Here is a 144,179-nt window from a genome sequence, read left to right on the forward strand (position 1 = left end):
ACCTTGCCCTTCATCATTCACTTCTGATTCATATGAATTTCCAGCTAACATTTTAACCCTGTGATTTTGAAAGCCAATGTCAAGGTGAAAGCAGATTGTAAAAATGGACCTCTGAGAATGAGTACAAGAAAAGCTATCCCTGCTGTACTCTGTGCTGTACCCCTCCTCCTTCCAAGACCACAAAGAGATGTCCCTAACCTCAGGCTTGGCTTTGCCATGCATCCTCAGTAGGGTTCTTTCTTAGGTGGTTATCCCCTAACTATGACTCCAAGGGCTCCTTGTGTTGTCACTTTTCATGTCTTGGTGTTTTTTAAAGATTTTTAGTGAATCTCATATTTTTAGGAAGACAAACATATTGGAACTGGACCAGAAGACCCAGAGAACCAAACTTTCTGGCCAATTCCACCCAGAATTCAGTTACTTCCTGGGGGTATGGTATGCACTTTTGAAAGCCAATGGTATTTTGAAGGCCAGAAAGCATGAGACTGGCAACGGTTTTCTATTCTCAGAGTTGACATAGTGTAATATAATTGCCTGGATTAAGTGGCTGAAGCAGGACTATTTCTTTAAATATTGGATTCTACCACATGCATAAAACCCTTTACAGTAATTCATTTCTTCTTTACAATGATTATATTAAATTAGAGGCCTGGTGCATGAAATTCATGCACTGGTAGGGTGCATGACCAGTGCATGAATTTCATGCACCAGGCCTCTAGTTTAATATAGGCCTACCAGATATCAAGGCCAGTCAGGTTCCCTGCCTCCCAGCCTCCCTGCCTTCTCCTTCCCTCACTCTTTCAGTGCACCACTGCCACCACTGTTCACCTGTCATGTTCCATGCCATCCCCTGGTGGTCAGCACACGTCATAGTGAGCAATTAAACTCCTGTCATCCCGATCAAACTCCCAAGGGGACACTTTGCATACTAACCTTTTAAATATAGAGATTAGTCTCACTTAATGGATGAGAAAACATGTAGAATAAGTAACTGGTTAAAATCACACATCTGAAAAATGAGAGAGGCCAGACAAGCACTGGGGCATTTCATCATGCCCACAGAACCTTTAAGACATTTTAGGTGGCTGTAGCACTTCATCCATCATCTTAACCAAGAATGGACAGGGAGCCCTAACCAGTTTGGCTCAGTGGATAGCGCGTCGGCCTGTGGACTGAAGGGCCACAGGTTCGATTCCGGTCAGGGGCATGTACCTTGGTTGAGGGCAAATCCCCAGTTGGGAGTGTGCAGGAAGCAGCTGATTGATGTTTCTCTCTCATTGATGTTTCTAACTCACCCTCTCTTTTCCTCTCTGTAAAAAAATCAATAAAATATATATATTTTTAAAAATAATGGTCAGGTACTAGCCAGAGAAGAGGGTGGTATGAGACTTCTACTCTGATGAGGAAGAATACTTGGCATATATTATTAAGAATTGCCAGTGCATGGTGATAAAAGAAAGGAAAATTGACTTATTTTAAGTTTCATTATTATTTTAAATTCTTTTTAGAAAATGTATCCTTTTATTGCTGGCACCTGGAGCAGAGTTCTTATTCTTCCCTTAACCTCTACCGTATGGAGTGACTCTGAGAATTGTGAAAGGGCACTTTTTAAGAAAATTAAGTCTGGATTATATTTGAATTGTGTCATTATGGAACTCCCACCAGGACCTGTCTATATTTCCAGGGCCAGCCACTGTTTGCTGCCTATTCCTTCTACAACTTTGATGGAACCACCTTTTGTAGGATAGATCCCTTTTAAAGAGCCTTCGGTTATGATTGTTGGGGAAGGATTTTGGCCTCTAAAGTAAGTTAACCTCAGTCTTCACTTTGGGGCTATGGACCTGACCTTTGCAAATCAAAGAAAACCTATGAAAAACATCAACCCAAACAACATTGATTTTTTTTATCACTGACATTGAAATTCCATTTTAAAAAGTAAGATCATTTTACAATGGGAAAAAAAAAAACACAAAAAAAAACAGGCAAACACTGCTTAAACAACTGATCCAAGTTAACTTCACTAGTGATAAGACATGTTTAATAACATGTACCCCCTAATAGAATGTGATAAGGAAGGACTTTTACCTTTATGGTCTTCTTCCCAAAAGTCCATAACCCCAGTCTAACCATGAGTAAAACAGCAAAAAAAATAAATTAATAAATTACCTGGTCAGTACTACTTAAAACTATAATCATAAAAAAAACAAGGAAGAAAAACTGTCACAAGCTATAGATGACTAGAGAGACATATGTCTAAAAGCATTATGACTAGTTAAACAAGATGTGAAAGGAAAGGAGAAAAGGACCATTGCTGTAAAGACTGGCAATGTTGGGGGCTTAGAGAGTAGTAATACACCAAGGATGGTTTTTTACTTTTGACAAATGTACCATGATTACAGTGGAAGATGATTAGCATTAGAGGAAACTGGATGAGCCTTAAATGAGAGGGATAACTCTGTTATCTTTGCAACTTTCCTGTTGCAAAGTCATTACAAAATCTAAAGTCATCACAAAATAAAAGTGTGTTTTTCTTTCTTTTTAAAAATTTTTATTTATTTCAGAAGAATGGAGAGGAAGAGGAAGAGAGATAGAAGCATCAATGATGAGAGAGAATCATTGATCAGCTGACTTCTGCACATGCCAGGGATTGAGCTCCCAACCCGGGCACGTGCCTTTGACCAGAATCAAACCCAGAACCCTTCAGTCTCCAGGCCAATGCTCTATCCACTGAGCCAAACCAGCTAGGGCAAGTGTATTTTTCAAATGTGCCTTTGACAAGAATAAGGAACACAGAATGAGAAAGCTGGAAGTCTTAGTGTGAGAGAGTAGATGTAGGACCCTAACTAATGTGGGCCTGGCAATCAGAGTGTATGCTTGCTTTCTGGTTATATTATTGCTAGCACCAATTTTCACCCTCAGAAGTGTCTTGATTAGATGATAAAATCTATGTCCACCTATACTTTACTTCCATGCTTTAGAAGATATTTGTACACTAAAAACAAAGTATGTATATAAATATAAAGTATAATACATATTTTACTCACACCCCCTTCATAAAGCCAATAAACAAACAAACAAAAAAATGCTCAGCAATTCCTTCAACAAGTAAGTAAATGCAAATGGGTACCAAAAATGACTATCATTTTTACCTCACAGAATGAAGTTTATATTAAGTGATACTTTGTTATATGGGTAATTTATATTTTATTGAGCCTTCTATAACTAGACATGTAGATTACATCTGGCTCATAAACAATGTTGTTCAGAACAATTTTATGGCAAAATCCATGATTATTTACTTAAGAATTTCTAGAAGGAACACAACAGTTAGCACATCGACCTTCAGATATTTCTTTCACTAGGAAACAAAATCCCTGTGCCCGGAGAGAAGGGACAAACAAGAAAAATAAATTCCCCGGAGAAGCCACAGAAGAGAAATGCCAGAAGCTGCATCAAATGTCAAAAGAACTCAACTGTGTGTTTGTGTATTCTTTCATCTGATTCACCAGTGGGCCTGAAACTAATCATTCTCCTCTAGAGGGGAAAATGGAGGCTCGGGGTAAATAAACAACTTGCCAAAAGTCTTCTGGCCCCAAACCAACAGTCTCTCCACTCACCTTCCCATTCTCTAAAGAACTGGCATGTAAGCAAGGCAGACAATATTGGTTTTTCTGGACCCCTGGTTTAGAATATTTCTTATTGATCATTTTCTGATTTTCTCCATCCTTGTACACTTCCCTTCCTTCTCAAGGGAGCTGGGTGTTCCTACTGCTCAACTCTACTTCCTAAGCAAGCACCTTCCAGAAACACCTCCTACTTCTGTACTTCCACATTCTACTTTGTAATTATTAACTTTGTAGTTATCTTTTCAATCAACATGGATTAAGCCAATACTATTGGAAGAAAGTCTGGGAATGCGAGGGCAAGATACAATCCCCCATCTATAGTAACCCCAGTCTACTAAGGTAGACATTTATCTACTCCACAAATATGAGTTGAGCATGGTATTTACATTATTTTATGCTGGGCACTGCACTAAACTAAAGTTACTGAACTAAAAAAGAGTGAGAGCCTGGCAGGTGTGGCTCAGCAGTTGAGCATCAATCCATAAACCAAGAGGTCACCAGTTCGATTCCCTGTCAGGGCATATGCCAGAGTTGCAGGTTCAATCCCCAGTAGAAGGCATGCAGGAGGCAGCCAATGGATGTTTCTCTCTTATCAGTGTTTCTATCTCCCTACCCCTATCCCTTCCTTTCTCTCTAGAAGAATCAATAAAAACTTTTTTAAAAAACAAAACAATAAAATGTAGTGAGATGTGAGGAACATGCAGGCTGAGGAAGGAACCAGGTGTATAACTCACACTCCACAGTCAGCTACCATGATACCAGAGCCCCTGTAAGGAGAGTCTGAGAAAGGGAGGATAAATACACTGAGGACTTTCAAGACACTTGTGGTTGACAGCTATCAGGACGAAGTAGCATTTGACATGGATCTTGTCTCATGAATGGGTTGGATTTTAACGGAGTGTCTGAGGAGGGAGGCCACTCCAAACAGAAAGTAACTAAAGTTGGGGAATGCAGGGACTTTCCAAGACACCTAACACCGTCCACAAAGCTGAAACACATGTAGGCGATAAGGGAAGTAAGAAGATAATAGGGCCGAAACCGGTTTGGCTCAGTGGATAGAGCATCAGCCTGCGGACTGAAAGATCCTGGGTTCGATTCCGGTCAAGGGCATGTGCCTTGGTTGCGGGTACATCCCCAGTGGGGAGTGTGCAAGAGGCAGCTGATCGATATTTCTCTCTCATCGATATTTCTAACTCTCTATCCCTCTCTCTTCCTCTCTGTAAAAAAAAAAAAATCAATAAAATATATATTTTTAAAAAGAGACATAAAAAAAAGAAGATAATAACAAGAGAAGGATCCCTTTGAACAGCAGGTTCAAGTGTTGAATTGTAGTCAGTAAGCATGATTTTTTAAGATGTCCCTGTGTGAGGCAGTGATACGCAGGGGTATTTCTTACACTACCCACCAGGCTGTAAGCTGCTGGAATAAAGGGAATATACATTATTTTGTCTCTCCTTAGGCATCCAGAACAGAGTTTGGTCTAAAAAAAATGTCAGTCGCCAGGACTGGTTTGGCTCAGTGGATAGAGCGTCGGCCTGCGGACTGAAAGGTCCCTGGTTCGATTCCAGGCAAGGGCATGTACCTTGGTTGCGGGCACATCCCCAGTAGGGGGTGTGCAAGAGGCAGCTGATCAATGATATCAATGATTCTCTCTCGTTGATGTTTCTAACTCTCTATCCCTCTCTCTTCCTCTCTGTGAAAAATCAATAAAATATATTTTAAAAATAAAATAAAATAAAATAAAATAAAATAAAATAAAATAAAATAAAATAAAATGTCAGTGAACTTCAAACACAGGTGCTAGCATTATGAAGGTGAATGGGACATGGTTTCAATCCTCACAACTAGTGGGAGACACAGAGTTGGATGAGTTGCTGTCATCAAACAGGAGAGTCTTTCAAGGGATGCTGGAAAACACAGAGGGCCACTAACTATTTAGACTCAGTGAACGGTGTGGCCTAACCATGTGGGGGTGTTTGGAAATCTGAAGTTGGCGTGAGATGGTCAAGTGCAGAGTGTGATTTTATTTTTTTAATATATTTTATTGGTTTTTTACAGAAAGGAAGGGAGAGGGATAGAAAGTTAGAAATATCAATGATGAGAGAGAAACATCGATCAGCTGCCTCCAGTGCATTCCCTACCAGGGATGTGCCTGTAACCAAGGTACATGTGACTGGAATCGAACCTGGGACCCTCCTGTCCGCAGGCCCATGCTCTATCCACTGAGCCAAACCAGCCAGGGCTGCAGAGTGTGATTTTAAAGAGACCACCTAGTCTCATTCGTGGATGGGAGGCCACGGCTCTGCTGCTGATGAGCCACACAAGCTTGAGCGAGATAACTGTCTCAGAATCTGTCTCGAAAATTTACAACATTAGGGAATGACAATAATTTCTGCGTTTACATGTGTATCAACTCATTATAAATTAAGTGATTTTGTGACTTCTCGGGTCCCAGACTCTTCCCTGAACCCTAAAGCTATGCAGTGTGGCCTCTGATAGCCCCTCCAGCCTGCAAAGCAGCATGGGAAAACCTCAGCCCTTCTTGCAGGGGACAGGGGTGGGCCCAGGCAGGGACCTAAGCCAGCTCTGTGCACGCAGTCAACTCGCTCTTGGGCTGCTTGCTGCAGCGACATCTCCAAACCCTCCCTGGGCAGAGACCCAGCCACCCAGTGCCCTCCCTCCTCTCAGCCCCTCTGACAGCTGAGCTGCATCTCGCACTCCCACTGGCTTCTCGGAGAAGGAGATTGCTGCGCTATGTCTAAGGTTATCTGGTCCCTTTTAGAAACGGGACAAGAATAGCCCCATGCCTCCCTCCGAGGGAAACCTTCCTGGCACTATTTGAATTGCGTGATGAATTAAGCCCCGCTGAACTGCTTTCATAAATCAACAGGCTAATGCTTGAAACGTTAGGAGGGAAATACAGTCAGAGATAGGGCTCTGCAAGTCACCTTAAAAAGCAAGAGGGGAGCCCAGCTGGCATGACTCAGTGGTTGAGCATGGACCTGTGTGAACCAGGGGGGTCACGGTTCGATTCCCGGTCAGGGCACATGCCCGGGTTGCAGGCTCGATCCCCAGAGTGGGGCGTGCAGGAGGCAGCTGATCAATGATTATCTCTCATCATTGATGTTTCAATCTCTCTCTCCCTCTCCCTTTCTCTCTGAAATAAATAATAAAAATAATAAGGTAAGAAGGAAGGGAGAGAGAGAGAGAGAGAGAGAGGAGAGAGAGAGAGAGAGAGGGAAGAAACACCAAGAGGGGAAAGAGACCAGCAAGAAGCCTCAGAAAAGAGTTAGACTCCAGTTAGCAAGAAAAGTTGAAGAAGCATCGAGATGTCTCTTTCTCAGAGCCGGTTATTCTTGGCAAAGCACTCGAGGTTCTGTTGCAGGGACCTCCCAGGATGTCCAAGAGGAAAAATAAAACAAGATGAGACTGTGCGGGTGTTTTCATTTTAATTAGGGTTATTTATAGAGCAGGGAATGCTGTGTTTATGTGTAGAGCATTTTCTTTTTCAGTGGCCACTGTCAGCTCTTTAGGCCTTCTCATTACCGACACAGACAGGCAACCTACCGCGGCTGGTGAAGGCCCATCTGAGACTTGGTGGGCACAAGGAGCGAAGAGTCCAGAAACCTCTGCTGAGTCAGGCAGAGATTGAGCTGAGTCCTCAGAAGCAGGAGGTCCGAGGTCCTGCCACTCTGTCCCGGACATGCTGAAAACTGCTGACATTGCCCGGATGCCCCTGGGAAGGAATTCTCTGGTGTGAACTTGGACTCTGAACCGGGAACCTCAGGAGACAGGGAGAAGAAGCATTGCAGCTAAGTCTCCCATGTAGACGCTGATGACTGTGAGAACCATACAACTGGGAGTCCAGTCACTGTATCCGCCCCCACGGCACCACGGTTTGGAGAGTGGGAACCAGGGCTCTGAAGTGCTTTGCTGGGAGCTAAAAATAGGACTGGACAAGGAGTCAGGGATCTAAACACCAATCCCATTCTTCCATAAACTGGGGTGCTGGGCAAGTCAGTTTTCCTTTCTGGTCCTCAGTTTCCCTTTCTGTTAAAAAAAAATGAGGCTTAGAACCCATGGTCTCCAAGAGTCTTTTTCATTTGAGAGAGAAGAAGATAAATAGAGAGATAGAGAGATAGAGAGAGAGAGAGGAAGAGATGTGAATTAGTGATTCTACTTATTTTTGCATTCACTTGTTGATTCTTGTATGTACCCTGACCAGGAATCAAGCTCACAATTTTGGCATTTCAGGACAATGCTCTAACCAGTTGAGTTACCTCTTGTCTTCTTTCTACCCTGTCTTCAGTCTTTGCTCTGGCCTGGATATGCAAATTAACCACCATCTTGGTTGGATTAATTGGCATACTTGCCTGATTGGCTGGTGAGTGGGGCTTGTGGGTGTAGCAAAGGTGTGGTCAATTTGCATGTTTCTCTCTTATTAGGTAGGATAAATTAGCATATAAGAACATATTCCATGCATATGCACCCCTGGAATGCCTTAGCCAGTCGGTTGACATGCAGAGAGAAGTTTGGGTGCTTCTGAAGATGAGAGCAAAAACATATACAGTAGTCTCCCTTATTGGCTGTTTCCCTTTCTATGGTTTTATTTGCAGTCAACCCAGGGGCAGGGAGGAGATTTAGAAGGAGTCAATGGGTGGAGGAAAGGAGACATCTGTAATAAAGATTAAAAAATATATATGAAATGGGAAATTCCAGAAATAAAAATCCCATACGTTTTAAATTGCACACCATTCTGAGTAGTGTGATAAAATCTTGTGCTATCCCGCGCTGTTCCGCCCAGGACGTGAATCATCCCTTTGTCCAGGGTATCCGTCCACGGCCACTAGTCACACATCGCCATCTCAGGTATCGGCTTACCTGCCATGGTACCGCTGAGCTTACCTGGTTTTATGTAATAATGGACCCAAAGCACACAAGCAGTTTTGCTTCCTTTAAAGTGAAAGGTGAAAGGCAGGGACTTGATAAGGAATTTTAAAAATAATATGCTCAGGTTATTAAGAGCTGCAGTTAGAACAAATCTATCCATGAAATTGTGAAGAAGGAAAAAGAAATTTGGGCTAGTTTTGCTCTTGCACCTCAAACAGCAAAAGTTACAACCACAGTGGGTAAGTGCTTAATTAAGTAACTAAAAGGCACTAAATTTGTGGGTGCAAGGCAGGAACAGAAAACGTGTTCCTAGTTATGTCAACGTGTTGCCCAGAAAACACTGAGCCTATATGAAGACTTCAGCAAGGGGTCCCCAAAACGAGTGACACCCAGCCATGTACTGCAAGTGAGGGATGGTTACAGATTCAGAAATAGGTTTGGGCTAAAAAATATGAAAATTACTGGGGAGAGGAACCACATTCACATAATTATTATAATATTAGAGGCCTGGTTCATGAAAATTTGTGCACTCGGAGTGGGGGGGAGGGGGGGAGGGGGGCATTCCTCAGCCTGGCCTGCACCCTCTTACAGTCCGGGAGCCCTTAGGGGATGTCTGACTGATAGCTTAGGCCTGCTCCCCCATCTCCCCTTCGCCACCACTGGTAGCCACTGCCCGCTCCCCCATCGTCATCCCCTCCCTCTTGGCTGATTGGCACCACTTACTCCCCAGCCCTGCCCCCCTGCCTACCGGTCCATCCTTCATTCAGTCGATTTGCATATTATGCTTTTATTATATCAGTTATTGTCATAATTGTTCTATTTTATTAGTAGTTATTGTTGTTCGTCTTTCATTGTGCCTAATTTATGGTATGTATGTCTAGGAAAATATATAGTATCTACAGGGTTTGGTACTATCCACGGTTTCAGGCATCCACTGGGATTCTTGAAAAGTATCCCCCCTGGGTAAAAAGGGCCACTGGGTTTATCTAATACACAATCATTTGAATTTAGGAGCATAATGTCAAGGTTATGGGTGCAGGAGCAAAAAGAAAGAAACGGAAAGCTGGTGCTGACCACCAAGCACAAAGCCCCTAGCAGTCTCCATTTAATCACTAATTTTCTTATCCTCCCCAGAGCCATATCCTGGCTGTCTTGCCTATTAAATGGCCTCTATACTAACCTGTCTTTGCCTTGGGCAATGGTGGGGAAGAGAAGGAAGAAAGGTAAAAGATTATAGGAAAGGTTCATGTGAACTTATTACTAGCTAAACAAGATGTGAAAGGGGGGAGGGAGGGAGAGAGAAAGAGAGAGAGAGAGAGAGAGAGAGAGAGAGAGAGAGAGAGAGAGAGAGAGAGAGAGAAAAGAATTTTCCCAATGTGGACAGGACAGAAAAGGTAATCACAGACAACCTCAGATTGGGCTGAGCTCTGCAAACAGCTCCTTTCTCCTTCACCATGACCAGAGAAACCTACCCTCCCCTTTTGCTCCATCTCCCATGGGTCTCCCATAACCTCTCACCCACATCTGCCTATTCTGTTTCTGAGCAGCGGTTCTGGTAAGTGAATAGTGGCCTTCCCATACACTTACACAGATGTAAACAGCTCTCACTGTCATGCTGACTGCAGACAGACCTCATTCTGTCTGCCTCCTCAATCTCTCCCAAAGATAAAGACAGAAAGAATGGTGGGAAACTATTTTTTCCATGGACCCAGCAAGCAAAGACCGACTCTTCTGATTGGGAGCAAGGCTGAGAAGAGGTAGGAGAAAGGTTAGCAACGCTGTACATTAGCTTCTATGAGCTGTGGCATCCACCCCTTGTTGTGGCAAGGAGTTTCCCCAGCGATTCACTGTGTTATTCCCAGGAATTTGACTCATGCCCGCCAGTTTGGTTCAAGACCTTCTTCATTCTTGTGGTTCCCATAGGCTGAGAAAACCATTCTTTAAGAGGGGGCTATTATCCATTCCTCCAGTTGTGCAATCATCAATTTACAAAGCCAGAGCCCATGGCCACCCTGCCAGATTTTATCTGACCCCGAACAATTAAGGGGCCAGGGTTGATCATTTGCATGGCATTTGGGATCTCAAGGAGAAATGTGAAAAGAAGCACTCACCCTTGAAAGAGTGGCTGAAATAACCTTGGAGCAATTTTTTCAATGCTGTTAGCCCATAGAATGCTATAAGTCTCTTCTGAGTCACGAGACACAGGCCAGTCATGAGAAATGTGATAGAACTTGCCCAAAGCAGTTGAGTGTTAAAGCTCTGGAATTTACCCCAAATTCAAAAACATTGTAGCCTGGCTTCCTTTCAGCCCAGCCTAATTTTTTTTTTCCTATCACTTCTTCTAGCCAGCCTTGAAATAACTGGCCTGAGGGTAGAGTAGTTCCTTTATGTAAGTTCTCAAATTGGAGGAAGGAGCCTTACCACCAGAAGCAGAGGACCGCTGTGTATACTTAGATGTGCCTGTCCCCAAACCAAGGCACTTCTGCACAAAACTCTCAACTCTGAAGCCATCTGTGGTTTCCTTGCCAGCAGCATTCGGCACTGGAGACCTTAGCAAGATATAAGCTAAGGCATATGGTTTATCTTCAGCTTTTCTCTGGGTGCATCGGTACTAGGATAGCTCTCAAATATGTCTGGTTACATTTCTGGCTCTGAGATTTCCACTTATATTTTTGATACTTTCAATCCTCAGGAAGCTCCATTCAGCATCTTCCTACTCCTAAAGAGAGACTTCTTCTAGCCATTGATTTTACATCCTCCCTTTTCTTCCTAGTCCAAGACTTCCTATATTTCTGCATTAGCAGCTGTACATTTATGGCATAAACACTTTTTTTTTTCATTTGTCACTTTTTGCTTTTCTTCCCCCAACCCTGTTTTATTGAGATACTAAAGGCCCAGTGCATGGATTTGTGAACCAGTGGGGTCCCATCGTCTGGCCTGCACCCTCTCACAATCCAGGACTCCTTGGGAGATATTAGATGCCAGTTTCAGCCTGATCCCTGCATACCCAATCCAGACAGGAGGAAACTCAGTCCCCACAAGTGGGATCCAGACAGGGGGGAGCATGATCCTGTGCATTGAGCATCTGTCCCCTGGTGGCAGTGCACATCATAGAGACAAGTCGACAGGTCTACAGGTCATTCAGTCATCCAGTTGCTTAGGCTTTTATATATATATTGATAGTTGACATATAACATGGTATTAGTTTGAAGTATACCATGTAACACTTTGTTATGTGTATAGGTTGCAAAATAATCAACACAATAAGCTTAGTTACCATGCATTACCCCACAGAGCTACAATTCCTTTTTTTGTTGAGGGGTAGCAGATTCTGCCAATTTTAGCATCGCCCCTAATTTTTCTGCCATTGCTCCAGGAAAGAAAAGCTAGAAAAATCCTGTCAAATCCCTGTTGTTGATCCTACTTTAGTGAGAGAATCCACTCTGTGATTTCAACTCTTTTCAGACTGTCTCCGCAACATTTCTTTCTGATTCTTCCATTTCCCTGAGAAAGGAGGCACTTAGTTCATGTCAGTTTTGTTGGGATACAGATGTTTTTCAGTCACTAGCTTTCTCAGTACAGTGTCGGCAGAAGTTCCTGACCGTCCCCTTATCGTCACAGTGGCTTTTGATCTCTTAATAATCTGGAGAGTGGTGAGGTGAAAGGTTTGGCAGCGGATTGAAGGGAATTCTCTGGCTGGTGTTTCTATTGCCTTCTGTTCTCTAAGATTGTTCTCTCTTCTAATATATCTTTAATCTCCTAGGAGAATGGAGCCAAGCATTAACCCTATGATTCAGACCTGACGACTCACATTTGGTGAAATCATGGTTATGCTGAGACATTGCCAACTCATTCTTGTTTTCTCCAACCATTGAAAGGTTTTTTTTGTTTTGTTTTGTTTTTTTTAATTCTTAAAAGATATGTGAGTCTCAATCAAAAGAGAATGATACCAATATTGTTTATCAGTATGATGTCATAGCCCATTCTCACTAAGTACCATTATATGAACATCTCTGGTGAGCACAGTGATTTATGATGCCCAGCTAAGGAACCACTTCTCTCAAGAAATGTCAGATAGCTGAAACTGGTTTGGCTCAGTGGATAGAGCGTCAGCCTGTGGACTGAAAGGTCCCAGGTTTGATTCCAGTGAAGGGCATGAACCTTGGTTGCGAGCACATCCCCAGTAGGACGTGTACAAGAGGCAGCTGATCAATGTTTCTAGCTTTCTATCCCTCTCTCTTCTTCTCTGTAAAAACTCAATAAAATATATTTTTTTAAAAAGAAATATCAGATATATACATTGAAGGGCATTTTAAAAAAATAGGCAGACCCTTGAGATTATATTGGACTATTATCTATGGAATACTATAGTCACCCAAGTAAATGTCCTTCATTTGTTAAGTTGGCCCTTTGACTACCATTCGTTGATCCACATGGCTAAATTAAAACAAGAAGGTTAGTCTCACCATCATCTGCAGGACCTGATATAACCCAGTACCTATTACATTCTCAACCTTTTCTCCTGTCCCTCTGCCTCTTCATCATTTTTTTTTCCTTTTGATCTTGCTGGCCTGAAACGTATAATGTTCTTCTCTGCCATACTCGCTAGCAATCTTTTACATGCTGTTCCCTCAAGCAAGAATGCTCTTCACCTTCTCTAAAAGGTAACCATCTTCTATATATCCTTCAGATCCCAGTGTCTGTACCACTCGTTCGGCATTTCCAGTTTGTGTTGTCAGTAAATGTTACACAATTCTATTTATCTCCTAACTTCAATTTTCAGTTCCTTGAAGAGAATAATTAATAGGATTCATTTTATTCTCAAAGCACATAGTACCATGATTTCATGGAAAGCTGGTCCTCAAATGTTTGTTCATTGATAATATACCCTTCAAAATGATTTGTTAGATGCTTACACATTCACAACAAGTAGGATTCTTTTTAAAAAATATATATTTTATTGATTTTTTTACAGGAGGAAGAGAAAGGGATAGAGAGCTAGAAACATTGATGAGAGTGAAACATCGACCAGCTACCTCCTACACACCCCCTACTGGGGATGTGCCCACAATCAAAGTATATACCCTTGACCGGAATCGAACCTGGAACCTTTCAGTCCACACAGACTGACGCTCTATTCACTGAGCCAAACCAGTTTCAGCACAACTAGGATTCTTTCCTCACCCAAACTGCTCTAGTCGATAGAGAGTAATGAGGACTTGCTTTACGCATAGTAAGTCTCCAGGAAATGCCATGTGTTTTTGTGCTGCTATTGACCCAGAATTATGAACCGAGCTTTGAGCTGGGTTGTTCCTAGTACCATGGAAATGTGGGCTTGCTGCTTCCTGCCCACATCCTTCTCATGAACAGCTCGAATATTAAGGTCATTTGATTCCAGAGCTAGAAATGGAGGAGCATTTAGATTCATTTTTTTAATTATTATTATTGACAGCATTACAGTTGTCCCTCATATCTCCTCCCTTTACCCCCTCCACCTAGCCCCCACCCCACCCCAGGCCTCCACCACACTGTTGTCTGTATCCAGGGGCTATGCATATATGCATATAAGTTATTGGGTTAATCTCTTCCTGTCCTCCTCTGCATCCCCTCCCCTTTGAGATCTGTCGGTCTGTTCCAGATTCATTCTTTCTCCTTCAAGAAAATCTGCTGAGTCATCTTTTGCAATAAAACCAAAGTAATTCGAGAGTGTTAGAACACTTGCATGAGCAGGAAAAGTCCATTCAAAGAACACTGCTCCATAAAACACGAATATTATATATTAGCCCAAGCATTTTTTCTATATGGGTAGTTAAATGCAGATGTGGTTACATGCTCATAAAAAGGCCCTTAGAAATTTGGAGAGAACTTTAGGTATTACAATATTGGAAGGAAGTTATTGCCATGTAGTGTGCAGTGGCCAGGGAGGCTGGAGATCCGTACCACAATCCCCTGCAACAAAAAATTACCCCACAATTCCCTGTAGTTTTCAAATGTCCCTCCAGACATTCATGTGTGTGCAAACCTAGTTATAATTATCTGAGCCTAATACTTAATTTCATTTACATATAAATATCTAAGACCTAATTTTGTACAGTTTTAAAGCATGCTTTTGTTCAGTTTAAGTTTTCAATAAATGAAACTGCTATGTAAATCAAGGGAATTTTGCATTTTGTCTTGTATGGAAATTTAGCAAGCTTTGTTAATCATTCCAAAAAGTCATATTGTCAATGGAAATATAACTATGGCATTTGAATATTCATTGCAATACACTCATCAGATATAGAACCATTATCTTAAATATTTCCTTCATAAAGCATTTACCGAAAAACTATGTTCTCCAGATGTATTCAACCCACTACTCTACCTGCCTCTCTTCAATACTAAAAACATCCTTAATTTCACTTATTAACTTGGTCTATAATTTTTGTTTATGTTTTTGTCCTGTTACAGCTTTTAAACTGTACTTTATTCATCCTTATAACTTTATAATCTTGCAGATGGCTCACTATGTAGAAGGCACTTTCTAAATGTTTAGGAAATATGTTCACTCATTCTTTTTTAAAAATATATGTTTTATTGATTTCAGAGAGAAAGGAAGAGGGAGTGAGAGATAGAAACATCCTGCACAACCACACTGGGATTCAGCTTACAACCTGGACATGTGCCCTGACCAGGAATTGAACCATGACCTTCTAGTTCATAGGTCGATGCTCAACTACTGAACTACACCAGCCGGGCTCATTTTTACATTTGCTTTATAATAAAATTTTGTTTTGCATTTATAATGTGCAAAACAATGCCAGATGATAGAAATGTTTTAGGGAGCAAATCAAATATGGTGTCTGATCTCATGGAACTTCAACTCTATTCAGAGAGAGAAAAAATATCAATTACTTAATTTTTTAGCCTTGGTAGAATTGTCATAAATGCTACAATTGACAAGTATAAGGTGCTATGAGAGTGGATAAATGGGAGAATTTGATTTAGGCTAGAAGAGAAATAGAAAGTGATATTAAAGTATTTCAGCTATCTATTGCTACATTACAAATGAATCCTACACTTTGTGGCTTAAAACAACCACCATTCATAGTTGCTCACAAGTCTATGGGTCAAATATAAGGTTCTGTTAACATGGCCCAGGCTCAGATTTCAGTAAGGCTTCCTCCTGAGATTGTGGCTCATTCCTCCTGAGCTTGGTTGCGGTTGGCCTCAGCTGGGATCCTCCGGCAGCCAGACCAGGTTTGTTCCCAGGTGATGGCAAGGGTACAGGAGAGCAATCAGAAGTCAGCATGGCCTGCTGGGGTTCAAGCCAGAACTGACACAACATACCTTCCACTGCCCAAGTCAAGTCACAGGTCAACTCAGCTCTCAGAGTGAGAGGAGACGCTGTCCCTCCATGGGAAGAGCTGCAAGGTCACGTGGCAAGAAGTGCAGATCCAGGAGCATGGAGAAGCCTGACCACTTATATAATCCGCTAGGCCAAGTCAAGACCTTAAGAGTAAGTCTGAGCTGGTCAGAGTGGCTCAGTTGGTTGATAGTTGCCCAGTGAGTGCACAAAGAGGAAACTAGTTCTATTCCCAGACAGGGCACATGCCCAGATTGCAGGCTCGGTCCCTAGTAGGAGGCATGCAGGAGGCAGCCGACCCATGATTCTCTCTCATCATTGATGTTTGTATCTTTCTCTTCCTCTCCCTTCCTCTCTGAAATAAATCAAAATATGTATTTTTTTAAAAAGAATAAGTATGAGTCAACCAGGCAAACAGGGAAGAAAATTGTAGTCAGCATGTAAAGACCTTGAGACAGGAGGTCAAGTAAGCCAGAGTACCATCGTGCTGAGAGAGAGGGTGAGCTGTGTAAAAGGAGACTGGGAAGGAGGGAGGGGCTGGCTGTTGCAGACCCATGCAGGGTAGCCATGGGTCCAGCCAGACCCTACCTGGGCCCTGTGTCTGCTCACCAGTGGCCTTTCTCCAGGAAAATGTTTGACACAAGACAGGAACATGATGAGAACTGAGATATATATATTCTTGAATTAGTATGCTTCCTTAGCGAATGAATGAATGGGTAAAGGAGTGAATGAATGAAATGAAACCTCAAGTTTAGGATGGACAGTAAAACTGCTCTGTTTCACATTACCCCTGTACCACGTACTAGCTGGGTGACCTTGGGCACCTCCCCTGCCCCCGTAGAGCCTCAGCATCCTCATTTCCATGCTGAGGACAGAAATAGTTCCCACCTTTGCAGTGGGAACTATAATTCTGAGAGCTGCTGAGGTCATCCTCAGAGAGCATTGAACACCTCGCCAGGCAAATGATAGGCACTCCATGAAAGTTTAGCTACTGTTCCTGCTAAAAGGCTGCTGTCCGCAACAGTGCGTCCGCTCCTGCGGTAACAGCTGATCCCCATTTGTCTCCCAGAGGCAACTCTGTTCTAATCACAACTACGCTCTGCAGCCTTGACTTTGCTCATGTGGTTGCGATTAAGCCCGAGCCCGAGCTGGGACCAGATAGCGTTCATTTCGGCTTGGCGTGCGGTGGATCCCCGGGCTGCTCCTCCTCAGGTCAGTCTAATGCTCAGTCGTCTGGCCTTGACTCATCTGGGGGAGGATGGGAAAAGCCAGACAGCCGTGAATCTTGCTGTCTGCGAGCAAGTGTTCGCTGTCTAGGGAGGACGAGGGGAACTCCTGTCAGGGGAGACATATAGCTCAGTAGCCGAGGCGGCCGCCCTCTGGCCGTGCCCAAGCCCCGGGTCAGCGAAAATCCTTCCAGAGACCCAGGGCCCAGGCGGGGCCTGGCTGCACACACTCCTGTGCAACTCCCAGGAGACGAGCAAAGAAAATAGCAGGCACTGGAGCCTGAGCCAGAGCTGTTTCTGTGTGTGTGGAGCTGGGGACTGGGGCCGAGCTCAAACCACAAGATAGAGGTGAGCTCACCCTAGCCGGTTTGGCTCAGTGGATAGAGTGTTGGCCTGTGGCCTGAAGGATCCCAGGTTTGTTTCCGGTCAAGGGCATGTACCTTGGTTGTGGGCACATCCCTAGTAGGGAGTGTGCAGGAGGCAGCTGATCGATGTTTTTCTCTCATGGATGTTTCTAACTCTCTATCCCTCTCCCTTCCTCTGTAAAAAAAAAAAAAAAAAAAAATCTATAGAATATATTAAAAATATATAGACTTAAAAAAAATAGAGGTGACCTTGTATCATTCTATGTGAAAGACTGTTGTGACTAGTGACATGTTAGGGAGGCTAAGGAGAATGAGGACACTATGGAATCAGAATGGTAATGGTGAGCACTCTGCGTGATAGGATTGGAGATGCTTTCCTTTTCTTCACCCTTTACTGCGTGTTCTCATTTGTTGCCAATAAGCCTATATTTTAACAATATGGGGGAGAGAGGGGAGTAAAAATTTTAAAATCAAATGGTTCATCACCACCTATCACCACTATGCCCTCCTCCCCCTACTCTCCTCTCACCCCCAATTCCCCACCCAGACAATTACCACATTGTTGTTTATATCCATGAGATTTTTCTCTCTTCTTTTTTGTTTCAACCCCTCCACTGAGGTAAAGAACAGAGACTTGACTTGGGTAGTAAATAAACAATTAACTAATTAAAAGCTAATGGGATGTTGGGAGTTTCCCCATTCCCGATGAACTAATGGGCTGTTTGTCATAATTCTATAGAGCCGTTCTGGGGAAGAAAGGGTTCCCTTAGAACCAGTCCCAGTGCACCCCACTTAAGTGTATCATGAAAATCCATGAAGCTAAAAGAGCAGGCCCACAGTCTCCCCACCTTCCACCCGTCCTCCTCTCCACCAGCTGTTGCCACTGGAGAGTTCGCTTGCCCATCCCTCAGGCCCCACCAGCTGGTGATGGTGAAAGAGGTGAGCTGAATTGAAGGCAGACACTTCTACCAGTTGAACCATTTGGTTTTTAAATTTCAACTTCCCCTGGTTCCTCTACCCAGGCCCATCATCTGTGAAGTGGAGATGAAAGTCGTACCTGTGGCGGATAGGATTTTGTGAAAATTGATGAGTTAGTCATGTATTAAAATATTGAACCTACTGCCTAGCATGTGGCGACATGTAAAGAAACATGACTGTCATCAGTCCAGTCTCTGGGCTTGCAACACTCTTGATGTTGACCGTCACCTCTGGGCTCTGGTCTTGTGCCTGGTATGAACTATAAACAGGAAATCAAAAGGAAGTCAAATAATAAAAACAGCCCACTCTCTCTATTATGTCAGGATGTGCCTGGCTGACCTCGCCTCAGTGGTATTGGCCAACACTGATGTTTTTGAGGAATATGAGCAGAGAGGACCCTGCCCCAAATCCCTCCCCACCTGATAAGATGCCTCTGCCCAATCTGGTGCTGGTATAGAGTAAAGCTTTGAAGGCAGACCTTGGGTGGCACCCTCTTTCCCTACTTGTAGGCCTTGGGTAAGCTGCTGTCTAAGGGTGCTTCATTTGTCAGTGGGGTGACAATACCTACCCTAGAGAGCTGGGGGCAGGTGCTAATCCATGATGTCGTTCAGAATGTGTCCAAGAGCCATCATGCAGTAGGGCTCACTCCCTCACTCCTATCGGGTTCGGATTAAATGTCAACATGTTGGAAGGCTTTCCTCAGTCTCCCCACACCCCCATAGACTGGCTCCCCCTAACCTCCAACTCTACCCAACCTTTCCCCAGTGTTCTTATCGCCACTTGAAACGTCATGCATAACATTTGAGGGGGTGGAATGTTTTATTCATTGTTCTACTCATGCCAGCACATAGTAGGTACTCCATGGCTACTTATTAAATGAACAAGTAAAGGAATGACTAGATTAATTAACTAATATTTCAAGGAAGAGCAGAGGCCTTGGGAAGAAAGTTGCCCTAGCTGGTTTGGCTCAGTGGATAGAGCACCAGCCCACACACTGAAGAGTCCTGGGTTCAATTAAAGTCAAGGGCATGTAGCCTGGTTGCAGACTTGATCCTTAGCCCTGGCCAGGGCATGTGCAGGAGGCAACCAATCAATTCAATGTGTGTCTCTCTCTTACATCGATGTTTTTCTCTCTCCCCCTTTCTAAAAATCAGTGGAAAAATATTATTGGTGAGGACTAACAAAGACAAAAAGACAATTAAATGAAGCCACAGCTTGATGTGGGTTGAGGTCCTAAGGCTCCTCTTAGTGAGCTAAATCCTCACTGACATGGCACTGGGCTAATAAATTCTCTCTGAGCCTCAGTTCCCCAGCTCTAACATAGAGATAATGCCGTAATTAACCTCAACCAGCTAGTTGGAGAACAAATCTTAATCGTGAAAATAGATCTGCTTTGAACACTGGGAATCATCATATAGAAATGAGATGTTAGCATCATTTTTTGAAGTTGCATAGCAGTTTATTTCCTGAGTGACACCCTCCAATGAAAATGCTCCAGTCGGCATGGGATAAGAGAGATTGCTTCACTTAGGATCACTGTCTGCTTTGGGCCTTGGCTGCCCCTATCTGAATGACAGACCCCATCTCACCACCTGGGCCCCACCTCCAGCTGCACAGCACTGCTGAGAACCCGGCCCTGGACCCTCTAGTCCACCCTGGCAAGCAGCATGCCTCTGGCACACCCAGCCCTGGAGCCAGCCCAGGCTTAGTAATGGGATCCTGAGCTAGTGCTGGGCGAGGGAGCATTTGCGTCAAGAGTTGTCGCTTTCTGGTGGTTGCCTGGTGACTCTAATGGAAAATGAGCTGTGGGGACCGCACCACAGAAACCACTCCCTCAGCTGGCAGGCTCATCGGAAAGCCCAGGTGCCATGGGAAGGGGAGGGCGCTGCCCCCACAAGGGCTGTCACGGAGGCACCCGTGTAGGTGGTGGCAGAGATAGGCAGCAAAGTACCGAGCCGGGAGGATTGGGGCCATGGCCTGTCTTCTCTCAGCATGAGTCCTTGCTCATAAAGGAAGGGCGGGCTCAGTGCAGTCATGAACGCTGGTCCCCAGCCCGGTTTTAGGGAAAAGCACAAAACATCATCAGTGGTTGACACCCCACAGCTCCAAAAACACAGGAGGGTGCGTTCTGGAGTTTTTATGAGCGCTCACCCAGACACAGTGCATTGACAATTATAGTTACACTTTCATTATATAGGGTGGGTAGGTATTAAAAGTCTTGTTTTAGAGATGAAGAAATTGAGGCTCAGAAAATTGGAACAATTGTGCTGAGGTCACACAGCTACCCAGTTACAGAGTCAGGCTTTAGTACTTGCTTTTCTGACTTTCAGTCTAAGGTTCCTTCCCCTAACCTCCCACCACCACTCCCAGGAGAAAGTTATTTGCCATCACACCAACGCTTGCCCTTTTCTACTGTCCTTCACCAGCCCCTGACTAGTAATACTCTCCAGTCCAAAGCTGACTTATTATGATCTCGATGAATCAAGAGTAATTGTATTGATTTGCTCATTTTCAAATTCACTCATCAAATAACTATTTATTGAGTAGCTACTGAGTTTCAAGCATCAAGCCAGGTGCTGGGGATGCCCCAGCAAAGTTACAGATAATGCTCCCAATCGGCAAGGAGCCCAGGGATATTAATTTATCTCTTGAAAAGAAAGCCTTGCAGGACACAGGATGTATGAACCTTTGCACAGTGCCCCCATTACTACTTCTATTCTTAGAAAGAAACACAATGTTTCTTTTGTTCCATTTTCCTTTTCACGTAGCAGCCTAGGAAGTTTGTCAGTAATCTTTCCAGCTGCGCTGGTGTCTGTTCAATGAATAAGCGATGAGGTTATGAAAAATAGCAAACAAATAATCTTGTCTTGATTCCCATGTATGTATATATTGTAGGGTGGGAAAAGATTTTGCTGAAATCGTCTAAATGAATTAGTTAGTAGCATTTACATGGTCTGAGTGCAATAAGAAATGGCTGCGGCCACAGCTGAGCTCAATCCCGATCATGAGCCAGTGTGCTGGGGAGTCCCTGCCAGGAGCTCAGCCTTCCCTGTCTGAGAGTTTGGAGCGATCCTCGGGTTTCTGGGTCTTCATTTACACTTGGCTGAAGACAATTTCCTGTTTCTAAGAAAAGACTGCTGGGCCATCTTAGGAGATCTTTGCACAGCAAGCCCTGCTGACCTAGGCTTGGCCTGGCTCAGGGAAGCCCCAAGGGGAAGCAGGGAAGCTACCAGGGGAGGGTTGGTTCTCATTAACCCCTCCAGCCTGAAGGTGTCCTGGGACTCACAGAATGAGGTTATTGCAAATACTTGCCAGATTGGCTGGAAAACGAAGAGACGTGTGTGACGGGGCCAGTATCCATGAGCCTATCTGAAGAACATCTGGATTCTCTGAGCCTAGAACAAGATATGACATGACAAGGGCCACGGGAAGGGACCTGTGGGTATAACCCCTTCAGGCATCAGCATGGCCCTGCCCTGTCCGTCTCCAGCAGCCCCACCCTCCTGTTTAACCTCCTTTCCAGCTCAGGAGTCCTGCAAATCACTTTTCCAGTGATATCACATGCTGTCACCATGGAGACAGCTGTTATGGCCAAACAGAGCTGTCAGATGTTCACCCCACGGCTCCCGACCTGCTGCAGAACGTGGAGGGCAGCCATGCTGTGACCACAGGCCTCAGTGGAGTGCTCCGGGCACCAGCACAAACAGAACTGCTGGGACACAATGTGGTGGGAATGGAGACCCTGGGACATGGCCGGGAAAACCCATGGGAGGGTGGAGCAGAGGCTAACCGGTCCAGCGTGTGATGCGAATAACAGCTGCCTGGCCTCTCCCACCACCAACTCAACCCCGCCCAGACTGGACTCTTTTCCTCACCTCATCTGGCTCCCTCCAGCCATTGGTTAGCCACAACGAATAGCATCACTGGCAGCGGCTTACAAAGGCTTTTGAGGGGAGAAACTATATTCTGAAGGTTTAGGAACATAAGCTCTTGGAAGCAGAGCCGCCTCCTTCAGATCCCAGCTCCATCACTCCCTAGCCATGGAGCCTCGTAAAATCTACCCAGGCTCCCAAAGGCTTGTTTCCTAGTTAAGATAATAACATATCAACATCCCTCATCGGTTTGTTATATTGGGTTGATAATCAGTGTGATGATGTAGGTAGTACTCTCCTAAAGCCCCCCCTGATTTTCATGGTCTCGTTCTAATTCGTCCACCAACATGCAGAGCTCTTGCTAAAATATGAATCAATGGATCACATTGGTTCCTTTTCAAAACCTTCCAGTTGCTCCCCCTACCAATGAAATTCTTACCATGGACTAAATGCCACACCCGCTGGCAGCCCCATAAAGCTCAGCTCGTGCCCCAGTCCCACTCATGGATCTGCTCCAACCACCCCGCCCTCCTTCTAGTCCTCAAGTTCGCTGCTGCATCTGGACCTTCTCCCACCAAGAGCATCACCTCCCCTCACACTGGTGGCTCCTTACGTCTTCCAGCCCCAGCTCAGAAAGCAGCTCTTCCAAAGGAAGTCCTCTGCACAAAACTGGTGGCTCCCACCCCCAGAGACTCTCTGCCTCATTTTTTGAATTATTTACTTCCTTTCTCCATCAGTGACTGAGGTTATCAGTAACACCCATCAGAAAAGGCTCTTCTCAGAGGTGGGGAAGCCTGGGCTTTGAAGGTGGCCAGAGGGTCCTCCGCCACCGCCTGCCCTGGGGCCTGGAAGTCCTAGCTCACCTCGCTCACCTCATGCCTCAGGAACGGGCTGGGCATCATTTTCTCCTGTCTGGGATGTGATGTTATCAGATGTCTGATCCTACGGGTGATTGAGAAAGCCTCTGTCTCAGAGTTGGAAGGCCTGATTTTGAGTCTAACAAGTTTCCAAATCTTCTTAAGCCCATCTACAAGCAAACAGAGCCAGAGACAGAGAAGCATTTATCAGATAGATGTTCAAACCTCAGAGGGAAGGTAGGGGAGGATGGGCCCTGGTCAGGTAGCTCGGTGGTTACAGTGTTGTCCTGATTAGCCAAGGGATGCTTAGCGTCTTTCAAGATGGAAGAAGAAAGACACTAAGCATCCAACTCCTAAAGACCTGCTCTTTGTTCCAAATACCAGTTGTGTTTACCCGTTAGGGTAGCAGGGGCCTAGGAAGTGACACTCCCAGGAGGTCCTGAGCGAAATGCTGACCTACATCTCAGAGCTCTCAGTGCCCAGAGAAGCAGCAAACCCAACTGGAGTAGTATAGACTCCTACAGCCCATCAACCTACATACAATTAAGCTCAACCAAGCACTGTGTTTGGGCGTGGTCCATCTCCCTCCACAGGCCACGGTTTTCTCATTTGCAAAAATGATATGAGTAATAAGAGTAGTACTTTCCTCTAGGTTGACACACCTTCCAGCACTCATTGCCTGAGGCAGGGTCCTTTGTTGTGACAATTAAATAGCATAATTGATGCAGAATAATTGGCACCATGCCTGACACATCACAAGGACTCAACAACTATCAGATGTCCTGGCTGTTGCTGTTGCTATGACTATTCAGTGTAGGATGTGTACACTGCTGGACTCAACATGTTTGTGCAGTTGTGGCAAGCTGGGAGTTGAGCCTACCCAACATTTTTACTGTATTAGCCCTGCGGGCTGTCTGGGAGAGGACTCATTCTAGGAAAAGTTGGAACTAGATACAGGTAAGGTGAATTGTCCCAGCAGCAATGCTTTAGCCTAGTGGTAGGCAAACAGATTAGTCAACAGAGCCAAATATCAACAGTACAAAGATTGAAAATTCTTTGGAGAGCCAATTTTTTTAAACTTTAACTTCTTCTAATGCCACTTTTTCAAAATAGACTTGCCCAGGCCATGGTATTTTGTGGAAGACCCACACTCAAGGGGCCAAAGAGCCACATGTGACTCTTGAGCCAGTTTGACGACTATGGCTTTAGCCAAACAAAGCTGTGAGGAGAGTCCCAGATGCTCCTAGAAATAGAATCAACACCCCTCTACTGGTACTCTGCGTCTTTGTTACAGTGCCGGTGTGGGGTTATCAGTTCAGTTCTGTAGAGACTCCCAAAGGCTCCTCCCACTGCCCTCAGGCTCTGATAGTAATTTACCTCATAGTATGAATTCCACCAGACTGTTAACTCTCCCTCAATGGAAACACAGAAACATTTCTTCTCAGGATAAAGTGGGAGTCTATGGCAAAGGTAGTGGAAAGCAAGATGTTATTCCTTGGAATCCTAAAATACGAATTGGAAAGGCCCATTGGAATGGGAAGCTTTAGTCCTAGGTTGTCAGAAATGGCCTCAATTTTAAATAATCTCATCTGTTGTTCTCATAAACCATCAACATTTTCTGGAAACGACATTTCCCAGGCTTTTCTTCACACTTGGATGTGGTACAGAATTTTTTTTTTTTTTTATTCTATGTGAGTCTCAAATTTAGTTAGTTACAGTGGAGCAAGTCATTCATGGAAAGAACCCTAAACTGAGAATCAGTTATGCTGTCACTGTAGGCTTCTGATGGGCTGAGAAGTGGAGGGCGCCATACATAATACCTCAAACCAAGCCCTGGACCACAAAGGACCATTCTAGATCATTTCAAGTCCTTCAGAAAGACCACAAAGGTCCATTCTAGCTCATTTCAAGTCCTTCAGAAAGAACCACCAATACTTCAAATTTCAGTAACCCCCCCACCCCAAAATGGTGGCATTCATAATAGAGAATTATTATCAACGCCATCCCTTGAGAATCTCAAAGAAATATCTAGTTATTCCTAATACAGCTTCGTTTGATTTAAATATATATATATATATATATATATATATATATATATATATATATATATATTATTGATTTCAAAGGAAGAGAAAGGGAAAGAAAGACAAAAATACCAATGATGAGAGAGAAACATTGATTGGCTGCCTCCTGCACATCCCCTATTGGGGATCAAGCCCACAACCCTGGCATGTGCCCTGACTGGGAATCGAACCTTGACCTCTGGGTTCATAGATGGACTCTCAATCTCTGAGGCACACTGGCCAGGTGTCTTTGCTTGAATTTTAAGACCTGGAGGTTGAATGATGTCTACAAAGTTCCCATGTCTGTTAGAGAGCTCATACTGGAATCTGATGGTTCCACAGATTCATCTCTGATTTTCTCATTTACCCTAACCTGACTCTCACCAAATGTCAATGCAAAATGTTAATGCCAAATTAAGTAGAGGGCAGCTTAAAAGCAATGCTAGTGCTTAGTACTAGCTTTAGTACCAAGTTTTACCACCAGCCTTACAGAGATTTCAGAGATGGCATTTCCTGTCCCTTCACTGTTGTGGTCTTGCCCTCTCCTCTGCCTCGCTCTGCTCCAATCTGGTTGTTACCCACAAGTCTTTGGGATGTGCCCTCCTTGCGCCTGGTCATGTCCCTGTGAAGTCTGTGGGCAGAAATTGTGGAGCAGGCTCCTTGGCACAGACCTGGCCTCTGCAGAGACTTTCTCCTGGAGGGACACTCTTTTCTTGCTGGGATGGGGCAATGAGGGCAGGGAGAACCATCCAGGCTCAGCCATTGAGAGGACTTGACTCCCTGACTCTGCCTAAGGAGAGCTGCTAGGAAGGGTCTGACTGTCCCCAGGGCTCACACACAGACACACCCAATCCTCACCCTTTTCTCCCGATTGTACAGATTAGAAACATGACCTAGAGGTATCCTTAGCCAGGCTTTCTTCACTGGCCCTCACAGCCTCTGCTGCATTTGGCTTTTTCCAATGAAAAATGAGCCCAAAGCCCTGGAGCCTCCTGGGTGATTTGCCGGGAAGTCTACTTCCACATGGCTTTCCAGCTGCAGCCAACCCCAAGAGTCAGAGGGAGTGAGAGAGAAAGAACATCGTAAATGGATAGGGAGATGAGAAACAGATGTTTGGAGCCTTCAATGGCAGGGAATTCTCCAACTCAACCCCCTTCTACATGAGATTAGAAGGGCTTAGTCCCTGAGATAAGACCCTTGCTCTACCCGCCTTTCGGCTCCCACCCCCCTCCCTGCTGCACCCCCCTGGGCCCCACTAACTCCTACTCCATCTCTCCAATGTTCATCTGTGCACCCTAGCACACAGATGTCTACCTTGTTGTGTAGTTTCTTTTTTTTATTTTAGCCCAAACAAATGAAAGCTAGGTGCTCCGACCACAGATATGTATTAGATGTGGCCCTTTGCTATTGAGGTTAGTGAGGAGACAGAGAAATAAATAGACTTTTTCAGGAAGGTAGGGTATGGCTTAGGATAGAGATCAGCATTGGACACTGAAAGCATAGGAGGGATTCTAAACTCTACCTTTGGGCTCAGGGGAATGCTGGGATGTTGGGGGACATTTGAATGGAGTCTCAAAGATGTTATTCAATTGAAGGTGGATGGAAGTCACTTTGGAGGTATTCACTTAGCAGTCTTCAGGGGAGTGAAATACCTATTTATTCAGTGTAATACTAGTTAAGAACAATACCTCAGAAGCTAGACTGCCTGAGCTTAAACCTCATCTTGGTAACTCATTATCACATTAGACAAGTTAATGAATCTCTTTGAGCCTCAGTTTCCAAATTTAAACTGAGGATGATAATACTTACTCTGTAGGTATTATTCTAAGGCATATATGAAATAGTAATTTTATAAAGCATTTATTGTAGTACCTGGCACATAGTAAGCACTATATGGTTTTTAATGAAAAATTGAAGAAGTGTTTGTATCTACTATGTATCAAGCATTGTACAAGACCCCTGAATACTGCAATGGAATGAAAGTCACAGTTCCTCTTTTTAAAAAATTTTATATATATATATATATATATATATATATATATATATATATATATTGACTTTTTACAGAAAGGAGGGGAGAGGGATAGAAAGTTAGAGACATCGATGAGAGAGAAGCATCGATCAGCTGCCTCCTACACACCCCCCACCAGGGATGTGCCCGCCACCAAGGTACAAGCCCTTAACCGGAATTGAGCCCAGGACCCTTCAGTCCGCAGGCCAATGCCCTATCCACTGAGCCAAACCGGTTTCGGCCACAATCCCTCTTTTTGAAGAGGTCACAGACAAGGAGGGTTGAATAATCAGCAAATTAGGTGGAAGATAGAGGTATTGATCACAGGCATCTCATATTTTCCATCCTTTCAGATGATCAAACCTGAAATCTAGGAGCCAGCATAGAACCGTCCTTAGTCCTTATCTCTAACACTGAATCTCCATATCTTATGGAGTGCACTTTGCTGTTATTTACTGAATCTTTCCCTTTGCTCTTTTCCAGTTGCCATTGTTTGTTCTGGTGCCTCATCGCTTTTCACATGGACTAGTGCAAAAACTAGTCTCCATACCTCCAACATCTCCTCACCTCCACCAGGTAAGTTTCCTTCTTTATTTTTATATTTATTGAGATATTATTGATACACTCATAAAAACCCCATGCATTTAATGTACACAATTTAATGAGTTTGGACACATGCATATACTTGTGACACCATTGCTAAAATCAAGGTGATAAACATATCCATCATCTCCCAAAGTTTTTTTTTGTGTTTGTGTGCCTATCTTTCTTCCTCTTTAAAAAAATAAGAACAATTAACAGAATATCTTTCCTCTTAGCAAATGTTTAAGTGTATAATACCATATTATTAACTATAGGCATCAACTTGTACAGCAAGTCTAGAATTTGTTCATGTTGTATAATCTTATATCCACTCAATAATAACTTTCCCCCTCCCTTCCCTCATCCCTGAGAAACCATCATTCTATTGTGGGCTTCTTTAAGTTTGACTATTGGAGATACATCATATAAGTAGAATCATGTAGTATGTGTCCTCCTGTGACTTATTTATTTCCAAGCCCAACCATGTTGTCACAAATGGTAGGATTTTCTTCCTTTCGGAGTAATATTCTATTGTGTGTGTATATATATATATATATATATATATATATATATATATATATATATATACACACACACACACACACACACACACACACACACATACATACAATTTTTTCTTTATTTGTCTGTCAATGGAATTTGGATTGTTTCCATATCTTGGCTATTGTGAATAATGCCATAGTGAATACGGGAGTGCAGATATCTCTTTGAGATCCTGATTTTAATTATTTTGGTTTATACCAAAAAGGTAAGTTGCTGAATCATATTGTAGTTCTATTTTTAAGTTCCTGAGTAAACTTCATACTGTTTTCCATAGTAGTTCCACCATTATACATTCCCACTAACAGTATGCAAAGGTTCCAATTTCTCCACATTCTTACCAATATTTGTTATCTTTTTATTTATAACAGCCATCCTAACAAATATGAGGTGATTTTCTGTTGTTAAGCTTCACCCTAGGATATTTGTTTAATTGATTTTTAGAGAGTAGAAGGGAGGAAGAGGAGGATAGAGAGAAACATTGATGTGAGGTAGAGATATAGATTGGTTGCCTCCCACACATACCCTGACTGAGGCAGGATTGCACCTTTGCCTTTGACTGGAAATCAAACCTGTGACCCTTCAGTGCTCAGGCCAATGCTCTAACCACTGAGAAACCCAGGCTAGGGCTTAAGGTGACATCTTATTGTGGCTTTGGTTTCTATTTGCCTGGTGATTAGTGATATTGCACATTTCACATACCTGTTTGATAATTTGTATGCCTTCCTTGGAGAAATGTCTATTCAAGTTCTTGGTCTGCTTTTCAATTATGTTACATGTATTTGTGCTTTTGCTATTGAGTTGTAAGAGTCCCTTGCATATTTTGCAAATTAGCCCCTTATAAAATATTGGGTTTGCAAATATCTTCTCTCAATATGTGGGTTGTCTTTTCATGTTGTTGACTGTTTTCTTTGCAAGGCCAAAGCTTTTTAGTTTAATGCGGTCCTACTTGTCTAGTTTTATCTTTGTTGCCTATGCTTTTGGTGTCCATGAAATAATTGCTAAGATCAATGTCATGACACTTTCTCCTAAGTGTTACAGTTTCAGGTCTTCCTTTTAAATATTTAATCCATTTTGAGTTCATTCTTGTGCATGGAGTGAAATAAGGTACAATTTCATTCTTTTGCATGTGGATATACCATTTCCCCATCACCATTTGTAAAAGAGAATATCCTTTTTCTATAGCATAGTCTTGGTACCCTAATCAAAGTTCGGTTAACTGTATATGTATGGCTTTATTTATGGGTTCTCTATTTTGTTCCATTGGTCTATATTGCCTGTTTTAATGTCAATGCCATATGGTTTTAATCACCATATTTACTACTGCTGCTAGGATCCTATTTTTGGTACCCAAATTCCTCATAGCATCCCTTAATCCAAAATTTCTTAACCAATTCCCCCTTTGGCTATAAAAAAATAACTGGATTCCTAAACATGACAGAGCCCTTTGTGACCTAATTCTCAACCTCGCCAGTCACATCTCTGGACACCCTCGGGCCTTCCACCCAGGTGACACAATCGTCCATGAAATCACTGTGTTCTTTCTGTAGACATGTTGCCCTTCATGTTAGGAACAATTTGTCTGTCCTGGCCACTTAACACACTCTTACTAATGTACTGAAGAGTTGATGCATCACCTCCTCTGAAGAAACTGCTCTGATTCCCACTCTGGATCCTATTTACCAAAGACCCTTGCAGCCTGCTCCTGTCTACATGATTATTGGGAGGGTTTGAGGGATAAGAACATAATACTTGAGTTCTGAAATAAGTGGGGAGGGGAAGACCATAAAAACAAACCACAAAACGTGGAATAGGATACTGAACTATTACCCTTATTACTGATAAAGCTGACATAAAGCTGTGAGAAACAACTGAACAAGGGACCTTCCTAATAATGACCCCCAGAATTTGTCTAGCATATTGTCCAAGACACAGGCTCAGATGGATCATGTCAGACTTCCCTACTGGAGGGCCTAGAAATGTACAAGTTACAGCATAATCGGACAGAAAACAATATGAATCTCTTATGAGCAGGACTAAGTTTTTCTTTCACCAATCAAATATACCACTCCTTGAGGGGAGCAAGGAAGGCGCATTGAGAGACTAGGAGTGTTACATTAATGGAGCTCCTTCCACATTAAAGGAAACACCAGGAGTAGAGAAGAAAATTGCCCATCTCTTCCCCTATACACACATACACACTACAACTCTTACACATGCTGTATGATATTTTCCTTTCATGTCTCTCCCTGAGATTAAAAGATATTTGTAGGCAAGAAGTGTGCCTTTTCATCCTATACTTTCATCCAAGTATAAGTCAAATACTTATACTTGGCACAAAGTGGATGCTCAACCTGTTTGTTAAATATTGTTGAAGAGTCAAGAGCCAACGAGTGGCGGGTTCACTTAAGAAGGACCAGCTTTATCAGCAGAAGTAGAAGAGGAGAGAAAATTGGGGCAAAGACTTCATAGGAGAGGAACTATTTGAGCTGGACTTTGGCAAATGAGTAGATTCTTACTACATGGAAAAGCCAAAGGCAACAGCGATTGCGTAATCCCAGAGGCATGAATGAGATGGTATAGCAAGTCCAGATGGAAAGATCTTGTGTGAAAGTGCTATCCATGGTGGGCCATGCTTAATGTACTTCTCCAGCCTGAAAAACTTCATAGAAACACCTACAGTCTAACAGCCAAAGAGCGATTCGCTGCTTGAGTTTTAACTTTTTTCTTTGAGTTGAATTTTGACCACTAGAGCAGTAGGAACAATGTATTAGGCAACTGGGAAGCCTCTTCTAGATCTGTCTGCTTATTCTTCCAAATCCAAAAACAACTTGTACTAAGAGTACTGAGAGCCTCCGGGCTCACATCTGGGAAAGCCCGGAGCGCTGATGTCACTCCAGCAGCGTGAAGCAACAGGGAGCTGGAGGCCACAGACCTTGGCAGCCAGGCGATCACACACTGCACGTCTGGATGATAGCGCTTGAGAGTCTGGAAAGGCTGCCAGTGGCAGGTGGTGTGATTTTTCTTTTTTCAATGAAAGCCAGGAATATGGAACGATGTTTTCCTTTATTTGGATGTTCAGAGTTTTTTAGTGAAATCATTATATGAAAACTTCCAGCATAAAATCATGCTTTATTTACTCGGGAAGTTACATTTGAACCTAAAATTCATCAATATGCCGAAACCGGTTTGGCTCAATGGATCGAGCATCGGCTTGGGGTCCGGGGTTCAATTCCAGTCAAGGGCATGTACCTTGGTTGCGGGCATATCCCCAGTAGGGGGTGTGCAAGAGGCAGCTGATCGATGACTCTCTCTCATCGATGTTTTCTAACTCTCTATCTCTCTCCCTTCCTCTCTGTACAAAATCAATAAAATATATTTTAAAAATAAAATAAAATAAAATTCATTGATAATGTGTAGACTTTGTTTCACATTCTGACTTCAGGTAACACGTGACCTCTTCCTATGATATCTCAGTGATTCTTGGAATGGCCACTGACAGAATTGTCCTTCTTATCTCTGTTTTCCGGGAACTACACACCCCAACCAGAAGGCCTGACAGCCATTTGTATTTCTGCTATGTGACCTTGACCCCTAGCTATACTGAAGTGGTCTAGAAATAGGAGCTTGACTCTTGAGGAGCATTTGGGATTTGAGCTGAAAGAGTAAGCCCATTCTTGTTTGTGACCTAAATTATAAAATCTAAACTTGGGAGCTGAAGGTCTGCCATTCTTTGCCTTCATGTGAGTAACAGAGACTGATGGTAAGCAGATAGAAATGAAGGATGACTACGTCCATAACCAACAAACTGGGCAAGACAGTGACTATAGCAAAGGAGGGGAAAATAGCAGACCAGGTTGATATTCGATTTCTGGCCATAAATATAAGAATTATGATACTAATAACAGAATAGCAGTTCCCTCTTATTTCCTCATCTGTAAAAATCAGAATAATAGCAGTTGGTATTTTTAGGAGATATAGCTATTGATTACAGACATTACAAAGTGCTGAATGAAATTATGAGAGTTGATTAGCTCTTTGAAAAGATGCAGCTCCTGAGTGTTAAGCCTAGATTTTTGGAGGACACTGTAAATTAGGGGCACCCCAAAAAAGGAGGCTCAAGTAAAGGAGGATAGGAATGAGTTATAGATACAGGAGAGATGTTATCCTTTAGGAAAAAGACATGGCATTAGATTCTCCCTTACCGATATCTAATTATATTAAATGAATATTACATTTGAAAGACTCAGATATAATGGACTAGACAAGAAAGTTGCTATTTTGATTTAGAAACAGTTTTTCATACACACCATTGTTGGGAATATAGACCAATTTGGAAGAAAACCTGGTAATACACATTAAAATTGCTACATGCATACATGTTGACCCAGTAGAATGGAACAGTGAGTTGCCTGAACACTGTCAGCCCTACAGACAAGAGAGGTGCCAGGCAATAAGGTGCCTTTTCCATTGCTATGTGGTCAGGGAAAAGCATTTGACCTGTGCTGGACTAATCAGAGTCTTTTCCTTGGGTTTTTTAAATTGTGAAATAGAAGGCAAAAATTTAGTCTCTTGCTATGTGACTAGACTCAGGCCACATAAGTTCTGGGACTTTTACAAGACTTGTTTCCTATCATATAGAACAAGACAAACAGTGGAAGCTTGCTTGCAGACAGGGGAAAGACTGTTGCAGGAGAATAGCAAGGAGAAACAAGAGATGGAAAGGAAGTCCTGGTGATTTTTCAGCCCCTGGCCTGGAACCTTCACAGTCCCAGCTGCCTTCCTGGCAATCACTGAGGCCCATCACTCACCCCAATTCCATAAAATAGATATTTTCCCTAGGAGCACTCAAGATGTCTCTTATTACTTGCAACTAAAGGAGTCTCAACAGTAATTCCATTGTATGGTGATGGATGTTAACCAGACTTATTGAGGTGGTTATTTCACAACATATACAAATACAGAATCAGCATGCCATACACCTGAAACTCATATAATGTTGTATGTCAATTTTATCTAAATAAAATAAAACAGTAATCTTACTTCTGAAAGTTTGGCCTTAGGAAATAGCTGCCAGACATATATAAAAGTAAATATCACAGCATTGCATGCAATTGCCATAGAATGGTCAACTATTCCAGCAACTATCAATATCACTTTGGTAATATACAATAGAACATAGTAGTAGTAGCAGTAGTAGATTAATATTATTAATTAATAGTTAAACTTCTGAGAAAGATCTAACTAACTGATTTTTTCTTATTATGGGTCATATTTTTCTGCTTCTTTACATGCCTGATCATTTTTGTTGGATATTAGACACTGTGGATTTGTTGGATATTTTTGTATTCCTAAAAATATCCCTGAGTTTGGAAATAGTTTGGGCCTTTCAAGTCTTGCTTTTAATCTTTATTAGGCTGGCGTAGAACAGCATTTTGTTCCCTTACTGAGGCAAAGCTTTTTTTTCTCCAATACCCCATTAATTATGAAGTACAAGAACTGGCAAAAATAACTTATTGGAACAAAAATCAGAATAGTGATTGATTGTAATGGGTGGATTTTGGAACTTTCTGGAATACTGCTCACACAGATTTATCAAATTAAACAATTAAGACTTGTGAATATTACTGTTGTTTTACCTTAATAAAAATGCATACATAGTATCAAATATATATATATTGTACTACATATAAATATATATGTGTATATATATATATATATATATATATATATATATATATATATATTATAATTCTGAATAAATTTATGCCAACATTTTAATAATGAAAAATATAATATAAGGCGGTTTTAAAAATTATCTCTAGATTTTCAGTGTTAGCTAAAATTTTAATAAACAATCTATTTTTAAAATACATAAAACTAATGTTAAAAGAATGAAAGTGTTTTGGAGGGATTCTGTCTTGTAGAATGGATACAGGAAAGAGAACTAATGTTTATTGGGCATTTTCTGTGTCTCAGGTATTTTAAAAAATACTTTGTAATATTATTCCATTTGTTCAACATATATATGACACATGTATTATCTCATTTGCAAAAAAAATAAATAAATAAGGGAATGCTAGTTCAGACAGGTCATTATGTGTGCAAGGTCCTTCAACTTGAGCTTAGGTCAAGTTCATGTTTTGATTCTAAAAAGCAAATGAAGGCCCTGAGATAGACTTTTTAAAATCAGAGAGTACAGAATGCCTGGCAGGATGGAAAAGTCCCAGAAACATGCCCCTGTTTACACGCTTGGGAATTGCCTCAGTGCACTCTGGGAGTCCACCCTTAAGCAGGCCAAGTGAATTATCCGTGAAGGCACAGTCACGGATCAAACGCAGTTCATCCAAACTCAAGAAAGTCTGATCTGACATGAGAAGACAAGCGGGTGGCTCAGAGTTTATCCAGGAGATCCAGGACCCTGCATGGCGGGTGCGGGTGCGGGGAGAGGGAAGGAATGCGTCCCCTCTTTTTCACCTGTGGGCAGCCTGGGAGGACAAAGGCTGCTTTGTCCCCGGATGGGATGGACTAATCCCTCAGAGGCCAGCGGTCAAGGCTGCCAGGTTACAGGAATGGGTGTATTCTCTGTATCAGCTGCCTCCTGCCCAGGCAAGCCTGACTCACCGCTCAGTCACCTGTCTGGAATGGTCCTGGGGACGGCACCTCAGTGAGGTCATCCAGAGAGCAGTGGGCCAGAGCAGTTTCGCTGTCAACTGTGTTCAGGTCACACCAACTCACTCCGCCTTTGCAGGAGGCCGTTTGCTTATGAAATGAATCTCTTTTAATACCTAACGGCGTACTTTGAACACAGCTTTCAAACCCCACTCACTTACTCTTGCATCTCCCAGCTTAGAACTGTGATGGAAACACTCATGAATCACTTTCTCAAAACTTCAAATGGAGTCTCTGACTCCCCCCCTCATCCCCCAGGCTCCTTTGCAAGGGCTGGGGAGGTTGGTATTGACTTGTGCCTGAAGCTCTTTTGGAATGGGGGACTCTGATGTGTATGGGCTGATTGATGTTCTCTCAAAGGCAGCATGTAATTCTTAGGAGGTCATTTAAATCCTAGTTCAAGCAACAGAGATGGGTGTGAGTGGGTAGAGAGGAGGGCATGGCTCTCACACTTGAACGGCTTCACCATCCTTCACCCTGTACCCCATGTGCAAAATGGGGGCTGGGGAGAGGAACCAAAAGAACTGAGCCTCACTGCCCCTCCCCAATCTCTCTCTCTCTCTCTCTCTCTCTCTCTCTCTCTCTCTCACACACACACACACACACACACACACACACACACACACACACACTGCCTCTTTTATAATACAGCCTGGCTGTGCCAAAGCCCAGGCCCCAGGCTCAGGGCATGCTTCCTAGTTTCCATGCCTCACTCACTCCTAAGCCCTTCGGCTGAGTTGCATTATGGGAGGCGAATTACTGCCAATCGTGGCACTGCTGTGGTAAGCCTTCTGATATAAAAATATGGCCGCTGCTAACTGGACTAACACCAACATGCAACCGCTTGCTGCAGACTTGTTAGGGAGCCACCAGGAAGGCCTACCCAGAGCATATATGTGTTCTCAAACACATACATTCTCACATCTTCTCTCCTCTTTGCGCCAAGAACAGCCAATTGGTGATATATTACAAAACACAGGCTCCCCTTCTCAGCCACAGGGAATGCTCTCTGAGGGTCAGGAGTAGGAGTTCTTAGGGACTAAGTCAGTGGTCGGCAAACTCATTAGTCAACAGAGCCAAATATCAACAGTAAGACTATTGAAATTTCTTTGGAGAGCCAAATTTTTTAAACTTAAACTTCTTCTAACACCACTTCTTCAAAATAGACTCGCCCAGGCCATGGCAGTTTGTGGAAGAGCCACACTCAAGGGGCCAAAGAGCCACATGTGGCTCACGAGCTGCAGTTTGCCGACCCCGGGGCTAGGCTTCATCTTAAACCCTCTCACCCTCCCCAGTTTCACAGCAGAAGCGAGGTGAGGATGTGAGCAGCAAAACCTATTGTGAGCAATTACTCTATGGTAAGATCTGTTCTGTGCATGTAACATGAATTATTCTATGGATCTTCAAAATAGAATCTGTCATTATGATTTTGTGGAAATGAAAGCTCAGAGAAATTCCATGTATTGCCAGAGCCACTTTGTTTATTAAGTGGAATAATCAAAATTTAAACTCTGATTTAAACTGATTTCAAATGTTGAGCTTTCTTCGCCCAAAGCAGAAATCTTGCTGGCTCATAGCAACTATGCCTTTAGGCCCGTCATCTCAATTTTCTCTGATTCTACACATCTATTAGTAAACTTCTTAAAGTACCACCCTCAATATATGCATACTCATTTGTAAACTAGAGGTATAATATTCTAATAGGTCTTAGTATTGATTGGTAATATAAAACCCAGGGCACTAGTTGTCATTAATGACAATTGTTGTAATAATAATGTAATATTATGCTTAATAAGCTGTTAATAACATGGAAAATTATTTGGCCAAATCTAATTAAGTCACTGTTGGATTAACCTCACTATATACATGGGTGACAAATAATTTGTTCCGGGAGTAGGAGTAATCTGGTTTAGCTGTCTTTGATCCAGTTGCATTTCGGAAAACATTTTAAGCCACTTGTCCATTTTGTGAGGGGTATTTGCTTAAAATTAGATAATCTGGTTTGTAAGTCTACCCATGGTGTATATTTAAGCCTTAAAATACCATAATAGCACTAGCTAGTGGTTAGAACCCACCTACCAAAGAGTCCCAATTTCCATTTCTGGTTAAGGCCATCTACCTCAGTTGGGTTGTAGATTATATACCCAGCCCTGGTTGGGATGTGTATAGGAGGCAACCAATTAGTGTGTCTCTCTCACATTGATGTTTCTCTCTCTCCGACCCCCCCCCCTTTTCCCTCTCTTCCACTCTCTAAAAATCAATGGAAAAAAATATACTCAAGTGAGGATTAAAACAAAACCAAAAACAAAAAATCACTACCATATGCTAACGGTGAAAAGAAAAATGAGAGCACCAGTGAAGACATCCCTATGGCATTGCATAATTCCAACTGTCCCATACAGTGCTGTGAATGCATGCAAATGACCCAAGGAAGTCTGATGGAAGGCAGCAGGGTCAATATGCATATTCATTATTAGCAAAAGAAAGGGTGTTTCCTATGTTTAGACAGAACATCAATAGGAATAGAAGTCCTAATGGTTTCCTCCCATATCCCCTGTCTTATTCTGTAGAATCCCTCACAAATGCCCTTTCCCCCAGGAGACCCCTGCCCTCCTAGTCCTGGTTTGGGCTCAGTCCAGTGCAGGGTACAGGAGGCCCAGGATGTGGGTGAGAAAAGGAGCCAGCGAAGAATTGTGGGGTCAGCAGGTGGGGCAGGTGGAAGACCGAAGTGGGTGCTCAGAGGCTCTGCATGTAGCAATAGTCTGGTCTCCCCAGAACTCCTGCCCTGGAAGGCACATGGGCTGCAGCAGCCTGGATTTCTGGTTCCTTCTGGTTCCTTCTTCTCAGAGTCTAGGTTTCTCAGGGCCTCCCTCCCCGAGCCCGAATGCCAGAGAAAATTAAACCTTCTCTGCAGCACAAGCATTCTTAAGGTCTGCTTCCCAAGCTGGAAGAGAAGACATCTCAGCCCTTCCACGGATAAAAATAACTTGCCGTTGATTTTGAAACCCCTTTCATTTGTCTCCAGGAGACGGGCCCGTACAATGGCACTTTGTGTGGGAGCCTCTGCCCGGCCAGCCTGGCCCACTCCCTCTGCCTGTGACTGGGGGGAGGCCAGCAGAGGGCCCAGCTTGGCAGTGGGCGAGGGCAGGGCACTGGGCAGCCCAAGGTTGCTGTTGGACCTCATTCAGAAGTCCCCACTCAGCGCGGCAGCCCGGGGAGGAAAACAAACAGCGAGGATCGTGGAAAATGCTGAGTCCTCCAGCTGGCGGACCAGCACCGCCTGGCAGCGCTCAGAGCCAGGCTCTGCCCGCCAGCAGCTGCCACAGCAGGCCGGGAGGCCTTGGCACCCGGAGCCTGTCCCAGGGCCTGGAGGGCGGGACACAGACACTCCTGTCTCTGCAGACAAGGCCTCCAGAGTCCTTACCCTGAATGCTGAGTCTTTTCCTTGTCCCAGATTTGCTAAAAGTTCCCGCTCACATAACACTGTGTCAAGCCCCATCTCCATCCTGTGAGGTTAGTACTAGTATCCCTATTTCGTGGACTAAGAAACGAAGGCACAGAGAGTGTAAATAACTTGTCTGAGGTCACACAGCTCACAAGTGACAGGGCTGGGATTTAAAATCATGCACTTTCATGTCAGAGTTCATACCTTACATGTTTGTATTCCTCTCTGGGAACAGAAATTATGTGAGACAAAGAGGAAACTCGGAGAACAAAGGGAATGGATTGGGGGGGTGGTGGAGAGAGAGAAGACAGAAGAGAGAGACACTAAGGACTGAAATAGTAGAAAGAATGAAACACAGAAAAGCAGGAGCTGTCCATTTAGGAGAAGGAATGTGAGGAGACCATGGCACAGAGATGACAGGACATGCTGATGCTGAGCTGGGAATGGAAGCTGGAACCACACTGGTCTGTCATCTTCTGTCTCCTGTCCCCCAAACAGGATTCTAGGAATAAACCTCAGAGATCGCTCAGCATCTGTGGCTCAGGCAGCTCCCAGGGAGGCTGAGGAGCAGGCAGCTGGGGCAGAGAAAGGAGCACCTCTTTCTCTTCCAGCTGCAGCCTGGGTTGGGCAGGTGCCCAGGCTCCAGGGACAGACAAGCACCATAGTGAGAAGAGACTGTCATGCAGGAAGGCCTGCCACATCCATTTCTGAGCTAGATTGCTCTTGTCCCCAGAGGAAGGAAGAGATGGAAGAAAAGAAAGGAGGGAATGAGGGAGAAAGGAAAGGAGGGGTGGAGGGCAGAAATGGACTCTTTCTTGCCTGTGTTTGGAGGGACTAGCCCTGAATGCTCATATTATACATAGGATTGTCTTGGTATTAGTAGACCTAAGACCTCATTTTGCCTGTCGCCAATTTCCAATGTGACCTCAGACAAATCACCTAAACCCTTTATCTCTACAATGAGGGAAGGGGTGGACTTTGAGGTCTTTCCAGATCCATACTCTGGTGATGTTGTGTCCACAGACAAGGGCCATCATGGTCATCTTTGCATACCTCCCAAGGTCCTGATCCTAACACAGAGCCCACCAGCCACCCACACTAGCCATTCACCCCATCCTGGTGGCTCCACCCACATCTGATCTTCTCACTGCTGATTCTCTCAGCGGCATCTCTTCTGAACAAATGAAATCATTTTCGAATGGGGCCTCCTGGTGCTATCCGGTCTCTCTGATCTGTTCTGTTCCACAGTCAGGATTATATCAGAACATGTGGGAAGAACCTCGGGGCTCCACCTTACTCTTCGCACGGCCTTGTCTCAGCCCACGAGGCCCTGAATCATCTCCTCTCTATCTTCCCCTCCTCACCTCTCTCCACTCCTCCATCGCACCCTGTGCTCTGCTTCCACAAAACTACTTCCTGTTTCTCTGTCAGCCCATTAACTTTCTCATCTGTAGGCCTTGACCTCCACCACTTTCCCTTTCCACCTAGTTAAGTTACTCAACCTTTAGGATATAAATTTTTTTCAGGTTAGGTATTCCTCGTAATCACGTCAATTGCCCACCTATACCCCTACCCACTTCTAACAAGAAACCTGAGTCCACGGAAGCCTTCCAGCCACACCCTAGTGACTGTACTCCTCGCCCCAGTAGTCTAAGGCCAGGCACTTTATCAGGAAATCCCCTTGGGTTCAAGTGCACACTCTATGATATCATCTTGAAAACTTGACCATAGAGGAAACAGATAGCTGAATAAAATATCCATTGTCCTTCAACTGCTGGTCATTGTCTCCCCCATCACTCTTACCTTTCTCCTAATCTGTATAAATACCCCAGACTAAAAGTACATTGGCTGCAATAGTAAATGTTCCTACTCTCATGGAAACCAGAACATATGGGAAACTATTGGTATGCCTGAGAAATAGCTTAGCAAAGAGAATGCGTACAGTTTTGAACTTACCTTCCCTGGAGATCTGTAAGACCAATGACAGGTCTGCATGAACATGACAAAAATCCCCGAAGCCTTTTTGAGGTTCTCCATCCCATCTCTCCTTCTAACCTTTGGAATATTCTTGACTCAAAAAGGCAATGCAAGTGAGTAGTGATCACCAATTTTCCAGCCTTCTGAAGACTGTTGCCACCTATTCAAGTCATTTACTGTCTACAGGCACATCTGGGGGACAGTCCTTGAGGAAGTAGAGAAGAGTCACAGCTGAAATGTCAGGTTTTGCCTGTAGAAAAGTTAAAAATAGCCTGCTACTTGGACCAACAGCTCAGGCTGCCAGTGTAGGATGGGCAGTGGCTATCTCTTGACCTCCAGTAATTCCCACAAGTGGCTGCTGAAAGCCTCCTTGCTCCTCTGTGTGATATCCCATGGAGTCCCAGAGCTGACTTGACATCAGAGCCTTGTAAAAATTCTGTGCCTGAGACAGCTAGTGCTTGAGTGGCAGGAATGAGAGATTACAGACAAGACTACAAACTCAGAGGTCTCTGGAGATCAGAGCAGGTCCTGAGACCTGGTTGTTGTTGATTCGAGTGTTGCGATGGGAAGAGGACCATCACCATCATCACTTTGGGTGTCAGCCCTTTGAGATATGCCAGGCAATCAAATGAAACTGGTTTTCCCAGAATTATTTTCCAGGAAAATGGGAAAAGGGGAAAGGGCCTGGGACATTGAGTCAAACAGGAAGTGACACTGGTTGAGGGGCAGGGGCCAGAGCCATCTTACCTCCCTAATTTGGGTGTGTTTGCTTCCTCAACTTTAGGCCTTTTCCATTTTTCATTGGTTGATCAACACCTGTCTTTATCAGACTCTTTAAATCCTCTGCGTCATTGCAAGAGGTGCCAGGAGCATGTTTTCTCATATTTATTATTCTTAGGAAAGAATTTTTTTTTCCAGCTTTTTTTTCTCATTTTTTTTAAGGTATTGTATGTGTACATACATTATCAATCCCTACCCCACCCCCACTCCCATACATGCCCTCCCTCCCCAGAGTTTTTCATCCATTGGTTATGCTTATATGCATGCATACAAGTCCTTCGGTTACTCTCTTATCTCCCCCCAGATCTCCCTCCCCTCCCCGCTATAATTTGACAGTCTGTTTCTTTTACTGTCTCTGTATCTATCTTTTTGTTCATCAGTTTATAATATTTCTTATTATCCATAAATGAGTGAGATCATGTGGTGTTTTACTTTCATTGACTGGTAGGAAGAGATCTCAAAGAACAGTGAACAATGGCCTGGCCAGGTCCCTGGACCAGCTAGCTACCCAGAGGGTCAAGTATCCCTGCATCCGAGCTAGAGGAAGGCATCTATATAGCTGTACCACAAACAGCCTCCCAGAGCAGCCCGTGGGGGAAAGCAGAGGTCAGAAAAGCTTCCTTGTGCAAAGAAGACTGGCCTTGTCCTCTCTTTGCTATGTGTAGTGCACCTCTTAGGAACCAGGGCTGTGGCTCCCAGAGGTGGTAAGCCATTGGCCAGCATCACCAAAGGAACCCCTTTACAGTGCTTGGGTGGCAGCGTGCATAGTATAATGCCGTGGTTGGCAAACTGCCACTCTTGAGCCACATGCAGCTCTTTGGCACCTTGAGTGTGGCTCTTCCACAAAATGGCCTGGGCAAGTCTGTTTTGAAGAAGTGGTGTTAGAAGAAGTTTACGTTTAAAAAATCAGGCTCTCAAAAAAATTTTCAATCGTTGTCCTGTTGATGTTTGGCTCTGTTGACTAATGAGTTGGCCGACCTCTGGTATAATGGAAAGAGCAGAGCTCAAAAGCCACCTGGCTCTGATGAACCTGATGACTTCCTGTTCTCTTCCATGGAAGGTTCTAGAATAAGATGGGCCTCCTGGAATGTGGAGAGGTCTCTTCACAGGAGTCACAAACTCAAAGTCACAGGCAGGAGTGGGGATGTGTGGTGCTGACCTACTACAGACAGACTAGGAGACTCAAGTTCTTGAGGGGGCAGCTCCCCTCAGTGTCGGTGGAAATTTACTATAAAGGATGCCAGGATCAAAGACTACCCTGCAGCCCTACACTACTCCCTTGAGCTGCATAGCTGAGTCCCAGCTCTGGAAGGCCACACCAAGCACCTCGATCAGCCCACTCAGCCAGTATGTAACCTCCGATCTCCACTGCTTCTCTCATTTCATCCAAAGCACTAATCACAATTCTCCACTTTTTTTATTTTTTTGGTTAAAATAGTTACACTTCATTATACTAGAAGGCCCTGGTGTTGCTCAATTGTGTGTGTGTGTGTGTGTGTGTGTGTGTGTATGTGTGTATGTGTTTGTGTGTGTGTGTTTGAGTGTGTGTGTGTGTGTGTGTGTGTGAGAGAGAGAGAGAGAGAGAGAGAGAGAGACAGAGAGAGAGAGAGAGAGGTATGTGTGTGTGTATGTGTGAGTGTGTATGTGTGTCGGTGCTACAGCTTGCTCCAAAGCCATGGCAGGGACAAGCTAGAATAGCATGGGCAATTACCTTATCCCACAACCTCCTGAAAACATGTTAACTTTATAGATTTTTTTTAAATGACTCTTTTCCCTGTGTCTCCTTCACCCAAACCCTAGCCTGCTTTCTCAAAACCCTGCACTTTCTTTAGGGAATACTGTCTCTCCTCTATTCCTACCACCACCATTTCAATATGGCGCTCTCAGAAGCATCACTAAGAGATCTCACCAGCCCTGGCAAGGTTGCTCAATTAGTTGAGGTATTGTCCTGTATACCAAGAAGTTGTGGGTTTGATTCCTGGTCAGGACACATAACTAGGTTGCGACTTAGGTGCCCAGGATCCCAGGTTGAGGCACATATGGAAGGCAACCGATCAGTGTTTTTCTATCTCTCCCTTCCTCTCTCTAAAAATCAAAAAATATATCCTTGGGTGATCATTAAAATAAGAGAGAGAGAAAGATCACTAAATCCCACTTGTCTAAGCATTCCCCAGTTAAGCTCCTAATTTGAGAAACATGAGGACTAAGCTGATTTCATTCAAGCATGCCTGATGTCTTTTAACCTGGTCAGCATTAAATCAGATACTTTGGGTCTATAAGCCACTTGGCATCAAAGGAAAGCTCTCTGCCCAAATCCTTGACTGAGGCAGAAACCTATTCTCCATGTTCTGTTTATGTAAGGGGAGAATAGCTCAGATGTGGCCTCAGGTTGGCTCAGAAGCTATGACTTTGCCCAGGTTTGCAACTGAAGACTAAAAAACACAAGGACCTCAAGCCATCTTCCCCAGGTCTCTGAGGGAGTGCTGGTGGCTTGACCAGGATGTTGGAGCCCTCCTCCTGGCCAATGGGCCCCCTGACCACCAGACCACACAGTTGGTGCTTAACGGGCACTCAGCAAACCTCAGGCTCCAGGCCCGAAGAAGCAATTTCCAAAAACAGAGCCCTCTTTGTGAACAATTCAGCAAAAATTCTCTCTCCAGCTGTGAGCTGGGATTCATGTCGCAAATGTTGGTGTTAATTAAAAACATCCACCTTTTCAGTTTCAACAGTGAGAGAAAAGCACCATGCAGATGGGATTTCAGCATTCTCTCCCCAGAGCACTTACAAATACGACTGGATTTATGACCGGGTGCAGGGGGTTCATTCTTAATTTTCAGTTCCCCAAAAATGAACTGGGGTCAAGGAGATGGATGTGATGGGTCCAAATTGGCACAGAGGAAATTGGCATCTGAAGAAACAAGAGCCCGGCCAGTGTGGCTCAGTGGTTGAGCATCAGCCTATGAACCAGGAGGTCACAGTTTGATTCCAGTTCAGGGCACATGCCCAGGTTGCAGGCTCGATCTCGAGTAGGGGGCATGCAGGAAGCAGCCAATCAATGATTCACTCTCATCGTGGATGTTTCTCTCTCTCTCTTGCTCCCTCTCTAAAATCAATAAAAAATATATTTTTAAAAAGAAGAAGAAACAAGAATACTGTTCCTATCCAGAGCATCAGGAAAGATTGTTCAACTTCCTGTGTTAGTATCAGGAACTTGACCTAGATGAAATCAGATGTTTATCTGCTGAGTCATTAAAAATTGTCTTCACGTCACCGACATCCTTCAGATATGAAGAAAATGAGGTGTGATAAGGCCAGGGACATTTCGTGAATTCAATAACTGGAATGTGAGATTGATCATACTCCCCTACATTCTTATTGCAGTTCTCACTTTTATTGGGAAAATGTTATCTGGAACGATCCCGAGCTAATGAGATCAGCAAGACATAGTTGCATCCCTTTCTGAGCTTCTGTGGTTGGTTCATTTGTCCTGCTCCACACAGGCACCAGACAGGTAAAGAATTGAGCCACACCCACATCATTATAAATGAATTTCTTTGTCTTTAATCTCACACAGTTTAAAATACAATATGAAATCAGGCTACAGTATATAAAAAACTCTCCAGCAAAATGATGTGCCAGCATCAGCTACTAAAATACACAAACAAAAACTCCCCCCATAAGAAATTTTTTTGCATTAAAAAAAAAAACACATAGAAGACACTTACGTCGCTACATCTCTAAGCTACCTCAGTTCTGATTTTTAAAAAGCACCTGCTTTTCCTTTTTTTTTCATCTTGCTTTTAAATGTTCAGCTTTTTAAAAAATATAAATTATATGAAAATACAAGTTGGAAAATAGTCAAACACAATATAACATCTTTTTTTACCGCTATATTTCTCAGCTTACAAAAAAAAAGTATTCTTAAAAAAAGTTCAATAACTGAGGCAGTATTCCTGATAGAGATAGTTTCATTTCCATATATAACTTTCATATATGTATCTGGATACATATACTTAATGGTTCCTTGAAACTTCTTTGGAATGTAGATATGAGCTAACACGTTTATATAGACCCCAACGGAGAAAGCAGCATGCACAGCATGGCTAGAAGAGAGGGGGTGACCTTTGCACCCTGAAGACAGGCAGGTTAATGCTCTAACACCCAGAGAGCTCCTTTCCAAAGTGAGGAACAGCACATCTGATCCTGGAATGCTACCTCCAATCCCCATCGCCACCCAACGGGACTCCATACAGAAAAGTCCCAGTGCGACTTCTGACCCCACAGCCAACAATGACGTGGGTGAAAGCATCTCCAAGAAAACAAGGGTTTTCCCCGGCTACATCAGATTTGCCCATCCTTCCTCTGAAGCTAACGTGTGTGTGTGTTTTTAAAAATAAAAAATAAAAATAAAAAAGCATAAATGCAGCAATTCTGCATTTCCAGTGTATAAACCACCCACCACTCTTCCTGGGATGGTCTCTGGCCTTTGGACAGAAGGAGAAAAAGGCATCCGGCCAGATCCACAAAGTGATCTTCACTAACAAACTACCTATAAATACTGAAAATGGTGGACCTGCGGAGAAAGGCCGCGCAGCGAGCAAGCCGGCTGGGGAGCATGAGAGGCACTTGCTTACATCGGAGCTGCTGTGGGGTGGCTGCAGGGGTTAGACACTCACCCAAGGGGAGTTTGGGGTATCCATGGATCAGGAAAGGTTGATGAGTTGGGAAAGCCATTGTATGCCTGGTTGCAAACAGCAAGCCATGACTGATGCCCAGCCTTGGTTCTACCTGTGCCCATTACTAAAATGTGGAAAGGCATACCTGGAAAACCCAGGTATTATCTTAGCTGCAGTTGTGCATATCTGCAAACACACAGGCACACGCATGCATATACATGCACATGCTCACACATGCACACACGCGCACACACATGCACGCACACCTGTGCCCAACAAAGATCAAATAACCTAAGAGAAAACCATGGAGTCCAACAGTTCCGCCTACCCTCCCTGAGCAGCTCCTAAAACATTTTGAGAGCTTCATTAAGGCACCTGCATTTGGAAGAAGATCAAAATACACAGCTGGGCGGATTCTGCCTTGGCTTTCCAAGTAAGCGCTCTGCTTTATCAGCGTGAGTCAGGGTCTCAAGAGGATCTGGAGAAAACCATCCACTTTCCTGAAGATCCATCGGAGGAGGTTAGCACTTCCAGTGTCTCTGCTAGAGCCCCGAGAAGCCAGCCCTGAGAAGCCCACCTTAACCGCTTCTTCCTCGCTCACTGCAGTCTGCAGAGCCCTCCCACTGCCCGCGTCCTTTTTAATTGGGCATCTCTGTCTTGGTGGGGATTCTGATTGAACAAGGGTCTTGTCCTCACTAGTTCGATGTTGGTCCTCCCCCCAACCCAAAACCCCATTTTCAGATTACCCTTTGCAACTGCCTCAGTTGTTTCCATCATGGGGGAACTAAAAATATATTCGCAGCTCATGGACCACCTCATTGTCTTCATTCAAGCTCCTTTTCTTATGTTTCCTTTGCCTTCTGGTCATTCCTCTCTTCTGCAATTATGAGCCTTCACGTACCCTGTGCCACGACAGCGGTCCAAGTGCAAGACCCGAACAGCAGCTGCACCGTTTGCTCTGCATGCACGGTCTTAACTGGATGGACACTCCACTCAACTAGCCTAAGTTCTTCAAAGGAAAGCCTTGCCCTTCTCCTCCGGAAGACAGCCAAGCCACGTTTTGCCTCTAGGCACCCATAATTTCCATTGCTCCAAACACCCAATGCATCTCAATGGCCTTATCAGACACTCTTCAACTCATGTCTGCTGTCACTCATTTACTCCCCAATCAGAAAGCTTTACATTTCTCTGCACTGAATAAGAGTGGGGGGAAGCAAGAAATATGGGAGGCTGAGAGGATGAGACATAAAAGATAAAGTTAGTCGGGAATAACATGCATTCAGGACTTAACTTCCCAAGATCTGAGGGGTAATGCCCATGCACACAGCTTCGATTCCGAGTCAGAGGGAAAGAACCAATAAAGGACCAAGTCCGCCTTCCTCCTCGGATGTCCTTTCCAACAGCGCTCCGGATTCACTGTGGTCCCCTACCAGGGCTGCCAAATACATTCAAGTTCAAAGCTTAATGCTTCTCAGCTCAACATTAAGTCTAAAGCCCAAGAATCCACTCACAACAAATACATTGAGGGGCATGATGGTCACTTTTGAAAAAAAAAAAAAAAAAAGATGACATTCACAGGCACAGGTCCCTTGTCCCCAAATCAGCATCCTTTGTTCCTTCATCTATAAAGCCACCGGGATCTGGGGTCCAATCTCAGTGACAGCACTTTGCCTTTCCAGTGGGGTCTATATAAACAGTTTCCTTTCACTGTGACAGAATCCTCAGCTGGCAAATAAAAACAACCTTGCAATGATACTGCAATACTGAGACCACCTTAGAGCTTAAGACGATTTTTAAGGAGAAAAAAAAAATACTGGCACAAGATTTAATAAAATAAATTTCAACACAAATACAGTTTTGGTCCCTCCCCACTGAAGTCCATCTTTGTTTTAAAAGTAGAGTAAAAGGTAAATAGTCCTTGGGTTTTGTGCTCTCCCTCCCCAAATTGTCCTACCCTCACCTCCCTCTTTTTTGCCCGCCCAGACCTAAAAACAGAAGCAAACGAATTGCTCTTCATCCATGTCATGACCCCTGATGCCTCCATTGCTTATGCTATGTAAGTTCATAACTTGAGGCACTTTTTTCATGGATGATTTTTAAAAATGATCAGACACATGCGTCTTGTCCTCCCTCCAGCCAGATTCTTCAAGCTTCTAAGGAGACCTTTCTCTCTCCTACAAATTTTCTTGAGAATTTGTCCCACCCACCCCACCAGTCCTAGCTCTCCTTTGCCAACCACTCATAATTGACTATAGCTGCAATTCACTTAGCTCCCACCCCTGAATGTAAAAAAAAAATGAGTCTGAAAATTAAAAATAGAATAACAATTAAAAATGAAGAGTCCAACTGACGCAGGTTTTTGAAATGTTTCAACAGAGTTTCCCTGGTGCCCCAAGTGCCCGTCACTCGTCAGCATCCGGCTTGACGTCCAGCATGGCATGGAGCTCCTCAGGCGTGTATCCCAGGAGGCTCTGCAGGTCACACACAAAGCGGTAAACGTAGCGCTTGCCCGCCGTCTTGTGGATGATGTTTTTGTCATAGTAGTAGCGGAGGCCACGGCTCAGTTTCTCATAATTCATCTTGGGCTTGTTTTTCCTTTTCCCCCATCTCCTGGCCACCTGAAATTAAAAATGGGGGAAGAGGGTATAAAAACCTATAAAATAATCCAAATATGCATGTTGATATACCTATAGCCATTCATGATGACCCATGATGTTTAAGGCAGTCCAGGTAAGAGGTTCATGTACATGGAGGATATTCTCCTAACTGATCTCTCCTGAACGCCAATGTAAAGGGTCAGGCAAGGATGGCTGGACCGCTGAATCTAAGTTGATGAAAACATAGTGACCCTGGACTTCTACATAATGGAATTAAAAAACAACAACAACAACAACAACAAAGGAATACAACACTGTAGACTCTATTCCATCCCTGTATCATTAAGAGAATGTTCCTGGCCTGGCAAGGGGTGCTCAGTGACTGAGCATTGACCTCTGAACCAGGAAGTCACAGTTTGATTCCTGGTCAGGGCACATGCCCTGAGTTGCGGGGTTGATCCCCCAGTGTGAGGTATGCAGGAGGCAGCCCATCAATGATTCTCCTCATCATTGATGTTTGTATCTCTCCCTTTAAAATCAATAAAAAATATTTTTTAGAAAGAGAGAGAATGCCCCTGCTTTGAAAGCAGGAGTGCTCATCTGAGGAGTTGGAGGAGCACTAAGCTGCAGCCACGCCTGCCCTTCATCAACAGGATGCAGGTTTCTGTTCTGTGGCACGATTCTTCTCAAGTGTGCCACACACAGTGGCTGGTTCTCCATTTTTTATCCTCTGAATTGGGCATGGCAGCGAGCAACCATTCACTGAGCATTTGTTGCATCAAAGAATGGATTAATGAACAAATTGCACCCATTTTTCCAAAGCCTCTTGACTTGTCTGAGCCCTTTCAGATTCACAGAGCCGAGAGGCCAGGAGGAGGACTACGTAATAGAAGGCGACTCCTATTCACAAAGAACAACTATGTGCCTGAGACCTAGGTGCATCCCATCAGGCATTCCAAGAACAATGGGCAAGGTAGAGATTTTTTCTATTTTCCAAGTGAAGAAACTAAGGCTCAGATGGGCTATGCAACTTGCAGGAGGTCACACAGGTAGCAAGTGGCAGAGCTGGGGTTGGAATCCTAGAAAATGTCATCGGAATCACACAATCTCTTCCAGAGTTCTCTCTGGCACGGCACTCTCGGCTCCCTCCCTCCTTACCTCATCTGGGTCAGAGAGCTTGAATTCCCAGCCATCTCCTGTCCAGCTGATAAAAGACTGACAGGACTTATCAGTGAGTAATTCCAGAAGAAACTGCCACAGCTGGATCGGTCCACTGCCTGGAAACACAAGGCATTGACTCATCACTCCAGAGGCCCAGCCCTCTCGGCCCCGGATCCCAGGACCCAGCTCTCCCTCTCCCTTGTCCATCCAGCCAGGAGAAAAGGCGGGCAACATACAGGACACAGGGAGGAGGCGCTATAGCTCACACAGACGGAGGAGAGGAAGACAGTCCCACCCAGAGGAGAAGAAAAACACAAGACAATATAGCAACTGCCTTCTGTGGAATGGCTGAAGGGTCAGGCCACGTTTACTGCTAAACAAACTCTAGGAAGAAAAGACAGACTCTATCCTAAGGCAACATAGTCCTTTGTGCCTTTACAACTAAGTCATTTCGCCTCAAGAAGTGAAAAAAGGTATTAACCAAGAAGTGCCCGTTGCCAGTTCCAATCAGAAGGCAAACCTCAAAAACACTCCTCTCTAGAGGGAGTCTTTGGCCTCTGATTTGCAAGAGGGAAGATCATTATCCTACATAACAAGGACTTAGGTCATCATACTCCTCTCCAGCACCATCCTGTCCTCTCAGGTCACGTACAGGCAAACATCCAAACAGAGAGAGGAAAGAATCAAGTCTTCACTTCGTGAGGAATGAAGTTGCCACCCAGAAACCCTTGAAGGTCAGGTGATGACTATTAAATTCTTCCTGGGTCCAGTATATTCTAATTTACACACACACACACACACACACACACACGCACACGCACGCATGCACATCCTCTTGTCTTAGCCAACAACACTGCCACTGTCATAGTTCTAGAAGACCTGGCATACTCTGAATGCCAATTTATCTTATACTAAAAGATTCCTGCTACATAGATTTCCCTTTAGGATAAGTTTTTATTCAGAAATGACAATGCTGTCCTGGGAAGTGTGGCCCCATTGATTGGGTGTCATCCCGTGCACTGGGGAACATGCCTGGGTTTCATTCTCAATCTCAGTGGAAGGGTTTGGGGGACCCATCAGATGGATGTTATTTTTCCCCTCCCACATTCTCTCTCTTTCCCTCTCCCTTCCTCTCTCTCTCTTAAAAACCAATTTTGAAAATCTTAAGAAAGGATAATGGTGACTGATTCCTATGATCCATGAGTGCACCAGAGAGAGAAATACTAGCTCAACAGGCTATGCCTCTTGTACCCTCAAACCATCTCAGAAGCCAGGGCAGGACTGAGCGCACCCAGCCCATGCAGATGCAGGAGGCCTGGGATGCTCCAACTCACATCGAAAAGCCGGCTTTTTAAACTTCCAACCCTTCACCTGAGTTTCAGATGTGTCTGATCCAAAGTAAACGGAGACCCAATCAAACACAAGCTTTGGGTTGGTTCCCTCCCCATCTAAAAAAGAAATGTCCTCTACGATCGATCAGGGCAACCTCTTCCTCTACCTTTCAGGTCCACAAGGCCCCTGCATATGCATCACGTTGCTCGCTCCTGAAGTCCACCGCCCACTCCTCTGTACCTAAAGCACAGTGGCCTAGTTCCCATTCTATCTGTGAAAAAGGAGCTCAGGAAAGTCCCGTTAGAAAACGGTGTTTCAGGGCCCAGTGTGCAGGCCGTCAGACTCCAGGCACAGGGCCACCTGGACAGACCCCTGTGAGGAAGCAGTGACTGGCGTGTGCTGTGATCTGCCATCTGGGAAGTGCTCCTTTGCTAACTGCTTCCTTGTGGGGGGCCCAGCGCTGCTCCCCTGCACTCCCCACGCGAAACACGGAACCTGAACTATCACTGCCTCCTCCTTCAAAAGGGCACCTTGAGCTCCTTGAAACTGTCTTGCAAGAAATACCCTACCCAGCCTAGAATGAAACGCTTCAGCAAAGGCCTACAAAACAAATGAACTTTAGAAAACACAGCCTTGAGGGCTGGATGACGTAAGCCTTATCCTCCTTCATCTCCATCCCTCCTGGAAAAACCACTGAGTAGGCCACTCACAGACATTTGCATGTTTCTCATAAGTTGAGTTGAAATCACCAGCTAGTACTCCCTACCTGGGCTCATTGAACTAAAGGCAACGTTATGTGAGGAAACCATTGAAAAGCCACCTTGATGGACAGAAGGTATAAGAAGACAAATCTCTATGGAGAGATGCTGTGGAATTTGTGTTAGAGAAAAAAAAGCAGCTGCAAAATCTCTTATGATATAATAGGCTTCCTGATGAGATACAAAATGACTATACACCCACCAGGACCCCCGAGGAGAGACAGAAAGAGAAAGATCAACTGCCCCAGATTTATGTAAATGAGCCCTGGAGTCTGCTGTCCTCATGTGAGTCAGATCCCCAGACCACAGATACAGGACAGAGGGAGGGGCTGCTTGGAGAACCTGGCAGAGTGCAATGCTCGCAAGTGCTATGATTTCGTGCACACCTACTATGCACCGGACACCGTGTTGATGCTTACACCCTTCTCCCTTACTCTTCACAGTAACCCCATGGGTAGCTGCTACTGTGAACGTGTTTCTTCCCATGTTACAGCACAGAAAACTGTGCAGCGTGCCCACCGGCGTTGGCCGAAGCCACTCACAACAGAAGTGGAACCCACGCAGCCTGACCCCCACATTCTGAGCTCAATACCACATCCACCCCAGAGAAGACCGCTTGGAGGCTAACATCGAATCAGCCTGCCTGGTCACACGAATCCAAGGGATAAAAGGACCGGGTTTTAAAAAACACCTTCTCTTCCTCACCTATCCCAGCAGCCACAGGACGACGGACAGCCAGGGACCTTGGCGTCCACCTTCACAGTCACTCTTCCAGCCCAGTTGGTTAGGTCCCCTGTGTTAGCTGTTCGTGTCATTCCTTCTCCCTCCCACCATTTACCTTAAAAGCTCCCTCACACGATTTATCTTAAAATCCCTTTGGGGAAGAGAAGGCTAGTGATACCAAGTGGAAGAACGGGAAGGAAGTACCAGCTTCTACCCGGGAAAGTCCAAGTCCAGGAGAGGAGGGCCCAGGAGCCCTCATGCCACCTCTCGGCTGGGCAGCCTTAATGTAGAGAGGGGACTAGTTCCCATCTAGGATCCAGTCCTAAAGGAAGGGTCGCACACAGAGGGCCTGTCGCTGGTCTTCCTGCCTGTGCCATTCTCTGGACTGAAGTATCCGCCTGGGCAGCATCTGCCCGGCCACAACCCCACTCTGTAGAGCTGAGCCCTGGTGTCTGCACACAGGGTCGGGGCCAGGGTGAGGCCCAGTCTGCTAGGAGCTATTTTCACTGTGGGTTCGCCTTTGTCCATAAAGAACATCACACTGTGACATTCGGGAGCCAGAGCCCGGGTCCCAGAGAGTCCTGAGCTCTAGTCTTTTCTTCTATTGACACCAAAGGGAGGCGGGATCAGAGGCAGGAGAGGCAGATGCCTGAAGCAAGCGCAGGACCTGGGGAGGGGACGGTCAGCTGCTCAGCTTCACAGTACCCCAGTCAGCACAGCGGTGGTCGGCTGCCTCTTCCCCCAGGCCTTGAGGAAAACTATTGTGAACTACCCAGTGTAGAGGGGCACCCATGGCTCTCAGCCTGGGCTTCCTGCAGGCCACTGCCTACCCTTCAGAAAGTTCATGTGGTGTGCTGAGCCCTGAATGGCCTCTTAGGTGTGGAAGCAGCAGAAACAGGAAGCACATGGAATCTTCCCTCAGCAACAAGGCCCCAGGGTGGGCTTGGACTAGTGGACAGCCTGACACACGATCCTATTTCCACAACCACAACATGTCCTCCTCATTTCCAGTCCGGAAGGCCACCTGGAGGCCCACAGCTTGGAGGGAGCTCTGGGCTGAGGGTGTACACTAACTCTGTACACCACCCCCTACCCCCCAGCAACATCCAAGTCTAGGAGCCTCATGTGCCCCAGACGTGTGCAAACACTCTGGATGCGGCCAGCACTCTGAGCGACAGGCCCGCCCACGGGTGTTTCTGTGTGGCTTGGTGTAGGTCCCCAGGGCCCAAGGGCTCTGTCCCTTACCCTTGCTCCAGCATATCCTAACTTTGCAAAGTCTTCCCTTCCATCCTTCCTGCACTGCCTCTCACGCAGGGGCCCAGCCCCAGCCAGCCACCCCACCAGACTGGGGTCCCGGTGACCTTTGTCCCAGGGAGCAGAGAACGGTGCTAAGAATAGTGCCCGTCATGGGCCGAGGGAGCTCACTGACTAAATGTGACTCACAATGGCGTCCCTGTCTGGGGGCCCCGGGCCGTCAAGGGCGGCCTTCAGCAGGCGACTCGGGGTGTCACGCATCAGGAATCCGGTGGCATCACTGGGAGACTATGCCTCTCAAGTCGCAGCTCTGAGCCACAACAACAGAGGGGTCCCTGTTAGAAAGAAGCCTCTCTCCAAAGAAGGGGGGAAGGTACAGCACACACCCACACCCACCCAACCCAACTCCCTGCGCCTCCACACCCTGCGTCTGTCTCCTCTTCCTCCTCCTCTTGCTGCAGAAGGGGGATTTCCCCTGCTTGCTTTGTTCTTCTTGGCTCTGGGTACGAGGAAAATTCCTAGTACAACAACACAGTCCTGATTTGAAGAACTTAATACAACTGAGAAGAAGAAATACGAGGTGGGTACCTGAAGGCATCCGAGACCAACAACCAATCCCATGAGAGTGCTTCCCTCCAGAGAGGATGCTCAAGGAAATTTCCAATCCAAGGCTACAATCTCTCCTCCCTCTCTCCCCCACACTTCTCTTAAAGACAAAGCTTCAGGTAAATTCCTCCTCATTCTGGTCACATGTTAAGCCCCTTTTCTCCTTGTTAAGCCACTGGAAGGCCTGCCAATACATCTCCATGAGAGTTGGCTGTTAGAAAACAAACAACAACAATAACCCCTGCTGTTTTGCTTTCATACTCTGAATCTAAGAAGTGAGCAACTTAAATATACAGCAATGAGAGAGAAAAAATATTAGTGAGATGCTTTGGATAAGTAAGGTGGTCATTTGTCGGTATCTCTCCTCTCATTGTCCAGGCTCGGAGGTTGCCTGCCATGTCCATGGACTCACCCTTGGTGAGTTCCAGGCGGGGATTCAGGTCTGCCTTTTCACCTCAACTGCAAGTTCTCCTCTGCCACCTGTGCCCTCGTGCTTGGCACACAGAGCTGACTTTCACACGGAGGGAGGTGAGCTCAGGGCGGTCACTCTGGTGGGCTTCCTGCCACGGTGGTTTGCTTACAAGACCAGCCTGATGGCTTGCTCTGCACCCGCTCCTCACTGCTAGAATACACGCTCCAGGGCTCAAATCCACAGCCTAGAGTCTAGGCCCTAGACGGTGTCTCACCCACAGACACCAACCGTTAAAAAGCTATTTGTTGGCCCAGCTGGTGTGGCTCAGTGGATAGATCGTCGACCTGCAGACCAAAGGATCCCAGGCTCTATTCCAGTCAAGGGCACAGACTCCTCCCTAGTCTGGACCCTGGTCAGGGCTCATGCAGGAGGCAACCAATCAATGTGTTTCTCTTACACTGATGTTTCTCTCTGCTTTCCTTCTCTCTAAAAATCAATGGGAAAATATCCTCGGGCGAGGATTAACACCAACAACAACAATAAAAGCTGTTTGCTGTTCAATTCCCTGCAAGCATGGGCCAGAGCTTACCATACCATGTTCGCAGTGCCACGTATGCTCTCTGACACGTGCCCAATAAACAAATACTGAACTATATGACTGCAATAACACCCCCCCCCCCCCCAATACAACCCAGAAAAAGGTGTTAGGACTTTAAAAGCTACTCAACTTGCTTCTCTCAAAACTATATTTGGGACCAAACAGCAGAGGTAACTCCAGGCAACAAACGTCTCACCAACACATCCCCCCAAATAAAAACTACCACACCTCCTGTCCTCTGGGGATTCGTGTGCCGCTTTAAGAAAACTAATCTCTTCAGCTTGACTCTCAAAGTCAAATCAAACACCGCGTTTATTTTAACCTATGAAACTCTCATGGTTGGTCACCCTTGCAACAGGGCTGCCTCTGCCCTCCGAGCACACATCTGCCAGGTGCTCCCGAAGCAGGGGAGCGGGCCTGGCCGCTCCTCCCTGCCACCCAGGTGTCTACCCACAGCCAAACGCTGGTGGCGAAAACAGAACACTCAACTCCAGAAATGACCCACCCACATGTGCATGAGTGTGTCTTCCTCTCAGACTACTCACTGTCAGAGCTTCCAACTCTGAGGGTGGGGTGGGTGACCCCAGAGTGTAAGCATCACTCCCACCCCCTTTCTGTCCGGTTAGCAAGCCCTAAGGCCTTTGAATAAATCTTTATCATTTATTTCTAGCCAAAGTTTCCCGATTCGCTTATGCTCAGTTGACACTGGGTTTCTGGACACATAGAAGAATTCACTTAAAAATATTAGCAAAATAATATTGTCAATCACCTTCTAAATGATCATTCACAAAAAAAAAAAAATCTCTCCCTGTCCATTAAGTCCTGTGAATGAAGTTTACTGACCAATAAAACAGAAAACATCCTGCAGTTTCCTGCCCTGTGAACCCAAACTCAGTCTGAAGCTGTACAAACCTTCTGTCTGGTACTGAAAAAGTCAAGGGATCTTATTGCTGGATTGTCTGGCAACCAAAGCACTGGGAAGAGTTTTATGAAGAAAAGGAAGGACAGGACTGCTTGATCGTGTGCCTTTTCCTGTTTCTTCTAAGCTATGCCTTTCCTTTGTCCCAACCCCGACCCAGTCTCATCTCGGCTCCAACACGATCCATGTGCTGTACGTTCTAAGCGAGCCAACAGGACTTGGTTGAATGACTCAGTCAACGTGTCCTCTGCATCTGATCCCTTATCAATGGCTAGTCACGCAAGGGCAGCAATTGGGGATATATAAGCTCTAATAATTCAACTCAGAACCACAAAAAAAAAACAGACATTCTAACAGGCACCTGAGAAACCACTACCTCAGTGATGTTCTAACCAGCATCTAACAGTGGAAACAAGTTAGGAAACAGCTCTACAAACAATGGAAACCACCCTCTGATGCCAAGTCTATGTTTGCTGACACGTGAGACCAAAAGATAGGAGAGAGCATCAAAAAAATAGCAATAAAGCAGGTTATGCAGCAGAGGGCTGAGAGGAGAGCAGACAGCATCCTACAGAATTAAAATCGTCCCATGCTTTTGGGGGTCAGAATGGGAATCAGGAGTTCAAGGCTTTGATCCAAATTTCTCCCTGATTCACTGTGATATTAGCAACTGATTTAACTCTCTGGCCTTTAGTGTTCCCACTCCTAAACTGCCCATGCTCCTTCCTACTTACTTTATAGAGATATAAGTTAAGTGTAAATCATGAGAGAATATGTATGTGTGTACGTATATGTATATGAATATACATTTTTTTACTGCAGTGCAGAACAGTTGGGAACAATATGAAACACAACAACAAAATTAAAGTGAAGAATAAAGCAATAGAAAATATACTTCCAATGCAGACTTTTCAAAGAAAGCCAAGTCAAAGGTAGAACTCAAAAGAAAACAGCAAAAGCACTGGCTAAAATTTAATGATTCTTCCAAGAATTAAACTGGCCTTTTATATGGCGACTTTGAAAAAGGAGAGAGTAGAAGGCCATAAATAAATAAATAAATAAATAAATAAATAAATACAAAAGATGAAAGCAGATGAGTGTGAAATGCTCTCAATTCTGCAGATAAGAAGGGCCCAGTTGAGATCTGCTTGCATTAGGAATAACCGAGAAGCCCTAGCTCTATAACTCAGAATAAGTAGGCCCCCAAAGAGCAGATGCAAGCTGCTTTGCAAGTGAAAGTATGACAGACATTTATGGTTTGGGGAAATCTTGGCCACAGACAGGCTTAGATCCTCTTTCCTCCAATGTGCTTTTTCTTCCCTAATCATGTATGCTCCTTGCCAAGCATGCTCTGCCTGATTATTGTGGAGGGCTGACCGAGTTCAGCAGCACTCCCCACAGATGTCAGCAGTTTGGCCCAGAGGTAGACCCCGTCAGCATTCAGGGAAGGTGAAGCACAGAGTCTGTCCAGCCATCAAAGGACCAGCAGGCCCCACTGGCTGGTCACAGACTGGCCTGGCTGTCCCTCTTGGGATGACGTCAGGGAGACTCACTGTGGCATCTGCCTGGGGCCTGAGAATGTGACAGTTACACGCTTCAGTGTGTGGAGAAAAGACCCTTGTTTTTGCTCAGGCTCCTCACACCTGCATGCGTTCAAGCATACGTGTGTGGGGGTGGGGGTGGCTGCAGGAGAAAGGAGACTGTTTCTCTCTTAAAGGGGCAGCCTGTATTGAAATGCACCTGCCTCTTTCCCCTAAGCCCAGGAACTCTGTCTAACCAAGTAACCAAGTTCAACCTGCCTCTCAGACACAGACTTGGACAGCGAGCCAGCGAAGCTCAAGTCAGGAAGTGGGTTTCCTTAGAGCTTTGCCTCCTGGTGTCTTCTAGGTCACCCATTCTTTCAAGTCACCGGAAATGGCTTAGGTTTGGATTTGAGGGTATAGGGTGAGAATTTCCTTAGACACCAAGGCAATGCTTTTTCTAACCAATGTAACTGCAGGAAAGGTCTCCCTACACAAAGTAACAGCAAGAAAGAAAGATGCGCTCACTGGTTGAGATTAGAAAACAGGACTTAAAAACACTGAAGCCCAGGCCTCTCTCAGATCTCAACGCAGCCTCTGGGATTCATTTTATCCGAGGGGACATGTCCTCAGCACCTCAAGGATGAGAGAAACGACTAGTCAAGCATCTTACAATTCTTGGGGAGGGGAATCAAGACTGAATTTTTAAGTATTTATCCAGCAAAGAATTTCTGAATATGTCTCCACTATCAGGCATGGAGGCCAGATGGGGATGAATAGTGAAAGGGAATGTTAACAGTGACAAGAGCCTGGAGGTTACAGGAGAAACACCTTTTCTGTGCCCACCTTCCTGGGATGAGCTGAAAATGGCCTAACCTCCACCTGTGAAGAAGGCCCAACCAAGAATCTAGCTTTGAGAGACCTTCGCAGAAGCTGTGCCCACCTCGGCTCTGAAGGGCACCCCCTCCACAGAACCGCGCCCTCTGCACACCTTCCCAGCCTAGCAAGTCCCATCCTCGTCCGGAGTTTAAACTGTGACATTCACTCGCCATAGGAGAACTTTCGCTCTCATTATCACTCAGTGAGGGGTGAGTCACACGTCAGGCAATGTGCTTGATTAGTTGTAATCAACAACATGCTGCTTTCTGGAGCCTATGGTGGGCCACCAGGAGCATTGGGATTGACCTTGGCCCTGAGTCCTCCTCTACTAGCCAGACAGAATAGCTGGGCTGCCCTGATTGACAGCCTATGTTTGGCAGTCAGGTAGGATGGGGGTCACATGACCTATGGCAGCCATGACAACGAGCTACTCAGGTCTCTTGCAGCAGGGAGCATAACTGACTGGATCCACCATGTCTTCACCAAGGTCAAGCTTCCTAGGGTCTGCTCCAGCAGGGCCTGAGCATGGTTGGAGCATGGGCCCTCTCTGAGAGACGTGGAGCACCTCCACTGGGCAACTCTGACCAGCGGATTCCCCACCAGGCTGGCCAGACCTTCCTAGGGATTGCGCTGCAGTTGGAGGCTCTTCCCACCTGTCTCCTTCCTTCCCTCTGTCCTTTAACAGGGAACACACCTAAGCACGGTCAGAGGCCCCCTGCCTCCCCTTGCTCTCTCCTAAGCAAGTCTAACCAGGTGTTGACATCGGCTCCTCCGCAGACCCAAACAAATAGACTGCTGACATCGGATATGTCCCTGCTAATTGTCTCACTGTGAAAGGCATCCGCTTTCTTGTTTGCTGTATGACTGTGGGCTAGTCCTCTTTCCCCCTCTGAACTTCCACTCCCTCCTCTGTACAATGAGAACACAGAACCTTCCTCATGTGGCTGCTGGTGACAGGTGAAATAATTTAATGGCTATGAGAGAGTCTCGCAAACAGCGGGAGTTCTGCTCAATAGCAGAAATGACCTCATCTGACATTAAGTATCTGCTGCTCCCAGGACAGGGCCAACAATGACTGGAATTCTGCACATAAAACATATAGTTCCAACCGCAAAGCACGTATGATCCTGGAAAGACAAACAGGCTGGAGGATGATATGGAAGAGGGTTAACTACCATCACCCAGAGAACTCTCAGATATGCCAGCACTATGGGTGTGTTCCATATCCTAGTTCATTTCTCTCATCCATCCTCGGAGAGAGGAACCATTTTTATTCCCATTTTTGCAGATGAGAAAACTGAGGCACAGGGATGTGAGCTTGTCCAAAGTCACACAGCTGATCAGTGACAAAGCCAGGACACGCTCAGGACGACTGGCTCCCAAGTCCACACTCTTAACCCTACTGATCCAGCCCCTGGAATAACCCTGGTTAAACAGCATGGGTGGCCAGAAGGTGTACCCAAGTGACAGAGTGGGCTCAGACTAACACCCACCCTGTGGGCACCACATGAAAGACACTTTATAGGGAACAGGGGACCTCTGCTTTCCACGTTTTTAAAAACATTTAGAAAAAAAGACTTAATAGCGAGGCCCCAACCATGTGATTGGAGGCTTCTTCTCCCACCCAGGTCAGAGCTTGCCAAGGAGTTTTGCCCACCAACCCCATGACTGAGCAGCAGGCTAGCCCCTTTCTCCAGGGAGACCCCCACCTTACTGCACGCCCCGCCTCAGGACCTACCATCAAACAGCACAGAGGACTGGAATCCCCCGGCTCCTGGGACACTGGCTGGCAGCAAAGCTCCATTTTGGACCAGGGGTCTGGCTGGCTTCCTGCCACCTGCCAAGGAAGGGGCCTCTGAGCCAGAAACGGGGAGACACTCTCTTGCTGCCTTTCTCATTTCCAGCTCTCTCCCTCCTGTCCACTCAGATGCTGCCCAAGGATGCTCTATCCTGAGATGGGTGGCTTCCCGCAAGCCATGGCCAGCTTGCATGCCTGACCGGGGATCCCTGTGAAAGGCGTGGGCTGCCCAAATGGGCATCTGAGCTCTGTGCCCACGTGAACCAAGTTGATTCTCCTCAACTGTAGTTAGTTCACTCTGTCATATCCGAACACTAGAGGCCCAGTGCACAAAATTCATGCAAGGGGTTTGGCCCTTGTACCCGCAGCTTCATCCAGAAGGACATCCAGGAGATCGTTTGGCTGTCCGGTCTAATTAGCATATTACGCTTTTATTAGTTTAGATTTCTGTAGGGAGGCTATCTTCCAGTTTGGCTCAGAGAATAAACCCCCAAATTAAAAACCTCAATCCTGGCCCTTATCATAACGCTGCCTCAGGATAGAAATCTTTTTACTCTCCTGTAGAAATCTACATTGTCTTGCTAATTTTCTTTGGCAACCCCGCTTCCCTTCCTGATCAGCAGCTTAGGCGCATGCCCGAGTTCCCTCCCGGACGTGGCTAGTGCCTGAGCCCACCTGGCTCTCTCTGCACGCCCGTGTTCCTCCAGAAAATGGGTTCCAGGCAGCAGCGGTGCTTGCTGCCAAGACTCCGGTTTTATTCTGTGTGGAAGGGCTCTCAAGGACTTCCTTTTGCAGTCAAGTTGTTTATTTTCCAGAACATGTTTGAGCAGTAGCATAGGGTGACTGACCCCTAAACCCTAGCTACGAGCCAGAAGGCCCAGGTTCTGGGCTTGTTGGGACTTTCTCCTTGTGTGACTTTATTTTTTTAAATATATTTTATTGATTTTTTACAGAGAGGAAGGAAGAGGAATAGAGAGTTAGAAACATCGATCAGCTGCCTCTTGCACACCCCCTACCAGGGATGTGCCCGCAACCAGGGTACATGCCCTTGACCGGAATCGAACCTGGGACCTTTCAGTCCGCAGGCCGATGCCCTATCCACTGAGCCAAACCGGTTTCGGCTCCTTGGGTGACTTTAAACTTGCTCCAGGGCCTTCTACAAAGTGGCAGGAAGACTTCTTACAGGCCAGAGCGACTGGAGAGGGCCTGCAGGGGAATGTCTTTTTCTACAAGACCCGTACCTGTTTCTGTCTCCTGCCAGAATATGTGGAAGTTGAATTTCAGAATTGAGCCCCCAGTTTACTTTTGGGGACACTGTGGGTCTCTCTAGTTGCAAACCCCACACAGCGCTGTAAAATGTAACTCTCTTACAGTTCACGAATGGCTTCGGGCTTAGCTATCCTCAGACTCCCGGGGGGAAAAGAGAAACCCTAACCACTTCACTCACCATGGCAACCCCAAGCGTGAGGATACCCCTGGATACTGACAACAGGGCATTCCCACCAGGTCGGCTCAGTAGCAATCCCAGCAGGGACAGAAATGGGTTCCTTATCTGTGGCAATGCCTGGCAATCTGGAATGGAGTTGGATATAGGTGATTTAGAGACTAATAACTCCGGCTGAAAGCCAAAAACTACTCCTGCCACATCCTCCATTCTGCTAAGTCGCTTACATACAACGTTAATTGGTGACTATCGGGCCTGATCTGCTCTGAGGCGGTAACTGAGATAATAACCGGTGAGTACTTTCATTCCTTAATATGGAGACAAAATCCGTAGGCATATGACACTTTTCAGATTCAATTCAGGAGCTACCATTCTGTGCCGGCTACACTTAGGTGGCCTTGAATAAGTCCCTTTTTATGCCTCAGTTTCATCATCTATAAAATGGGGCTGGAGGAACAGAGAGACTACTACTTGACAGTCCAGTATGTGATTCTATACCTACTGAACCTGAAAGTAAAAAATGAGAGAGACCTCTGTTTTTTTTTGTGTGTGTGTTTTTGTTGTTGTTTTTTTTGTTGTTGTTGTTGTTGTTGTTGTTTTTTCCCCCAGAATCTGGAAAGCATTCTGCTTAGGTCGACCAGCTAACTCTCCAGAAAACACTGGGCCACCTGCCTCAGATTGTCTTCTTCATTAGGTGCGGCTCATAATATACCCTCGAACAAGAGAAAAATGGAGCTTTCCGATTGTATCAGTTTGACAACCATAGGCAGTTCATAGCAAGGGAAGAAGACATATTTGGCGGAAGCCAGCGTTGCATTTGAGGTATTCTTAACTCGGCTAACAGGCAGGCTTTCAAGCCCTGTTATCTGCCCCCACATCTTGACCTAATTTAACAAGTTGCCATGGGAGCCCAGCGAAGGTTGATGCAATTTTCTTATCTTCGGAGGAAGAATGTAACTGTGCAAGAAAAATGTGAAAATTCAGTTTCTAACTGATTTCCACACGTACAGTGCAGTCACTAAGACATCATCGGCAGAAATAAAATGGATTTCTTTGAAAGTGATATGGATGGAGACCTAGGCTCCTGGTGTAAAGGTAGGAAAATGGGTTCTGCTCCCCAGCTCAGAGAAGCTATACATATACATCCTTTCATTTAGGCTGAGGAATTGTGATGTCAGGGTCCACGTGCTCCTACTGTGTGGCCACCCATACTTTGGAGCAATCAAAATTTAAGGGAGTTGGGGGAGGCGGGGAGGCAGAACTCGAGATAAATATATATATATATATATATATATATATATATATATATATATATATATAGTAGGTGTGACTTTTACAAGCAATAAAAAGGGTTGCCAGCACTTATACAATGATTTCCACCTTCTAAATTATTTTTTTTTCCAAACTTCAGCTCATCTTAGCATGTCTGCATAAAACAAGAGACCCATCTGTGTTCCAGTCACCACCTGCTCTTTGGGCGGTGTTGGGGCTCACGTGGTATGCTCCCCCCCCCCCTTTTCCCCATTCTCTAGGATGCACCTGAAATGAGAAGGGGCCACAGTGAGGGCTCCAGAGCAAACAACCACCACCTAGAATCGGTCTGCAATGTGGGCAGGAGACGCTCAGCAGACACTGAGCAGAGCAAAAAGCCATGTGGGCTTCCCGCCCCATCTGCCTAACAAATCCTGGCCTTCATAGAAACCACAGCACTAAGAAAATTCAATTCAAGTCTGAAGACGATTACGCTAATATTGAATTGGACAAGATAGTGAACCCTCAAAAGCTCCGAGCACTTATCTGCACTCAACATGTGCTTGGAAACATTGGCTGAAATAGCTGATTTGCTACCATTAAGCTCTTCCCCCGTCTATGTCTAGCACAATGTCTAGCACTTATTTGTTTAAATTAATCGATTTGGTTCAATTACATTTTCACAGATCTTCTACCGCCAAGATAAGGGTGAACACTTCTCCTTCGCTAAAAGTAGAAAAGGGTACAAGGTAAATTTGCCTAAAATCACACAGTGTGTTAGAGTTGGGAGGGAGCATGAGGGACTTCCGTTTTTCTGGGCTATTGTTCTCACCGTGATCTGAAATAGTATGAAAAATTAAACCTACAATTTTAAAGAAGAAACAAGTGAATGGTGAGATCCTCAAGAACATCTTTTTTTAATTCAAATGACTATTTTAGTCTTTGAGACCTGTGATCAATAGTCACTCTCCCTTTTCTTCCACTTACTGAATATTTTATTCTGAGAGAGAGAAAGGGGGGTGGTGGCAAAGGAGGGAGAGAGAGGAAGAAGATGGAAGGAAGAAAAGGAGGGAGGGAGGGAGGCAGGGAAGAAAAAAGGGGCATCTATTAAAAATAAAATATCCAAATAAGGGATCAAACATAACTCAGACCTCCAGGACATTATTTATACTTGTGATAAAAGAGCTCTTGATGCTTTATCTGTTTGTCCCCGAGTCTGAATTGCCAGAGAAGTCTCACAGGCAGCCTTTGGTGTTGGCTGTCTTGACTGTTCATGTCCCTCATTTGTACTTCACACTCATTCCTAGTCCTTGGAATTTCCAAGCCATCTCTGTCCTTCTCTCCTCAAAACTGGGACACTGGGAAAGATTCCCGCTCTCAGATCATTCTTGTCAAGGTTCTAAAACCACCTTAGACAAAACCCTTTCAGTTACCCTTGCAGGCTATTAGCTCTGCAGGCATCTCCCATGTGAAAATCCAATAATATTACATGGCATCATGTGCTGAGAAGTTCCTACTTGAGGTGGAAATTGGGCTTTTACTATGTCTGTAAGCATCTAGACCTTTGCTGTGTGGCCCAAGGACCCTTACCAGAATCTCATGAAGATTGACCTAAATCCCAGGGTTTTCTATGGCCAGAACTCACACTTGAGGACTTGAAGTCAGTTTATTGAATCTCATTACCCACCAAACTGCCCTAACTATGGAAATTCACAGAATCACATCTGTAGCTAAGAGAGAAGGACGGAGACTGTCCTGGGAAAAGAATTACGGTTGTGAATGTGGATGGTGGTTATAGCGGAGAATATGCCAGAGTGAACAAAGACACCTCTTTAATAAGGAGAAACTAAGTTGAGGATGAGTACCGGAAGTTGGGGTGGAAGTTGTAGGAAGACTTGGCCTTTATGCTCGGGTACATGGCAGGGCGTGGTTTCTCTACATCCCAAGAACAGAAGCCGGCGTGCCCAGATGGAGATGCCTACCACCTCCAGAGCCCACAGAGCCATTGCTCAGCCACGGAGGCCTTTCCTTCCTCGTCCGAACGAAGCAGCTCTTCTCCCTCCATCAGTGAATCCAACTGGAGTCTAGTTCTTCAAATACCTAAACTAGCCTTGTAAACTACAGAAGCCAGAACGTTTGTGCATCTTGAAAGAGACTGAATTTACTTTTTCCCACCCCCAGAGTCATGAACAGGAATGGGCAGATTCCAGGAGTCTGCTCTCTGGAGCTGGAAAAGGGGGTCCCTTCAAAAGTAACAGGTTCCCACACATGAGTGACCTTCCAGCAAAGACCATAGGGGACAGGGTAGAAAGAGGGACCAAGGAGGGGAACATTAAGTTCCTCTCTGGCTCCTGGCTCCATAGAGACCTTGTCACTGCCTGAAAACATAGACCGAACTCCTGGGCACCTGCGCTTGTCCTGAACAGCATTCCGGGGCCCACTCCTGGTCCCTGAAAAAGGGGTGATTTCTCTATGCGGCTGAGTTCCTCTCAGAGGTCAGCTGTTTTTCTAGGCTTCCTCACACACATGAAGATGTAGTTCACTCTTCAGCTAGCTCCACAGAAACACAGGTGTTGCTGATCAGCTTCATCCACACCAAGGGTCCCCCACGTGGCAACCTGGCCAGGATGGAGTAATGGACAAGAGAATCGAGGCTTAGGCCCCAGATGAGTAACCCACTAGCATTGGCTGCACTCACAACACGATTTCTAGTTTTTAAAAGCACCACCATGGAACAGAAGGACCTGAGCCCCGACTCTAGATGGCTCCTTGGATAGTTCCCATACACACACACCACAAAGGTTTCCAGGGTCGGGCAGGCGCTTACTTGGACAAGACATTGTTTGGCTCTAGCACCAGATTCTCAACCAAAGCCCAAGCTCTGAACATGCATCTCCCTCCCTCTACAGTCTTTCTTCATTCGCCATCACTTCCACTCCTGGGAGAGGAGCCATCATAAAGCCAGGTGAGGAGAGAGGGTGTCTGGCCAAGGCCTGGCAGACTTCAGGTGGCCAGGGACACTCTTGCCACCAGAACAGCCCGCCTAACGCATGCTCCCCCACAGCAGAGCCCTGGTGCGGGCCATGCAGGGATGCCTCCTAGAGATGCTGCTGCTGGTTCTGTATTTTGAAAGTCCTCCTAAGAGCCAGCTAGAGAGAGGCCCTTGATGCTCGGCCACGAGGCAGAGTTTCCAGAGACGCCAACTTCACATAGTTCCCTTCCCCCAGATATGGAAAAAGACCCAAAATATACATTTTTTTCCTACGATTCTTGGAAATGATCCCTTCGAATAGAAGGATCCTCTTTGCTCCTAACAATCAATGGCTTTTCATCAACAGAGGTGCCTGAGAGGCTGACCAGACCTCTTAGAGTCTTTTCCCCACTCCCCGCACAGAGAAAAGGCAGGCTTCGGTGTTTGGGGCTATGGGCCCATGGCCCTCCACTGAGCCCACCCACAGCAGCATGCCCACCGAGGAGGCTCCGTGGTAGGGGCGGGCGCCTACCTGTATAGCCAGCTAGGGCAGCAGCAGGAATGACAGGCTTGTCCTTGTTGAGGTCAGCGCGGTCACGCACATAGTCCTTGAAGGTGCCCTTGGGATTGTGGTTGGGCAGGGCGGCCGGATAGTCCTCGGAGTCGAAGCTGTCATAGGAGGGAACGCGCTGCAGGCTGTTGAAAGATGACTGGCTGCTCCAGGACTGGGTGAGGCGGTCACAACTATCGTAGCTCTCTATGCTCTCAAAAGAGTCCTGGCCCCCGAGTTTACCTGGAGGTGGAGGAGGAGGAGGTGGGAAGAAGGCAGGGGAGGAGGGATTGGGAAGAGACAACCGTAAAAACCCTCGGAGTGAGGACAGATCGCTCATCAGACCCGCAGGAGGCACGGAAGAAGGGAGAGGCCATGGGGACGAGAGCTGTGGGTTGGCTCTGGGGGAGAAGGGGCTGGGCTGGCTGCAGTGTGAGAGCTGTCTTGTTCTCCAGGTCCCAGGATGGAGATTCCTAGCCACGGGCTACTCCTGCCTGTCTGAGGGAGACAGCAGTGCTTAGGACCTCAAGAGCCCTAGAGCCAGAAATCTAAAACCTGAGACCCACACATGTTCTGGTGGGTTTCTGGCCGATGCCTTAGGCTGAATGAGTAAGTGAAGAAACCGAAGCAGCGGAACTCAACTCCCTAGTCCAACTCAGGCCAATGAGATAGTTTCCAAAGGCCCGATTTGGCACAATATTTTGGTCATAAGAAAAAAATTCCATTCGGCTAAGAGCAGATTGACCTTCCGTGACCTTGGAGCTGAAGAGCTATTTTTTAAGCATTTTTCCCCAAAATACTATTTTAAAATGAAATACAAGCATGGCCTCTATGTCTTTTCAAATAGAGAAAGAAGTAACGGGATGCTTTTTTTCCAGGGGATTAAAAAGAAAAATATGCAATCAAGCTTCTAAACAGAAACCCATGCTGCCGATTCTCTCCAAGTACAACTTCTTACTTGAAAGTTGTCCTTCATTGGGGAAGCAATTGTGGGCAATAAAAAAACAAAGGAGTTGATGAAAGAGTTATTAAGGTCCACAGCAATGTCAGAAATCCTTTACTCTCCCAGTTGCTTAAAGCATTCTTTGCTGACCGCAAGATCATGCAAGTTCATTAATTTCCCAAACCAGGTTGTAAACAGCTGCTATCGTTGCATAATCGCTCTGAGAGAAATTTCCATTGGCAAAAATGCCATTGAACAGGGAGGCAAGTGAACAAAAATTGGAGGAAAAAATGCATCTAAGAGCTTGAAAAGGCTCGCAGGAGTATTTTCTAGGTTCTTCCAGATACCTTGCAGGCAACCTAAATTCAATCCTGGGTCACTAAATGGTCACCTCGACTCAGCACAAGTCACCAGGCAAAGGATGTGACCAATCTGTGTGTAGAAATACCTACAAGTCAACTCTCAACTGCTCGGAGCTGGCTGATCTGCTTACAAGTTTAAATTCCAGGATAAGTTTGGCCAATACAAACCCATACCAGTGTGTTTTTGGTACATTCTCCCTTTCCTTAATAGTTGAGATTGGCTTAAAAAAAAGTGAAATTCAAATATTTAATGTTGGTGTCCAAACCAAAATTAATAAGGAAAAACTAAGTTGGGGATTTTAATTTTTTTTTTTAAATCCCAGAATAAGGGTATTCAGTGAAATGTGTCATTTTTAAATAATCCGATTTTATAGATTTCCTGAGCCTCTTATCCTCTCCGATACTGCTTCTAACACAAGGGGAGTCATTTAGCTACTTCTTCCTGACCCTTCTTCCAACCATCCATCCAAAGAAGGGCAGGTCCAGAAGGCAAACGGAAGAGCTTCATAGGGTTACGGGCCCTGCCTACCCAGTCCACTGTCACATCCACAACTCTTTATAAGTGAAGGACGTGCCCCTTCCAGAAATCCACATTAAAAGACTCCAGAAAACAGCCCACAGCCAGAGTGCAATACCCCCTTTCTAACAGAACTGGATATTTGATGGCCTCTCCTAAAAAGCTATCCATTTGAATGGTCTATCCACGTCTCTGCGAGATAAACACACCAAAAGCCAACAAAAGAGAATGTTTTCATAGAGAATACCCCCCCCCCCCAAGTCACCGACACTTAGGGCATATGTACACGTAAGTCTCCCTGGAATGATGCTTTCTCTATCAGCCATGTGTTTTGGGGGAAGGCACGGAGGCCAGGATTTCCACAAGCAGACAGCTGTGTTTCCCAGAAGTCCCAGCGAGCAGGACACTAACCTGGACGAAGCCACTCTCTGGCATCCTCCCAAACATGAGCTGGAGGCAACTCCGTGGGGAGCTGCGGTTTGCAGCAGTGAGCTGCTTTCATTTCAGCTCCGTTTCACAATCCTGGAGCGAGGAACCTTTGTTTACGGGCATTTTCTCTCCAAAAATGGGCTGAATCCAACTCGATGAGACACTCGCTTGTGCTACTGGGATGAGGCAAGGAAGCACATGCCCTCAAGGATGTCCACTGGCTAACTTTCCTGGGTCTCAGTGAGGTCCTTCCAAAGCGACCTGACTCCACCAAGCAGACCTCAAAGCGCTCGCAGCAGATGGGGTGGCCCCCCCAGCAGCCCCTGAACAGACTGGCACAACCACGGCTCTCAGAGTCTAAGGAGGTGGGCCAGAGAAGCACTTGGTATGCAATAAGGCAGCATGTGAATAGTTGCATTCATAACAACAGCTCAGAGTGATGCTTCCAGCCTAGACCAATCACACCGCTGTCAGATTCAGTCAGCCCTCAGAACACGTCCTGCTTTGCAGCACTGCTAACATGCAGAGAGCAGCCGCGGGCAGGACAGTCTGGCCCCCGAGTCTGTGTGGTCTGAAGCTTGGTGTGAGGGAAGGAGGATGAGGCCAGAGAGAAATACCTCACGCACTTTCTACGGGTCACTCTCTGGTCCCCTGCTATTAGTTTGGGGTTGGAGGGGTGGCGGGGACAGAAACCAAGAACCAAGAGAAGGAGAAGCAGAGATAATTACACAAATGCGAAGCCAGATGCAACGGAGAAACATGTGACAGCAGCTCTGCCCAGAGTTACAACATGGCTGAGCCCCAAAACCCACAGGCTCGGCCTCAACACACAGACGTACAGAAAGCCCCATAGGAGAGGGAGCTGTGTGAATGCTCTGACCTGCCCCCCACCCCGGGCGGTGGGAGGGGGAGGGAAGGATCCACAGACACATTTGTATATGTATTTAAATAGACATGCACCCAAAAATAAAGCGTCAGAAAGGGGAAGGCAAACTTGATCCCACCCATCCCCTTCTGTTTGAAACCCAGACAGCCCGGTGCCCGAAGCAGAGAGATGACAGGTTCTGATCTCGCTGGGGACTTTCCCTGAGCAGGCCCGCCCGCTGGCTGCCCGGAGGCCTGCCAGGAGGAAGTGTACGCCCGAACCCTAGAGGAAGATGGCAAGGTATGTGGCCCAGGATGCCGAGGGGGGCTCTTCAAAGCAAAGATGCTTTTGCCCCTCTCCGAGTGCTTCAGAGTCTCCTGAGCAGAAGCCACCAGGAGGCCAGCCAGCCAAGGCCTCTGAGCCCTCGCGTGGGCTTTCTGCTGTTCCTCCTCCTGCTTGCAATTCCCTCTCATTATCTATGGGAACAGGCGCCCTTTAAGACTGTTTAGAAATCAGCTAAGTTCTTCCTGGAGGAACAAATCCCTCCTTCTGGTGGACTGCAATTGTCTCAGCAACAAAACCATCTGCACACTTTGCGAGGGTGGCTGCTCCCCAGGGGTTCATGTCCTGATCTTAAAATCCGAGTTTGTTTCACTTTTGTTACTTTGAAAAGTCAACCAGCTCAGCCCTAGCTGGTTTTGCTCAGTGGTTAGAGCGTCAGCCTGTGGACTGAAGGGTCCCAGGTTCGATTCCAGTCAAGGGCATGTACCTTAGTTGCGGGCACATACCCAGGAAGAAGTGTGCAGAGGGCAGCTGATCAATGTTTCTCTCTCATCGATGTTTCTAACTATCCCTCTCCCTTCCTCTCTGTAAAAAAAAAAAAAAATCAATAAAATATATATTTTTTTAAAAAGTCAACCAGCTCAATTCTGGAACATTTACTTCACTGTCCGTGAATACTGCATCAATGTCATAAGTCATGTCAACAAGGACACCGTCTTAGGGAAGCCTCTAGCCACTTCTTTCCTGGATCCTCCGGCTAAATACACGCTGTCACCACACTGCTGATGACTGGTTCCAAAACAACTACTGGTTAACCATCCTGTATCTTCCCAAACTCACAGACACCTCAGGAGCCCAGGCTGAACAGCAGTTGTCATTCAGATTCCAGGCAGTCTGACCCAGAATGCTCTGGGGCATCAGGGCAATGAGCAACTAAGCTATCAGGAGGGTCACCTGCACCATTTTTGTTGGATTGTGTCCTCCGTGAGCAAAAATCCTCTTTAAAAAAATAATTATCAAGAATGACTTCAACAGCAACCACATCCAACTAGTTATTCCTTGGTAAAATGTCTTACGCAAATACAGAATGTGATTGGTCATCCTGCCGGATTTCAATCTAGAGTCAACCCACGGTCATTGTCCCATGCTGATGGGCGTGGCTAAAGTCCCATGGTGGAAAGTTCTTAAGATCCACACAGTCTCAGATAGAAAGGCTGAATGAACCTCAGGAATACTCAGGGCCCATAGCGAGGGGGAAACAGCAGATCTGAAAAACTCCCAGCATTAGGGAACTCTTGGAAAACCAAAAGCTTCTGGAGAAGAAATCTAACCTACCACGACTGGTCCTCCCCATGCACATGTTGTCTGGTGTGACGACCTCTTGCTTGATGGCAAAGTAGTCCGTCTGCAAGGTGTCTGTCTGCAGAGGGTCCCGCAGGATGACCGAGGGGTAGTCATTCTCATACTTGAGGGAGAGGAGCTCCTCGGAGCTGATGGGATGGAGCGTCTGGTAGGACTCTGTGATGAAGCTGGGCTCTGAGAACTCCGAGGGAGGGACACACTGAGCATGCTCGATACCGTAGCCTGGAAACAGACCGAGGGTGGCATTAAAGAGGGGAAGAGCTAGGTACCTAAAGCAAGCAGTTCTTCACCATGGACACCCGCCCCACAATGTGTAACAGGCCGACTACCGTGGAGAGTAAGAGGAAAATATTTTCAATGAGAAGGGGGCCTTGGGGCTAGTTAACCTTGCTCCACTTCTTAATTGCTAGGGCCCTGGGCGAGACACCTCCCCTTCCTGGCTTCATCTCTTCATCTCCAAAACAGGGATGATGGCCATCTTGCTTGGAGCGTGGTGATAAAAATCAAACAAGAATATATATGCAAAACGCCTACCGACATCTCTGGCTCAGGGTAAGCTCTTACGCCATAGAACTTATGTTGTTCTTATAAGAAAAATCATCATAAAGAGAAAACAAAACAAAAAGGAAGCTGCTGAAGAGCCCCTTTGGAAGCAAATCCAGAAGAGCCCTGTACCAGCTCTCCCTCTGGCCCCCTCTGCGGTATGATTAGGTGTCCTGTGCAAGAAGGGACACGGTTTTATTTTCTGTGGGAGATGCAAAGCCAGATCTGGAACGAATCTGAAGCTGCATGGCCCTCTCTGTAAGGGAGGATTTCAGAAGAAACGCTGTCAGATCCATGCGTCAAAGGGAGAGAACCAGGGCCATGACCAGATCCCTAACCCCATCTCCCTCCGATGGCCCCCCAGTGCGCAGGCTCCTATAGGAATGGCCGCAGCCCTCTGTGCCACTTTCAGGCTGATGGTATCAGAGGGAGGTCCTTGCAGGTCAGAATAACATGCAAACAGACCTTGTGCTTTGAGGGGGGTGGGGTGGGGGGGACGTGGAGGGGATAAAATGAATACCAAATAGTCTGTGTTTAAGAAAATATTGCTTGCCATAGAATTACCATGAGGGAGCTTGAGCTCGGTTGGGACAGGGCTCCTTCCCCAAGGAACAAGAGGAGGGGAGAAGAGTGGCGGGTGAACTTACTAATGAAGTAGTCCGAGGTATAGCGGGATTCTGGGTAAGTGGGGTTGACTCCGTTCACTGGATAGGGCTTCACATCCTCTGCAACACACAGGGGAGGGGACAGGACAGAGAGGTCAACAAGCGAGTGCTGCTTGGCCCGACAGGGCCTCGGACGCAAGGAGCACAATGATCTCAGCCCCTCTTCGAAGAAACCTGAGTGTTCCTTAGCCCAGCAGGGCTGTGAGTCCGCCCTGACTGGGGCTTTGTCTAAGGATGAGATCACAAAGGTATGGCTAAGGTGACTCTGTCAGTGACTATAAGATGGGACTTCTTATCTTGGACAGAGCACCAGTGGGTGATCCCTACAAGCTGGGGAAGCATTCCGCCCTCATTCTGATACCTGTGTGGACCACATTTGCATCAAAGGCTACAGGGCAGCTTGGGCAGGTACCAAAATCAGCCCCCACCACTCAAACTGATCAGCTCCAAAGCTTTTCAGAAATATATTACAATCTTTAGCCTGGGCGGCATGGCTCAGTGGTTGAGCATCAACCTATGGACTAGGAAGTCATGGTTAGATTCTGGTCAGGGCACATGCCCAGGTTGAGGGCTTGATCCCCGCCATGGGGATGTGGAGGAGGCAGCCCATCAACGATCCTCTCTCATCATTGATGTTTCTATGTCATTCTCATTCTCCCTTCCTTTCTGAAGTCAATATATATATATATATATATATATTTTTTTTTAAATCTTCAGAAAGGTATATCTTATAGCCTCCATTTCTTCTAACAGAGGTCTTTTTAAATATATATATATATATATATATATATATATATATATTATATTGATTTTTTTTTTTTTTTACAGAGAGGGAGAGGGATAGAGAGTTAGAAACATGGCTGAGAGAGAAACATCGATCAGCTGACTCCTGCGCACCCCCCACTGGGGATGTTCCCCCAACCAAGGTACATGCCCTTGACCGGAATCGAACCTGGGACCTTTCAGTCCATAGGCCAACACTCTATCCACTGAGCCAAACCGGTTTTGGCGGGAGGTCTGCTTTTTGTTTTGTACTTTTTCCATTGTCCTCAGATTTCAAGTTCAGGCCCAGCTAAGGAGCAGGACAGCAGGAAGGTCACTGCTGGGTGAAACAGTGTGTTAGCAGAAGAGCCACCTAACCAAACTGTTGCTGGGAGCCAACTTCCCCGGGGAGGAGACAGGAATGCAGATGGAGGTAACTGAGCCCAGAAAGGCCCTCTGCTGAACTAAGGGGAGCTTGCAGGCCCCCCAGTCGCCCTGGACTCAACCCTCCTGGCCTCTGCCCATGGTGTGGACTAGATCTGGTTCTATGTCCTGTCAGAGTCAGACACAGACAGGGGTGCTTTGGATTTTTCCCTCGGCTATCTGATAGCTATGTTGGGAGCAGAGGCTGCTGGGAAAACAAGTTGATGCCTGCACAGAAAAACAGTTCCCAGTTGAGATAAAGTGATTACGCTTTGCTTAAGCAAGCTTATCAGATTGAAACATCCCCCATACCTCTGGCCTTCCACCCCACCCCACCCCAAGCAGCTATGTTCTTTCTGTGCTGTGGTGCTCTGTGCTGTGTTTCATCACAGAGCCTCCGTAGAAACCTCTCCCTCAGCTCTTCATGGGCCTGAAGTCAGAGGGTTCTCACTACCTCTCTCATAGAAAAAGGGTGGGAGGACACAGCTTGCCATCAAACATACTTCCCTTGTTATTATAATATTTTGCAAGAAGCTATCTCAAATCTCTCTTGGGGACCAGAAGCTCCCCCGTGAGCCCATATTATTATACAAAGGACACAGGGCAGGAAATTAAATTGAGAAGGCTTGGTTTAAGGAAGTGAGTGATGAAGAAACCACCTAAGCTGTCCTCACTTCACAGATGGGGACACTCACAGTGCCTGCCCTCCCTAGGCTCAGGGCTGTGGTGGGAATCCAAAGGGAAAACGTAGTTTAAAGCATTTTGATTGTGGTGTGTGTTTTTTTTTTCCTCTCTCTCTTTTTTTTTTTTTTTCTAGAAGAGAAGATTTAATAATTGATTAAAATGGGCAAAAATATTTAAATCAGAAATGCTTTAGAATGAGAATCACGAAGTCAATACTTCTCAGTGAATAGGGAAGGTAACAGACTCCCTCAATGGAAAAAGGAAGAGAAAGGTCAGATTTTTTTTTTTTAAAGACCACCATTAAAGAAAATGCTTCAGTCAACATTGATTTTTGTTTTAGGCGAGGATATTGCAACTACCACTTAAAGATGGTGGCACATTCTTTAGTAGGTCCTTAAGGCAACATACTAAACACACACACACACACACACTACAAGGAGGTGCTATAGAGGTATTGATTTTAACAGTGATCAGAGGTAGATTGACACTCCAGAACCCCTGGCCACACCATGGTGAGAAGTAGAGGAAACGGAAGTATTAACAGAAGATATTTGGGTGACACGATCTGATAGGACCCACTAGTGAGGAGCCAATGGTCGTCACATCAGACCTGTGATGAGCCTGGCCTGTCTCTCCCTCTAAACACAGACAGCTCACCTCAACAGGTGTGAGTGGGGGTGTGTGCAGCCACAGGAGGAACCTGTCTGTGCTTTGGGAAGGCTGTGCGGCTAACCCCCAACTCCTCCTACCCCCCCCTCCCCCAGCCCCATCCCCAGCCCCATCCCCGGCCACCCGGGGCAAGAGCCACCTCGCTTTGCCTGTGTGTATTTATTTTTTCAGCAGAACCTGAAGAGAAGGAGAAAAGGGATAACACTCCTGTGCCCAGAGGACTCTAATTTGGGCCCCTGTGGAGCACGGCAGAGTGGAAAATATCCTTAAACAAAGGAAGGTATTATACGGAGTAAAAGTGCTAGCCCTGAGCTCTGCTCCCTACCCCCAGCGTCCGCGCCAAGGGCTGGAGCTGGTGACCACAGGGAAAGGGTGGGCCTGGGTCACAGAGGGCGACCGGCTTCTAGGCTTACAGTCAGCTGGAGGGCACCGCTGACTGCTGGTAACTGCCATTTATTTTAAGAAGAAATTCAGAAAAATAAGCGCAAAAACACCCAAGTTTGCCGCCTGCTGCTGTTTCTATCCTCAGCCAGGACTGTGGTACATGAGTCACTTGGTCCAAAAAGGTTGGAAGAGACTAGCAGGGGAGGCCATGTCATTACAAGGTTGCAACACAGTGTCCCGGCGTGACCCCGGTTCCTGCTCCAGATGCAAAGGTAGGCTGGCTCCTGCCCTTCCAACCCGGCCAGCGGGCAGGAGCCTGTGGCATGAACAAGCTGGGAGACGCTAAGCTTCCTGGTGGGCAAGGCCGGGCACCAGGCGGCCGCGGATAAAGGGAGTGTGCACGGAGATTACTAGGAACAAAATATCCCTCAGAGCTGGCTGTGAGCTCTGCTCCTTGCAACAGTCCTGAGTCTGAGATAAGGATTGGGCTCACCATTTTGCAAGAAGTGTCATGAGTGCAATCTCACCAAAGCTTAAAATTGGAACCTCCAAGACAGAGAAGAAAAAGAGACTCACATGGGCTGAGCACCTGTCCTGGCCTGCCTTAGGCCCTCTAGGCTGTGATGGGCACCCACAGGGGATGGCATGGATGTCCCGCTACCTGGCACATGGATAGATTCACCTGCCTACTATCCACACACATGTACCTTTCTGCAGGATTTCCAGATGCTCCCACAAGATGTCCCCAACGAAGTCCGGGGCCAGCTCCAGAAAGCAGTCTTTGCCCAGCGCACAGAGCGCGGCTCCGTTCATGCAGAACTTCTGGAAGTCCACGCCCTTCAGGCTGAACTCGTTCACGGCCCACATCACCCAGTCCCGCACATGGGTCTCTGTCCACTGCCGGGGGTCTGCGGGGAGAGAGCACAGGGGGACCCAGCACGTCAGGCCCCGAGATCCAGCCTGGGCCTCGGAAAGGATGCCGAGGAACCGAGCTTGGCTGAGGATGTCCTCTGATCGAAAGATCTGGGAAGCACAAGCCTGCAAATGCATGTCATGGAGCACCTTCCTCCTCCCCACCTCCCACCTCCCCACATCCTCAGCTCCAGCTCGCCGGCTAGGAGATCACAATCACCCGCCAAAGAGGAACACACGAGTGTCTTCTACCCTCCATGCAGACAAGTTTTCCAAACTTGCTTCCGTCTCGAGGCCTGATTCTCGGTAGGCTTTTTGCAAAGCCCAGGACGAGGATCAGATGAGTTTTTTAAGAGCAATAACAACGAAATCACGTTTGCTCTGCTCCTTCCTCCTATAGGGTAAGAGGACTGTTATTCTTAATTATTTTTATCTTAGCTAATTATGGTTGGTACTAACCATAGCAATTTGTTACAGTCAGTCACTGGAATGGTACTTATAGGGTGCCTGTATTAACCTACACCCCGTGCAAAGTGCGTCCATATGACAGTCCTAGCACTGCCCGGCAAAAGAGCACACACTCTGCATACCCGTCCAACGTGGCCCGAGCTTTCACGTGACCACACCCTCACGTGGCCACACCAGCCAGGACACCTGAAGAACTCCGATGGTGGCAGGCTGCAGGGCCCACATACCTGCTCTCAAGGTCACCCCTTCCACGGAGCAGGCAACTTGGTGAGAGGCTGGCGGGGACTCACTTTCTCCCGCCTGTGACCCTGAGAGGATGCTGGGCGTTACTGTGGGCAGAGGCTGCGGTGGAGCAGCACCCCTGGGAGAGGTGCAGACCCATTCCCTGGCTCTCCCGGGGCCTGGTTCCCACTGGGCTGGAGGCCTGTCCGGGCGGCTCTCAAGGCAGCCTCGCTCTTACTCAATAGCCCAGTGTTCTTCCTGCTTGCAGCTATTCAGGAAATGTTGCTGCGTGAAGGCTTAAGTGTTCCCCGGTCAGTTCTCCTTTCTGACAACCCGAGTCCCCTCGAATTCCTGAATAAACCCTTTCAGAGGAGAACACCCAAGGATAAACACGCTGCACCGCAGCACACGGACAAGAACAGAGCAATCAGTACATTCCAAGAAACGGAGCTCAGGAGCTCACCCAGGGAATGGCTCTGAAACCATGATTTTTTTCCAAAGTGTCTGTATGGGGCATCACTGGAGAAGCTTCAAAACCACTGGCGTTTCCAGCAATTGTGATTTAATTGGTCTGGGAGACGGCCTGGGCTGAAGATCTTACATTTAATGTGCAAACAAGTTTGGGAACAAGTTTGACCAAGGTGGCAGCGAGGGGCCGGGAGATGGGAAGGTCAGCACGTGTGGGCAATTGTTCCAGCAGATTCTGCCACGCCCTGCAGCCACATCTGCTACCTTACACTCAGGTGGGAAGACGAACCTCCCCTAAAAGCCTGCTCCCAACCTCTTTCCCAAGGACAGAACGTACCTTTGGGGATCCCCAGTCTTTGCTGCTCTTTGGAGAAACCGCTGAAAGTGGCTTTCAGTGCCTGAGACATCATCTCCTTGCTGCTTGGGGTTAGTAGTGGGACATCTGCACATTCCATATCTGTAAGAAAAAAAAAATTCAGCACATGAAGAATTCACACGAAATAGGTGAAGGCTCATTCTGCAGTACTGTACAAATAGCACACCATTATATTGTACATCTAGATTAATATAGTGATGTTTGTCCATTATATCTCCATTTTAAAGAAATAAAACTAAATGGGTGATTAACCACCCATAAAATAGAATAGGGCATGAATGGTCTGGAGAAGGCAAGCTGAAAAATCACTGACCTCACAGGGCCTCACAGGGCCAGGTAAAATGGGGAATGGGAGGCCCTTCTCAAAGTTTGCTAGGCCTCTTAAAAAAAAACCTGACTCTTATCTACACTGTCCTACACCCCTGATTAACAAATGTGTTTATTCTTTCCATATAGCTCTACTAATTCCGCCACCATTCCTATTTATCCTTCATCATTCACAGGGAGGATGAATGTTCCCACATCCTTCCAGTTACCTATGAAAAGGAAATAATACTCATCCATTCAACAAATAATTATGTAGCATTTGCTATATGCAAGGATTTTCAGAGAAATCAATAAACAGACAGAAGTAAGCCCCCAACTCCTGGAGCTGAAGATCCGATTCTGGCAGGAGATACGGTCATTAAAAAACGATTTACACAATTAAATGTCCGAAACGTGACTAAGGGCTTCAGAGATGTAGAAGATAAAACAGGAATTCCTGTTGGTCTGGAGCAGGGGTCTTCAAACTACGGCCCGCGGGCCACATGCAGCCCCCAGGGGAGTCTGATCCTGCCCGCCAGGTTTTTTGGGCAGTGAGCGCAGCCAAGGTGTTACAGTAGGGATTAGTAGTTCATATAGTCCGGCCCTCCAGCTCTCTGAGGGACCGTGATCTGGCCCCCACTTTAAAAAGTTTGAGGACCCCTGGTCTGGAGAAATCAGAGAAGGCATCCCTTAGGCAAAGAGAAAAACTTTTGACTTGAGATCTAAAGGACATATAGAAACTTAAAGGAGAAAAATATTCTAGACCTATGGTCAGCAAACTGCGGCTCACGAGCCACATGCGGCTCTTTGGCCCCTTGAGTGTGGCTCTTCCACAAACTACCATGGCCTGGGCAAGTCTATTTTGAAGAAGTAGCATTAGAAGGAGTTTAAGTTTAAAAAAATGGGCTCTCCAAAGAAATGTCAATCATTGTCCTGTTGATATTTGGCTCATGAGTTTGCCAACCACTGTTCTAGATGAATGGGTTCTCAAAGTGTGGTCCCCCAGACCAGCTGTATCTGCATCCGCTGGAATGTGTTGGAAATGCCAATTCCCAGCCATTCTCCAGCCTTTCTCGAGGAGGTGGGCCTGGCAGTCTGCATTTCTAACACAGAGTTCAAGTGATCCTAATGACCGTTAGAGGATGGTGATCCTAGATAAAGGGACTGCCTCAATGCAGGTCATGGTGAGGGGGAGGAGAGAAAACTTGGCCTGTTTTAGTCTCAAAAAGATCAGAAGCTGCAGCAGAGTGGCAGGGGCCAGCTGTTTGGGATGAGGTTAGAAAGGTAAGCCAGGAGTGTGTGAAGGACGTTATAGTTTTATCCCAAGTAGACTACAAAGTCATTGAGAGTTTTATGCATGACCACATTAAGAAGATCTGTATTTTATTTGTCAAGGAACCGCCATCCTGCTTTCCTCAAAGTGGCCACATGATTTCAATCTCCCAGCAAGAGCGCACAGGAGTTCTGAAGCTTGCCAACACTTACTACATTCTGGGTGTGTTTTTAGGGGGGGGGGGGGGAGGGGGGGGCAGGGAATAGTAGCCACCCTATTACACTGTAGTCTTTATTTGTATTTCCCTAATGATGAATGATGAATGATGCTGATTTATATTTTCCTAATGAGTAATGATGTTCCCTGCTGATTTGTATTTCCCTCATGGTTAATGGATGATTATTAATATTTAATCATCACCCCAGGTGCTCACTGTCCATTTTTGTATCTTCTTTGGAGAAATGTATTTCCAAACATTTTGTTCATTTCTACCTAGTGCTGTTTGAGGTTGTTTTGTTGCTGATGTGCACTGTTAGGAGCTTTCTATCGACCCAAGAGTTGAACACCTGTACTGGTGTGCCTTAGACCCTCTAGGCTGTGACGTGACACCCACAGGGGATGGCAATGGATGTCCCACCACCTGCATATGTGTACTCTTGTGTTCACTGCAGCATTACTCACATGATATAAAATATGGAGGCAACCTAAGTGTTCACCAACAGGCAAATAGATAAGCAACATATAGTATATGCACACAATGCAATACTATTCATACAATACTGTACTGCTTCCTTCCTTAAAAAGGAAGGAAATTCTGACATACACAGCATGGATGGATCCTTCACATTATGTTAAGTGAAAGAAACCAGTCACAAAAGACTAAGGAGATGAAGTACTTGGAGGAGTCAAATCCATAGAGACAGAAGGTAGACGGATGGGTGCCAGGGCCTGGAGGGAGGAAGAGAACGGAGTTGCTGTGGACTGGGGACAGTTTCCATTTTACAAGATGCCAAGAGCTCCCGGGATGGATGGTGGTGGTGGGTGCACAACACTCGGCATACCTGTCCACTTAAAAACGATGAAGATGGCAAAATTTGGTTATGTTTACTTCACCACATTTAGAAAATGGAAAATCTAAAGAAGACAACTTCGCTGCTCTGTGCAGGAGGTAACTATAAATGGATGTGGGTAGACTTGTTAAAAAGTTATTAGCTGTGGTGAGAGATGATGGTGGCTTTGACTGGGAAGGCAGCACAGCAGATAGGGTGAGCAAACAAGTTTGAAGTGCATGTAGGAGGTGACAACTGTAAAACTGATGTATGCAGGTAGGAAGGAAGAACGAGGTATCGAAGTCTGCAGACTCACAAACGTGAGGCCCTTTGCTGGACCCACGGACATCTTTATCTCTTCAATGTTCAATCCCTCTTTTTTTTAAAAATATATTTTATTGATTTTTTTACAGAGAGGAAAAGAGAGGGATAGAGAGTGAGAAACATCGATGATAGAGAAACATCGATTAGCTGCCTCTTGCACAGTCCCTACAGGGTATGTGCCCACAACCGAGGTGTATGCCCTTGACCGGAATTGAACCTGACCTTTCAGTCCACAGGCCGACGCTCTAGCCACTGAGCCAAACCGGTTAGGGCTCAATCCTTCTTGTACTTGCAGACCATGTCCACAGCCAGAACACACAATGTCTGAATCAACCTCAGGCACAATTTCCCCCAAAAAAAGTTAATAAGCAAAGAAATGAAAGGAGAATTCCTCCTGGCCATCCTGTGACCTTCAGTGACACACTTCCTCAGCCTCTGTCTCCAGGGCATCCTAGGAAACTGGTTTACTGAAGGGCTGCGTTCTGGGCATGGCCACAGTAGAGGTTCCTCACCAGCCATCTCTAAACCCTGGAGAGCCAAACACTCCCATGGACATACGCAATGTGTTCTTGGCTGAATGGAATGGAAACATACGAGGGAAACGATTACAATGAGTGACCTTTGGGGGAAAGAAAAGGAGGCGATATGTTGCTTTTGAACATGGAAGTGACTGGAACTATTGTACATTACAAGGAGAAGGGCCGCCAGCACCTTCCCTCTGTCTGCTCCGGGCTTTGAGCTTTGAGCGAGGCTGTCAGGACACAGCTCAGAGTCCATCCGCCCCGGAGGCTCAGGAGGCTTCACTCGACTGCTCCCAGGCCCTCCAGGGAGCGGGAATCTGAAGATCTGGGGAGTGGAGAGTTTGGGTTGCCCTGGGAAGTGCCCCAAAAAAATGTAGTGGAAAAATCAACATGCCTGCAGGAAGGTTGACAAAATGATGGAAAATCCCAGATTGTTGGGGATGGTGGGGGGAAGAGAGGGGGAGGGGAAACAGTGTTGATTATGCAACTTCAAACAATGGTGTCATCATCAAATGAGTCACCAAGACACACATCAGGGCTCCCCTTCACACGCCCAAGAACAGCTAAGTGGCAGGTCCAGGAATGTCTCTGTTTAGAGGGGAAGTCGGTTTTGCTTTAGAAAAAGAGACTATTTAACTGGAGAGCATTTCATCTGAGAGAAGGGTCCAGGGCAGCCTCCCTGACTCCTAGCACGGGGGCAAGACATGCAAGTCCATCAAGGAACGTCCAGCGAACACCGTGTCTTCTGAACGTGAATCAACTTTTCTTCCCTTCACCCCCATCCAACACAAATCCATAAACTTCGACTTGCGCTGTGTGTTTGTTCCCTCCTTTAGATTTATGACGCGATGACAAGGACTTCACTGATGGCGGAAATTGGCCAGGACAACGCATGTGGAAAATCCAGGCCAGGCCAAACGGCCAAGCCAGGCTTCAGCTGAAAACTGGGCCTGAAGGATGAGGCTGGCCAAAGAGGCCCAGGCACCTCCTCACAAGGCAGCGTGGGCAGCCTGATGCCAGGGCCAGGGGAAGGCCAAGTACAGCAGAAAGCCTGAGAAAGCGGTTTCCTGGAGCCTGCTCCCTGTAACACCGCCTACGCCGGCAGTAGGCTCTGGCCGGGACTGCTGGGCTGACAACTCTCCGTGTAGGTTTCTGCTTCCTGTCGGGGAGCCGGCCTCCCCAGTTCCCCCTTGTTCTCTGTGAGGGAAGCAGCTGGCATGACTCCTGCCTGTCCACCTCAATGCCATCTGTGAAGCCTGGCCCACATGTGGGCGGCCACAGCTGCACGGTGCCCACGGCTCTACCCCAAGGCGAGGCTCAAAGCACTGGATCTACTGGAAAAGTGCTCCCAGCCCAGTGATGGGAGCCGCCCCTGCACACCTGGGACACCTGCCTTTGGACTTGACCTCAGGAGAGGGCATATCATGGCCCTGGGACCCAAAGGACTCATATAGGAGAGTCAGAGCTTTATACACCATTTCTATAAAAGGAGGAATTTTGGTTTAAAAAAAATGGTTTAAAAAAAATTGAACATCCTCTATAAAGGATTGTTCTTTTTTTTTTTTTTCAGTAGCAGCAACACTGCTTTTAAGTGATAGTGAATAATCACATTCAACAGTGGATACTGGTGTAAATATTAAACTCTCCTCATGCAAAATGTGAACGCAAAAATCCCCTCTAAGTTGCTAGTTTCTGACCTTGGCAGTTCCATCAGTTACAGTGAATAACAGCAATGAAGTCATCACGCCACAGGTGCAGGATCTGACCAGGGGGAGCCCAAGCTGGCATCTCTATGACTGTCACCACACTGGCTCTCAGGTCCGACCATAATCCTTCTGCATTAGGTACTAAATATTTCTAACTGAAGGAGCAGCTCCGGGAACTCAATCAGCGCCTCCCCAGAAATCAGCTAATTGCATTTTACAGACAAAAACTAAAACTGCCTTTGTGCTCATCACTGTCATTGTTGCATCTTCCGTTCAAATAGCACATCTGTCTCAAAATGTGTCAACATGCTGAACGCCCAATGTGGGGAAAGACTACATCAATACAGGGGAGATTCCCACCAGCAAGGGCACTAGAAACTGGGAACATAGATACATGACAAGAACATTAGACTTCAGCCCTAGCTGGTTTGGCTCAATGGATAGAGCATCGGCCTGCGGACTGAAAGGTCCCATGTTCGATTCCAGCCAAGGGCACATGCCCAGGTTGTGGGCTCGATCACCAGTAGGGTGCAGTTGGGTGCGTGCAGAAGGTAGCCGATCAATGATTCTCTCTCATCATTGATGTATCTATCTCTCTATCCCTCTCCCTTCCTCTCTGAAATCAATAAAGAAATGTTTTTTTAAAAAAAAAAAATTAGACTTCTTACTAACATGACTCTTCAGGACCCTACCTCGGAGTTAGTGTTTACAAGAATCAACCTAAGTTTCTGAGAGGAGCTGTACCGGAGCGAGGGCATAACTACAGGCCCAGCCGCCTTAACGGGGCTGCAGTGAGGAGGCGGAAACGAGCAGGTAGCGTTCCTCTAACCCGTGGGCGTGTAACGAGCCTGTGGCCTTTTCAATGCAGGGAAACATCTGCTTCTTTTTCACGGTGGCCTCAACCCGAACAAAAGCGTGTACGCCAGTGGATGTTTTAACTCACACGGAGAACAAGGTTTCAATTCACTCGTGTGTATACCGCCAAGCCCAGGGCTGCTCCATGTCAGGGGCGGTCCATGTGACTTATCCACCCTGAGCCGCTCCCAGAGCAACAGGGTTGCACAGAATCTGAGGCTGCAGTAGGGTTTGTCCTGGGAGAGGTTCAAGACATCTGGCCTTCTTGACCTGAGATAGTCCTCCTCTCGCCATCCTCAAGTTGAGTGACAGGAAGGGCTGGAGCATCTGGGATGAGGGTGAGGAAGACAGCCAAGGACCAGTGTGCATTTCAGTCTTAGGCAACCGCTGGGCTGGCCAAACCCTCTCGATTGCCATGACAATGCTAGTGGTGCCTGCTGGGTATTATCCAAGCAAGGACGGCATGAAAGGAAAGCCACGCGTGAATAATAGTCCTTCCCGCTGAAAACTGCTTTGAGTCCACCAAGACCCTTCCCGTATGCTATTTCACAATATCCTCACCCCCTGAAACTTTCGAAGGGTCTGGGAAGGTACTCATCACAAGATCCAATTTCACAGACGACGGAGCCGAGATCCCAAGAGTTCAAGAACTTGGCCTCAAGTCCCAGGGCTGGGAGGGTCCAGGCAGGGCTGGAACCCAACCGTTCAAGTCTGAAGTCCAAGGTCCTTATACTCTCCCATTGCTGCTACAAATAGGTATCAACCCAAGATCCAAACACACTGAAATGTTTTAGGCCGAGAGAGAAAAACACACAAACCAGGACCTTCAGTTCTTATCTGAAAATTAAATACAGTTGAGGACATAATAAAGAACTTAAAACCGCTCCTGGATTGAAGAAAGGCAGAATTTCAGGTGGCTGGTCCCCTAATGATGTAAATAAAAGCCATACAGCCTGTTCCCATCTTGGGACTGAGTAGTGAGTCTTTCTTCCCTACAAAGAGACACAGGTGACACACACACCTGGCTCCTTCCCTGTCCGAGGTCACCCCAAGTCACATACTATAAAGTGAGTTAGTTACATAGAATCTCACCGAAATGTGTTTCTTAAAGAGAAAGGAAACCAAGAAGAAAGCTTGTTCATGGGGGGGGGTGGGGGGGTACAGGGGGGTAAAAGAGTACCTGGCACAAATGGAAAGGCAAGATTCTGATGACAACAAAGAAGCACCCGCTGGGACGGGCACTGGGCGTGACTTGGTTTGCTGGTCTAAAGCCACGGGTTCTTATCTGGGTGAGCCACTCCATGCAGTGCTAAAGATGAGGTCTGTGGACCTGCAGTGTCTACATCCCGCACAGGGTGTCACATTTTTCATTATGGCAATTTTCAAGCACATACCAAAGTAGAGAGAAGAACACAACGAATCTCTACGCCAAATCGATCAACCCTACCAGTTATTATTTCATCTACACACACACACACACACACACACACACACACACACACTCTGAAGGCCTGGGAAGCCAACCTCAGACAACATGTCATTTCACCCACAAACATTTCACTGTGGTGGGAGTATCTCTGAGATAGAGGAGGGGCATCCTAAGAAAGCTTAGGGGAGGCAGATACACTCATGGAAAAAAGAAAAGAAGGCTTTGGATTCCTCTTCATGGTGCTCACATCTAGCTCTACATCGCATGCGCAGGCCCACATGGCAAGCGACCCTACCGCCTTCTGGAAAGTGGAGAAGTCGGATCCGAGGGAGACGATTTCAAGCGAGGGTGTGCGCTCCCTTTGACACCCACATCCTACAAGCAGGAGACCCCAGGATCATCCTCCCCCACAGTCCCCAGGAACCTTGGCTCTCACCAGGAGAGTGCAAAAAGGCTGGGCTTCTGGCAAGTGCCAAACAGCCTAGAAACATGGTCAGCAAACTGCGGCTCGCGAGCGAGCCAACACGTGGCTCTTTGGCCCCTTGAGTGTGGCTCTTCCACAAAATACCACGGCCTGGCGAGTCTATGTTGAAGAAGTAGCTTTAGAAGAAGTTTAGGTTTTAAAAAATTGGCTCTCCAAAGAAATGTCAATGGCTGTGCTGTTGCTATTTGGCTCTGTGGACTCATGAGTTTGCCGACCACTGGCCTAGAACAAGTCCTGTGTAAGAGAGAGGGTGCTTTTACTCATTCAGATCAATAGAAATAGAATGGGCTGTGGCCAGTGACTGCTAACTGATGCCAGCGCGGAATGCCCTGGGCAGCTGGCCCTGGCCTGTAAGAGGATTTACCAGTGAAAACACTACCATCTCAGAAGCATGTGGAGGAAATCACAACAGTCTCTCTTGCCGATTGAACAGGATGGAACTAGGAATGAAGGGACCAGAAAGGGGTCCTCTTTATCCTACACCCCGATTCCAATCCTGTTGCAGGCCCTAGGAACGTGGCGGGCAGTGTTTGTCATGGAGGGAGCTGGCATAATCCAAAGGATCCTGGCTGAGGTCAATGCAAAGGAGGGAGGGCGGTCCCTCCTCAGCCCCTCAGCTCTGTTTCATAAACTTAATGATGTGACAGAGCAATGAGGGACAAGCAGGACTCTTGGCTTCTGCAAGACCTAAGCAAAAAATGGCTCAGTGCCCTTGATGGGCTAACCAAACAGTCCATCAGGACCCCAAATAATGGGACACCATGAGCCCCCAAAGAGACTCTGATCAGTCAGGGAAACATGCAACTGGGCTTCTTCCCCTTCCTTCCTTCCTTCCTTCCTTCCTTCCTTCCTTCCTTCCTTCCTTCCCTTTCCTTCCTTCCTCCCTCCCACCTGCCCCCCTCTTTCTTTCTCCTCACCCCAAGGATATTTTTCCATTGATTTTTAGAGAGCGGGGAAGGAAGGGGGAGAGACAGAGAGAAACATCGATGTGAGAGAGACACATTGATTGGTTGCTTCCTGGTTGTCAAGCCTGCAATCCAGGTACATGCCCATGAGCATAATCGAACCCAGGACCCTTCAGTCTGCAGACCGTTGGTTGCTCTATCCACTGAGCCGATCTGGGTAGGGCTGCCCTTCTCTTAATGCCCACCCCCCTGGACATCACCAGCCAATAGGAAACGGAGCCAAAGAAAGAGAAAGAAGCTGCTCAGAAAACCCCAAGTTCACCCCCCAGGGAACTGACTGACCAAAAACGCAAGACCGTCTCCCATCACACCGTCTGGGTTCTGCTACCTACACCCTGCCCCCTGGGGAGAGCAGGCTGCTGGGGTAAAACGTGCCAACTCGGAGACAAATGCCCCTACTCAGAGGGCAGCTGCCCCAGAACCAAGGACATAGCCCTCCGGAAGGCAAAGCATGCTCCTAGCTGCCTCAGCCCTGCCTCCAGGCCTGGGAAAGACGCCTGCAGACAGGCTGGGCGCGCTCAACATCTGTAGGAAGTGACTTCAGTTCTCTCCCTTCTCCCCTTCACCCTCCCCCCATAGCCCCCTCCCATGTCCCAGCCCCCAAAAGGCATTTTAACACATTATTCCCACCGAAGTCCTGAGGATCTGGTGACTCACCAGGCTCACACATGGTTCCAATGAGCCCTTGACCATTACATGGTCGGGGAGCAGGAAAAACAAATGAAAGCGGCTGTAATTCGGCAGCGCCGGGGTTTCGGACCTGCCAGACAAAAGGGATTGCAGGCATGTTCCCAAATTCGTTCAGGCACCTGACACGCAAAAGCTATTTTTAATCGCTGGATTTATTTCTTTCCTACCCCCTTCGCCGTCCTCCACCTCGGCAAATGTTTCAAAGTCAGAGTGCAGCCCAAATCAATCCCAGGTGCTTGGGGAGGACCCGGCGAGGCTCTTCCGTTCCAGGATCGGAGCCAGAAATCACAACTGGCCCCTGGGTCCTGCAGCTCCGTGTTCCGGTTCTTTCCCTTAGAACGGTTCAACCCTCCCACCCTCACTGCCGAGCGAATGGCCCGAAAGAGGAAACATTTGAATGAATGAGTGATCCCCTGCCAGAAGGACTCCTCACTAGGTGATTTCCCTAGCGGCCTGGCTGGGAAGGTGCAGGAGATGGGTCTCAGAGATCAGGGAGACGGGGCAGGCTGCCCTCTAGGATTCTGTACCTGCCCCGAGGTGAGGGTTCGAGTCAGTGCGTGTGAAAATGCCAAAGCACATAGTAGGTGATCAATACATTGCTGGTGACAAACTGAATGGAAACACATCTTGTAAAACATGAAGATTTTAAAAAAGAAAACTAAACACCCATAAGACTTTATTTCACAATGCTTAGAGGGAGCCAAAAGAAGGAATCTGGCCATTTCCTGAGGCACAACTAAGCAACTGAGAAAATGAAAGAAAAAATAATAAAAGAAAAGAAAAGAAAAGAAAAGAAAAGAAAAGAAAAGAAAAGAAAATAGTAGATTCTGATACCTAAGTGGAAACTGACATCCCCTGAAACTGGGTCTTGGTTTTACAGAACAAACTGATTTCTTATCTATTCTGCATCCTCCAATCTGCTAAAGGGCAAGTCGTCCTGTGGCAATAATGACCTACCATATGTGTCCTGCCTTGAAAACACCTCACAGCTACAGGATCCCATGGGCCTGAGGTCCTTTGGGTTTTAAAACTTACTAAGCATGCCATCGCGGACTCAATATGACACAAAGCAAAACCATAGTTTTGCACTCCAACCTCTTTTTCTCTAGGCCTGGAACTGCCGAGACCCAAGCTGCTTTTTTTGCCCCAGTCATCCGGGGGCCTCTAAATGAATAACCTCTCACAATTTAAGAAAAGGTTTTCACTATGGGGGTTAGGATTCCCGCAACAGAGCACTTTTAAAACCTGCCGTTCTGAATCTACAGAGTGCTCCCCGTGGTTCCCACCAGCACTGCACGGCTGATCCCAGTTGACCCCCACCACACCGGGCATCCCAGAGCAGCGTGATGAAAACACAAAGCCAGCCAGGACTGTAGGTTACTTGGGAGGAAAAAGCGAGGCCTGGGCCCTGGCCACCAGCACTTGGCAGAGAGCCACGGGCCTGCGATTGGTCCCTTACAGATCCTACGCCTCTGAGGGAGGGCAAGCTCCGGCCCCGCCTTCAACTACAACACTCTCAAGGTCAAAGGCTTTTGCTACCAGCATGGCACAGGATAACCCCCTCGAGAAACACACAGGAAACACCTGACATCTCACTGTTATCCAAGCTCCCACTGCCTCTCATTCACATGGCAGGTCTAAGGCCTCGCACCCCGAGATCCCGCCGATGGGGGTGACTGGGTGAACCCAATGCATTTTCATCTATCTCACTGGGTTCCCGGCTATAATTTGCAGTCCTGCTGTCCAAGTGAAATTTTATGTTTTAGAAAATATTTCCTAATATATGATCCTGAAAACAACCAGGTTTGGGGACTGTCTCCGTCACAGATGTGAAGATACTGAGGCGCACACAGGTCACGTCAGTGGTTTAACCAAGATGAGCTGCCCAGACCCTCAGACAGGGAACCAGGCGTATCCTCCCCCCCACCTGCTGGCAGAGTTCAAAGCCAGGATGGGAGGGTTGGCAGAAACAAGTCCCAATTACCATAATTTATTGAGCACCTACTATATAGTAGGCTTTGGCGTTTTCACAGCTCTTTAGTTTAATCTTCACAATGAACACAAGAACATTTCCTTTCATTGTCGCCATCACGTTCTCTCCAAAGAGGGTTTTCTCTGGAAAAGGGAGGCAGCTGAGCTCAGGGATCAGCCCCACATTGAACCCATGGCCCCGGCCATGTGAGGGCCACCAGGCACTTGGTCTGGGGCCAAGCTAGGCATTGCAGGGGCTCCTGAGCATCACCGGGCAGGCTGGGCTGGGCAAGGCGGAGGAGGACGAGGGGAAAATGTGGGCAAACAAATGGAGCGGAGCCCGTTTATTTGGGCTGGAAGAGGCAACGTTTTTCTGCACTTTTGAACTGTTTTCTCAAGGCCTGCCTCTCCCCTCCCACGCAGGAAACAAACACAGAGACAGGCCTCTTCAGTGTGGCTCCCGTCCGTCGCTGAAGGCTACCCGGGAAAAGCAGAAGGACAAGGTCAAACCCAAGGAGGGAGCCGCCAACAATGGGCAGGGTCCACGAGCAGCAGGTAGGTCCTGGGAGAGGCAAAGGTGGAGCGAAGAGCTGGGTGAGGACCAGAGGAAAAGGGATGGCAAAGCAGAAAAGGAGGAAAGAAAGGAATTGCCGGGGAAAGGGAATATTGGAACATTTCAAACCAGAATAAAGGGAGGACACAGGGGGCCTGGAAGAGCCAGCCACCTATGCCCCATAAGTGGTGTGTTCAGAAAGTAGCATTTTCCCATCCGTCTGGAAGGGAAATTCTCTCTCGGCTTTCTTATTTATTTACACACTATACAAATAATTTTTTAAACCAGAAAAGGGCCACTTTTTTTTTTTTTTTTTACTTTTTTTTCCAATGGGAAAGAGCCCTGCTGGAGATGAAAGCCAGTCTTCAAAACGCCTCGGAGGAAGCTGAACCCCATGTCTCGGTGCTGTGGCAAGAAAAACAAAGTGGACATTCTTCCTGTGTTCTGAGGCTTCTCATGCAGATGTGTTTCCTTTTTAATAAATAAATCTGGGAGAGGAGGAAACGCGCGCTCGCACACACTCGCACAGGGCAAACTGTCTGATTTCAACCCCGGGGAAACCACAATGAAAAGTAAGAACATAGGAGCCCGTTTTTCTCAGCGCAGGGACAAATCCCAAGAGGCCAACACACTGGTCAAACATCTCCCTCCCGAGCTTTCCAAATCCACAAAGGACCCCCTGCTACTGAGTCAGGACAATCCAGGTAGGGCAGGACCGGGGACACAACGGCCACATGCTCTGGTAAGGTCTGTCGAGGTCCTTCCTAGCAGCTCCTCACCCAACATGTTCAGTCGTCGTCTGCTCTTCAAGCCATGGATGGACTGCAACACTTGTTTTTATTTATTTTAAATATATTATATTGATTCCCAACAGAAAGGAAGGGAGAGAGATAGAGAGTCAGAAACATGGACGAGAGAGAAACATAGCTCAGCTGCCTCCTGCACATCTCCCACTGGGGATGTGCCTGCAACCAAGGCACGTGCCCCTGACCAGAATCCAACCTGGGACCGCCCCCACACCAGTCCGCAGGCCAACGCCCCATCCACGGAGCCAAACCGGTTTCGGCTACAATACTTGTTTTGGAATGACACACGTTGAGTTCAAATCGGCCATCTTAGGAGTTCTATCCATTGGACCGGGTTCCATTTGGTAGGAGCCACGTGGAACCACTTCATCTTTCCTTGTCTACCAGCTTTTCACCCTTTTTCACTGGTCCCTCTGCTATCACTTCCACCCAGGTGTTAAAATTCCTTGATCCCTTCGTGATGGCATGGTGTTGGCCATTCCCCCACCCAGAAGCAATCCTGGGAGCCTTTGTTACTAAGAAGAGCCTCTGAGCATCTTACGTGAACCCCGCCCTTCCCAGGAATGAAATGGGGACATGGGGGTAACCATCCTGCTCCGCCCACTTCTGATGGTGCAGAAAAACAATCCCTTTTCTAACAGCCACTCTCCAAAAGCCACCCATGCACCCTGCCCGCCAGGCCCCTGCTCAGTCGCTGCCACTGAGCCATGTCGGCACCACCAGAATCCTAGTAACCTCAAGTAGAGCTTTCCATTTGTCTGCATTAAACATCCCCTTGTTCTGGTCCATGTTTCCACATGTAGAGGTCATTTTTATATCATGCATCTGTCTTCGTCCTATGAGCTTTGCACCATCTGCCACTGACTAAGTAAGCTTCCAGCATCCTTCTCTAATCGGAGCCCCTGACAAAAGCATTGAAGAGGCAATGGCCAAGCTCTGAGCCCCATAAGGTAATACCAGAGACCCTCCATCATCCCGACACCAACATTAACCAAGACCCTTGGGTACAGTTGCTCAACCAGTTACAAATCCTCCTGGCCTGACCATCATTGGACCCACACAGCCTCGTCTTGGCCACAAATACATCATGGAAAGACTTGGGCAGTAGCTCCAATAGAGCCAGCTGGTCTGCCCGTCGTGAGACCTGTTCTTCCCTCAGGTTTCTCACAAGGCAGCTGAGGAGAACAGCAGAGCTGGGATTCAGGTCTCTGCACAGTGTGTGTGTGTGTGTGTGTGTGTGTGTGTGTGTGTGTGTTTGTGTGTGTGTGTTTGTGTGTGTGTGTGTGTTTGTGTATGTGTGTGTATGTGAGGGAGATACGGAGGAGGGGGGGGGGGGAGAGAGAGGAGAGAGAGCAAGCATACCTAACATCAACTGCTGCAGCCACTCCACTTCCAGAAACAATGGGCGCTTAGAGAACAATGGCTGCAGACGAAGTCTCGGTCTATTTATATCTGCCACTGTGGGTCCCAGACAGGAGGAACTGGATGTCTGCCCTGTACACACAGCTCCTACTGGACTCGAGCTGGGAGGAAGATGAGGTCACCAAGACCGTGGCCTGCTTAGGAACAGGCTCCCTCTTTCTCACATGGCCGCTTCTTAATCTACAGGATCTCTCTAGCCAAGTCGTTAGCTGGGCTGCTGTTCACACGCAGCCCCTGTGAGGACAGGAGGTCAGAACAGTACCCACTGCTCAGCCCAGCCCAAAGCAGCGAAGACCTTTCTGCGCAGAGGTCGAAGGAAGGAGGGGCTGTCAGAGGACTGAGCAGTAGATGGAGGTTGACTCTGTGGTCCCAGGAACAGCAGTCCTAACAGGGCTGTTGCTCACACGTGTGTAGGGTGCTACGGAAGAGCTTTCCCATGAGCAAGTCCCCCCTACCCACTTCGGTGGAGCATAATAGAGGCCGAGAGCTGAAATGCAGGACTGTGTGCCTCATGTCTCGGGGAAGACCAGTCTCCCCTTTATTTCAACCCCTTTGGACAATTCCTTCGTAACATTGGAGGGACAGTTTTAATCCCTCCTGACTGTGCTACTTATTTTCTTTATCCTCACTGAAAAGGGCCAGTAGCGGCCACACAAGTCTGACAGACACCGAACTGAAAAGGAGCTGGCCAGGGCTAGGGAAGCAGGCGTGTGGACATGGGAGTGTGCTTCCAGGCCGTCATCCGCTGCATGACCTCCTGCCTCCTTGTGAGTGTCCACCAACAACCCTCAACAGTACTGGGCAACCGACAGAGCCACAACTGCACCCCTGGATCCCGTCCCACCATCCCAGGAATCCCCCAAAGGCAAGAAACTGGGAGCTTAATACAGACATCCCCTAGAAAAGCAACACTAAGTAGGCAGAAAAAAACATACACATGATCATTGTCTTCCTTTCCAGGTAGATAGAGTAGGTTGGCAAACCCATGAGTCCACAGAGCCAAATATCAACAGTACAACTGTTGAAATTTCTTTGGAGAGCCCAATATTTTAAACTTAAACTTCTTCTAAGGCCACTTCTTCAAAATAGACTCACCCAGGCCGTGGTGAGTCTATTGTGGAAGAGCCACACTCAAGGGGCCAAAGAGCCACATGTGGCTCTTGAGCTGCGGTTTGCTGACCACAGGCGTAGGTTATGTTTCAATGACACTATACGGGGAAGTGCATCTCATTCAGAGGGACCCAAAGGCGGGCACGTCCATTGTTTTATTGTTTAAAACCTGAAACGCAGAGCAGGCGTGGGCTGGACACGGCTGGGCCGGTGCACCCACGGACTGGTTAAGAGCCATGCGTTGTGTTACTTCCACACCCCACACTTTACTGACTTCCCAAGTGCAGGAGTCACCTCTGTAGGGTGGTCTAAGACACCTGAACCACCAGCATCACCAAGGTAACATGGGATCAAGCCACCGCAAGCACACACGCCTATGCATCTTCTGTGCTAAGCAGATGGTAGAGACCAAAACCTTCTGATTACCTAAACTACACCGAACTAGGAAGGTCTACTAGTAAGTGGGTGCTTGGCCCACCTCACCTGGTCCAGTACTTCCCGGAAACGCTGTTTCTTAGACTCCTCCCCCGCCCCCTGCTTCCAACAGGCTAAGCTGTCCCTTCCCAAGGGCCCTCGCTGAATCACCCCAGTGTAAGTCAAGAAAGCCACATGGGAGCCACATGGCAGGAGCAGGGAGAAGGCAGAGACGCACACTGCCACCCTGAAGCCAGGCTGACATCAAAGATGCAAATCTTCCCGCCCAGAGCGTTTGGCAAGTTCGTGAGTCAGCCCGTCTCGGCACCTATCACAGCCTGCAGAGGCGCCTGCGCACCAGCTCAAGGCACCACAAAACCATGGCCCTGCCCTAACATGGAGCAGCTGGACTTCACGGCATCAGGCTCCAGGTGCTCAGTAACTCGTGAAATAAAGGCCCCACGCCGCCGTTCCGTACAGGAAATCCAAGCTCATGTCCGTAATGAGGAGTCAGGAATCTGTTGCTTTAAGGGATTTAGGTAATGGTTTCAGAGTCCCAGCTCACGTTTCCTGAGCTGCTAAGGAGGTGCTTAGGATCCAGAGAGATGGCCACAAAGGGATTATGGGTATTCCCCCTAAACCATTAAGTTCACCGAGAAACCTATCTATTGGTGGCGACTCCCAAGTTTGCCTGGACCTACCCAATCTGTCATTTTTGGCCTCTACATCTCTTCAGCTTTGCCCATTTTTGTGGCCTTGAGCATCAGACTATCTCCCTGTCACACTGGTCTCTGCTCCTCTGAGCTACCCTCACCGTGGCCAGAGGATGTACAATGCTCTCTCCAGCGCCAAAGCAGGAAGAGAAATTCACAGAAGTCTCTGTGAAACTTGGACAATTTCTTGGAGCGGTGTGCTCCCCGCTGGCTACTAGGATGCATGAGGAGTAGGTTCCCTGGGGAGAGGGGGAGGAGCCTGCTCTGCCACTGGTCCCACACCATTCCCCTAAGGGACTTAGACATCACCTGGTCTAAGAGACAACAGGCTCAAGGGGGTGACATCAACTTGCCCTTGGCCACACGGTTACTCATTCTAGACGTCTTGCCGCCCTGTCTGCTGTGTTTCTCTCCTCTACGCCGCCGTGTTTACTGACACGTAGCTTCACTGCTATCAAGCTCCCAGATCTTCATTTTGGACAAACACTGTGCCTCTCCACGTTCATAAGAACCGCGGAGAAACGACCCATCCTAAGATCTAACAAACACGACAGAAATTTTCAGTCCTTGGATGCCACCTGTTGCCACCCAGTTTTTGGTAACAATGATCAGGCTCTCTGGTAGACCTTCCTTTTGGGCAGAGATGCCAGTGGAATACCATGGGTGGTAAAGCCAGCCATCTTCATTTGCAGGACACCAGGGGGCTCTAAAACGTGAGGTGTTCTCCTACCCATCCAGAAAGAGTGAAGGCAGCAGTATATGGAAGGGATTCATTATTGACCTTCACCTAAACGCACTGATGGCGAGAACAGATCACCATCCTATCATTCAAAGGTTCTATCCCTTTCACCCCAGTCCCAGCTGTGCTGCAGGTAGGGGAACGAAGACACGGTGACAGGGTTGAGGAGATTCCGCAAACCCCGCCACGGCCAGAATTTGAAATCTGTGGCATCGGCCCGTACAGTGAACTTGACGTATCTAATTCATGAGGCCGTAGGTGCCACTCCAAAAGGCCATGCTCCAGGTCTACATGCCAATGCATTTAGAGGTCAGGGGGCTGAGGGTTCTAGGAGAGATGCATTTAGCTGTGAGCTCCTTTGGCCTCTGCAGGTTTGTTTCTCTCCTTTCAGAATGGCCTTCTCCTCATGGTCCCTGACCCCTCTTTTTTTTTTTTTTTTTTTAAATATATATATATTTTATTGATTTTCTACAGAGAGGAAGTGAGAGGGATAGAGAGCTAGAAACATCGATGAGAAAGAATCATTGATCAGCTGCCTCCTGCACACCCCCCCACTGGAGATGTGCCTGCAACCAAGGCACATGCCCCTGACCGGAATCGAACCTGGGACCTTTCAGTCCTCAGGCCGACGCTCTATCCACTGAGCCAAACCAGTTTTGACCCCCTGACACCTCTTGACTGGGGCCATCTCACAAGCCCACTGTGGAGCAGATAGCTTCAGATGTCTCCCCCAGCAGCAAACCCCAGAGTCTGAGAACCAATTTCCAGATCAATGGGCTGACAGGCCCCTGGGTGGAGAGCAAAGAAAAAGTGCCAGATGCCAAAGGAGGCGGGAGCAGAAGCCACTCGGCGCCTGCCTGCCAGCCTGTGTCAGGTGGGAGAGAGAGAGGCTGGGTGCGCAGCCCTCATCCCCCCAGTAAATGGCTCTGCCCGTCAGGAAGCCATTAGGGAATTGCAGTCGCCACAGCCTCCTCCAGCTCCGGACTGAATACGGTGCTTGCAGCTGGGGGAGGCGCTCATTACCTCCGCTCATCACCTAACCAAGGGAGCCGCCAGAATAAAGCTGAGCGGGTAAGTGAGGGAGGGGGATGGAAATGGTCCATAGAGACTGGGGTGATGCAGGGAGCTCCCCTTCTAAGCCTCAGGCCCAAGGCTGGGGCTCTGCCAGGAAACACAGGTCCATTTCCTCACGCCCCCTGCTCCGCAGCCTCACCCACCTCATCTTTCCTCCAAATGAGCTACTGACTGCTTGCGGGCATGGGGTCTCTTCGGAGAGGTTCCAATGTACTGGAGTTCGATATGATGATGGATGCACAGCTCTGAGAAGGGCTAACACCACCAGATTCTGCACTCGGACATGGTGAAACATGTGTCACGTGAACAGTATCAATTGCATAGCCATCAAAATAAATAAATCTAGAGCAGATCTAGTGAGTTTCCTTCCAGGGAAAAACGAAGGCCAGGCAAGAGCCACAGGCTGGCACCTGCTGCTGCTGAGACAGGAGGCTCTGAATGGAGAAGAGTGTGCTCCTACTGGTGTCCCGAGTGTCCAGGGTGAAGGAGAGGAGAGGTCAGGGGTCACCCGCGAGGGAAGCCTGGTGGGAAAGGCGGATCCATTTCCCGAGGCAGACACCTGGTCTCTCCCACTTCTGCAATAGAGGATGTGGGGATGAGGGGGGGCCCAGCACTGCACAGGCTGGCCCAGCACTCATTCACAGTGACACTGCCTTTTTAGAATGAGGTCCCCATCAGACCTGGCTCTCTCTGGTCCTTTCGTGCTCCTTGGGGGGAGACAAAGGAAAGGCAAGTAGGACAGGGCTCCTGGCTCACACCCACTCGGCCAGGCTCCCTGAACATGAGCAGGGAAAGGTGCAGTCACCATGCTGTGACCAAAGGGATCTTTTGGAAAATTCTTTCCCAAGAGGGGTTATGAGTTCTGTCCCCTGGAATGCCCCAGAGCAGTTCCCATTGGCTCCCGGGCCCTGACTCAGAGGGAGCGGGCACCACCCTCACATGGGGAAATAAACTGACCTGAGGAATGGAGGAGGGCGGAGAGGGGCGGGGAGGGAGGAAGAGGAAGGGGGGAGGGCTGGAGAGAGTAGGAAAGATGGAGGAGAAGGGGACAGGGAAGGCAAGTGCTGACTCAGATTCAGGGAACACACAGATGAAATTTCCAGGTCCTTCCAGAGCCGGGCGGGCTGGCAGCATTCAGAGCGCCTTCTCTGAGCCTCCCCCTCACACCCCACTCACTCCAGTTGGGATCCAGCCCTGCCTTGGCAGCCAGCTCATGGCTGCTTTATAATATACTGAATTAGTCACCGGATTAGCAAGCCCATTTACACACATTGGCGCACAGCTGTTTAAAGACACAGGATCCCCTTTTCCGAGGTGCCAGATCCTGGCTATAAATCAACCCCCTGTGACTGGCAACGATCATCCTCCAGCGGGGGCCCGGGTTCCTGCAGACGCCTCCCTCCCGCCCCAAAGCACTTCAGGGAAAGTCTGCTGGGGCCGGGAGGGTCTCCCGGGCCTTGGCTGGGGCCCAGAAGGGACAGGGGTGTGGGGAAGAAAGGACGGTCCATGCCGAAGCTGGTTTGGCTCAGTGGATAGAGCATTGGTCTGTGGACTGAAAGGTCTCTAGTTCCATTCCGGTCAAGGGCATGTACCTTGGTTGCAGGCACATCTCCGGTAAGGGGTGTGCAGGAGGCAGCTGGTCGATGTTTCTCTCTCATCAATGTTTCTAGCTCTCTATCCCTCTCCCTTCCTCTCTGTAAGAAATCAATAAAATATATATATATATTTTAAAAAGAAAGGATGGTCTAAATGGATGCACTGGCCTGGCCATGGAAGGCAGCCTGGCTCAGGAAGGGACAGTCAGGGAGGACACAGTTTCAGTCCTGGCTTCCTGGATTCATCCATGGAGTTTTCCTCCCAAAGCTCAGACGCCCAAGTCACTCCCATCGAAGAAAGGACTCCAGGGCGCAAAGGAGAGCAGTTGGGCAACCAAGTCCAGATAAGGACGATTCCAGTAAAAGGCCTGGTCTGCCTGCATGAGGCCAGGGATGCTTGCAAGCTGGGAGTGGTGAGACCTGCCCCCTCGCTCGGGGCTGCTGAAGGTGCGTGAGAAGAAGCCATGGTGACCCTGGCCACAGGGCCTGTGCTGGCCCACTTGGTTACGGGGGTGTCAAGTGGAAAATTTTTTGTAACCAGGTTAACAGTAAACCACAGTTTTAACAACCACTGAAGTAATAACAGCCCCGTCAGCTGAACGTTTGTACAAAATACGGTGCCCGCAAGATAATGATTTTAAAAAAAATACCGTGCCCTGGGGTGGTGCAAGAGCATTTTACAGGATTTCTCTAGAAGCCTTACAAGAGCCCTGCCAGCTCTCTTCATTACGAAAGGATTAGAGAAAGGAAAGCTTCAGGGCGTTCCATGCTTTACCTATGGACAAATCAGCAAGCAGGATGTCAAACACAGGGCTGTCTCCCCTCCAGAGCAGCTTTCAATCCTGGGCACCAGGGTGCCTGCATGGAGGGATGTCTTGTAACCAAAATAATGAATGAGAGGCTGTGCAATTCAGGGACAATGATTTCTTTCTTTCTTTCTTTCTTTTTTAAGTGGCATTTTATTTTTTTAAATATATTTTATTAATTTTTTTTTTACAGAGGGGAAGGGAGAAGGACAGAGAGCTGGAAACATCGATGAGAGAGAAACATCGACCAGCTGCCTCCTGCACAACCCCTACTGGGGATGTGCCCAAAACCAAGGTACGTGCCTTTGACCGGAATCGAACCTGGGACCTTTCAGTCCACAGACCGGATGCTCTGTCCACTGAGCAACACCGGTTTTTGGCAATGATTACTTTCTAGGGAGCAGCCCCAATGCAAATCCCTTCCCTCGGACGTAGAGGCCTCCTCTTCTCTAAATTTTAAGATTAGGGTAAGAAACGTGGGGCATAAACAAATGCCCCAGATGGCTATAACAACCAAATACTGGAATCATCCCATGTGTGTTTGTTTCTCTGCAAACATTCCGATGGCATCAAGTGGCCTCAAGGTCTTGCCTGTCCCGCAGGCTTGGAGAATTCTCAAGCCCCAGTGGAAGCTCTGACTTCATTCCTCAGTTTCCCAATCTGGACAATGGGGGCCAATGCATGCCCATTCTGTGAGCAAGTTCAATAAATTTAGTAAATTTAGTTAGCCACTTTTCATGTGCCCATTTTGAAGCTGGAAATGCAAATTAGACATCAGGTGAACCTTTTTTTTTTTTTCTTTTTTCTTTTTTTTTTTCTCTCTCTCTCTATTACACATCCCAATGGTGGATATTTATAGATATCCTGAATGGTTTCTGCCCTCTCCCCTCATCATGAGTAGCCTAAAAGGCACTCCACACAGAAGAATGTCCCAAGAATCAAAGCCTCAGATGAGAATACTGGCAAATTTCCTCTAGAAACAGACTCTGAGTTTGTAGGGCTTTGTGACTGGATAGATCAAAGTTCCAATCTGTGACCTGAGAGCTCTCTGATTGGAAAAATTACCGGGGATTTTCCAAAATCCAATCTCTTTATCGTTGCAGGGCTGTCTGAAGAATGTGATGGTGTGAAACACCTTAGTCAGTGCGCTGCACATAGTAGGTGCTCTTATGTTTCACTGTTCTCTCTCTACAACTGAACATGTACAGAGACCAAAAGCAAGCGCCAGCAGTTTTGAAAAGCATTTTGGTTTCCATGAAGAGGCAAGAAAGGTGTGAGATTGAACTCTTGATCTTGTGTGAAATCAAGGATGCATTTCCTGTACACACACGCAAACACACACGTGACTCACCCTCAGAGAGTCCGTCTGTGCTCAGAATCACCACTCTGCATCACAGCTCCCGCTAATCCAAAACACTCCGGGGATGGCCAGCAACTCCAGAGCGCTTTCTCCACGTGAACTCATGAACTCCCCCCACTGTCTCCCAAGAAAGGCTGCTTGCTCATGGGGAGCACCCTTTTCCCAGTGCAGTGGTCGGCAAACTGCGGCTCCCGAGCCACATGCGGCTCTTTGGCTCCTTGAGTTTTTAGCAAAGGCCAACTTAGAAGTATTTTAATTAAGTTAATAACAATGTACTACCTACATAGTTTAAGTTTAAAATTTTGGGCTTTCAAAAGGAATTTCAATCGTTGTACTGTTGATAGTTGGCTCTGTGGACTAATGAGTTTGCCGACCACTGTCCCAGAGGAGCACAGAGGTGGTTTGGAGAGTCGGCTCTTACCAGGCAGCTCAGAGCAGAAGCAGACTTGGGTGCCCTGATTCTCACCCAGGCACCGAAAGGCAAAAGGGTGGCCACCTATAGGTGGACCTGCCTGGCTGTCAGTCCAGAAAAATGTCCTAACTATTCCCAAGTGGCAGAGGGGGAGGCCGGGAGGAGGGCATGAGCCAGAGGCCTGCATACCCATGTGAGGAGACACACTAAGATGTGCTTTACAAGCCTGCCTCATCCCGTACACAAACATGCACACTGAACACTATGATCTCACTGTGGCTGCAATCAGACGAACCGAACCCTTACCTCTGCTTCCCGATCCCACCTCCTGCTCCCCAATAATCTAGAGGCCCTTTACCAGGGCATTGCTGGCTACTTAGCATCACACACGGGTCCCTCCAAAGGATCTACAGGTACTTCTGTTTTTTTTAAGGGCCAACAGGCTCCTGCTCAATGTAACCACCTGGGGTTTGGCCTTGGGCTGCCCTGGCTTCCAGAATGAAGCAAACAAGGAGGGAGAGGGCCTATGTTATGGCAAGAAGGACACATTGTATTCGAGAGATAAGCAAATAGAACTTTACTAAACTCTGTGTAGGTACCTGGTGCCATAGCAAATGCCCCTACTCCAAACAGAAACTAACATGGGGGGGGGGGGGAGGGAAGGATTCAGGCATCTAAGATGTCATTAATTCGTTTATGTGTCTTTCCCATAACATACAGTATGCGATTCAGAGGTTTGGGGGGTGTTTTCCTTTTTCCTGATCTGCTCCTCCAGTTAGCTGAAGGTCCTCCCAGTCATTCAGGTTTGCTAAAAAGAGTAAACTGAGGCACGGAAGACCATGTGCATATATTTCAAAGTAAGAAAGCAGAGGTGAGCTCTAACCGGTTTGGCTCAGTGGACAGAGCGTTGGCCTGCGCACTGAAGGGTCCCGGGTTCAATTCCGGTCAAGGGCATTTACCTTGGTTGCGGGCACATCCCCAATAAGGGGTGTGCAGGAGGCAGCTGATCGATGTTTCTCCTTTGCCGATGTTTCTAACTCTCTATCCCTCTCCCTTCCTCTCTGTAAAAAGCAATAAAATATTATTTTTTTTTTAAAAAAAAGAAGTACCCATAGATAAACTCTACCCTATTATCAAGGGCAGTGTTTCTTGTCTTTCTCCCCAAACTGGCATGCTTCTGAAAAAAAAGAGTAACTGTGATGGGCCTTTCTCAAAATGCAGACATAAATAACATCAAGAAAACTATGTTCAAATAATGCCTGCGTGTGCGCGGTGATGCTATCTTGCTGCCAAAAAAGCGGTCTTTGCAAAGCTTCCTGGACAGACGGACAGAAGGTGAGGGAGCCCAAGGCAGGGGTAGCCTGTCCGCCCAGGCTCTGCGGGTCCAGACACCATTCCTTCAGCCACCAGGAACCAGGGGGGCCGGGCCCTACCCCCAGACAGACAGGAGGCAGGGACCTGACTCCGTGGGGATGCCTGGAAGAGGCAGGAGGTGGCTCCGAGCAACACCAGGAGGGACTGTTCCTGTACAGAGCGGTGCCCTCGGTGAAACAAGCGCCCCGCACAGACCACAGGCTCAGCCCTGAGGATGCAGCTGGGCCCAGCTGCCTCGCCTCCCGGACCCCCACCTCCCTCCACCTCCTTCCTCCAGATCAGAGCCCGCCACGCTGGAGCTGCCTTCCGCTGCTGTAACTGTAGCAGAGGCCTGTGGAGAAAGGAAGCTGTTTCGTGGAGGGCGACCAAGAGGAAGGTCTGACCCCGGGCCTAGAGTCACCCCCAGACAATGCGCCGGTGTGTCTGTCCCTGTAAGCAGGGCCACTGACAATGCCTAAGGTCTCTTTCTGAGAAAGGCAACCTTCACAGCTACACTCAAAACTCCCCAGGTGATGAAAGCGTGATCAACAGAACTGGGGGATGAGCACAATTTGGGGGAGAAGGCAGGTTATTTTGGCAACCGCTGGAATGACAGTCCCTGCTCTCTGGAGGCCCTGATTATTTTTTTCTTTTTTTTTTTTTTCTTTTATATATTTTACTGATTTTTTACAGAGAGGAAGGAGAGGGATAGAGAGCTAGAAACATGGATGAGAGAGAAACATCGACCAGCTGCCTCCTGTACACCCCCCACCAGGGATGTGCCCGCAACCAAGGTACATGCCCTTGACCAGAATCGAACCTGGGACCTTTCAGTCTGCAGGCCGACGCTCTATCCACTGAGCCAAACAGTTTCGGTGGCCCTGATTATTTTCAATGTGAGAGTCACAAAATGTCAGTGTCTAGAGCAACCTCACAGGCCATCATCCCCGGTTCATTTCTTTGACTCATGAAGACCATGAGGTCCAAGGTCACAGGGATAAACAATTGCGAAGCCAGGGCTGGAATCAAGGCCTCCAGTCAGCGGCAGGCCCCCCGGAATGGTCATGGTATTTATTCCATACATGGTGTTTATTCATACAAGGCTGATGGGTCTCCCTTTATAACGCGTTAATTCTCATGACATCCTAGGCCTTGAATTGCTATTGGAGGACAGAAGACAACATATGCATACTGTATAGAATGAACTTAAATCTTAGGCAAAGCATATTGAACAGATGGGGGGGGGGGGGAGTAGGAACGCTAGAAGTACTGAAGTCCTCACATGGGAATTCTGCTGAAAACTCTCTGGTGAGACCTTTTCTGAAGGGAATTTTAGAGTCAGACCAACAGCACCCTCTGACTTGAAGTGTACATGATCGATAACTAAGGAGTGGCCCTGGCACAAAACTGTAATTGCACACACAAAAAAACTCACAAATTGGCAGCAGGCATTTCTAAATACTTCACAACCCAGGCACCTACCCTTAGCAGACCTAGGAATGCCCTGGCCTGGCCTGACCTAGTTTCTTTATTTTCCATTCATGCCTTGAAAATGTTTACCTCATTGATTCCATCAAGCTCTGAGGTTTAACACCTAGCCTGATAAGCTGATATAGAGGTTTTAACAGCTAACATCTTGAGGGTGAAGTAAAGTAATTTTTATTTTATTTTATTAAATAAACTTTATTTTATTAAAAATAATAAAAATAAAAAAGTTGCCTCTCTCACAAGGCTCTTCACTAACACTGCTCTGTCCTAAAACATCTCCCTTCTTTCAAAGGCAAAATTCACCCTGGGATTCCAGATCCCCTCACATACGTCTTGCCTCACACTTCCTCCTCTCTTCTCTTCCTACAATCAGTATTTTTCTTCATATTTATTTAAGCCTTCCTCTCACTCCAAACATTTGGAATTCTTCCCACGCTGTCTTCTACATCTAAAACCTAAAACCATCCTCGCCCTGTCCTTAGGCCTCCTTCAAATGCTTCTGAAATACCCCTTTCTCCCTGAAGCCGGCCCATGAACTCATCCCAGCCTAGCACTGTTGGTAGAAGGGGCCTCACATATGGACACCCACGTATTTCCATCAATTCCAACAGTGGTCTCCTGCACCTCTAGCCATGGAAGCACCTGGAACACCAGGACTAGTTGGCCTGGGTTCTCCTGACCAGCCACACCCCGGGAGGGGCGACCGGTACTCAGAAATGATGACATCCATGCTGACCAACCTGGTCGCCGGAGACTCCAGACCCAACCCATAGGAGGACTTTTCCAAAAGTCTATGAAACGTCACTTACATTCCTTCATTCCTTTCCTCATTCGTGCCTTTTGTTGTTGCCTTGGTTTGTTTATACTTTTGTACTTTTTTCTTGTTATCATTCCTCTTCCTTTCTCCTTTGGCCAAAAGGGATGTTGCAATTGAATCCACCGTTCCCTTCCTCCCTCCCTAAAGAATTGACTTGTTTTTACTTTTTAGTGTTACCCACTTTAACGGTATAAAAACTTTTTTTTTTTTTTTTGCCCCATTTGGTTCCAACAGTAGAACTTCTCATTTTGGCTAATCATTAAAACGAAACAACAGTTTTGTCTTCACTTGTGTAATGATGACACTCCCCGCTACTCAAAAGTTTCTCCTTTCTCTCTCTTTCTCTCTCTCTCTTCCTCCAAGCAGAAAGTTGACAGGGCCTCTGCAGAACCTTGCAAAGCCAAAGTGAACACCTTAGCATCACCACCCAAAGCTACCAAGAGGTTTCAGATGCTTGAAATGAACTCGTTTGAGGTTGATTTTTAATCGTTTCTCAGGCGCTGAGAAATACTACATTATGCGTCAAAAACATTTAAAAATATAACCCATGCTTAGGGAGAAAACCACACTGCACTTTAGATTGCCTCAAGCTCTTCATCTGGTCCTTTCAGCTCACTTTGGATGGTCTAAACCAGGGGTCTTCAAACTACGGCCCGCAGGCCACATGTGGCCCGCAGAGAAGTCTGATCCTGCCCTCCAGGTTTTTTGGGCAGTGAGCGCAGCCGAGGTGTTACAGTAGGAATTAGTAGTTCATATAGTCCGGCCCTCCAGCTCTCTGAGGGACCGTGATCTGGCCCCCACTTTAAAAAGTTTGAGGACCCCTGGTCTAAACCCTAAGATTAACAACTCAGAGTAAATGTTAAAAAAGAATATTATTATTCAAATTCCGTGTCTAAGTAGCTGACTCTCCTCTGCTGGGAGAACCCAGCAATCAGTCACAGCGCCCATGACACTGTCAAAAGCGCCCAGGTATAGACAGCACATTATATGACCTTCCAGTCTATACACCATCAAGATCCAAAACCCAATAGCCTGAAACTTCCCACTGCTATTCTGGGTCTTAAAGCATGATCCGGGCAATAGTTTGCGATTTTCAGAGAAAGAACTAAATGCTACAGAAAAGAACTGAAATAAGTCGATGGGGCAGTAAGAAGCCACTTAAAGGGTCCAGGCAAAGGCTGGCACCCAAGCCGGAGACCCTGGGAAGCACCTGGGAAACAGAATGAAACTCGGCCAAATAATCAATAAATATTTATGGGCCCGAACAACAATATTTTGAGTGTGTCTGTAAGCATGGCTCGCTGCCAGGGAAACTGGATCTCTTGCAACCTACGCTACATACAGCCCGACTTCTTTCTGTGTCTGCATGGGGACTCTGAGCTGCCCGGTTGCATGAAAAAGGTAACTCAGGCCGAAACCGGGTTGGCTCAGTGGATAGAGCATTGGCTTGCGGACTCAAGGGTCCCAGGTTCGATCCTGGTCAAGGGCATGTACCTTGGTTGCGGGCACATCCCCAGTAGGGGGTGTGCAGGAGGCAGTTGATTAATGTTTCTCTCTCATCCATGTTTCTAACTCTCTATCCCTCTCTCTTCCTCTCTGTAGAAAATCAATAAAATATATATTAAAAATTTTTTTTTAAAAAAAGTAACACAGATAGGCACGGGGCTTCCAAAAGGGAGCCAGGGAAGAGGAGTCTGTTTTATGCCATTTGAAAAACTTCTACTGACAGGGTAAAAAAAAAAAAAAAAAAAAAAAAAAAAAAGGGTGGGGGGGGATCTTTAACCCAGCTGCAAAAAAAAAAAAAAAAAAAAAAAAAGTAGCTCTAGACGCATGCCAAGCAGAGATGAGAGATGTGGGCACTGTCTTGGCATTCCTAACCCTGGGTCAAGAAAAGCTTAGCAGTGAGGAGCAGAGAAGAGACCTAGAATGTGGAGAACAGGGAGGCATGTCCCATCTGAGAGTCTGTCTCAGCAGAGACATGGGGCCAACCTCCCCTGTTGGGGCAGCCAGATAAAAACATGGCGACTGTGTTGTTAACACACGAATTCCTCTGTGATGACTGCATGAGCCTGAGGATGCTGGTTATGTGGAGAAAAGGCTCCCCATCTGGCAGGGGGAGAGGAGCCGGTACCTCAGGCTCAGACAAGGAGCCTGCTGTCTGGCTGCTTCTCCATCAGCCATGAGCTATGGAGGGCGGGCGGGTCTGCAGGTAGAACAGTAGGGGCTCAGTTTCCCCCTTGGGCCGGAATAACTGCAGACAGTGTGCCCTGGTCCATGCAATGGACTTGAAAACATTAAATTTTAGGCTTTGAAAAACACTAAATTTTAGGCCAAAAAAAAAAACCCAAACACACACACAAAAAAAATTCTTGCTGCACAAACAGCAAAGGTAGGTACCTCCGGCCTCTTTGCAAGCAGGAGAATTCAACTAACACCATGTAAAGAAAGTGAACTTCATTGCCGGCCTGTCTCTCATCGCCCAGCGTGTAAGCGAGATGCCAGGAAGGGCAGCGTCCGTGATGAAAGAGGTGGAACAAGCCGAGTCAGGAGCCGCGGGAAGGATGCGACCTTGGAAGTGAATATAAGCACCTCCCCACCTGTGCGAGGGTGAGCACCCTGGGGAGACAAGAGCCCTGGGTCTCTGCTTGGTGGTCAGAGGCTAACATTGCTGGGCCCTTCCAGCATCTTCCTGAAGCACAAGGTCTGGCGACGGTGCCTGGACGGGCTCTTTCCCCAGGCTCAGCGGAGTCATGCAGGGTGGCTGGGAGCCCTGCACCTTTTAAACCCCCAAAGCACCAACCATCACTGCCTTCTCATCGCCCCCTCTTTTATTTATTTTTAAATATATTTTTATTGATTTCAGAGGAGAGGAGAGAGAGAGAGATAGAAACATCAATGAGAGAGAACCATTGATAAGCTGCCTCCTGCATACCCCACACCAGAGATGGAGTCTGCAACCCACGCATGTGCCCTTGGCCGGAATTGAACCCCAGACCCTTCAGTCCGCAGGCTGCCACTCTATCCACTGAGCCAAACCGGCGAGGGCCCTCTTCTAATTTCCACAGTTTCTAAGAATAACACTGTATTTTTTATTTTTAGGCATAAAATGCCTGCAACAGCTGATCAGGTTGCAATTTTCTAACAGTGTGGCCTTGGGTGAGTTATGCACCTCTCTGTATATTATTTTCCTCCTCCCCCCGCCCAGAATGTCAAAGAGCAATTGTAAGTTAGCATGGCAAGTACTGATGCAGGCTCTACCTGTATCAGGAAGACCCCTATAGGGGTGAATGCAAAAATCTCCCTTCAATGCAAACTCATGGAATGCCACCACAGCCCCAGGTCATTCCTTCTGCAAACTTGAGAGGCGTCCAGTGGTGCTGCCCCCGAGCCTCTGTAGTTAACCTGTGCTCCAGCCTGGCTTTGTTGAAAAGCCCCGACCTGCACTGACCACCTCTGGGTTTGCACAGAGTCCCATGGAGCTCAGAGCAAGCTGGCTCTGGCAGGCTGACCAGGGCTGGTTTGTCTCCTAGAGGGAGGTGATCTCCTACAGGGTGGTCTGGTCTCTTTAAGAAAGAAAAAAAAAAAGTTGCCCAGACCAAAAAAACACACACAAAAAAAAAACAACACACAACAACAACAACAAAAAACTCAGCAATACAAACCAACCAAAAATGCCAGGAATGCAAGCTCTGCCAACCAAATAAATAAATAAAATGTGAGATGCTTTATAATAGCTGGACACGATGCATTTCTCAAGCCTGCATAACTGAAATACCCTACTTTTCCATCCGCCCTGCAAATGTCCTGGTGGCCTTCTAGTCTTGGTGGCTGTTTGGATCTGAGGTAGCACTGACAAAGCCTGTCATCCAAAGTAACTAACGGACCTTTGTGCCTTTAGCTCTGACAGGAGAGACCTGGCGATCCTCTGAAAGTTACCCATCTCCCTGTGTGCTCTCTGGAGATCTCCACGAAGCAGGAGAAGACGATCCCTTTAACTGTACTCCTCTCATACCCAATGAGGTACAGACTACAGCGGTAGCCCCCAATCCAACATTTTAAGGGCCCCTGAAAATTCTACCCCAATCGGGGTCACTGTTTTGTTGACTTGTTTTCTAGTTAACTGTTCAAGAGAATGTATTATGGGTCAGGCACTGTTTTAAGAATCATAGGTTTGCACACATTTGTAGGTTTATTTCTCATGTCCACCCATGAGGTAGAACAATGACTACACTCATCAATGTAGGAGCTGGAGCACAGAGAGATTAAGCCATTTGCCCCAAGTCACACAGCTAGGAAGGGGCAGAGAGGGGATTCCAACTCAGACAGGTTGGCCCCAGAGCCCAAGCTCTGAGCCGCTGGGGTCCTTAAGTCACTAATGAGGTGGCCTGTGGGTTAGGGAGGGGTTTAAACACAGCGAACAAGAAATCCTGGTAGCCTGGAAACTCTGCCTCCTCCTTGTCTACACTGATGGAGATACACAGACTGATGAGAGAGACGGGGAGAGGGACAAAGCGTCTTCCTATCTCTAAGGTCCCCAATGGATGGACATCCTTTCCTCGGGCCCAAGGGAGGCCAAATCTTTTACTCTTGTAAAGCGACACACATCCAGTTAGGACTCTTGCTCTTCTCTGGGCATCACACTCCCCTTGCCAAGAAGGTGGAGGGGGAAGGAGACAAAAACGGAAGCAGCTTGGGAATGTATTTGTGTTGGCACCCAGCCTCCACCCCCGTCCCCAGCAAGGTCCCCACTGGGAGGGGACTCCATGGACACTCAATTGCTTTGTTTGTTTTAGCCCACTTAAGATCCAAGAACCAAAACTGATTTGGCTCAGTGGATAGAGCATCGGCCTGTGGACTGAAAGGTCCCAGGTTCTATTCTGGTCAGGGGCATGTACCTTGGTTGCGGGCACATCCCTAGTAAGAGGTGTGCAGGAGGCAGCTGATCGATGTTTCTCTCTCGTCGATGTTTCTTACTCTCTTCCTCTCTGTAAAAAATCTATAAAATATATTAAAAAAAAAAAAAAAGATTTGAGAACCCTGCCCCACACATTGCCATCAACATGGTCTACCTTCCCACGCCAGAGGAAAATGCAAGGCCAATGTCATTTTGAAGCACAGAAATGTCAATTCGGGCCCCAACACTGTCAAAAATACTGGGGGGGGGGGTCTCCATCTAGAACAAAGGTTCCTGATCAAGTCCTAGTCACAGACACAGGCAAACAATCCAGCCCTCCTGTCCCTCCCTGCTCCCCAACTCCCCGCCTCCCTGCCTCTGGCTCTCCCATGGGAGTGGGGGACAGAGTGGGGTGGGAGGAAGAGACCTAGTTGAACTATTTAAACCAGATAAGATCCCAAAACGAGTTTGTCTCCTCACCTAAGGAACTAAACAACCCGGAGACTCGTCTTGGCAAATACTGAAGTCCCAGCTGTGGACACAAAGCCACGCTGCGAGAAGTTAAACTTTAAACACATGTCTCATACGGTCTGGTGGGCAAGGCAAAGCCCAGCGCGGCCAGGGTCTTCTCCTCCCACAACAAAGCGGGCGGCCGGGCCTGCGTGCTTTCCATCCCTGCACCTGCACAAGGTTGAAGCCGCCACGGGAGGTTCTCTGCTGAGCTTTGCAATGGTAGCTCGCAGTACTGCTCTAGGTGGCAGCGGACACTGAAGTGAAAAGCAGGGAGGAACTCCTTGTCCTTCGGCCCAGAGCTCACTAGATAGTCTCAGGTGAGGGACTCGCCTTCTCTGGGCCTCTCTTTCCCTCTCCCCGCTGTGGGGAATGGGGATACTGTTCACACATGTGTCTAAACGCCCGGGATTTAACTCACTGGAACTTGATGATTATAATCTACATATGTGCTTTCAAGTTTCTCCCTTTATTTCCCCCAAAGATGGTTCCAGAAATAAAGCTTCATGACAAAGAATGGCAGAAAACTGCCCGACCCCTGGGACCAGCTAAAATGTTATCGTATTGAAGGTTGCTTACATGGTTTGTTAACCTTGTATTTTTCAAAGAAAAAGAAGAGAAAAAAAAAGAGGGGCCTATAAAGGCGTTTATTTGAAAGGATGTGACTGTAACATTAGGCCTTCTTCTACCCATTTTACAGATGGGAAAACGAAGGGAAGTTATGTATCCAGGGTTTGTTTTTATCAACAACCCACATAGCAGCCTAATATACTTAACCTCTCTAAAACCTAACGTTTAATTACTTGAAAGTTGCTCCAGCTGTTTACTGTGATCTAAAACTTGGGTTGCCAGGGACTTTTTTTATTTGTTCTCAGCTTCTGGGCTCCCTGTAGGCATGTGAACGGACGTAGCCACACCATACTCCCCACACGCCCCAATCATTCTGTGGACACTCGTATCAACAAGCCGCTCCGAAGGAAAAGACCTACTAGCTGCACATATGTGTCTCTGCAGGACACGACCCTTTCGCTTCTTGCCTCTATGGTTGGAACCAGCTGTGCCTAACAAAGCGTATTCTGGCTTCCTTGGACCCCCCCCCCCCCCCAAAGGCAACTGTCACAGGGACGTGAGTTTTGAATTGTGGTTCTCTGTGCCTGAGAGGTCTCTACTTCTAGTGGATTTCAGCATTGCTCTCACCACCCTCCGCCATCCTTCTGAGGACACACAAGCTAGAATCTTCTCTGCTTACTTCTCAGTGACCCAAACTGGGGCTGAGAGAGGACGTGCCCTGTCTTTACTGATATCTCTGAAAAGACCCTCCAAGTGACAAAACATAAGGCTTGGCTTGTGTTGAAGGTGCAATCGGATTCAGAAAGAGTTAAAATGCACAACTATTGTAGTTCTCCTGGCAGAGGCGAGGAAGGGGAAGCCATGGGGAGCAGCAGCTAAACGAATGGAGAAGCTGATGCCCACTTACACACACGACTGACTGCCATTCATGATTCTCCCAAAAGCAGCGCCTTTTCCCTGTATCTCTCTAACTTCCCCTTCATCATCACAGATCTCAAAGGAGAGCTGGTGGTGCCTTATTCTAGAAGCAATCATCTTTTGCTTCTTAAGCGGCATTTATTCCAGGAATAATGGAATGTCAGGCTCCGCAAAACTGCTCAGCACCAAAAAAAAAAAAACTGCCTAAGGCAACATGAGATTTCTTTCCCACCCTTTTCTGCTTAAAGTCCTTCAAATCAAAGAGGAGGAGGCCACTGCCACCCACTAACTAACTTAACGGAAGACCAAAGTGGGGTGTTGGCATCTGTAGTCCCAGAGGGCAGATGAGAAGAAAAAAAAAAAAATGGCCAAAGTGAGTAAGCTCCATGAAAAGCATCAGCGTGCTTCCCGAAATGAAAATACCCATTTCCACTCTCCTCCCACCTCCTTGTCCTTTAGCCAGAAAAAAAAGAGGGGCTAGGAAGCTAAGGGACCGGTGACAGGGGAGCAAGACATCTGAACCGGCCCTGGAGGGCCAGCCAGTTAGACACCTTTCCCCCTCTGACTGCCCAGGACCCCCTCATCCAGGTCCATTTCTGGGGGATGCAGAGTTGGGTGTCCTCTGTGGGTGTCCATTCCCCAAACGTGAAGAGGGGAGGGGGGGGGGAAACCAGAGGGTTCTTGCTCATTTGGAAAAAAAAATACAGAAGCGGAATGGGGGGTGCTGGACACTCTATAAGCTTTTTCCCACTCTCCACAAAAAAAAACACAGCTGTGAAAATAAATACCACCCCCAAACCTGGGTCCCAGGCCACCAACAGTCCTCTCTCCTGCCTCCTTCAGCTGCCACAGGCATCGCCCGCTCCCGCTCGGACACAAACGCACAGCCTGCGAGGACATTTGGGGGCGCCTGGGGGGAGAAGTGGAGGAGAGACGCGGACCCCCCAGAGCTGGGCAGTGCGCGCCTCTGGGCAGTTGCCACTCACTCACTCACCCGGGGAGGGGAACAGCTCCAGGTCCACTTTCTCCGTCTTGATGATGGTGAGGGTCGGCTTGAGATCCACGGCCGCCTTCATGGTGCCAGGCGCGAAGGGCGGCAGACAGGGTGCTAGCAAGTTTGCTGTGATTCTTGTTGTTGTTGCTTTTTTTTTTTTTTTTTTTTAACGGGAATCGTCACGGGGGAAAGGGGGACACGGGAGCAATCCGGTGTTCTTCCCTCGCGTCTCAAATTCCCGTGACTTCCCCCACCCCTGCGCCCAGGAGGTGCTCGCCCGGCACTCCCGGCGAAGTTGGCACTTTGTGGGGCAAGTCGCGCGCTCGGGTCCCGGGATCGCCCGCTCCGCGCCGCTCCCTCCGCGCCCGCTCCCTCCGCTCGGCCGCCGGCCGCCTCCGCTTCTCCGCTCCTCGCCGCCGCTCCTCCCCGGAGCCGCTCGCAGGTCCTCCTCCCGCGCGCGCTCTCCCCTCCTCTTTAGGGCGTTTCTCTCCGCGCCGAGCCGGGCGCCCACCGCATCCCCCTGGACCTCCGCGGGGGGGAGGGCGGGCGGGACGCGGGGCGGGGCGGGGCCGGGACGGACCCGCAGCCAATCGCGAGCGGCCGCCCAAAGTGAAAGGGAGGTGGGCGGGGCTCCTGCAGCGGGCGCCCCGCCCCGCACCCCGGACCCCGGGTCAGGCCCGGAGGAGTGGGCGTGGAGCTGGGTGCGCCTCCGGCCAGGGGGGTGGGGGGCTTGGGCACGGATCCGCGGGGAGCAGGCTGCGTGCAGAGTCTCCCCGACCTTCGGGAAAGTCCCCCCTGATTCTCCACGCATTCTTGTGGGCTTGGTCACCCACTCCGGCATAGTTTTGAAAGTGCGTGTGCAAATCATTCATTCACAAAGACTGACACACACAGGACGTGAGGCATGCGGGCGGAGGGAGGGCGTGCGTGTGAGGAGACGCAGGAGCCCCTCGAGCGGGTGTCCCCGCAGGGGCTGTAGGAATAGCGGACTCCCACGGTTTCCTGAGCCGGGCAGCAGGACTGGTTTTAGGTTTTTTCAGAACCCACCAGTGCAATCAAGAAAAGACCCCACCTGCCCTTAATATAAGCCTCCAGCCCAAGGCAGCCTACTGGGCACCCCAACACAGAGGCTCAGGTGCTGCTGTTTTGTTGGGAGAGTCCAGAAAAGGGCTCCCAAAAAACTAGAATCAGGCCTGGGCTTCTTTCCATAAGCTTCGATTTGCTTAGAGCTGCACTGACGCCGAAGGGGAATGACTGTTCTGTCCCTGTGTCCCCCATGGTCCTTTCACAGGCTCTCCTCTGCGGAATGCAACTGACAACCCCCACTCAGCCACCACCACCAAAGAGGCCAGCGGGCGTCTCTGTGGCTGTGGATTTCTGGAGCCATCGTCCGTGACATCATCCACTTGGGAAGACAGACACTTCGGACACCCCAACGTGATCCCAAATATTTAATGATTTGCCCCTGGTACATTGGTTATCATACATGGAGATCGCTGGTCTTAACAACCAGAAGATTTAGAGGTACATACACCTAACTCCTATATAGAGACAGATAAGGCCAGACATTCAGATCTCTCTTCGAATCACTAAAAGATGAAATATAAATTTTTCTGAGCACCGTTGGAGAAAAGCTATTTTACCTAAGTGCTGTTGCCTGATTTCTAAGCATACGTTGAAACCCCACCCCTGCAACTTTGCCTGTCGCTGTTTTAACCTCTGCCTCCGGTAAGTTTTAACACACCTGCTTCCTTTCCTCTAACCCCAGGTTCATCTCCTTAAAGCCTTCCACAGCGAATGGGGGAAGGAACTAGGAAGAGAAAAATAAATTGTGAACTTCCGGTTCAAACTGAAAAAGTCATGCTCCCTCCTTCAGCAACCAGGGGGAAAATATGTGTATGGAATCATCCCAATTTGTGAAGGATTGTTGTCCTCCAGCTGTGTTTCCAAAAGGTACAGGCAAACAATGCCGGCCCCCAGATGACAAGAACAGGCAGTTCTGATCCCGGGGAAAAGCCGGGAAGCAGCTGATGAATGAATTGTGCATTCACACTTCCAGATGAGCCCCACAGAAAAGGATCGGAAACCAGCCCTGCCTTGCCCACTGTGAATACATTAGCGGAAGAAACGGAGCAAATCAAGTGTTGCTTTGAGGAATTTTCTCTCATTGATGTTATCTTAAGAAAATGTTGGGTTTTGTTTTAACAAAACAAATTTTTAGTATGAGTACTTCGGGATTTTCAAAAGCAGCTTCCTCGGAACAAGTCCTTTCTCTCTTCCCCAGTGGGGTCCTTAGCTTTCTTCTTCAGGCTAGCCTAGTGGTCGGCAAACTGTGGCTCGCAAGCCACATGTGGCTCTTCCACAAAAGACCACGGCCCGAGCGAGTCTGTTTTGAAGAAGTGGCCTTAGAAGAAGTTTAAGTTTAAAAAATGTGGCTGTCCGAAGAAATTTCAATCGTTGTCCTGTTGATATTTGGCTCTGTTGGCTAATGAGTTTGCCGACCACTGCAAACACTGATTCTAATACCACCCATCCCCTCTTCGCTAAGAGTCCTCCCTGATTCAGCTGCAAACACTTTCCACTCCAGCAGTGGGGAGATTTAGTCCTTCTGTTCTTCAACTCAACGTGTCCTCACCCTTTTCTAACCTAGCCAGGCCATAAGCCAGAGGGTCCCAGTCAAGGAATGGGGTTGGGAAGATGGTCAGGTTGGGGAGATAGCCAGGAGTCACCACAGACCCCCCCAAAAAGTTACCTCTCTGTAAGTCGGTCATAAATATCATATTGGTGTTATCAGAAGTTAAGCATCTAACCCTCTAGTTGAAATTTTTTTTTGTCTAGTTCACAAAAAAGAGCCCTAGTATAGAAAAGTTAAAATATTGCAAGTATCCATGTGATTAACTAATCAAATTTGATTAATGAAAATTTTCTTCTTTTTTTAAAATATGTTTTTATTGATTTCAGAGAGGAAGGGAGAGGGAGAGAGAGAGCAAAACATCAATGATGAGAATCATTGACCAGCTGCTTCCTGCACGCCCCCTAGTGGGGATGGAACCCTTCCCTCAGGTGTATGCCCTGACTGGGAATGGAACCATGACCTCCTGATTCGTAGGACCAGCCTCAATTACTGAGCCACACCAGCTGGGCAAAAACGTTATTCTCTTTAGGACACAAGTAGATTTTTCTAAATGTTCCTTATGAACTTTAGATGCCATTTCTGTCATGCCATGTCCTTAAAGACAATGCCTGGCCCAGAGCCTGACACACTGCAGATGCTCCATAAATATGTGTTGAATGATGAATTATCAACTTCCCGGTCCTGTGGGCGTCAGCTTGCCACGAACTCTCTCTAATTCAAAGACCGAGTGACTTTGGTATGTTATGGCTGTGAAGATGAACTTGAAAAACGGCAGTGACTCCGCACCCAGGTCTGCCCGTTCTCCCACGGGGCAGGGGAGGGTGTCTGTTCCCAGGCCATTTATGCCTCAGCTCCCCCCCCCCCCCCCCCCAGCCAAAGGAGATCTGCTGGGCTAGCTGTTCCTAGATGGTATCTGATTGTTAAGGCATTCAAGACAAATCAACCGAGGACATGCTTTTTGGCTTTTGCTTGTCCTGTGGCATTCTGTTGCTCCCGCACTTGGGAGAAAACTGAAGTATATTTTTAAACATTCCTTAGACTTAGGGAATTACATCCAGCAAGGGCTGCAGCTGCTTAAGCCAGGAACGTTATGGCAGTAAGATCAAAAAAGGCTGCAGGAGCTGAGGGACAAGGGTGTGGAAGCAGACATTATTGTACCAAAAAAAAGAAGAAGAAAAGAAAGAAAGAAAAAAAGAAAGAAAATAAATAGTCACATTTTTAAATGAATTTCTTCAAAAAAACATAAAGTATGTAAAAAGGGGGAAAAAAAAACAAACGGTCAGTTATACTCCTTCAACTCCACCCCAAATTTAACAAAAAGAAATATTAAAACACACCTAATCTCAAACACGACAGACCGACTCCCCTCTCCAGAAGTGTGCTAAAATAAGTCGTCTATTTCCCTGAATCTTGCCCTCCCACAAACCTGAGCTGGATCTCTGAGTTTTGAGCTAACATGCGATTTATTAGAGGTAAGTACAAAAACACGCAGACCACTAACGGCTAATCCAGAGCGAGCTGATGACTCACAGATGTTAATTTACCGGTTCTGAGTGTAAGATTAAAAAAAGAGAGAGAGAGAGAGAGAGAAACTCCTCGATTAACAACCTGTCTGAGTTTGTGGTTGTTTTTCTCTGAGAACAGGCAACAGTCTCTGACACAGAAACAGGCTGCGAAGGCTTAACTGGAAGGCAGTGGTTTCTCTGATAAAGTCAGGCCATTGAAAAGCACCGGGGCAAGAGAGAGGCCTGGGGCTCCCGTGTCCCCTACCACCCAGCAGTAATAAAATGGAAAATCAGAGAGGGGGGGGGCGGGGATGGTTTGAGAATAACTCTCTTAATTAAACTCTGATGTCAAAGGGCTGTGGGGTCAACCCAAGAACCCGAGTAAGGGGGACCCAGGACTCACTGCAGGCTGGCTCTGTGACCTCAGCACAGCCACTTAACCTTCTCGTGTCACAGCCTCAGCTCTGTTTCGGGGAATAAAACCAGCCCTGGCTCTCCCCACCATGGACTACAGACTCATTAGCTATTGTTTAGATGGTACAATAAACAATGGGCGATAAGAGGAGCTGCAGTTGGGAGGGAAGCGGGAGGGTGGAGGGATGGGCAGGCGAGGGGAGGACATAGGGCCTGTTGGCCGGGGAAGCTCTCCATAATAAAATCGAAGGAAGACAAGTAGCGTAAGCTCTGGACTAAGACTCAGGTTCAAATTCCAGCTCCCCCAACCTAACCAGCTGAATTAGCCCACCTCAGTCCCTCCCTGGGGGAAGCAGGGAAAATCATAGCACCCACCTTTTAGGGCTGTTTGGAAGATTCCATGGGAAAATGCATGCAAAGCAATTAGCACCGTGTCTAGGTAAGTACTAGTACTCAGTTATTATCAAATCACTAGAGGCCCAGCAAATCTCGCGAGACTCAGACCTGCTGCGCTGCAGGACCCATCAATGTACCTACTGGTGACTGGGCATTTGGTCATTACAGCATTACAGTCACTGGCCGTTTATAATATAGAAGATTGTGACTGCTGTTAAGCTCCGGTATAAGGTGGAATATTTGAAAAACCATGTTACATCTCTTGGGGGGAGTGGGCTTTGGCAGAGAAACCTAGACCCTCAGGGAGAATGGCCACATTTCATTTAAAACTCTCCCCACATGCCCTGGCTGGTTTGATTCAGTGGATAGAGCATCGGCCTGTGGACTGAAGGTCCCACATTCGATTCTGGTCGGGGGCATGTACCTTGGTTGTGGTCACATCCCCAGTTGGGGGTGTGCAGGAGGCAGCTGATCAATGTTTCTCTCTCATTGATGTTTTCCAACTCTCTATCCCTCACCCTTCCTCTCTGTAAAAATATCAATAAAATATATTTTAAATACACAAATAAATAAAAATAAAAATAAGAAAAATACTCCCCACGCCTGCTCCTCCCTTCCCAATTTGGGAACTCACCACCATGGCTCCCTCGGGTGGGAAACGCCAGCCCTATCGGAGGGGAAGAGAAGACTGCAGGCTGGTGTTTAAGTCACAGAAAAGCTGTGGGTCACATTCAGAAGGAAGGCCATGTTTGTGGTGGCTCTTTGGAGACAAAACCTTAGGTCTTGGCTCTTAGCGAGAAGCAAGGCCTGCCCTCCTGTTTACGAGGGTGTGTGTGTGTGTGTGTGTGTGTGAGAGAGAGAGAGAGAGAGAGAGAGAGAGAGAGAGAGAGAGAGAGAGAGATATCCTGCCCAAGCCATTCAGCCTGAAAAAAGGCAACACCAGGACTAGAATGGGGAGTCCCCCTGCCAATCCCCTCCCCCCCATAGAAATTCTCTCCTGGCCGCTCCTTGCGTTTACAGATATCACATTCTCTGGAGAAGCCATTACCATTCAGCTTGGTCTGTTACTGGACCCTGTTGAGACACGAAGCCAGGATGCAATGTACCCAGGAGCAGGCCGAGGATCAGACTCGGCTTCTAGAAATATAACCGCTCCTCGGCCCTGCATGTGCTGTCATTGGGCAAGCACATGACAGGATAACCACTGCTGTTCCCTGTGGAAGACAGCCCGGCGTGGGCTGGAGGAGGACAGGGGTCTGGGTTGGCTCTCGAGCCGTCTGCACTTTCCTCAGACTGTAATTATGAGCCATTCAGCTGCATCTGCAGTCCCAACAATGTGGGATGGATTGGCCCCCTCACCAGGCCAGCAGACGTTTCAGAATCCACCAGTTTAGCCATCGCGTCTCCCTCTTGCAGTTAATCAGACCCCAATTGCACTCAAAGAGGACGGGGAGCTGCCAGGCAGGGCCAAGGGGGGGGGGGCAAAGCTCCCCCACACCCAGCATCAGCTTGTTTTCCTCCCGGCTGGAGCAGATTCCCCAGGAATGCTGCTCCCTCTTGGGCAGAGATCGGGCAGAATGCATGCTGCCCCATGAGCCTTCGGGGATTGTGTAATTTGGATTCCAATGTAAGTTGTCCTAAATTGGCCTCTGGGGGAGGCAGTGGGATGATGGCATCAGCATAGATGGCAGGAGGAACCATGGGCAGAGGCAGGAAACCAGGCCTCCAGCGAGGTGCTCTGTGCTGGGCACCCATGGGAACGGGATCCCGGCCCCTCCCCAGGATGCAGGTGGTTTCGGCCGCTGAAAGGCAAAGGCCCTCTCCTGATCTCACTCTGCTCGGCTCCTGGTTACAAAGACAACACCAGACTTCAAAACAGATGTTCTGTGTAGTTGTGGCCTGTATGTTAAATGAAGATAATTTCATTGTGGAATCTTCCCCCTTTCCCCCACCCTTTCATTTGGAAATGCCAAGCCAATCACCCCAAAGAACTAGAATTTACCACCCTAGAGATGAAGGGGTAGAGGTGGGGTGGGAATTTTCTTCATCCTCATATATATATATATATATATATATATATATATATATATATATATATATATTATTTTATTGATTTTTTTTACAGAGAGGAAGGGAGAGGGATAGAAAGTTAGAAACATCAATGAGAGGGAAATATCAATAAGCTGCCTCCTGCACACCCCCTACGGGGGATGTGCCCGCAACCAAGGTACATGCCCTTGACCGGAATCGAACCTGGGACCCTTCAGTCCGCAGGCCGACGCTCTATCCACTGAGCCAAACCGGTTTTGGCTTCATCCTGCTTTTGATGCCGGAGGCCAGGCGGAGGGGGCAGATAGCACTGGGAGAAGAAATCCCTGAGAGGAAAAGGGACCCTGGTGTAGGCAGAAGCAGTAGAAGGACCTCCTCTGAGAGCAGTGGAAGGAGAGAGAAGCCGGGGCCAGAAGGAAGGAGAGGGTGGGACCGGAAGAGGTGGCAGAATCACAGAAATTCTATGTCCTTATCCCCAGGAACCCATAATGACATGAGGGACTGGTGATCCATCCAGTCCCTCACAGAGCCAGGGTAATTGTCCTGCATGGCCAGTGGTGATGGGAGGACAATAAGCCAAGTCAATAGGAGGTCCTCCGTCTGGTCCAGGGCACAGGATACAAAGTGGAATGGAAGTGACGGGGTCTCAGCAGGTCACAGGCGTTGCAAGGGAAGGTCAAGCCAAAAATCTACACTGAACACAGAGGCTCTTTCTCAGTCCTTCCCCGCATGAACACTTGCTGTATGCAAAGAATTCAAGAATCCCCCTCCCTGTCCCCAGAGGTGCCCCCTTTGTGCTCAGCAGCCCGAACACACCCCCAGGGCCTATTTGAACCTGCGAGTCTGCCTCCCACAGAGCCTAAAGCTGTGGTTCCCAATGGGGGGGGGGGGGTGTCATATGACCCACAGGGGGGCAATTTGATTTTTAAGGGGGGACAATTTGAGACTGAGTTATTAACAGTGGATTTTTTGCATTTCTTATGGTTCTAGGGGCCTCCTATATAGCATATAGATATAGATTGCGACCTATGTATGCATTTCAGTTCTCTACTATATGGTTGGAAACTTTATTTGCTATTTTTTCATGTCACTTCATATGATTATTTTAACAATCTCTTAGTGGTTTCTTCCTCAGTCTTCAACTGTCCTTTCGTTCTTTTATTTTTCTCTTTCATGGATGCCATGTTCTCTGGAAGCTTGTTTAGACCAAGTTCATGGCCTTTTAGGCTTCCTCCATGTGAGTAGGAGTTCACTTTTTTTAAAAAATATTTTTTATTGATTTTTTTTTTTTTTTTTTTTTTTTACAGAGAGGAAGGGAGAGGAATGGAGAGTTAGAAACATCAAGGAGAGAGAATCATTGATCAACTGCCTCGTGCACACCCCCTACTGGGGATGTGCCCACAACCAAGGACATGGCCTTGACTAGATTCGAACCTGGGACCCTTCAGTCCACAGGCCGACGCTCTATCCACTGAGCCAAACCAGTTAGGGCAAGGGGGCCTTGTAAACTTCTATTCTGCTCCTCTCTTCTCCCACCCCCTAACCCCGTAAAGGACAGTGTTGCCTATTTGCTTTATTTTTCATCTGAGTATCACTGGGTATCGCTGTCTGTGAAGAATGGCATTTGGCTCGCCACAAAGCAAGCCAGCTGTTGTGTTGTTGGTCTGAACCACTGCACAGCATCCAACTGCTCAGAGTCTCAGACTGCTGCTCAGAAACAGCCTTCAGGAATTTCTGAACTTTGAGGGGAATCTTTTATTTCCCAGATTATCATGAAGGTAAGATGTACTTGCCACATTCGCTATCTATATATAATCTCTTTATGTATATTAGAGAAATATGCTAATACAGCATTGGGGGCGGGGCAGCAAGGGCATCCACCCACCTGCGCTGGGGGAGGGCCTGATCAGCAGTGGCTGCAGCTGCTTCAAGGGCCAGAGAGCGAGACAGGGCAGGACCAGTGACTCCAGGGTGGACAGAGCCAAGCAATTTGGAATCATGTGCTGGGCTCCTAGTTTGTAAGATAAGAGAATACATAAAACAAGCCCAATTTGCTCTATCTTTATGAGGAAAGAATCAAGCGTTAGATGCTTTATAGGGAGCCAGTGCCTGTTAGGAATCCCCTACACCTCCTCAAGTTTACGGTCACTGGTCGGGTCCCTAGAAGCATTGCATTGTTGGAATCCTTTGGACATACTGCAGGCATCCCCCAGGGAAGGGATGGTCTGAGAGTGGGACTGGGAATGGAGAAGGCAGGGTGAATCAGCTAAGCCACTGCCCCCCTTGCAGGTGGTGCAGAAACACATAAAGAAGACCTGAACCTTCCGCCGGCTGGACTGTGGCAGCCTGCACCTCTCCACACTTAGTTATATCTGCTAAGGGAGCTGAGTCCTTGGGAAACCAGGGTGATCTTACACCATAGAAACCAAAGAAATAATGGGTTTGGTTAGGGTCCACCGTTGCCACTGAGCTGTGATGGTGATCATGAACGCACATGAATTTGTATCCCTTCCTTCAGACCTAGGTTCATGTGACAGGCCCAAGAAAAGATAGAATGGGTATATCTTACCAGCCCATCAACCTAACGTTCTTTGAGGACAACATTGCAGTCACCCACAAGCATCATGCACAGGAATCTATTTCTATCTTATCTTCAGCATCCTTCACTGTACAGCATTACTGGGTTCTAATGAGTCAATACAAACCCTGCCTTTGCCAATACTGAATCTAGTAACAGAGATCTCTTTTGTTGTAACAAATCTTGCTGTTACAGACCTCTTTTGTATGTGTACTACCCTAAAATTAAATAAATAAAATAAAAACTGTGCCCAGAATCTGAGTTTCATCAATAACTCAGGGAGATAAATCCAGTAAAACAACAACACGGTGTCCAGTGTCATGATTCAGACTTCAGATTTATGCCACTGAGTGAAAGCTGACAGTTGAAAAACAGCCTCAAGAAAGGATATGCCAACTTCTCTGGGATCCCAGCTCACATTTAATTCTCTGTTCTTAAGGGCTCTAAAGAGAGGAAGCCTCTTTAATTTACAGGAAGCCAGCTGTGCTCGCTCCACATCTGCATCCCCCTTGCAAGGGAGCCTGGCGATGACGCGTGGGGCGGAACAGCCCCCAGTGCACATCATCTATCTGGATGGGCTTCTGCCCAACCAAAACCTTTCTTCCTTCAAGCTGGCGAGGAGCAGAGAGGCAAGTCTGACGTGTACAACCTGCAAGAAGGCGCCCTTTAATCAGTCTAGCCTGGGCGGCACTTTCAAGGGTCCGGGGCTCGACATCATAAGTGATGTAGGTAATACGGATAATGGAGACAGGAGAAAGCATAGAGGTTCCTTCTGCATGGCAACGGATTTCGTCAGAATGATCAGAAACACGTGTTTTCCCCAGACTGGGAAACCATCTTGAAAGACTTCATCCCAGAAAGGCCCTGGGTGGGAAGTGCCACAGGGATGCCATGGGGAGGGGGAGCGAAGTGGGAGAGGGGGGGAGGGAGGAGGAGGTGCAGAGGGCGGGGACCTGAACAGACTGTGGGGAAAAGCACAGGGCAGGCAGCTCTCCCAGGGCAAGTTCCCAAGAGAGATCCCTTTCCAGGAAATAAACGTTCTAACTCATGGTGAGAATTTTGAAAAATCGAAAAGATGCTGGGCTCTTCTTTCAGGGAATTCCAAGGCATGGAGGGACCAGATGGCTGGCAGCAATCCCTGCAGATCCAGGAGAGGCCCAGCACATTCCTCAGTCTCAGTGAGCCAGTATGTTCTGTTGTGGAGATCATGGTTGCTTTTTTTAATTGAACTGAATGGACTAAAGTGTGGAGGTAAGGAGACACTTCCAAGTAAATGTCCCATGCGAACATCTGCAGTTTCCAAACAGCCCATGCAGACAGACACCTGCAGTTTCTCGCCAAATCCACTATTGGGGCTTTGCTTTCCTAACTGTAGAGAAGGTACTTCAACCCTGAGACAACCGGGAGGCAAAGTAAGAGACTAGGAAAGAACACAGGCCCCTGCAGAAGATAGCCATTTGAGGGTTCACCCTGCCAGTCCCCAGCTGCCAGGCCTTTGGCTTCAGGAAGCCTCCATTTCTTCACCTGTGGAATGGAGCCCATCACAGAACCCAGTGCACAGGGTTGAACTGAGTGTGGAAGGATCTGTGTGCCAAGGACTTGCACTGCATGGGCTATGGAGTGTGTGCACAGGGTCCCTTCACTGTTGTTTGTCATTGGAAAACGAGCTTGTAACCAATGAGATGCAGCAAGTGTACCATTTTCATGGAAGTTCATCCAAACTAGGGCATATGATACCCTCCAACATGGCGGCCCACCCTGGTGCGTGCCATTAAAAGCATGACATCATCATAAAACTCATTTTAGGCCTGCATCTACAAATCCTGATACCAGCCCTTTGTATGAAAGTGGTTGACTATGATTATATAGATGAGAGAGGCGGTGACGGGAGTTCCAATCATGTGTCCACAGCTACATTACATGTTAGCAACAGAGAGGCGCACAGGCCTTCCAACATTGGATTCTTGCCGCAGGTTTGAGTGCCACTCGGTGATTTGTGCCACCTGAGCAAAATAATATCTTATGCAAACGGCCTTGCTACCTGGCTTTCAAGCTAGCCAGGGAGTTAGCAGGATCTTACACCCTGTGCAGTACCTACCCGATTGCGTGTGGCTGAGGCCTCCTCCAGGCAAGCACCCCCTTAGGCAGAGCACCATTGCCTTCACCTCATTAAAGCTCTTTTCTGTTTTATCCCATCTTACGTTTCCCTTACCTAATCTTTTTTTGACTGCCCAAAGTTTTCCAACAACTTAAGTTGTAGTCAAAACCTGAATTTCACTGTCTCTAGTTGGGGTACACACAGGCATTCAGTTACAGAATGCTGGGCCCACGTAGCACGCCTTCCGAGCTTGCTGCCCACAGTTCTGATGAAGTGTTTTACCTGCAGGCTGGCATCAACTACCTGTGCTAATTGCCCAAAAGAGCCCCAGGGAAAGGCATTCTCCTTGCCCCTCCCGCCACCCGCCAGCACATCCCTGCTCTTAGGTTGCCCTCTAGCCACACACATTGCACTGTGTAGAGGCACCAGCTACACGATTTGCATTCTGGCACCGCCAGTGCCTGGCACCCAGCCACCCAAGCTGGCAGCGGGGAACATACATCAGCCTCCACACGGGTTGCTTGTCTCGTTTTGGCAGGAGGAACGCCCTATCCTGGGGGAAGTGGACTTAATTGGTTTTCTGGGGGTGCCTGGTTAAGTCACCCTGCCTCGGCTCTGAGTTGATTCAAGAGTCGCTTTGCCCTTTTCCAACAAGCGTAGCGAACGAAGGATGGGGAACCACTCCAACAGGCGCATGGCCGGGTCCTCCCATTCTCTCTTTTCTTCCTAGAGACTCTGGGGAGGTTTGGGCACTGGTCCCGCACACACAATGCCGCTCTTGTTCCTCCTTGTTCTACAGGGCAGCCTTGAATAGCTCTGTCTAAAATTATAAGCAGGGGCAGCCCTAGGCTCCGAGAGATCAGAGCCCTCATGCTGGGCCTGAACAAAGACCCTGCTTTTTCCCAACAATTAGCCGGGCAGAAAAGGACATCTATCTCCCTCCATTAGAGCCACCACGTGCCTTCAAGTCAGTCCATTGTGGAGCTAATTAAATAACACGCCTCGCTCCCCATGCAGGTCTCCTGATGAGCTAGCCCTGGGTCCACAACCTCCGCAAAGCGCCTAGAGATAGACAAGCCAATGTAACGCTTCTCACCAGCTCCCATCGCCAATGGAAGCCTTTGAGAGGCCGTCTCATCAATATGGCATCTCTGGTGCGGGCTGCACATTGTCAATCCTGGCTCAGACTTCAGTCACCTCCGGTCTTGCAGGATGGATGAAATTAATATTATTTATTTAATTTATTTTTTAAAATATATTTTATTGATTTTTTACAGAGAGGAAGAGAGAGGAACAGAGAGTTGGAAACATCGATGAGAGAGAAACATTGATCAGCTGCCTCCTGCACAGCCCCTGCTGGGAATGTGCCTGCAACCAAAGTACATGCCCTTGATCAGAATTGAACCTGGGATCTTTCAGTCCGAAGGCCGACGCTCTATTCACTGAGCCAAATGGGTTTTGGCTGAAATTTATATTATTTTAAAAATAAATGAATTGGGCTCTAGCTAGTTTGGCTCAGTGGATAGAGCATCGGCCCACAGCCTGAAGGGTCCCAGGTTTGATTCCAGTCAAGGGCCTGTCCCTGGGTTGCGGGATCAATCTCCAGCCCTGGTCTGGAAGCTTAGTGACAGACAACCAATTGATGTGTCTCTCTCACATTGATGTTTCTCTCTGTGTGTCTCTCCCCCACCCTTCCACTCTCTCTAAAAATTAATGGACCTATTCTCAGGTGAGGATTAAAAAATGAAAATGAATGAACAATTTGGGAAGAAAAAATTTATTACCATGTAAAGATCTTTGGTGAGAATCCAGCCACATGAGCGTTTGAAAGAGCTGGTTCTCTCCATTTGAAAGTGTCCCATCTCAGGCACATGCATACACATACACACACTTTTTAGATACAATTTAAAAAACATATTTTTTAATTGATTTCAGAGAGGAAGAGGGAGAGAGATAGAAACATCAATGATGAGAGGGAATCATTTGTCTGTTGCCTCCTGCATGCCCCCTACTAAGGACTGAGGCTGTAACCTAGGCATGTGCCCTTGACAGAAATCAAACCTGGGACCCTTTAGTCCAGTGTTTCCCAAACTTTTGACGTATGTGTATGTCTATAATTTTCAAAACGCTAAGTACCCCTCGTACTCATGAGAACATAGAATTAGGTGCAGCTAAGCACGGTGCAGTGCATATCCCCACCAAACTCCGGTGCAACGCGTATCCCCACCAAACTCTTCCCGTACCCCTGGGGGTATGCATACCACACTTTGGGAAACACTGCTTAGTCCATAGGCTGACGTTCTATCTACTAGGCCAAACTGGCTTGGGCTAGATACAGTTTTTTTTAATAATAAAATTGAAGACCAGGCCAGTCATTTTCTAAATCTTTTTTTTAATAATTTGAGAACTTAACTTTTCAAACCAACTCCAGTCTTTGAGATTTCTAGCTTAATTAATTTTTAAGCCATACAAACCTTTCCTTCCAAGTGTTTTAAGAAGCTTCACCAATCTTTGTGGATGTCCTCCATAGATGAGGGAATGACTAAACTACAAAAAAACCCCATTCAATTTAAATTTTCCATGAAAAATGAGGGCCTCAAAATTAGCATTTAAAAAAATTAAAGCACTTAGCAAAACAGAATTTGAACTCTGCCAAATCCCTAAACATTTTTTTTAAAGCCAAAGTCACTGAATGATTCCAATCCCTAAATCACGAAGCCTTGTAGCAAAAAATCACTGACTGGTGACTCTTGGTCTAAATTCATTTCTGTGCATGGTGTCATTTGGGGTCATTTCTTTCCTTGCTATTTTGACACCACAATTTCAACTTTCAAGAGATGTGTTTTTTTCCTATTTTCTGCCTTCGATGTAGAGAGGGAAACCAAGGCAGAAAGACACAGAGACGATTCCATGATCATGCAGTAGCCATCACAGTAATAAGTCATCTTATCAGCCAAAGCGTTTATAACCTCCAACCACAGAGCAGTGGAGAAAACACTGCCATTCATTTGGAGTGACTCTGCTCTGGCAAGCCCCCCACTTGCTAGGAACGCCCATTTTATGATGATCATAATGGATTGAAGGCTACAAAATTAAATTCTGCTTAGCAAGAAGCTCTTTATTACTTGCCTTCATCACAGTGCGCCTTCATTCTAACATCTTGCCTTAGGCAGACTAGAAGATATGTAGAAAATAGGATAATAAATGAAGACAAGTAGATCTGCATTTTTACATATATCTGTCTTCTCAAGATACCACCTGGTATGAATACAAAGCAGCAATTGAGCATGGAGCGTGTAAAAATCACACCTGTTAATTCATCAAGGGCAGATCAAATAAACTACATGGCAGGAATAACCTGTTACAACAAAGATAAATAGAAAACATGGTAGAAAAGAGAAGAGCAACTGGAAACGGATGTGTGAATGCCATATTGATCCAATAGAAATATCACATACATATCACCTTCAAAGAATAGGAACATAAGATAAGAAACATGCAAATGTGAGCACTGTCATGGAGATAATGGGTACAAGAATTAAGTACACTGGGTAAACAATATTATTAGGATCTTAGAAGATAGCATATTTTGTGTGGCAAAGAAAGAGCTGCTTTATAAAACCAGTTGAGGTTTTGAGCAATGTCAAAAGGCATAACATAGACAAATCAAGACACACAAGATGTGTCTCAATAGAAGAGGAAATTGACTATAAGGAGCAGCCCTATGGATAGTTCATGTCAATACATTCCAGTTAGCAGGTTAGTTAACCAAATGGCTTCAGGGTAAGCTGGCCATGGAGTTCTCCGAATGCGATTCCTTAGAAGAGAGATTAAGACCCTTAAGATATCCATTACATGTTATCTTCATAGAGTTGGGTCATTTTTAAAATTTATTTTATTTTGTTTTTTAATTATAGTTTATATTCAATATTATTTTGTATTGGTTTCAGGTGTATAGCATATTGGTTAGACCGTGGTCGGCAAACTCATTAGTCAACAGAGCCAAATATCAACAGTACAATGATTGAAATTTCTTTTGAGAGCCAAATTTTTTAAACTTAAACTTCTTCTAACACCACTTCTTCAAAACAGACACGCCCAGGAAGAGCCACATTCAAGGGGCCAAAGAGCCGCATGTGGCTCTCAAGCCGCAGTTTGCCAACCACTGGGTTAGACAATCAGATACTTTACAAAGCATTTCCCCTAATATTTGCAGTGCCCACCTGGCCCCATACATAATAATTACAATACTATTATACTCACTGTACTCCCTACATTGTACTTTACATCCCCGTGACTATTTTGTAACTGCCAATTTGTACTTCTTAATCCCTTCACCTTTTTCACTAACCCCTTGCCCTCTGGAAGCCATCAGTCTGTTCTCTGTATCTGTGAGTCTGTTTCTGTTTCGTTTGTTCGTTTGTATTGTTCTTCAGTTTGGGTCATTTTAAATCCTTTATGTGCCAAACCTCAGAAGTAAATGTGAGCGTGTACAGCTCCTTTCCTGTGATTGAAATAACAGCAGTGGGTTACCTTGTCTGGCCTGGAAAATCACCAAGCTCGTCCCTCAACGACATCTCCCAGCCCCTCTGAGAAATGTCCAGGAGGAAGGCAGGACCCCCGCCCTGGGCCTGGGTGTTTGTCCAAGGTGCAGAGATTCTCCAGTGCTTTGCACAACTCTGATCCGAGTCAGCTGCACGCAATACTAAACACACACATTGGCTCGACTCTTTCAAATTACGCCTAAGTCCCAAATCTCTCACCTGCCACTCAGAGACCTTTAACTGCGGTTTTCTCCTGCCAAGTCTTTTGTCATCATTTGTTGGATTTCTCATTAGACCTTTTATCACGTGTGTACCCTAAACCTTCGGAGTCATTATATTCCCACTAAGGAAGCATGCGTAGAGGGAGATGGAAGGAAGGCATGATGGTGGGAAGAGATTGTTGATGCATTAACCCTCACCCATCTCCACTCGAAATAGGGAACCGTAAGCAAAGCTGTCATTGGGAGGTGGACGCAGTAGGATGTGAAGGGATGCATCTGCCTGAGCTCAAGAATGAACCAGAGGAGGAATGAAATCAGGACTGGGGATTAAGGGAAAGGGGAGGAAGGACTCGGCTTTCTTCCCCTGGGAACCAGGGGGCGAGGGAAACCGACATGGAGTAACCCCTGTGGTCTGAAGGGTCAGTGTCTGCTGCACATCTCCCTTGCAGCTGCAGTGGGAAGATGTTGGGAAGCATTACAAGTAAGAGCAGCTGGTCCCAGACATAGATTTCTAATTTTTTTCCTCTTTTGAATGTATACTGAGATGATATAGTAGCATGGTCCTCTACAGTAGCACATGGCATTAGAGATGCATCAACAATACATTCTGGGAAAGGTCTTGACCTAAAGTCACATATCTCAAATTCTTCCCCAAAGGCCAGTTGAGCCCCTGACAGAGGGAGAAAGAGGAAAAGAAGGTAAGAGGGTTCTTGGGGTTGATTTGGGTATACTGTTTATGGACATCTCCAATATAGGAGGTATTTCTGCTTCCTCTGACTTCATAGTGGCTGTTCCTTTAAGACACCATAATTGGATATTAATCCTATTAGCAGTCTTATTGATGTTGTCCAGGCCACTGTGGCTCAGTTGGTTGGAGCATGGTCCAGTACACCAAAGGGTGGTGGGTTTGATTCCCGGTCAGGGTACATACCCAACTTTTGGATTCAATCCCAGGTCAGGGTACATTCACAAGGCAACAGATTAATGTTTCTCATGTCCATGTTTCTCTCTCTTTCTCTCTCCCCATCCCCCTTTCTTTCTCTAATATCAATCATTTTTTTAGAAGAGTATTATCTATGGCAAACTCTATACTTTCAAGATACTTTCCAGACAACTGTTAGTGAGCTTCTTTAAAACCATCTAAGAAAAAAAAGCAAACACTATATCATAAATATCAATATTAATGCCTTGGGGAAAAAACAAACAAACAAACAAACAAAAAAACCTTGCACTAAATAAGATGTATACAAATAATTTGTAACATTTTGATGACGTTTTCCTAGATAAGTCTGCTGATTTTTTTCCTTGGAGTTAAAATACACTGAAGTGAATTAAAATTTAAATATGCTGTGGTTTATTGTAATTGAGGAAGTAAGGGGAAGGAATTATGCTCCTATTTGGAGATGAGGAAATTGATAACCAATTGGCATAGCTAGATTTTCAGATGTTTGCATTCTTCACAAGTTGCACAAACCATGGCTGCTTTCTGTTGCTTTTTCCTGGCTACTATTATTTCACACAAGTTGCTCAAGGCCCAGCACAGGAGTCGAGCTGACATGACCTCAATTCAAGGTCTTTTTAATAAACGGTGCTGGGACAACAAGATATTCATATGCAAAGGAAAGACTCCTTCTTATTATGTACAAAAATTAACTCGAAGGGAGTCACAGACCTAAATGTTACAGCTGAAGCTATAAAACTCTCAGAAAAAACAATATTTACAAGAATAAATCTTCTTGACCGTGGGTAGACTATGATTTCTTATTTATAACACCAAAAGCACTAGAAACAAAAGAAAAAGTAGGTAAATTGGGCTCATTAAGCCTAAAAACTTTTGTGCTGCAAGCTAAAACATCAAGAAAGTAAAAAGACAACTCATTGGAGAAGAATATTTGCAAATCATATATCTGATTAAAAAACACACACATGTCTAGCCCTAGCTGGTTTGGCTCAGTGGATAGAGTATTGGCCTATGGGGTGAAAGGTCCCAGGTTCAATTCCAACCAAGAACACATGCCTGGATTGCGGGCTCAATCCCCAGTTGGGGGTGGGGGAGTCTGCGTATGGGAGGCAGCCAATCAATGATTCTCTCTCAGCATTGATGTTTCTATCTCTCTCTCCCTCTCCTTTCCTCTCTGAAATAAATATATATATCTAAACAAACAAAAATACTTCTATCCAGACTAAAAATAAATAAATAAGAGAACTCTTACAACTCAATAGTAAAATGACAAACATGTTTTTAAAAGGGCAAAGATTTAAAGAGACAGTTCTCCAAAGAAGATATACAAATGGCCATAAGCATATGAAAAAAAAAATGTTCAACATCCTTAATCTTTAAGGACATATGAATCAAAACCACAATGAGATCCTATTCCACATTCACTAGGAGAACTATCAGAAAGACACCCAATGACAAGCATTGGTGAGGACATGTAGAAATTGGAACCCTCAGGCACCGCTGTATGAGGAATCTAAAATGATGTAGCCACTTTGGAAACCTGCCTGTCACTTCCATAAATATTTAAGTATAGAGTTACCATATGACCCAACAATTCCACTTCTACAAGAGAAAAAACAAAAAACAAAAAACATATGTTCACACAAGAACATATACATGAATGCTCATAGCAGCATTATTTATAATAGTCACAAATGACGGATAAATAAAATGTGGCATGTCCATTTAATGGAATATTATAAAAGGGTATTATGCTAATTAGACCGGACTTCATTCCGGATGTCCTTCCTAATGAAGCCGGGGTAGAGGGAAGCCAGCCTGGGTCCGGTGTCTGCGCGCAGCCAGAGAAGAGAAGCCTGAGTCTTGGGTACCAGAGGGAAGCTGATGCTGGCAACCAGGGGAAGGAAGGCCTACTCTTGCAGGAATTTTCATGCATCAGGCCTCTAGTTTGATAATAAAAAGGAATGAAGTACTGATATATGCTACAAAATGGATGAGCCTTGAAAATAGTGAAAGAAGACAGTGGCAAAAAGCTACCCAGTGTACGACTCCATCTATAAGAGAAATCCAGAATGGGCAAATTTATAGAGAAAAATTCCACCAGTGGTACTAGGGCATAAGGGTGCAAGGGATGAGAAAAAATGGAATTGATTGCTAATGGGTATGGGATTTCTTTTAGGAGGGACAAATGTTTTAGAATTCAATTGTGGTGATGGTTGTGCAGTACTATGAATATATATACAAGCTTTAACGTGTACACTTTATGGGTTAATTGTATAGTATGTGAACTCCATATCCATAAAGGTTATCTCAGTAACGTTGTTTAAAAAAAAAAAAAATAGCCCCTCTGCTTTTCAGAGGTGAAGGCAAGACAAATAAAAGAGAAAAAAGAAGGAATTTCTTATCATCCAGTAAAGTCTGCCCCATGGAGTCTATGCACATCATCTCGAGACCATTTGCTTAACCAGAGTTCAGTGGAAAAACGTCTAACATTTCCATGACCTCCTTTTCTAAACTTCCTAAGTGGCTTAGAGAGAAGCTGCCCAAGAAACTCCAAATGGAACCTAAAAATATTATCTCCTGGCTCTGTAAACACCAGGCCCGCTAATGAAGTGAGCAGCGGCAGAGAGGCGAATGGAACATTTCACGCAGGTTGGGAGGCATGCGCCAAGTCTACACTTACCTCAGAGAGGTGGGCGGGAAGGCCCACGAGGGGCCAGACTGGGGTCAGGGAGGTGAACATCAACACTGGGTACATACGGAAAGAATAACATTGAACGAGGATACATAAAGCAGAGCAAGAGTGACCACATTCTAAACAGCAGTAAAATAGGCCCTGAGCAAAGCAAACGCTCTGTCCTCATCCTGCTGACCAGGTTTGGACAAGGGAGTGCCCCTCCAGGCAAGCTCCCTCCTCCTTCACGGTCACACAGTTTGGAAAGAGGCCACGGGAGAAACCTTGTTGCCTCGGTCTTCCCTCACCCCCACTCTCTAGGGGTTCTCCTGACTGCCCATCGTGGTTCTGTCTCTCTCAGCTCCCTTCCGGTTAAGTTGATGCCCCTTGAGCACAAGTGGGACACCTATTTTGGGACCCCAATAGAATGCAGAATAAGGGCTCAATAAATGTGTTCAGCCCTACCCAGTTTGGCTTGGTGGATAGAGCGTTGGCCTGTGGACTGAAGGGTCCCGGGTTCGATTCCCAACCATGTACCTTGGTTGCAGGCACATCCCCAGTAGGGAGTGTGCAGGAAGCAGCTGATTGATGTTTCTCTCTCATTGGTGTTTCTAACTCTCTATCCCTCTCCCTTCCTCTCTGTAGAAAAATCAATAAAATATATATATTTTTAAACAATAATAATAAATAAATGTGTTCATTGATGAGGGACAGAGAAAGGAGCTCTAATGTAACCAGGATCTAAAACTAGTCAAACACCTTGAATTACCTGGTATCCAACTGAGGACTGATATACAATAGCCTCCACTAGCTTTGCCAAGTTTGTACAGTCCGGAGATAGATATTTATCATACCCTCTGCTCTGGGGAGAGTAATGGCCACACGACGGGAACATGGGAATAAATAGCAAAGTCCCTTGTCCTTAGAGGGAGAGCAAACAGAACACAGCCTTCTGGACCAATTGTGTGAACTTTGCTCCGAAGGAGTTGGAGGGTTTTGTTGTTGTCGTTTTTAATTTTAGAAATGTCTTAACTGATTTCCAAATATTCTTTTAAAAATATATTTTATTGATTTTTTTTACAGAGAGGAAGGGAGTAGGATAAAGAGTTAGAGACATCCATCAGCTGCCTCCTGCACACCCCTTACCAGGGATGTGCCCACAACCAAGGTACATGCCCCTGACTGGAATTGAACCTGGGACCTCTTAGTCCGCAGGCCAACGCTCTATCCACTGAGCCAAACCGGTCAGGGCTGATTTCCAAATCATGCTAGTTCTCACAATCATCTAGAGGGGTGCATTTAACAACCCTACTATATCCAACAGGCCCTAATTATCACAGCAGAGTGCTATTGGACTTGCAGGTTCTGTAAGTCCACAAATTTCCTTTTTAGACTTAAACTGGTTGAGCCAGATGTCTGCCACTTCCAAGGTAAAAGGGCCTTAAACAACCTAAAGGCAGAAGGAAGGGAGTGAAATAATAACTTCCAGTTTCCCAGCCTAACCATATATTTTATTGATTTTTTTACAGAGAGGAAGGGAGAGGGATAGAGAGTTAGAAACATCAATGAGAGAGAATCATTGATCGGCTGCCTCGTGCACACCCTCTACTAGGGACTGAGCCTGCAATCAAGGCATGTACCCCTGGCTGGAACCAAACCTGGGACCCTTCAGTCTGAAGACTGATGCTCTATCCACTGAGCCAAGGACAGATATGTGCTCTAAAGCAACCAAAACTCTTCCTACCATCTTTCCCCTTTCCCCACCACCCTGCCCCCTCAGATCTGTTAGTCTGTTCTATATGCTTTCATGTCTTTGGACCTATTTTGTTCATCAGTTTATTTTGTTCATTAGATCCCACATATAAGTGAGATCGTGTGGTATAGTCTTTCTCTGCCTGGCTCATGAATTTAGCATAATACTCTGCAGGTCTTTCCATGCTGTCTCCAAGGGTAAGAGCTCTTGTATGCATATATGCATAGCCCATGAACACAGACAATAGCGCAGGGAAGGCTAGGGTGGACCGGGATCCTAGTAGAGGGGGGCGAAGAGGTGAAAATGGGGTCACCTTAACATTCTCAGCAATAAAAATACGTTTTAAAATAAAAATAATGCAACTAAAACAGCACAGATTCCCTTGCCTTAGCAGCAGGCCTTTCACTTCTGTTAGGGGAGCAAGGAATGACTAATTTCCACCTGCCCACTCAGCCCTGCATGGGAATTTGGGAAGTGAAAAGAGAAAGTGGCCAATAGCAATGGGAGAAGGTGCAGAATTCTATTTCAAATTTTCTATCCTTGGTCCTCAAGTCTTACTGTCAAGTTCTCCCATCACCCGAGGCTCTTTCTGCCTCACACACCAAAGCAGATTATTCCCGAAGTCAATGGCTTACTTTTCATAGCTGACCTGCTCTTTTCCAATTGGCCATTTCCTTAAAAAAAACATGCCCTAGACGTTTCCTTAGAAAAGTTTTTAACATGTTTGTCTTGTATGATAGAAGCAGAAGCATCATACGAATGTTTAAACATCACTTAAAACTACGTCTGAAATATCCTGGAAAAGTATTAGAGGGGAGAGGTAAATCCGCAAATCCTTTACAAATGAATTTCAGAGTGAAATTTCACCGCGGCTAACCTAAATCCCTCTTTTTCCATTTACTCCATCTTTTCCTTCGTTTTCCATAAATCTAAAGGGCAGCTGGGAGCATGCTAGTGATACTTTAAGGAGAGTTAACTCCACACTGGTATGTAATCTTAATTGATTTTATACTTAGCTCCAACTCACTGCTGACCTGCAGCCTGTGTCCTATGAAAGCCGATGAACAATTGAAGAGGGACCGTGATTCAAGCGAGGGAAGCTGAGTGGGTACTTGATACAGTACTTCATGCAGAGGTCAAACGTGTCCCAGTTCTGGGAACCGCCCTACATGTTCTAAGAAAGCCAACTTTCTGGAGTGTACCATGCGAAGTTTTTAAAAAGCTCTTAGATATAAAAATAAGCAGGGAGGAAAACAAGCATTCCTTCAATTCCATGAAAAGCATGGGCGATCAGGAAGGCATTCTGAAAGGGCAGATGGGAAAGTGATTAATTGTTTACTAAAAAAATTATACGGAATTTCCCTCCGTCAACCCAGCCGGGAGGGTTGAGAGATGCAGGCAGCCTGGGTGGGGCCTGTGGATTGAGGTCTGAGACGGAGCCCCTCCCTCCGCCCTTACCCCTGCCTCCTCCCAGGGATGCTCAGACACATTAGAGTCCCATTCTCTCCCTGGATTCCCCCTCCCAGTCTGCAGAGCAGCAGCTCTGCATCACATGGAGTTTAAAAGAAAGCAATGCTTTTCCCAAAGAATTTACACACAAATAATCTCATTACCCCCCGTGCTTGGGTTTAGCCAAGCAGGCCTCTTCTGCCAGGAAAAAAAAAAAAAAAAAAAAAAAAAGCACGCCACGCTCACTCACATGGAACAGCTGTGAGGAGGAGAGAAATGGTATTTAATTCATTGCGGAATATTCAACAATGGCTGCACTGCACTTTTGAAAGCCTTTTGATAGTAAAACCTACAGAGAACAGCCCAGCCTGGGTGCTGAGAGCAGCTTCCCCCTCAATTAGTCTCCCCATTCGGAGGGCTGGGGAATCTGTGTCAACCTCAGCATGTACTGTGCACATTGAGGGCCACAGCAAGGGTCTAAGCTTTCAGAAACTTTTAAAAAGGGGCTCCACAACAGATTTGGCTCAGTGGATAGAGCGTTGGCCTGCGGACTGAAAGGTCCCAGGTTCAATCCCGGTCGAGGGCATGTACCTTGGTTGCGGGCACATCCCCAGTAGGGGGTGTGCAAGAGGCAGCTGATAGGTGTTTCTCTCTCATCAATGTTTCTAACTTTGTATCTCTTTCCCTTCCTCTCTGTAAGAAATCAATAAAATATATTTTTAAAAAAGGGAGGGAGGGGAGTTCCTCTTGCTCAGAGACTCTAGGTGTCCCACAAAGCTGCTTAGCAGGGGAGTAAGAGGTGACAGAGCCAAAGTGACTGCCCAGCAGAGACCACGCCGTTCTCCGATGCAGCCTCGCAGATCAGTGCTCCTTCATGCACTTCAATAACCAGGGCTGGACCAGAAGAAACCAGAGAACAGGTCCAGAAGTAATCAGGCCACAGTGGCTGGCTCATTTTCCATCTGCATAAGGTTCCCATGGCTCTCTGCTTTATGGGATGGCTAGAAAAGCTTATGTTCTCTTCCCCTAAAGCAGGGGTGGGAAACCTCTGGCCCTCGGGCCATATAAGGCCCGAGAAATCATCTGGTCTGGCCCTGCCAAGGCATGAGGGATGAGTTAATGAACTGTTTCACTAAATATAGCAGGCTAATTTTTAAGTTGACCATGATGTATGGACCTCCAATGATGTTATAAATATCCAAATGGCCCTTGCCAGGAAAATGGTTCCCCACCCCAGCCCTAGATGGTAGACATTAGCCACCAGGGGTGAGGCAGCAATGAAGACTTTAAACAAGGTTTGGAGCAGCAGGTAATGTTTGTTTAGTGGTTAGGAACATGGGCTTTGGAGTTTAAATAAACCTCTCCCACCTCCTAGAATGAGAGTTAGACTTCTTTGGAGAAGTAACTTTACCCCTCTGAGTCTCGCTCATCTCATCTGTAAAATGGGGGTGATGTCACCCTCATAGGAATATTGTGAGAGTGAAAGAGACCACATGTGTGATCCTCAGCATATGGGAAGTATTCGGTGAAGGGCAACTCCTCTACCTCAAGGACAGGACAGGATTTCTCTTGAATTTTCTACAGTAATGTTATTTAAAACCGAAGGAGAATGGGAACTGTGTTTACTTATAGTCTTCTTCTTTATTGATCAGTAGACTGGTAAGCTAGAAGGAGAGATAAGTCCTGCTAAGCTATCTAACTGGAAATTCAGAGGAATGGAAACCATGTTAAACACACACACACACACACACCTCACAGCACCAAAAGCAGTGAACTTCGCGTCCTAACAGGTTGGTTTTGTTGTTCGGGAGCTTTAAACTCAAGTTTTTCAAAGCACAAAGCATAGATGAAATGCCAGGGTATTTCAGACGTGGTTGAAGCAAACACAACTTTTTCTTTTTATTTTTTTTTATTTTTTAATAATTTCTAATCTTTACTCAACTCTCCAGGAATAGCCCACAGTCCTCTCCGCCTGTCTCGTTATAAAAACCCAACCGTTAACCTATGAGCATTCAACATGATGCAAGCCCTTAACCCTGGTAAGAATGTCGCTCGGTATTGACCAAACAAGGAGATGCTAAGAGGTCCCAGGCCAGTTCACAGGGTGGGGCGATCTGAGACTTCTGGAAATGGTCTCCTCCTGTCTACGTTCGTTTGTGGCAGCAAACAGAACAGACAATGGTTCCCAGAAAAGCCAAAGGTCATCCATGAGGGCCTAGATTCCAAAGGTCACCCAGAGTTGGAGGCATTGGCTGGGAGAGGGCAGCACCAAGGGAGTGTTACGGAAGGTGCTATTTCTGTAGCCATTGCCAGAGGGGGCATTACCCCTGCATGTCTGCCCCCATGGGAGGCATTGTGTTTACCATTCATTTCCCCCCTCCCCCCAGGCATGAGATGGAAATGTTGAGGCGCATCTTTCCCTCCCTGGCAAGTGTGCCCTGAAGTGGAGCGGGGTGCTCTGCCCTGTCCCCTCCTCCACCTCACAGTGGAGAGGTAACGGTCCATGACCTTCGTGGGTGTTTGGAGAGATCATCCCCAGGAGCACAAAGTAAAAGCAGATGCAGACAGAGAGAAAGGAGAGATGTGGCTAGACTTCCGGCAGGGCTTCCGACCCAGTGTCTCTAAGACAATGGGATGGGAACGGCTTCCGGATTCGAACACCCTCTCAGGGGGAGGACCGAAGGGGCGAGAAAGGGTTGATAGGAGGAAAGCTTCTGCTAGTGAATTCAATCAGGTTCAACAGGTATGCTTGGTGTCCTCTTCCTTCAGTGTAAAACGCTAAGTGCTATGAAGATACAGAGGCACCATTCCCCTGGGGTAGTGGCTCTTAGCCTCTTGGGGGTCTCAGGCCACCTTTAGAATCAGGAGGGGAGCTACAGACCTTTAGATAAGTGCTTACACACAATTTAAGATGCATCACCATTTCTGGACCTTACCTGGGTCAAGTACCTCGAGACTATGAGGATCTGCAGGCCTATGACTTAGCAAAGCTGTCAGGATCGATCATTTCAAAAGGTGTGAGGCAGGTAAGGATTCTAGTGGCAACCGCAAAGCAACTAGAACTCTGGTTCTGTGGGATAGTAAATCACTGTTACTTCTACTCTTGCGAGTCTGTGAAGGTGTGGGGAAAGACTGTTAAAATAACTTCCAGAATGGGTAGCTTTGGTGTTTTCATTTTGTAATGTCCCCTAAAAGAGTGAACAGAGGGTCCAAAGGGGTGTGTGTGTGTGTGTGTGTGTGTGTTTTTAATATATCTTTATGGATTTCAGTCTTTTTTTTTCTTTTAATATATTTTATTGATTTTGTACAGAGAGGAAGGGAGAAAGATAGAGAGTTAGAAACATCGATGAGAGAGAGTCATTGATCAGCTGCCTCTTGCACACCCCCTACTGGGGATATGCCTGCAACCAAGGTACATGCCCTTGACCGAAATCGAACCCGGGACCCTTCAGTCCCCAAGCCAACGCACTATCCATTGAGCCAAACCGGTCATGGTTGGATTTCCGGTCAACCACCAAACGACCTTGGCCAGGCCAAAGGCCTGTGTTCTTCAATAGCAAGAAAGTCCAAGAGTCAAACATTTCTTTGAAGGTCATGAGTGACTCTAACTGGGATGTTCAGGAAGGGAGAGGGGAAAGCATAATCTTGTTTTTAAAAATAGTGATGGTGAGGGAGGGGAGGGTGGTCACTTGTCCAGATCAGGGTGTGGGGGCCGGGTCTGGACTGAAAGCTGGTGGCCCACTCAACTGGCAGCCTCGAAAGAGCCAAAGGTTGCCCTATACATCAGGGAAAAGGTCATTTCCCTCTGAGTGCAATTAGGTCTCATGTTTGATCTATGACCTCTAGCCCATGAGATATTTATGCTCTCCAGATAGGCAGCCAGGGAGCAAATGCCTGGAGATGGAAGCTGGAGCATTTAATACAGAAAGAAAAAAGGGACGGAATGGGAGGGAAGGAGGGAAGAACGGAGGGAGGGAGGGAGAGAGGGAGGGAGGGAGGGAGGACGGACTTGGTCAATTCAAAGTAAATATGAAATCATGAAGTGAGAGCCATGCTTTGGCGCATTTCCATCTGCAGTGGGGGCCTTTCCTTCGGCACCATAATTCTGTGAGTGTCCACTATTATGGAAACTGAGGCTCAGAAGCCATGGTGTGGGGCGTGGGAGGGGTGGGAGGTGCAGGCCTAAAACCTTGGACCAAGTCAGTCCCTCTGACCTCTGCTCATCTCCCCAGCACCAACCTGCACCTGGACTCCGGGTGGGTGGGTGTGGCCCCCTTCCCTAGCTCCCTATCGTCTACACCTCCCTCCCACCTCTGGAAAAACCGAATCTGAGCATGACCCCTGTAGCTCAGTGGTTGAGCATCGACCTATGACACAGGAGGTCACGGTTCGATTCCGGTAAGGGCCCTTGCCAGGGTTGTGGGCTCGATCCCCAGTGTGGGGCGTGCAGGAGGCAGCCGATCAATGATTCTTTCTCATTGTTGAAGTTTCTCTCCCCCCCCCCCCCTCTCTCTCTTCCTTCCTCTCTGAAATCAATAAAAATATACATTTTTAAAAAATCGGAGTCCAGAATCTCTGTTCCAACCTTCTCTTCCTACAGCCTAGCTGGGAACAGACAGACATGCCCACACAGACTTAAGGCGGGAGGGGGGGGGGGGTGAGGCGGCGGGGGGAGGGGGGCCTTCAGGCCGGGCCCCCAGGCCTCCTCTCCCCCTGGCCTCTGCAGCCTGGATTCTGGGTTTAAATCCGGGTCCTGGGCTCTGGCAGCGCCTGGGTTAACGGTCCGCCCGCCCCGCGGAGGAGCTTTCTGCTTTATTTCAGCAGGGGAAGTGTGCACAGCCCGATTAACCTGATGGTTTCCTCTTTTCCCATAACCTCCAGACCCCCTCGGCCCGAGTGTTTACTCTCTGAAATAAAAAATCTGCTGGTGTTTTTCTTTTTTGTGCGCTCGCGTATTTTGGGAGGCTTGCAGGGAGGAGGGGGGCGGGCTGGGGGGGGGGGGGGGAGAGGGATGCGGAGGTGGGAGGGGCGCACGCCTCCTCTGGACCCGCCCCCACGCGCCCCCTCCAGCTGCACCCGGCTCGGACCCCGAGCCAACTTAGTAAGGAGGCAGTTGGGTCTCCTCTGGCTTCAGCCGCTATAAACACAGGGAACATCTGGAGAGAGAGAGCAAGAGCAGCCAGACACGGAGGAAAACAGGCTGTCTCCATGTACCCACCCCCACCCAGCCCGGCCCTACCCTCTGGGCCCAGGGCCAGCGCCCGCATCACTCCCCCACCCCCAGATTTCCATTCACAGAGCAGGCCAGGCAGGCGGGGGGCTGACGCCAGAGCCAGGGCCGGTCCAGGTCCCCAGCCTCCGCTCCAGGACTTCCAGAAGAGGGGTCAAACTGCTTGAGTCAAATAGGAACTCGGTGCCCCAGGGACCTTTTCCCAACGAGGCCCAAATATTTGTGGTTTGCAAAAAGTTGAGAGAGAGAGAGAGAGAGAGAGAGAGAGAGAGAGAGAGAGAGAGAGGGAGAGGGAGAGAGAGAGAGAGTCCACCCCGCTACAGCCCCTCCTCCCCGGCCCCCTGGGACTTGCAGTGCAATGCTGTTACTTCCGAGGGTTGGGGAGAAGCAGCATGGAATCAGGGGATGGCTAGGAGAATGCTGGCGTTTGCCTGTAACTCCTCAACTATCCCAGGGCTCAGCGGCTTCTTCCAGGTCACCTTCCTTCCCAGGATGGGACCTGAGGGGCAGGCCTTGCTGTTCTCGTGGCCCAGAGCGGCCTGGCACTCTGTGCAGACCCAGGTCGCCAGTCCCTAAGGGCTGGGCTTCTCCTTCTGGTCCTCACAGGCTGCCTACCCCTTTCCCTGGTAACCTGAGGCACCAGGAGGAGTTAGGTTGGCAGGTGTCAGGAAATTAGCCCTGGGTAGGAGAAGAGGGGGCAAGACTCCTGAGATAGGGCAGGAAGAAGCGAGGTAGCACTTATTAATCACCTGCTGTAAGCTATGGCCACTGAAGTGTATCACCCTATTGAATGGGCACAGGAACTCTTTGAAATAAGTGTTAAGTATTGTGTGGACTGTGAGGGAACAAGATCCCAGATGCCTTCTTGCTCTCTCCACATGCCACACTTAACCCTTTGCTTGGACTCAATACCTTTCAGCTCATACTCAGAAGCATGTGTCTAAAGTTCTTGTAAATCTACCCTGACTGGTTTGGCTCAGAGGCTAGAACATCTGCCTGCGGACTGAAGGGTCCAGGGTTCGGTTCCAGTCAAGGGCACATGCTCAGGTTGTGGGCTTGATCCCCAGTGTGGGGGGGGGGAAGGGGGGCGTTCAGGAAGTAGCAGATCAATGATTCTCTCTCATCATTGATGTTTCTATCTCTCCTTTTCCCTTCCTCTCTGAAATCAATTAAAATATATATATATGTAAAGATATTGTAATCAAACAGCACAGGATGGCAAGCTACCAGGGAGCCAGGGTGGAAAGGGAAAGGATGGGGCAATGTAACATTGACAAAAAGGAACAAACCAGAGAAATAGCCTTCACTAATGTAGAAACCTCCTTAGCAGAAGCATGAAATCATAGAGCAGGTATGTAGGATGGGTTTTTCCATCTAGATTCTCTTCCTAATACACTGCGTGAGCAAGGCCGATCTGTTCCGTCTCCTCTGGCCCTTCCTCTTTAAGCCCTGGGTCCTGCAGGGATGGGATGCTGGTGGACAGAGGGTCCTGAACTAACCCCCATCAGTGCCATCCCCCGGAAGTGGCTTGGGAGGGCAGTTCAGTCCTAAAGGTCGCCTTCGGTGAACTGGTTGCAGGGTTACAGCTTTCTTCCCAAACACCACAACCATCAAACCAGATTCCGAGTGAATCAAGATTTTCCCTGAGAGAAATACTCCCCATGGCAACATCCCAGCAACCCACACACCCGTGGGATCTGGCCTATCCTGAAGAACAAAGAACCTGCGAAGGTCCTCCAATAAAGGAAAACACACCCCGAAGGAGGAAAGAGCAGATACGCACAGCAGATAGGGTTTTAAATACTGTGTTTTGAAAGAATAAACCTGCGACGAGAATAAACATTTCACAGCAAGGTGGATCCCCATTTAACAAGCCTCTCTGGCATTCCCTCCAAGTTCCCAACACTTAAAAGCCAAAGTGGAGGCATCTGTTTTCCCTGCTGAAACTTCCCACCTGGGCGCCGATAGCCTTTCCAAACATTGGCCCAGGTTTGATCTCTCCCAGCCGCCTGCCTGCCTGTCGTCTGCAAATGCTCCGGGGCTGACCGTGAACTCGGCCTCTCAATACATCCCCCACTTGAACCTCCAAAACATATTCTTAAGTTCTACCATGTAACTAGTCGGTGCATTTTAGGGCGGTTTAACTAGTGAGATCCAAAGTCACACACTCAGCATGCCAGCTTTTTGTCCCACATAAGTGTAATAGTTCATACAGGAACCATTTCTCCTGTCATGGAAATGGACCTCCACATACACACTTCCACACACGTTGCTCAGAGACAAGATTCTTGTCTTCCTTTGTCTCTATAGATCGGCTCAGTTCCCAGTATCTGTCACCAACAATGTTTAACCCATCACTCTTGGTTCACTTTCTGACTCAATACCCAGAAACTTCTTGTGCTCTCAGGCACTTCGGGACAATGTTATACTAGCAAACTGCTTGCTAGGTGATGGCCCTGCTTTAAGTCTGACATCTATTAACTTAGTGGATCTCAGAGCGTGGTCTCTGAATTAGCAGCCACAGCCCCTGGGACGGGTGGGAAATGCAAATTGCTGAGCTGTTCCCTAGACTCCCTGCATCAACAACCCTGGGGATAGGAGCCCACAGCCTGTGCTTTAATAAGGCTTCCGGGTGGTTCTGACACCCTGCGAACCCCTGGTTTAGAGGAGGGAACCCAACTACAGAGGATGAGTTGCCTAGAGTCATGCAGTTAGGGAGAGCTAATGTGCAAGAAGTACAGATTGGCAGTTATAAAAAGTTGCAGGAGGTAAAACATAAGAAGTATAGTCAATAATCTATAAGAATAAAAGCATAATATGCAAATCGACCAAACAGTCAAACAGCAGAACAACCACGCTATGACACCCACTGGTGCCAGGCCAGACAAGAAAGGTGTGATGCGATTGGTCGGGGGCTTGGCCATGGCCCCATGATTGCCCTGCAGAGGAAGGCCTAGGCCACCAGCCAGAGGGGAAATCAATTGGGAGGGGGCTCCATGATCACCCCAAAGAGGGAGGCCCAGGCCACAGAATGGTGGGCTGCTGCGGCAAGTGGGAAGGGCCTCTCTCTTTAAGGTGATCGATCATGGGCTCCTGGACTGTGAGAGGGCACAGGCTGGGCTGAGGAACACCCCCTCCCTGAGTGCACGAATTTTGTGCATTGGGCCTCTAGTATTATAACTATGTGTGGTGTCAAATGGGTACTAGACTTATTGGGGTGATCGCTTCATAAGGTATACAAATGTCTAATCACTATGTTGTACACCTGAAACTAATATAATAGAGCATGTCAACTGTAATTTAAAATAAATTTTGGTGAAAAAAAACATATAAAACCTTAAATCTATTTCCAGAGTCTGGATTCTTTACCATATACTTCCTTTCTCATGAAGAATGAAATAGAGGGTAGGATGTGAATGTGGGTAGATGAGGTTTTTACTTCATTCATTGACCAAAAACACACCAAGTTGCACTATACAAGAAGAAAACAAAATATTGTCTTCTTCCCCAAATTAA

General features: G+C 47.0%; 1 protein-coding gene across 2 annotated transcripts; it reads right to left on the minus strand.

The window, feature by feature from the left end:
- Positions 1-44,788: 44,788 nt before the first annotated feature.
- Positions 44,789-112,709, minus strand: ETS1 (ETS proto-oncogene 1, transcription factor). Of its 2 annotated transcripts, XM_084867725.1 has the most exons (8): positions 112,157-112,706; positions 77,997-78,116; positions 76,297-76,497; positions 72,650-72,727; positions 71,433-71,681; positions 66,682-66,942; positions 49,682-49,800; positions 44,789-48,544 (listed from the first exon to the last, which is right to left on the minus strand). In XM_084867725.1, exons 1-8 carry the CDS (start codon positions 112,236-112,238, stop codon positions 48,329-48,331), a joined length of 1,326 nt encoding a protein of 441 aa, XP_084723851.1. In that variant the 5' UTR covers positions 112,239-112,706; the 3' UTR covers positions 44,789-48,328. The 2 variants fall into 2 exon arrangements, with proteins under 2 accessions (XP_084723851.1, XP_084723852.1); XM_084867726.1 differs by lacking the exon at positions 66,682-66,942 and having other exon boundaries at positions 112,157-112,709.
- Positions 112,710-144,179: the final 31,470 nt, after the last annotated feature.

This window comes from Pipistrellus hanaki, assembly GCF_964339955.1.
Source record: "Pipistrellus hanaki genome assembly, chromosome: 19".
Lineage (NCBI taxonomy): Eukaryota > Metazoa > Chordata > Mammalia > Chiroptera > Vespertilionidae > Pipistrellus > Pipistrellus hanaki.

Excerpts from the sequence above, each read along its gene's own strand:
- ETS1 (XM_084867725.1), bottom strand. The coding sequence starts at position 112,238 with ATGAAGGCGGCCGTGGATCTCAAGCCGACCCTCACCATCATCAAGACG. Across the intron at positions 72,728-76,296 it reads TCTGGAAATCCTGCAGAAAG|AGGATGTGAAGCCCTATCCA; the intron begins GTACATGTGTGT and ends TGTGTGTTGCAG. Across the intron at positions 66,943-71,432 it reads CATGGGGAGGACCAGTCGTG|GTAAACTCGGGGGCCAGGAC; the intron begins GTAGGTTAGATT and ends CTCCACCTCCAG.